Source organism: Dasypus novemcinctus, chromosome X, assembly GCF_030445035.2.
Source record: "Dasypus novemcinctus isolate mDasNov1 chromosome X, mDasNov1.1.hap2, whole genome shotgun sequence".
NCBI lineage: Eukaryota > Metazoa > Chordata > Mammalia > Cingulata > Dasypodidae > Dasypus > Dasypus novemcinctus.
The window spans coordinates 106,703,674-106,847,852 of record NC_080704.1 but is presented as its reverse complement, the minus strand read 5'-3'; the positions used below and the strand labels follow the sequence as shown (position 1 = coordinate 106,847,852).

Here is a 144,179-nt window from a genome sequence, read left to right as displayed (position 1 = left end):
TGAACTGTGGACCTCCCATGTGGTAGACGGGGGCCCTAACCACTGGGCCAAAGTCCGTTTCCCTGATTGGGTTGCCTTTTCACCTTCTTGTTGAAGTCCTTTGAAACACAAAAGTGTTTAACTTTAGGAGGTTCCATTTATCCATGTTTTCTTTTGTTGCTCATGCTTTTGGTGTAAAGTTTAAGAATCCACCTCCTACCACCAGGTCTTGAAGATGTTTTCTTACATTTTCTTCTAGGAGCTTTATGGTTCTTGCTTTTAGGTTTAGGTCTTTGATCCATTTTGAGTGAATTTTTGTATAGGGTTCTCTTTCTTTCTTTTGGCTACTGTTATCCATTGCTCCCAGCACCATTTTTTGAATAGACTGTTCTGCCCCAGCTGGGTGGTTTTGACAGGCTTGTCAAAAGTCACTTGAAAACTGCTGAGGCTCAGGGCCCAGCTGGCACATGGCCAGTCCTGAGATCCAAGTCTCTTGAATATACAGCATCTCCAGTGCCAACCACAGGTTCAGTAAAAGTGACAGAAGAGGCATGTGTAGAAAGATCACATCTGAGTCCAACTGCATCACACTCAGGAGCACAAATTCCAGAGTAGGACCCACTGACAATGCACTGAAATCCAGAGTCATCTGCCATGACCGTAGAACCTGTGTGTCTCCATAGCCCTCAGGAGCACCAGTATCTGGGGTTATATCTCCTTTGGCTGTCTCTGGGATCCTGCTGAGACGTGTGTTGTCCTAAATGATATTGCAGGAGCAGATGCTGAACATTATATATCCTGCCATAGCCCACTAAATGGACTGCGGGAGAATGTAAACTACAATGTAAACTATAATCCATGCAGTGTACCAGTGCTCCAAAATGTATTCACCAAATGCAGTGAATGTGCCACAATGATGAAAGAGATTGATGATTATATTTTTTTATTGACTTTGTAATAATATTACATTAAAAATATATATGGGAGGTCCCATTTAACCCCACCCCCCCACCCCCCCCTCCCCCCCCAACAACACTCATTCCCATCATCATGACACAGATGATTATATTTTTAATGTAACATTTTTTGTGATGTGTGTATCTTTTAAAAAAAGACAATTAAAATTTTTTAAAGAAATTAAATTATTTTTAATTAAGTAAGTGTGATTTTTGGTCATTAAAAGAGAAGTCACTTGACCATAGATGTGAAGTCTGTTTCTGAAGCATCAATTCAGTTCCATTCGTTTCTGTTTCTATCTTTATGCCAATACCATGCTGTTTTACTACTGTAGCTGTGTAATATGATTTAAAGTTCAGAACTGAGAGTCCTCCCACTTCGCTTTTCCTTTTTAAGATGTTTCTGGCTATTCAGGACCCCATACTCTTCCAGAATATTTGATGATATTTGTTTATTTGTTCAAAAAATGCTGGTGGAATTTTTATCAGATTCAGCATTGAATCTGTATATCAGTTCAGGTAGAATTGATATCTTAATGGCATTTAGTTGTCCAATCCATGAGCAGGGAATGTTCTTCCATTTATTTAGGTCTTTTAAAATTTCTTTTAACAATGCATTGTAGCTGTCTGAATACAAGTGGTTTACATCCTTGCCTAAGTTTATTCCTAAATATATGATTCTTTTAGTTGCTATTGTAAATGGAATTTTTTTCCTGACTTCCTCCTCAGATTGTGCATTGCTAGTGTATAGAAACACCACTGATTTTTGCATTTTCTTGTTGTATCCTGCCACTCTGGTGAAATCGTTTATTAGCTCTAGCAGCTTTGTTGTAGATATTTCAAAACTTTCTAGGTAAAGGATCCTATCATCTGTGAATAGTGAAAGTTTTACTTCTTCCTTTCCAAATTGGATGCCTTTTATTTCTAGAACTATATTGAACAATATGGGCGAAAGTGGACATCCTTGTCTTGTTCCCAATCTGAACAGGAAAGCTTTAAGTCTTTCACCATTGAATATATTATTAGCTGTGGGTTTTTCATATATGGCCTTATCATGTTGAGAAAATTTCCCTCAATTCCTATCTTTTGTAGTATTTTTATCAAGAAATGATGATGTATTTTCAAATCCCTTTTCTGCATCAATTGATAGGATCATGTGACTTCTTCTTTGGTTTATTAATGTGGTGTATCCCACTAATTGATTTCTTTGTGTTGAACCACCCTTGCATTCCTGATATAAAACCCACTTGATCATGATGAATAATTATTTTAATGTGTTGTTAATTAGCAAGTATTTTGTTGAGGATTTTTGCATCATTATTCATTAGGGAAATGGGTTTGTTATTTTCTTTTTTCCTAATATCTATATTTGGCCTTGGTATTAGGCTTCATAGAATGAGTTTAGTAGTGTTCCTTCTTGTTCAGTTTTTTGGAAGAGCTTGGTATTAAATTTGGAAGAGTAACATTGGTATTAAATCTTCTTTGAATGTTTGGTAGAACTCAGCTGTGAAACCATCTGGTCCTGGGCTTTTCATTTTGCGGAGTTGTTTGATGACTGTTTCAATCTCTTTGCTTATGTTTGGTTTGTTGAGATCTTCTATTTCTTATAGGGTCAGTGTAGGCTGTTGCACATTCCTAGGAATTTTTCAAGTTCATGTACATTGTACAGTCTAGTTTGTTGATGTACAGTTGTGCATAGTATTCTCTTATCATCTCTTTTATTTCTGTGGGGTCAATATTAATATTGTTTTCATTATTCATTTTTTTCTTTGCATCTTCTCTCTTTTTTTCTTTTGTTAGTCTAGCTAAGGGTTTGCCCATTTTTTTATTCTTCTCAAAGAACCAACTTTTGACTTTGTTAATTCTCTCTAGTTTTTTGTGTGTGGTTTGTTTTTTTTTTTTGATGTTTTCAATTTCATTTATTTCTGCTCTGTTCTTTGTTATTTCATTCCTTCTGTTTGCTTTGGGAATAGTATACTGTTTTTTTTTCCTAGTTCCTCCAGCTCTGTAGTTAGGTCATTGATTTTAGCTCTTCTTTTTTAATGTAAGCATTGAGGGCTGTAAATTTCCCTCTCAGCAGTGCCTTCACTGCATCCTATGGGTTCTGATATGTTGCGATCTCATTTTCATTTGTCTTGACATATTTATTGATTTCTCTCAAAGTTTCTTCATTGACCCACTGATTTAAGAGTGTGTTGTTTAATCTCCATATTATTTGTAAATTTCTTTTTCTTGTTGATTTCCAACTTTCTTCTATTATGATCAGAGAAAATGCTTTATATAATTTCCTTCTTGTTGAATTTATAGAGATCTGCTTTGTGACCTAATCTATGGTCTATCCTGGAGAAAGATCCATGAGCACTTGGGAACCATGTATATCCTGCTCTTTTGGGGTACAATGTTCTGTATATGTCTATTAGGTTTAATCTATTTATCATATTATTCAAGCTCTATGTTTCTTTTTTTATTCCTGATTACTACACTTTTTACTCTTGAAAAACTCTCAAAAACTTGTCAGAAATCAGTTACAATTTTTCATTTAATACCATTTTATTTTAGTATTATCTAAAAATATAATAAATGTTATGCAAAGTGGTTTTACTAAGTTTTCCCTTTAATGCTACTTTTCAAATAGTCCATCAAATCCTAGAGATTTTTCAAGGACACTTAAAGATGTAGCAGGATGGTATATAGCATTTTTTAGGGCTAATTTCAAGGGCAATTGCTAGAAACCTTAGTAGGACCTTTGACTTTTTGCTCAGTGAACAGTTTTTTAAAAATTTGATAGTTGAGAAGCAGGAAGAAGGAAAATATAGGGTCATGGGCACAATGCCTGAAAAGATTTGAACAAATATAAAAATGTAAGCTCAAAGCTCACAGGACCCACTCTCTGTGGTGTGGCTCCAGCCCTTGAGAGAGTCTTATTCGTTCTGTGTATCAAACACATGGCAGACACTCAAGCAGTCAAATAAATGCACAAATAAACCTCTCTTGGAGCCCTATCTGTGAACCACACATATATCCCATTACATATAGTATTGTACACTTAGACATAAAATATTTTAGATAAAGTCCTTTTGTGGGCATGTCATGCAGTGATAAAAGGTCAAGAGATGCAGTTTATTTTTGTTTTTATCAACAGCAGTGATATTTTACATTAAAAATCACATAAAAATGCAATATATCATCATCAGTATAATTTACTGATCTCCTATATTTTACTATTACACAATATAAGGATTACATTTTAATATATATTACAGGGTATGCCATAACAGCAATTACTCCTTTGGATTTTAAGAAAAAATGGCTTATAGTACCAGGCTTAAACAGGGAACAAAATCTCTATCAGCTACCTCAAGAATGATTCCAGGGTAAATTTTACAAACTTGAAATCTGGATAGCAAAGAAAAGTGTAACAATTATGTTATCAACAATCCATTAATTTCCTGTTAAGGCATTCTTCAGGCAATCCCCTTTGCCTCAGACCAAAGCAGTATTTCTCAGGCAGGGACAGCAAGGCAAGCAGGATCACAAACCTTGATCGTTTCATCCCAAGCACAGTCAACCACCTGAGTAGGACTTTGGGGACTTAAATCTAAACCACAAACTCGGTGTGATGCTCCACTGTTTCAAGAAGAGGATCAGGCTGGGAAAAGTTTCAGAATCTTACAGTAAAATCATAGGAGCAAGAGGCCAGCACTGTGAAAACTTCACCATTTGAGTAGGTGAAGCTCAAACAGCAGCTGCCGCACATTCCTCAAGCCCCAGCCTCGCAAGCTGCAGTCAGCTGTTCCCATCACCAACAAGTTCTAGTTGTATTTACACCAGTCACAGCTCAAAATCTCTGTCTGGTGTGCTGGAATCAAAATTCTGACCCCTGCTGCCTTCACTTCCCACTTTCTCAGGGTCTGATCACCTGAGGCTGAAGCAAAGCAGCCAGGGATGTGGGGAGACCAGATTGTGCTACAAATGACACTTTCATGACCTCTGAAAGTGTTCAGTGACTTTCAGCCATTGGGTCCCACAGTTTGACAGTTTGATCCCAAGAGCCAGACACCACAAACTGTTCACCTCTTGTTTGGCTCCAGTCAATGCTATAAACCTCCTGTGTGTGTTCTTTGTAGACCTGAAGCAGCATGGCAGCTTTGGCAGTGTATGAGATCTGCAGTGAGCTGTCACCACTACAGGTGATGAGGACATGCTCATTGTTCTCACTCCATGCCACATCAAACAAACCATTCCAGTCAAAGCTTCTAGAAAGCCATAGCCCAGATTAGTTTTGATCCAACAGCCCCCGATGTCATAGTGCTGTGCTGTAGAGCAGGCCAGACAGCCCACAGGTAGGGTGAGAACTTGGCAGCATAGCCGCCTGCAGGCTGGGCCAACAGTTCCAAGTCAGGTCTATGTTTCTTTATTGATCCTTTCCCCAGATGTTCTATCCAATGCTGAGAGTTGTGTATTGAAGTCTCCAACTATTATTTTTAGTGATATCTGTTTCTAACTTCAGTTTTGCCAGTGTTTGCCTCACATATCGTGAGCCATCCTGGTTAGGTACTGTGATGGTTAGGCTATTGTTTCAACTTGGCCAGGTAATTGTGCCCAGTTGTTTGGTCAAGCACGCACTGGACTAACTCATAGAAATTAAATGGTGACTTTAGTGGTAAATCATAGATAACTTGTTATCTTTGGACAGCCAATATCTCCCAGAACTCATCAAGAATCTTCATTGGACTTCCATCAGAGCTCCTGGTTGCAGCCTGCCTGCAATACTAGGGAACAGGCCATACAAAGTTTAAATGCCTCCTCAAGCACACAATTTTCGTGCTGACCAAAGAGCATTCCATCTCGTCAAGGCCAGTGTTCCTAAGCCCACACTTTTTTATCTGTGTTATGGAAACGTTTCAACTTCAAGCCAGGTTCCCATGTTCAAACTCAAGCTATTTTCCCACATTTCCCCGTTTTTGTTTTTACAAAGTAGTGAATATAGCTTGGGCGATTTCTTGTATTACTCTGCGGAGGGTTTGTAGCATGCATCTGAGGACTAAATACATTCAAAGCAGACAGGAACAGATAATTAATATACTCCTAGAAGACCCCTTCCCCAACTCTTAATCCATATCATAGGGTTCAGGGATCTTAATCCATTTGCAATTCCCATCATAGTTTGTGAGGCAGAAAGCAGTTGGAAGTGAGCATGTTGAATGTTTATTATTTGGGTTTGTAACTGAGAAATATCTAAGCTTAAATAGTTTTTATGACCACACAAATGACATTTCACTGATTCCTAAGGAATATCACTGCTATTATAGACATGGGGGTCACACAAAGACTAGATATATTCCAATCACATTGTAGGCGTAAGCACATATTTACAGTTTGTAATTCTTCCAAGCTCAAAACTGCATTTTATACATAATCTATAAATGTGTTAGATTATACAACAACAAACAATAAGACTTCCAACTAGCAGACATTTAATGAATAGACTTTAATTTCTCATGGGCTTAAGATTCCCAACCAGCAAGGCTATATAGGACAGTGCTCAATCAAAAATGACCTTATTTTCCCCAGTTTGTATAGTTTGAGGCACTGGCAGTGACAGATTATTGTTACTCCCCCATTTTGGGATGTGGGGCAGCTGGAAGTTTATCTCATAATTTCAATGCCTTCATTGGTCTTGCTGTTAGCATTTTTACTGAACCTGGGGCCACAACTCAGTGTTGAATTTAAATGTAGTCCATTGTTGCAAGGATTCGTTTTCTAGTGAGAAAATAGCTGGCTTGTTATAAGAATCCTGATGCAGTGTCTGTAGCAGTGAAAGCATACCTCATCCCTCTGAAGAGCAGGAGGGGTCCGACGTCACAGTCATTGGAATGAGCATCATGGACACTCATGGGTAAAGTCCATGAGCCGTTGGCAAGTAACAGGCAGCCAGAACTGCTGGGCTAGACATCACAAGGTCTGGTACTCAAGATGTTTGTCTTTCCAGTGGAGCCACTCTGCTTCTTCTCAGGTCTCACTGGTATGGCTCTGGATCTTCACAAAGGCATCTGCCTCAATAGTCCTAAGAGAGATGTTAGAGGAGTGGGCAGGGACATGCTAGACAGTTACCTGTCATTGCTGGCTGGCATCTGAGATGTTCTTCCACAGATCTCTCCCCCATAGAGGGTGATTCACAACAGCCCATCGTTTCTATCTTGTTTTTAGTATTTGCAGTCTACCCCTAGATAGGGGTGGCAGTCTTCAGAGTGACCAGACACTATTGGGTTAAGCCTTTTACTTTCATCAGGGCTTCCTCTGCTGCACACAATTACTTTTTTATATTTTAATTTTGGCCCCTTCCCAGAATTGTGACTAAAACCTAAGGAGTACTTGTTTAGAATGTTGCCTCTGCCACAAACCCCACCCAAAGCCAATATGGTGCTCGCCACATCCAGTTCACATGTTAAGTCAATGTCCACCTTCTTTTTTTATTTTTTAAAGCAACCAGCTGGAGGTCCTCCTACTCCCATGAAGGACCTTTCCCAATTAACACATACAATGGTTCTAATATTTGAGCTAAGTGAGGGATGAAAGATTTTTAGTATTCCAACAATATTACAAACTGCATTAACATGAGAAAACATTGTACCCTATCAAATATAGCACAGGGTATAGTTTTTGTCTTACCCAATCAAACAACATTTAAGAATTTGATAGAGCAGCAAGGGCCTTACAGCTTGTCCTAATTGTTTGCCTATTTTAGGCTCTTAAGATAAGATACTATAATCTCTGATGTTTCTTTTAATTCTGAAAAAAGGATTACTGATTAACATAATGTCAGTAGGATTTCAGCCACAGATTTTTTTCTACACAGCCAGATTCTTTGTCACCAGGCCAGGGAAGATGGTTGCGCTATGCACACAGCCTTGGGGAAGCACTGCAAAAGTCCATTGTTGGCTTTTCCATATGTAGGAGAATGCTAGCTGGCTTGACTTGCCTAAGAAGTTACTAAAGAAAGTCTTAGCAAATTTTAAAACAAAGCGATAGTGACATAGTTGGATATTAATTTCTTGGAACAAACTAGCATTATTTAGGACAGCTGCATACTACAGTGGTGTTACTTTAATTTACGAAAGGAGGTTGTTTCTGTGACACATACTAGTAAATAATTACAACCATGATTAACAACATTGTACTTTTGTCTAATATGCTGAAACATTGATAAATTTCCAGGAATTTTATACCGTTTTTAGGTATTCATATGAATTTTTACTTATACAACTTTAATTAACAGAGAGTTAAAGATTCCTTTAATTTTATAACACTTTTAAACACTTTCCATTTAGAACATACTAAAGGAACTTAACTATTTTATTACATTAATTTTTTCAAGGCAAAAGAACAAATAGTTTGAAACAAAAAGATACTTTTCAGGATCTGATTTTGAGAAAGCAAGTTTGAACATTATGTTCCTTTAAAAGTGATAAGACTTGTTCTTTAAAAACTAAGGAAATGATAAGGCTAAATTAAAGAAGCTATTCTGATAAAACAGACTTTTTGTATACTGATTATTCAGGAGAAAAACTCTTTATAAACTTCTACTAAAACAGACTTATGACTTGAGAAAATTTGAGAGAGAAAACTTTTGACTTTGTATCAGTATACTATTTGATACTAAAGCTTTTAAAATGTTATAATAGACCCATCAAATCTTACTCAACCTTAACCATAAAAATTCCTTTTCCACGAACCTTCTGCACTTTCTGTATTCAGGTTTTGTTCCACAGTTTACTTTTTCTTAATAACCAATCATTTTATTTTAGGACAAAATTATGTTCTGTTTCTGTATTAATAAAAACACGTTCTATACACCCTACATACATAAGTTACCAAAATGATTTTGGAAAGTGTTTCCAAGTAAACTTCTGACAGCATAAAATTTTCATTAACACTAAACAAATTTGTTAAAATAATGATTTAGTTTGGTTATATGCAAATATAACTATTCTTCATTCCAAATACCTATAGTAGCATGCAATACTAGAAGCAGTCTATTAAAAATAATTTGGAATATATTGGTCTCCCTTTTTTTTTCTATTTATTTTTTAACTGTTACATTAAAAAAGTATGAGGTCCCCATATACCCCCCACACCCCTCACCCCACTACTCCGCCCTTAACAACAACCTCCTCCATCATCATGAGACATTCATTGCACTTGGTGAATACATCTCTGAGCACTGCTGCACCTCATGGTCAGTGGTCCACACCATAGCCCACACTCTCCCACAGTCCACCCAGTGAGCCATGGGAGGACATACATTGTCTGGTAACTGTCCCTGCAGTACCACCTAGGACAACTCCAACCCCCAAAAATGCCCCCATATCACATCTCTTCCTCCCACTCCCTATCCCCAGCAGCCACCATGGCCACTTTCTCCACATCAATGCCACATTTTCTTTGATTACTAATCACAATAGTTCATGAATAGAATATCAGTAAGTCCACTCTAATCCATTCTCTATTCCTCCATCCTGTGGACCCTAGAATGGCCGTGTCCACTCCACATCTATATCAAGAGGGGGCTTAGATTTCACATGGATGCTGGATGCAATTCTGCTTTCAGTTGTAGGCACTCTTGGCTCCCTGATGTGGTGGTTGACCTTCCTCACCTCCATGTTAGCTGAGTGGGGTAAGCCCAATAAACCAGATTGTAGGAGCTGCAAGTCTGTTGAGGCCCAGGGCCTGGCTATCACATGGTCAGTCCAGAGAATCAGGTTTGGGCTTCCTTTTTGAAGAAGTTTGGGACTACAGAGAAGTTCAACTATGGCAGGGGAGGAGCACTTATGTGTGTTGTTATTGGTGGGGAGCACACTGTTGGGAGGGAGTTCTCCAGGGCATGTATACAGGGTACATAGAAAGGTTTGGATATTTTCATAGTGGTTTCAGTTGGAAACGATAGCTGAGAGAGTTACTGGCCAGGGGAGCTCTATCACATTCCCCAGTGGAACAGCAACAATCCCCCAAATGCAATGGCAAAGACCAACAAAGATGGATGATCCAATGATGAGCCCTTGATATTGATGGCTCCATTTATGAGCCTGTGTGCCTGAAATACGAACTAGGCCTAGAGCTGCGGGGTGCCCAAGAGTTACCTCCTGAGAGCCTCCATGTTGCTCAAATGTGGCCACTCTGTAAGCCAAACCCAGTGTGTAGATGCATTGCCTTCCCCCCAGCATAGGACATGACTCCCAGGGATGAGCTTCCCTGGCACTGAGGGAATACTACCAAGCATCAGCTGATGATGTAATAAGAAAAGGACCTTGAATAAAGGGATCAACTCAGACAGGCGGAATATCTCAGCCTACATGTAATATCAGGTGTTAAAAACTGCTTTTTGACTTTGGATAAAAGTGGGAAATGGAAAGGACAAGTGAGTTTATATGGCTATGAGTCTCCAAAAAAGAGTTGGGAGATCATCAGAGTGGTCATGCTTATGCATGCCTCAGCAAGGTATCAGAGACAGCCAAGGTTGATGGAAACCCAGGTGCTGGTTCTCCTGAGGGCTGCAGAGACCCACAGGTTCTGTGGTCATGGCAAATGGCTCTGGAGTTCAGGGCCATGTCATTTGGCCCTACTTTGGAGTTTGTATTCCTGAGTGTGATGGAGTTGGACTCAGATATAACATTTCTACACATGCCTCTTCTGTTACTTTTACTGCACCTGTGGTTGGCATTTGGGTTGGTGTATGCTCAGGAGACCTGAATCTCTGAACTGTCCATGTGATGGCCAGGCCCTGGGCCTCAGCAGACTTGTGGCTCCTACCCTCTGGTGTGTTGGACTTACCCTGGCCAGCTGACAGGAAGGTGAAGAGGGTCAACCACCACACCAGGAAGCCAAGAGTGCTTACAGTTGCAAACAGAATTGTACCCTTCATCCACGTGGACTCTAAGCCCCCTCTTGATGTAGAGGGGGACTGGACATAATCATCCCAGAGTCCACAGGATGGAGGAATAGAGTATGGATTAAAGTGGATTTACTGTTTTTCTTCTGGGGAACTATTGTGATTAGTAAGGGAAGAAATTGTAGTAGTGATGTGGAGAGGGTGGCCACAGTAGCTGCTGATGGTCTGGAGATGGAAGAAGAGATATGGTGTGGGTACGTTTTCAGGATTTGGAGTTGTCCTGGGTGGTGCTGCAGGGACGGATGCTGGATGTTGTGTGTCTGGTCGTGGCCCACTGGGTGGACTGGGGGAGAGAGTGGGCTACAATGTGAACCACTGACAATGTGGTGCAACGGTGCTCCAGAATATATTCGCCAGATGCAGTGGATGTGCTTCAATGATGGAAGAGGTTGTTCATGTGGGATGGGTGGAGTCGGAGTTTTATGGTGACCTCATATTTTTTAAATGTAACATTAAAGAAAATAAAGACGAAAAAAAATTTTAATTAAAAAAAAAAGAAGTTGACAAGAGAGGCTGCCTGCCAACAAGGTTTCCTGTTATAAAATTACTTTTTAGTATTATTATCAATTCAGGTTTTGTTTAATAATGACTTCGTGGAATTAGCCATTTAAACACTTTAATTCAATGGTGGCTGAGTGAACTTCCCTGATAGTATCTCCTGCAGGGAGTCGGCTGGGCGGCGTTGGAGGCTCTTTGGGAACGGACTGCTTTGGGATTTTTGCTGGTCGGGAGGTGTCTGGACATCGATTTGGAGGGAAGTGAACTTAACCAGCAATAAGAAATTAGAATAATAAGAACAAAGTGACAAAGAGAAGATATAACACTTACGCAAAAACAACAGCTAATTAATCTCCAAGACGAGACAAAGAAGCTAAGGAACTGATTAAACCCCTCAAGAAAAAATGATGACCAGACAGCAACAAAAATCTACAAACCAAACCAGTAATCAGGGAAACATGGCTGAATCCAATCAACAAACTAAAAATCAGGAAGGGGAGCAGAACTTCACACAAGCAATGAAAGATCTCAGAACATTTATCACCAACAAATTTGATGAAGTAAAGGAAGAGTTTAACAACATGAAGACAACACTTGGAAGGGAAATTGCAGACATAGGCAAAAAAATAACAGATATGATGGAAATGAACACCACAGTTCAAGAAATCAAAAATACACTTGCAGCAAATATCAGCAGACTAGAAGAGGCAGAGCAGAGAATTAGTGATGTGGAAGATAGTGCATTGGAAATCAAACAGATAGTAGAAGTGGTCAACAAAAAGATAGAAAAAATCCAGATAGGACTTAGGGACCTGAATGATAATGCAAAACGCTCAAACATACGTATTATAGGCATTCCAGAAGGAGAAGAGAAGGGAAATGGGTCAGAAGGAGTGTTGCAGGAATTAATGGCTGAAAACTTCCCAAATCTACTGAAAGAGACAGATGTACATATCCAAGAAGCACAGCGCCCTCCATTGGTCATAAACCCCAACAGGCCCACCCCAAGACATATACTTGTCAAATTATCCAATGCTCAAGACAAAGAGAAAATTCTAAAAGCAGCAAGAGAAAAGAAAACCATCACATACAAGGGAAGCTCCATAAGATTAAGTGCTGATTTCTCATCTGAAACCATGGAGGCAAGAAGGCAGTGGTATGATATACTCAAGGTACTAAAGGAAAAAAATTTCCAACCAAGAATACTCTATCCAGCTAAACTAGCATTCAAAAATGCTGGAGAGTTCAAAATATTCACAGATAAACAGAAACTGAAAGAGTATACCAACAAGAAACCTCCCCTACAAGAAATTCTAAAGGGAGTTCTGCAGGAAGAAAGGAAAAAACAGGACAGGCAGAGTTGGAGGAGAGTGTAAGAGCAACAAAAAAGACAAAAATAGAAGGGAAAAAAAATACAAACAAAATATGACAAACACAAATCCAATCAAAATATGGCTAACACAAATAAATCCCTGAAAGTAATAACACTGAATGTCAACGGATTAAACTCACCTATCAAAAGATTCAGACTGGGACACTGGATAAGGAAATATGACCCATCTATATGCTGTCTACAAGAGACACATCTTAGACCCAGACACTCATGGAAGTTGAAAGTGAATGGCTGGAAAACAATCATACAAGCAAACAATAACCAAAAAAAGGCAGGAGTAGCTATATTAATATCAGACAAAATAGACTTTAAATGTGAAACAATTGTGAGAGACAAAGAAGGACACTACATTTTAGTGAAAGGGACAATCTGTCACAAAGATCGAATGATCATAAATATTTATGCTCCTAACAAGGGTGCCTCTAAATACGTGAGGCAAACACTGGAAAAACTAAGTGAAAAAATAGATGCATCTACAATTATAGTGGGGGATTATAATACACCACTATCAACTCTGGACAGAACATCTCACAAGAGAATCACTAAAGAAACAAAACATTTGAACAGTATATTAGAAGAGCTGGATCTAATAGACATATATAGATCATTACACCCAAACACAGCAGGATATACATTTTTCTCAAGCACACATGGAACATTCTCCAAGATAGACCATATGCTAGGCCACAAAGAAAGGCTTAATGAATTCAGAAAGATTGAAATCATACAAAACAATATCTCTGACCACAGTGGAGTGAAGCTGGAAATTTGCAAGGGACAGAGACGCAGACCTCACACCACGATTTGGAAATTAAACAGCACACTCTTAGAAAAACAGTGGGTCAAAGAGGAAATCTCAAAAGAAATCAATGACTACCTTGAAACAAATGATAATGATAACACAACATACCAAAATTTATGGGATGCAGCAAAAGCAGTACTGAGAGGGAAATTTATAGCCATAAATTCATATATCAAAAAAGAAGTAAGAGCAAAAATTGAAGAACTAACTGCACTTTTGAAGGAATTAGAAAAACAACAAAGTAACCCAACAGGAAGAAGAAGGAAGGAAATAACAAAGATAAGAGCAGAACTAAATGAAATAGAAAATAAGAAAGCACTTGAAAAGATAAACAAGACCAAGAGCTGGTTTTTTGAGATCAACAAAATTGACAAACCTTTAGCGAGACTAACAAAGAAAAAAAGAGAGAAGATGCAAATACACAAAATAAGAAATGAGAAAAGCGATATCACCACTGACCCCACAGAAGTAAAGACTATCATAAGAGGATACTTTGAAAAACTATATTCCAACAAAAATGACAATTTAGAGGAAATGGACAAATTCCTAGAAACACATATACAACCCATATTGAGGAAAGAAGAAATTGATGATCTTAACAAACCAATCACAAGCAAAGAGATAGAATCAGTTATTAAAAATCTCCCAACTAAGAAGAGCCCAGGGCCAGACGGCTTCACAGGTGAATTCTACAAAACATTCCAGAAAGAACTAACACCAATTCTGCTGAAACTATTCCAAAAAATCAAAACAGAAGGAACATTGCCGAACTCCTTCTATGATGCCAACATTACCCTAGTACCAAAGCCAAACAAAGACACCACAAGAAAGGAAAATTACAGACCTATTTCTCTAATGAACCTAGACGCAAAAATACTTAACAAAATACTTGCTAATCGTATTCAACAACACATTAAACGAATTATACACCACGACCAAGTGGGAATTATTCCAGGTATGCAAGGATGGTTCAACATAAGAAAATCAATCAATGTAATACTCCATATAAACAGATTGAAGGAAAAAAATCACATGATTATATCTACAGATGCAGAAAAAGCATTTGACAAAATACAGCACCCCTTCTTGATAAAAACACTCCAAAAGATCAGAATACAAGGAAACTTTTTGAACATGATAAAGAGTATATATGAAAAACCTACAGCCAACATTGTTTACAATGGAGAAATCCTAAAATCCTTCCCTCTAAACTCAGGAACAAGACTAGGATGCCCACTGTCTCCGCTTCTATTTAACATTGTCTTAGAAGTACTTGCTCGAGCATTGAGGCAAGAACCAGTTATAAAAGACATTCAAATTGGAAAGGAAGAAGTCAAAATTTCATTATTTGCAGATGACATGATCCTATAAATACAACACCCTGAGAGATCTACAACAAAGCTTCTAGAACTCATAAATGAGTTCAGCAAAGTCGCAGGTTATAAGATCAATGCGCAAAAATCAGTAGCATTTCTGTACACCAATAATGAGCAAGATCAGGAGGAAATCAAGAAACAAGTACCATTCACAATAGTAAATAAAAAAATCAAATACTTAGGTATAAATTTAACTAAAGAGGTAAAAAACTTATACACCGAGAGCTATACAAGACTGTTCAAGGAAATCAAAGAAGACCTAAAGAAACGGAAGAATATTCCTTGTTCATGGATAGGAAGACTGAATATTATTAAGATGTCTATCCTACCAAAACTGATCTACACATTCAATGCAATCCCAATAAAAATCAACACAGCCTTCTTTAAGGAACTAGAAAAACTAACTATGAAATTTATTTGGAAAGGAAAGAGGCCCCGAATAGCCAAAAACGTATTGAAAAAGAAAAACGAAATTGGAGGAATCACACTTCCTGACTTCAAAACATACTACAAAGCTACAGTAGTGAAAACAGCATGGTATTGGCATAAGGAGAGACACACAGACCAATGGAATCGAATTGAAAGTTCTGATATAGAACCTCATATATATAGCCATATAATATTCGATAAAGCCACCAAACCCTCTCAACTGGGAGAGAGTGGCCTATTCAACAAATAGTGCCTGGAGAACTGGATAGCCATATGTAGAAGAATGAAAGAGGATTACCATCTCACACCTTATACAAAGATCAACTCAAGATGGATCAAAGACCTAAATATAAGAGCCAAGACCATAAAGATCTTGGAAAGCAGTGTAGGGAAACATCTACAGGACCTTGTAATAGGAAATAGATTCATGAATATCACACCAAAAGCATGAGCAGCAAAAGAACAAATAGACAAATGGGACTTCCTCAAAATTAAAGCCTTCTGCACTTCAAAGGAGTTTGTCGAGAAAGTAAAAAGGGAACCCACACAATGGGAGAAAATATTTGGCAACCATATATCTGATAAGAGACTTATAACTTGCATATATAAAGAACTCCTATATCTTGAACATAAAAAGATAAACAACCCATTTAAAAAATGGGAAAAAGATTTAAACAGACACTTCTCCAAAGAAGAAATACAAATGGCTAAAAAGCACATGAAAAAATGCTCCAAATCTCTAGCTATCAGGGAAATGCAAATCAAAACTACAATGAGATACCATCTTACTCTCATAAGATTGGTAGCTATGAAAAAAAGAGAAGAATACAAATGCTGGAGAGGATGTGAAGAAAGGGGAACACTCATCCACTGCTGGTGGGAATGCAGAAGGATCCAACCATTCTGGAGGACAGTTTGGCGGTTTCTCAAAAAACTAACCATAGATTTGCCATATGACCCAGCAATACCACTGCTGGTTATATACCCAGCAGAACTGAAAACAAGGACACAAACTGATATATGTACACCAGTGTTCATAGCAGCATTGTTCACTATCGCCAAAAGTTGGAATCAACCCAAATGCCCATCAACAGATGAGTGGATCAATAAAATGTGGTATATACATACAATGGGATACTACTCGGCTGTAAGAACAAATACACTACAAACACACGTGATAACATGGATGAATCTTGAGAACCTTATGTTGAGTGAAGCAACCCAGGCATTGCAGGACAAATACTACATGACCTCAATGATATGAAATAAGCAACCTGCCTCAAAGAGCTAGAGACTGGAAGATAGGCTTACAGGAAATCGGGGGGTGGAGGAAGGATGTGAGCCGACGTCTGCAGGGGTGGAATCTATGATGAGCTGGCAGGAAACGGACTTGGTCCAGTGGTTAGGGCGTCCGTCTACCACATGGGAGGTCCACGGTTCAAACCCCGGGCCTCCTTAACCCGTGTGGAGCTGGCCCATGTGCAGTGCTGATGCGCGCAAGGAGTGCCGTGCCACGCAAGGGTGTCCCCTGCATAGGGGAGCCCCACGCGCAAAGAGTGCGCCCGTGAGGAGAGCCGCCCAGTGTGAAAAGAAAGTGCAGCCTGCCCAGGAATGGCGCCGCCCACACTTCCCGAGCCACTGACGACAACGAAGCGGACAAAGAAACAAGACGCAGCAAATAGACACAGAGAACAGACAAGCGGGGGGGGGGGGGATTAAATAAAAAATAAATAAATAAATAAACACTTTAATTCAAACAATGCTTCCACAAACTTCTTATAATTATTTATAATCACATAGACTATAATTATATTTTTTAAGACAAATTTTACCTTCACAGAACACATTCCCTTACTTAAAGTTGCCAGAATACCTTCTACAATTTGTTATATGCATTTAAGTTTTGTCCTGCATATTTCCATTTTGAATTTATGAAAACTAGCCATTTTATTTTATGTTCAAGCACACTTTTTTTAACAAACATTAAATTTCAGTCAGCCCTCCCACAAACTTTTTACCTTTTTTGATATTCATTTAAGTTTTACATCCTTCATTTTATCCTGTGAAGAAAAATAAATTATTCATTTCAATTTAAGCAAGAACTATTATTTATGAAAAGACTTATAGTAATTTCATTAATCAAGACTTACAATTTTTATCATTGTAGAGATCTTATTAATATTTAAACTTATGAATTAATATAAGCACTTATTTAGTTTTTGGCCATTTTAATAGAGCTCTTTTAGAAATTTCTATTTATCAATTTATATTACCACCCAGAGGTGTCAAAATATACACTGACATTGAACTAAACAGACAAACACAAAAACAATTACAAGACACCAAAAGAAAAATAAAGTTTACAATTTGACTCATAATTCTTACTTTTTTGATATGGCTGTTTTTAAGCTCTCCATCATTTCACATTTTTTATTTTACTGCTTTTAAGATTTCTTTTGGAATCGATGTTGCCTGTAACATACAAGCTTATTCTTGGCACATTTTTATTAGTAATCAGCAACCAGTTAGGATAATGTGAGCAGCATAAATGCAGTTAAGCTTTTATTTAGCAGTTTAGACAGTTAACACACATTTTTGGATTACTACTCTTTAAGACTACACTGAGACTTGAAGTTCAGGAGTATGCTATTGATTGAAAACTGAAAATTCCTTTTAACACCTTGATAAAAATTTTGTACTAATTTTATTAATTTGGTTAAATAGGCCCAATCAGAATCAGCATGGAAACAAAACAGAACACCAGTGTTGCCATATTTTCCTCCACTTCCAGCGGCTTAATTCTGTCAGCCCCCACTAGTGCACAGCCACATTATAATGTAGGCAGCAGGGGGTTTGCACAGTTGCTGCCAGAATATTTTCTTTATCTTTTAACACTTTAACAGAGAGTTTTCTTGCATGATTTCAATAACAAGGGCCTTAGTTAGCACTTTTACCTGTACAGTACATTTTATTTCCGAGTTAACCTTTCCTTGCACAAGTGGCTCAATGTGATTTCCCTCCATTCTAGCCTGCAAGATGCCCTGTTGTAAAGCTGACAACTTTGTCTGAGCATCTCTGGGTATGGGAGGGAGAGGAGGTGTTGGCAGAGGGAAAGTAACTTTCTAAAGTCAATTAATGATGGAGCTGAAGACAAAACAACTTTAGATTTAGTATCATCAGAACAGATTTAGTAATCATCCAAGTAGGCCAAATAGTAACAGAGAGCAGAACACCTTGTACATGTAATATTTTTAACTCTTTTTAATTTTTTTATTGTTATTTATTTTTTCTTATTTCTTTCCCCGCCCCACCCTGGTGTCTGCTCTCTGTGACCATTTGCTGTGTGTTCTTCTTTGTCTGCTTGTATTCTCATTACATGGCTCCAGGAACCCATCCTGGGACCTTCCAGAGTGGCAGAGAGGCGATCATTCTCTTGCTCACCTCAGCTCCCTACTTCACTGCATCTCATATTGTCTCTTTTCTGTGTCTGTCTTTGTTGTGTCATCTTGCTGCATCAGCTCTCTGTTTAGGCAGCACCGCTTCTGGGTGGTCTGCTCTCCTGTGTGGGGCTGCACCCTTGTGCGGGGGCACCCCTGTGTGGGGCACACTTGTTGTGCATTTCAGCACTCCATGTAGGCCAGCTTGCCACATGGGCCAGGTGACCCTGGGTATCAAACTCTGGACTCTTATATGGTAGGTGGAAGCTCTATCCATTAAGCCTTATCAGCTTCCTTCTTTTTTCTACTCTTTCCTAATCTCCTAATTCTAAACTTCCTATTGCTGGGAACTATGAGAAATATTTTCCTATAATTTGAAAGAGTTCTAAAATAAAAGGCTCACTGGCCTTGGCTCCTCCTGCTTTGAGGAGTTGTTTCAAGAGACATTCATATGGGCAAACTGTCTCCATTTCTCATTGTACCCCTGCTAAAATACCCGAGAGTGTCCTTATTCACTGAGGACTTGGAAAGCCTTCTAAACCACTCGGGGCTCTGCACCATGACAACCACTTTAGTTTCACTTGAAGCAGTCCTTCTTCCCCTCAAGTCCCTGTTCGGGTGCCAGTTGCTGAGTCCAGCTCAGCAATAGGTTTGCGTGAAGGGAAGGTGATGTAGAACTTAAGAAATGAAGGACAGAAAGAAAGACACAAGAGGGAAAATAAAGATGGTACCAGGTGACTCACAGTTTCTGGAACTCAGAGCCTTGACCCTAATTTCCATGTCGTATTTATTAGAAATTACAAAGCAGTAGTTATCTATGTTTACTTTTAATGCTGTTTGTTATTAAAACTGCAACACCTGCAATACTAGGGAACAGGCCATACAAGGTTCAAATGGCTACTCACACAAACAATTTTCATGCTGACCAGACAGCATTCCATCTACTCAAGGTGGGTGTTCCTAAGCCTACACTTTTTATCTGCGTTATGGAAACATTTCAACTTCAAGCCAGGTTCCCATGTTCAAACTCAAGCTATTTTCCCACACTCCAGCATGCACTGCCAAGCCTCCACTCTGCCCTGAGGAAACTGCCTTCCAACACCTGCCTGAAGAGATTCATCATGTCTCACCAGAAGAAAATGCAAGGGAATGCCCTGAGGTCAGTAGCTTGCAAGGCATTGCTAATCCTTCTCCTTACCCACCACCACCACCACCACCACCACCACCACCACCACCTCCACCTCTCTTGTCTTCAAGACCTACTACTAGGGAAGTGTGCGGTCACCCCTCGGGCTGAAGTGTGGTTTGCTGGCCTGGCGGGGGAGCGGCCGCGGTAGGCCTAATTCCGCTGCCCCCATAATAGGGTGGTTGGTCGGGCCCACCGCCACCCCTGAAGGAAGCTCGGCATGGGCGCAGAGTGCCCTCGGGTCTCCCCTTCTCAGCAGCCATGCTTCTGCGGCCGCCCCTCCTCCCGGATGGCGCCACATGATGCCTTGTGGGGCGGCACCCTTCTTCTTCTTTCTCCCTGTGCAGGCGCAGGGCGGAAAAATCCAGTCTGCCCTTTTCCCTCCCCCCGACAGCAGCAACAGCCAGGCGTGGGCGGGAAACTCAAGTCTGCCCTCCACCCCAGCAACAGCAGCCACTAATCCCTAAACCCTGCCACTTCCCCCAGCAACAGCAGCCACCAATCCCTAAACCCTGCCCCTTCCCCCAGCAACAGCAACATCCAATCCCTAATCACCACCCTCCCCCGTCCGGTACTGCCCACTGACCTTTCCCCGGCAACCAATCAGAACAGGGCATGGCTTCGACCAATCAGCCTTCCCCAGCCCCTATAAAACTGTTGCCTCTCCCTCAATAAAGTGGACTTGCGTGTTTACCTTGTCTCCGCGGTAGTTCTTCTGCCATGTGCCCTACAGTCCTGAGAGCCCCCGACAAGGGCCTGGCCTCCCTTGTCCCCAGTTCGTCGCCTGCTTCTCCGGGCAACCCCTTCGTCGCCTGCTTCTCTGGGCGACCCCTTCATCGCCGGCTTCGCTGGGCGACCCCGTCAGCCGAACCGCGCAACCCCTTGTGAGACCAATCCCTCGTCTGCTGCCGGACCGACCCCTCGTCCCAAGCGGGACCAACCCCTCGTCCAGAGCTGGACCGACCCCTCGTCCGCAGCCAGACTCCACTTCTACCGACCGAGCAAACCGTCGCAGAAGTGCACTTGGCCCAGTGGATAGGGCATCTGTATACCACATGGGAGGTCCACGGTTCAAACTCTGGGCCTCCTTGACCCGTGTGGAGCTAGCCCATGCACAGTGCTGATGCACGCAAGGAGTGCTGTGCCAAGCAGTGTGTCCCCTGCACAAGGAGTGCACCCCATAAGGAGAGCCCACCCAGCGCAAAAGAAAGTGCAGCCTGCCCAGGAATGGTGCTGCACACACGGAGGGTTGACGCAGCATGATGATGCAACAAAAAGAAACACAGATTCCCGTGCCACTGACAACAACGGAAGCGGACAAAAACAAGAACATGCAGCAAATGGACACAGAGAACAGACAACTGGGGTGGGGGGGGGAAGGGGAGAGAAATAAATAAAATAAATATTTTTAAAAAGACCTACTACTAGACTAAAATCACAACAAGCCCCCAAAGGTGAAATACAAAATGTGACCCATGAGGAAGTAAGGTATTCTCAGAAAAAAAAAACTGCATGAATTTTCCAAATTATATAGACAGAAATCAGGGGAATATGTGTGGGAATGGATACTAAGGGTATGGGATGATGGTGGAACTAAGATACAGTTGGATCAGGCTGAATTTATTGATATGGGCCTACTAAGCAGAAATTCTGGATTCAACACTGTAGTTCAAGTGATTAGAAAGGGCTCTAACAACAAGGCCTAGAGCAGCACTGTGCCTGGGAGTTTCCTCCTGACAGCCTTCATGTTACTCAAATGTGGCCAGTCTCGAAACCAAACTCAGCATGTAGATGCAATGCCTTCCCCCCAGCATGGGACATGACACCCAGGGATGAGCCTCCCTGGCACCGAGGGATCACTACCAAATACCAGCTGATGATGAAACTAGAAAATGACCTTGAATTAAAGGTTCAACGTGGACCAGCAGAATATCCCTGTCTACATATAATAACAGGACTTTAAAATGCTGTTTGACCTAATGTAAGGGGGAAATGGAAAGGAGAAATGAGTTTATATGGCTATGAGTCTCTAAAAAAGAGTCTGGAGGTTGCCAGAAGGATTGCCCTTATGCACACCTGAGCAGAGTCTCAGAGACAGATAAAGTAGATACAAGCCCAGGTATTGGTTCTTTTGAGGGCTGAAGAGACCCACAGGTTCTATGGTCATGGCAGATGGGGTTCACTGCCATGTCAGTTGGCCCTTCTTTGGAGCTGGTGTTTCTGTGTGATGGAACTGGACTCAGATGGGATCTCTTTTCACAAGACTTTCATGCTACTTTACTGGAATTGTAGTTGGTGCTGAGGTTTAAGATATATCTAGGGGATTTGAATCTCTGGACTGACAATATGATAGCCACACCCTGAACCTCAACAGACTTCAACTCCTACACTCTGATTTATTGGACTTACCCCCTCAGCTAACATGGAGTTGAAGAATGTCAACCACCACACCATGGAACCTAGAGTGCCTACAACTGAAAGCAGGAGGATTGCATCCAGTATCCATGTGGAATCTAAGCCCCCTCTTGACATAGAAGTGCAATGGACACAACCAGTCCAATGTCCACAGAGAAAATGTGGCATTGGTGTGGGAAAAGTGGCCATGGTGGCTGCTGGGTGCGGGGAATGGGAGGAAGAGATGAGATGTGGAGGCGTTTTTGGGACTTGGAGTTGTCCTGGGTGGTGCTTCACGGACAGTTACGGGACATTGTAGATCCCCCCAGGGCCCACTGGATGGAACGTGGGAGAGTATGGGCTATGATGTGGACCATTGACCATGAGGTGCAGCGATGCCCAGAGATGTACTTACCAAATGCAATGGATGTGTCATGATGATGGGAGAGAGTGTTGCTGTGGGGGGAGTGGGGGTGGGGGCAGTGGGGTTGAATGGGACTTCATATTTTTTGAATGTAACATTTTTTAAAAAATGAATTAAAAAAAAAAAAAGAAAGGGCTCTAACAGTTTGAGTAGCTTGAGTAGTTTGAGGCCAAAAGATGGCCTAGCGTGTCTGAGGTTGAGATGACCAATTTTTCCTGGTACTCAGTAGAAGAGGGAATTCAAAGGCTTAGGGAGATTGGAATGCTAAATGGATTTACCATTTGAGAGCTGCCCACCCATCCCAGGAATGTCCAGAGGGTACACCTTTAACCAGGACTGTGAGATATAAATTTATAAGACTTACTCCATCTTCCCTGAAAAGCTCTGTGTTTGCTCTTCTTTGTAGTCCAGATATTACTCTAGGGAGGGCTGTGATGGAATTAGAATCTTTAAACATTATGGGAATGATCGGATGTCAGTCTGGTAAAAGTCAAGTATCAGCAGTTAATCATCAAAGCTAAGGTGGGTATGGCTATCACAATGAAAGGCAGATTCAAAAAAGCAGTTGAAATAGTCTGGGTCATGTAGAGTTATGGCATTGACTAATACATCATGGGGTACCTAGCAGTGAAATAGATGGGCAGTCTACTAAATTTCTTCAGGATCTGTATAAACAGAAGATTTCTGGGTTGAGTGAGAAAAACCCTAACTCAAATTACAGATACAGAGAATCACAGCCCCTTAATCAATTCCCAGACTTGAGACAGTTTACAGACCAAGAGCCCCTTAAATGAGGAGGAGGCCAGGTCTCCCTGGGGAAGGATCCTGTTAAGCTGCCCAAAATTTATACTGTTAATCTTCCTTCCACCTTTCCCCAAGGAGATCTATGGCCTTTTACCAGAGTAACAGTGCATTGGGGAAAAGGAAATGATCAGACATTTCGGGGATTATTAGATACTGGCTCAGAAGTGACATTAATTCCAGGAGACACAAACCGTCAGTATGGTCCACCAGTCAGAGTGGGGGATTATGGAGGTCAGGTGATTAATGGAATTTTAGCTCAGGTCTGTTTACAGTTGGTCCAGTGGGTCCCTGGACCCATTCTGTGGTTATTTCTCCAGTTCCAGAATGCATAATTGGAAAAGACAAACTCAGTAACTGGCAGAATCCCCACATTGGATCCCTGATTTGTGGAGTGAGGGCTGTTATGGTTGGAAAGGCCAAGTGGAAGTCACTAGAACTGCCCATGCTGATCAAAATAGTAAACCAAAAGCAATACCAGGTTCCTGGAGGGACTGCAGAAATTAGTGTGACCATCAAGGATTTGAAGGATGCAGGTGTGGTGATTCCCACCACATCCCCATTCAACTCTCTTATTTGGCTTGTACAGAAAACAGATGAATCTTGGAGGATGACAGTAGATTATCATAAACTTAACCACGTGGTTACTACAATTGCAGCTGCTGTCCCAGATGTGGTATCCTGGCTTGAATAAATCAACACATCCCATGGTACCTGGTATGCATCTGTCGATTTGACAAATGCTTTTTTCTCAATTGATATTAGTAAGGACCACCAGAAACAGTTTGCTTTCAGCTGTCAAGGACAGCAATATACCTTCACTCTCCTGCCTCAGGGGTAAATCAACTCTCCAGCCCTATGTCATAATATTGTCTGCAGGGATCTTGATCATCTCTCCCTCCCATAAGACCTCACACTGGTCCATCATATTGATGATATCATGTTGATAGGATATAGTGATCAAGAAGTAGCGAAGACTATAGAATTATCAGTAAGGCATTTGCATGAGAGAGGATGGGAGATAAATCCAACTAAAATGCAAGATCCTTCCCCTTCTGAAATTTCTAGCTGTCCAGTGGTGTGGAGCATGTCGAGATATTCCTTCTAAAGTGTAGGACAAGCTATTGCATCTGACTTCTACTATGAACAAAAAAGAGGTGCAACACTTAGTTGGTCTCTTTGGATTTTGGAGACAACACATTCCTCATTTGGGTGTACTACTCTGGCCCATTTACCAGGTGACCAGAAAAGCTGTCTGTTTTGATTGGGGACTGGAACAAAAAGAGGCTCAGCATCAGGTCCAGGCTGCTGTGCAAGCTGCATTACCACTTGGGCCATATGATCCAGCAGATCCAATGGTGCTGGAAGTTTCAGTGGCAAATGGAGATGCTGTCTGGAGCCTTCGGCAGGGCCCTATAGGAGAATCACATTGCAGACCCTTAGGATTTTGGAGGAAAGCCCTGGCATTCTCTACAGATAGCTACTCCCCTTTTGCAAAACAGCTTTTGGCCTGCTACTGGGCCTTAGTAGAGACCGAACGCTTAACCTTGGGCCATCAATTAACCATGAGATCTGAGGTACATATCATTAGCTGGGTATTGTCTGACCCACCAAACCATAAAGTTGGGCATGCACAGCAGCACTCCACAATAAAGTGGAAGTGGTATATATGAGATAGGGCTCAAGTGGGTCCTGATGGCATGAGTAAGTTACATGTGGAAGTAGCCCAAATGCTCATGGTCACCTGCCATGTTACCTTCTCTTTCCCAGCCCACAGCTTTGGCCTCCTGGGTAATTCCTTCCAATCAGGTTATTGAGGAAGAGTAAACTCAGGCTTGGTTTACAGATGGTTCTGAATGATATGCGGGTACCACTTGAAACTGGACAGCTGCAGAACTGCAGCCCCATTCAGGGACACGCCTGAAGGACAGTGGTGAGGGCAAATCCGCTGAGTGGGCAGAACTCAGAGCAGTGCACCTGGTTGTTCATTTTGCTTGGAAAAAGAAATGGCCAGAGGTGTGTTTGTACACTGATTCATGGGCTGTTGTCAATGGTTTGGCTGGATGGTCAGGGACTTGGAAGGAACATATTGGAAAATTGGTGACAGAGAGTTCTGGGGAAGAGGTATGTGGATAAACCTTTTTGAGTGGGCAAAAATCATGAAAATTATTGTGCCCCACATTAATGCTCACCAAAGGGTAGCTTCAGCAGAGGAAAATTTTAATAATCAAGTGGATAAGATGACCTGCTCTGTGACTAATGCTCAGCCCCTTTTCCCAACCTGTCATTGCCTGGTGGGCTCATGAACAATGTGGCCATGGAGGTAGGGGTGGAGGTTATGCATGGGCTCAGTTACATGGACTTCCCCTTACCAAGGCTGAGTTGCCTACAGCCACTTCTGAGTGCCCAATCTGCCAGCAAGAGAGACCCATACTCAGCCCCCAATATGGCACCATTCCTCAAGGTGACCAGCCTACTACTTGGTGGCAGGTTGACTACATTGGACCACTTCCACCATGGAAGGGGCAGTGATATGTTTTAACTGGAATAGACACATTCTCTGGATATGGGTTTGCATTTCCTGTATGCAATGCTTCTTCCAAAACTACCATCCATGGACTTACCAAACGTCTTATCTACCACCATGGCATTCCATACAGGATTCCTTCTGATCAAGGAATTCATTTCACAGCAAATGATGTGCAGGAATGGGCACATACCCATGGAATTCACTGGTCTTACCATGGTCCCCATCACCCTGAAGCAGCTGGATTGATAGAACTGTGGAATGACCTTTTGAGGACTCAATTACAGTTCCAACTAGGTGGCAGTACCTTGCAGGGCTGGGACTGTGTTCTCTAGGAGGCTGTGTATGCTCTAAATCAGCATCCACTCTATGGTGCTGTTTCTCCCATAACCAGGATCCATGGGTCCAGGAATCAAGGGGTGGAAATGGGAGTTGCATGACTCACTATTACCCCGAGTGACCCACTAGGAAAATTTTTGCTTCCTGTCCCTGCAACTTCAAACTCTGCTGGTCTACATGTTTTAGTCCCAAAAGGAGTAGTGCTGTCACCAGGGAACACAGCAATGATTCCATTGAATTGGAAGTTAAAACAATGTGGACCACTGTCCATGGGCTACAGCGGTTCTCCAGAATGTATTCGCCGGGTGCAGTGGATGTGCCACAATGCTGGAAGAGTTTGTTGATGTGGGAGGTGTGGCATGGGTGGGGTGGGGGGTATATGGGGGCCTCATATTTTTTAATGTAACATTTAAAAGAAAATAAGGGAAAAATGGGGGGAAAAAAAGAAAGTTAAAATTGCCACCTGGCCACTTTGGGCTCCTTTTACCTCTGAATCAACAGTCAAAGAAGGGAATTACTGTACTGGCTGGGGTGATTGATCCTGACTATCAAGAGGAAATAGGACTGCATCTACATAATGGGGGTAAAGAAGAGTTTGCCTGGAATACAGGAGAGCCTCTAGGGCATCTCCTAGTACTGCCATGTCCTATGATTAAAGTCAATGGAAAATTGCAACAACCCAATCCAAGCAGGACTAACAATGGCCCAGAATCTTCAGGAATGAAAGTTTGGGTCACCCCACCGGCAAAGAACCACGACCAGCTGAAGTGTTTGCTGAGGGGAATGGAAACATGGAATGTGTAGTGGAAGAAGGTAGTGATAAATATGAACTTTGACCACATGACCAGTTACTGAAATGAGGACTATAATAGTCACGAACCTTTCTTCCTCGTTTCATTATGATGATGATTGTACATCTACATAAAACAAATTTTTTCTTCCCCAAATTTCCCGCTTATCATGTAATAAGTTGTATCCATTTCATGTCATAATATTTGAGGATGTCAAGTTTGAGAGTGAATATTATCCAAGAAATTTCACCCTATTCTGTATGGAATTAATGCATTTCTGGTTGTAACAGGAGAAATGAACATTGTTAGGAAGAAATATATATATATATATGTCTGTTATTGTTTTTACTTAGAGACTAAGTATGGTTTAATGTAATGTCTATGATTGCCAAGTTGACAAGGGGTGGACTGTGATGGTTAGGCTACTGTGTAAACTCGGCCAGGTCATTGTGCCCAGTTGTTTGGTCAAGCAAGCATTGGGTTAACTGTAATATAAAGGTATTTATGGACTTTAGACACCATTGACTTTACAGCAGTGGTAAATCATAGATAGCTGGTTATAATTACATCAGTCAGGGAGATTGCCATTAGCAATGAGTGACGCTTAATTCAATCCATTGAATCCCTTAAAAGTGGAAGTGATTCTAGCATTGAGAGAGAATTTCCCAGCTCATCTTTCAGCAGCGAACATCGTCCAGAACTCATCAAGAATTTTCATTGGACTTCCATTGGAGCTCCTGGTTGTAGACTGCCTGTGGAACCTGGACTTGTGCATCCCCACATATATGTGAGAGACTCTGATAAATCTCTTACTATCAAAAGATATCCCTTGTTGATTCTGTTTCCCTAGAGAACCCTAATACAGGTGCATATACATTTATGACTTTTATTTCTTCCTGGTGATTTGGCCCTTTTATTAATATATACTCTCTTTCTTTTTCTCTATTAACAGTTTTACTTTTAAAGTCTATTTCATTTGATATAATTATAGCTACTCCATTTTTTTTTTGTAACTGCATGCATGGAATGCCTTTTTCCAGCTTTTCACTTTCAATCTGTTGGTGTCCTTGGATCCAAGGTCAATCTCTTGTAGACAGCATATAGATGGCTCATATTTTCTTATCCATTCTGCCAGTCTGTGTCTTTTGACTGGGAAATTTAGTCCATTAACATTCAAGGTTATTGCTGTAAAGGCAGTTCTTATTTCACCCATTTTGATCTTTGGGTTATATCTGTCATATTTTATTTCCATCTCTCCTTTTACACTTCTAGTTACTTTTACTGATATATTCTTTATTGCTAGACTGTCTTCAAAGCCTCCCTTTCCTATCTTTTCAGACTGTAGCACTCCCTTTAGTATTTCCTGTAAAGCCAGTCTCTTGGTTACAAACTCTCTTTTTTGTTTTTTAATTTATTGAAGAATATCACTCATATGTAAACATACATAATAAGTGTATAGTAATCATGGTGAACTTGCAAAACAAACATAAATAACATCATACAGAACACTTAAAACTCACCTGACCACCCATACCTTGCATTGTTGTTAAAACTTTTTAACTAATGATTAAAGAGTATTGTCAAAATATTACTCCTAACCAAAGCATTTCCCCAACCCACTCTATTATTTTTATCTTTATATCATTTATATATGAACATACATAAACAGTAAATGTAGAGTAAAAGTTGTGAGCACACAAAGCAAACATGCATAACATCATACAAGGGTCCCATACATCAATCCTCCACCAACACCTTGCATTTTCATGAGATGTTTGTCACAATTTATGAAAGAATATTGTCAACATTTTACTACTATATTCCTTATATTTGGTGTATTTTCACCCAACCCACCCTATGATTATTTTTTAAATATATTTTTATGACAGAAGATGTAAACTTATAAAACAATCATGCACATGTGCAGAATTCCTAAACAACACCCCTCTTATCAACACACCACACTGTGGTGGAATATTTCTTACAGATAAGATTGTTACCACATCCATAGTGTACATTTGGCACACATTTTCCATACTGCCCCATTATCAACACAGTACATCTTTGATATAGATGCAAGAATATTATATTACTGCTAACCACAGTCCATTGGTCACTCCAACTGTATTTTTCCCATGCTTCTCCATATTCCCACTACCCTGCAGTAGTGCCGTACATTTGCTCTAGCTGACAAAGGACACTCTTGCATCTGTACCATCAACCACAATTCTCACCCACCTCTTGGTTTACTGTGCTATACACTTCCTAGATTATTCTCTAGCATTCTGTCAATTGGCATTTACATACACAGACTACCATTTTTAGCCACATCCCCATTTATAAACCGGCTGTTACTATTTGTTACCATCCACTTTATACATTAGCACACTTTTACAGGATAGCTAATTAAAATTTCTACATACATTAAACATCAGTAGTGCAGCTCTGTCCTCCTCTTATCTCCTTTAAGAATCCACCATCTTCAAGAATAGGTCTAAGAAATTTTCCTACATTTACTTCTAGAAGCTTTATGGTTCTTGCTTTTATTTTTAGGTTTTTCTTCCATTTTGAGTTAAATTGTGGATACGGTTTGAGATAAGGGTCCTCTTTCCTTCTTTTGGCTAGGAATATCCAGTTCTATCAGCACCATTTGTTGAATGGAGTGTTCTGCCAGGGATGGGTGTGTTGACTAGTCAAAAATCACTTGGCCATACATGTGAGGATCTGTTTCTGAAACATCAATTTGGTTCCATTGTTCAATGTGTCTGACTTTATGCCAGAACTATGCCTCTTTTTTTTTTTTACCACTATAGCTAGGTAATATGATTTAAAGTCTGGAGATGAGGGTTCACTTTTCCTTTTTAATATGCTTTTGGCTATTTAGGACCCCTTACCCTTCCAAATAAATTTGACAATCATGTTTTCAATTTAAAAAAATGCTAGTGGAATTTTTACCAGGATTGCTTTGAATCTGTATATCAATTTGAGTAAAATTGACATCTTAATGATATTTAGTCTTCCAATTCAAGAGCATGGAATATTTCTCCAGTTATTTTGGTCTTTTTTAATTTATTTTAACACTGAGTGGCTCTTTTCTGAATACACGTGCTTTACATCCTTGTTTAAGTTTATTTCTTACTATTTTAATTTTATCTTTCATATTTCATTTTCACCACTCTTTTGACACTTTTATTTACTTTTATTAATATAATCTTCATTTCTAGACTCTTCCAGCCCTCTCTCTCCTGTCTTTTCTTTTCAGGCTATAGCACACCCTTTAGTATTTCCTGAAAATCTGGTCTCTTGCTTAGAAATTCTCTGTTTCTGTTTGCCTATGAATATTTTAATCTCACCCTCATTTTTGAAAGACAGTCTCGCTAGATATGATTCTCAGCTGGAAGTTTTTCTCTTGTAGTATCTTAACTATATCAGACGACTGTCTTCTTTCCTCCATGGCTTTTCGTGAGAAATCAGCACTTAATCTGATTGGGTATCCCTTATATGTTATGTATTGCTTTTCTCTTGTTGTTCTCAGAATTCTCTCTTTGTTTTTGGCATTTCACATTCTAATTAGTATGTATCTCAGAGTTGGTCTATTCAGATTTTTTCAGATGGGAGTACAATGTGCTTCTTGGACATGGATATCTATATCCTTCAATAGGGTTGGGAAAATTTCTACCATTATTTCTTGAAACATTCCTTCTGCCCATTTTTTCTTCTCTTCTCTTTCTGGGACACCCGTGACATGCATGTTTTTACACCTTTTGCTGTCATTTAGTTCCATTAAACCTTGTTCAATTTTTTTCATTCTTTTCTTCATCTGTTCCTTTGTATGTTCACTTTCAGAGACCATTTCTTCAAGCTCACCAGTCCTTTCTTCTGCCTCCTCAAATATGCTATTATATGACTCCAATGTTTTTTAAAAATTTCATTTATTGTGCCTTTCATTCCCATAAGATCTGCTCTTTTTCTATGTATGCTTTCAAATTCTTCTTTGTGCTCATCCAGTGTCTTCTTAATATCCTTAATCTCTTTAGCCATCTCATTGAATTTATTAAGGAGATTTGTTTGAACATCTATGATTAATTTTCTCAACTCCTTTATGTTATGGAGGCTTATCTTGTCCCTTTAACTTGGCCATGTCTTTCTGTTTCTTGGTATGGATTGTAATTTTTTGTTGGTGTTTTGGCATCTGGCTTACTAGAGTGTTTATTCTGGGTGCAGTTTTTCTCTTTAGCTTAGGGCTTCCTGCCCTTTCTTCCTTGCTGGTTGTGCAGTAGGAGCCAAGGATGTAGTTGGTGCTATAAGCTGTGGAGGCTCAAGCTGCCCTCATTGCCCCAGGGAATGATGAAGCTTCTCCCAACTTTCTCCTTTGCCAGGGGTGGGGACAGAGTCACAGCTGTGTGGAATAATGCAAGTCATGCAGGCCTAGATTGTAGTTGCTCAGAGAGACTAATGAAGCTTCACACCCCTTTCTCCTCTGCCTGGGGTGGGGATGGAGCTGCAGGTGTGGGCAGCAATCTATGCAGTGTGGGTCCAAGATGACTCCAGTTGCCCCAGTAGACTTCCAATCATTCAGTCTGTGCCAGCCAAATGTACCTACAGTTACATAGATAGGCTGGTGCAGGGCCTGAGAGCTTTCTCCCTGACATAGGTGGGGCTTAAGCCTAGCCTGGGCCTGCAGGCCGATCTGGGTGAGAGAAACCAGCTCCTATTTTCACTGTGATTTTTGTCAACCTGGCTTCCCCTCATTCTGGGAGTGGAGTCAAAATGATAGCCACTGGCCTCTTTCCAACTTGGACATATTCACACTCTAGCTGTTCTTAGGGTTATACCTTAGCCAGCTGAGTCTACTAATTAGTAGCTGAAATCGATGGCCAACCATCTCCTTCTCCTGTTTTTGGGAAATGGAGCTTCCATTTCCAGTCACAGAATCGCTCCTGGGGCAGCTTGCACCACCAAAGTAGGATAAACACTGGCCTCTGTGGCTTGGCCAGTAACTTCCCAGAAAAGCCCGTGCAGGTCCCCCCAGCTTCCTCCCTGCCTAAGTTGAGGCTGGGGTTTATGCTAGAGCTGCCACCCAGACTGAATATAAAGAAGCCAGTCCTTACCAGCACTGTGATTTTCAGTCAGCCCCGCTTCCCCTCATGCCAGGCATTCAGTTAAGATGGTGGTTACTGGCCTCTTTCAGACTTGGACAGGCTCAGACTTTAGCTGTTCTTAGGATTATACTTAGCCCCCTGAATTTTTAAAAATTATTTTTTTTTCTTTTAAATGTTACATTAAAAAATATGAGGTCCCCATATACCCCACCCCACCCACGCCATCCCTCCCACATCAACAAACTCTTCCATAATTGTGGCACATTCACTGCACCCAGTGAATACATTCTGGAGAACCACTGCAGCACATGGACAATGGTCCACATTATAGTCCACACTCTCCCCAAGTCCACCCAGTGGGCCGTGACAGGACACACAATGTCCAGCATCCATCCCCACAACACCACCTAGGACAACTCCAAATAGCCCCCTGAATTTACTCATCAGTAGCTCAAGTTGGTACCCAGCCATCTCTTCCTCCCCCATTTTTGGGAAGTGGAGCTTTCCATTCCTGCTGCAAAACAGCTCCTGAGGTGGCTTGTGCCTCCAGTGGAGGATGGGTACTGCCCTCTCTGGCATGGAGCACTCTACTTCTGAATCTTCTTGGCAGATGAGCAGTTTCCTCCTTCCAAACCTTCAAGGAGGTTGCAGGATGCTCTTCTAGTCTCCTGGAGCCCCCAAACAGGTGCTTCAGCCAGCTCCAGATAACTCTGGGTGTTTACTAACTTCCCTGTATCAGGAGCTGACTCTAGAAGCTCCTTACTTTGCCACCATCTTGCTGGTTGTCCTCTCAGTTTCGTTTTATATGTGAATATTCCAAACTCACCTTCATTTTTGAAAGACAGTGTTGCTGGATATAAGCTTCTTTGTGGCAGGGTTTTTTTTTTCATGCATTTTCTTAAATATATCATACCACTGCCCTCTTGCTTCCATGGTTTCTGATGAGAAATAGGCACCTAATCTTATTGGGTATCCCTTATATGTTATGTATCACTTTTCCCTTGCTGCTTTCAGAATTCTCTCTTTGTCTTTGGAATTTGACATTCTTATTAGTGTATGTCTCAGAGTTGGTCTGTTTGGATTTCTTTGGATGGCAGTACATTTTGCTTCTGGGACACAGATATCCATGTCCTTCAGTACGAGGGGAGTCAATGTGACTAAGTGACTGAGCACTGACTTCCCATATACAAGGTCCCAGGTTCAATCCCTGGCCCCTGGTACTTCAAAAAAAAAGTTCAAGGTATATCCTTCAATAGGGTTGGGAAATTCTACCAAATATTCCTTCTGGGACAGTCACAACATGTATGTTTGCATGTCTCATGCTGTCATTTAGTTCCCTGAGACCCTGTTCAATTTTTTTCCAGTCTTTTCATCATCTGCTCTTTTCTATGTTTGCTCTTAGAGGCCATGTCTTCAAGCTCACTGATCCTTTTTTCTGCCTCCTCAAATCTGCTGTTATATGTCTCCAGTGTATTTTTTTAATTTAATTTAGTGTGTCTTATATAAAGGCACAATTTATTATCTTTAATTTATTATCTTTAATTCCCATAAGATCTGCTGTTTTTCTATGTATGTTTTCAAATTCTTCTTTGTGCTCTCTTACTGTCTTCTTAATATCCTTCATCTCTTTAGCCAGATCATTGAATTTATTAAGGGCATTTGTTTGAATATCTATGATTAGTTGTCTCAACTCCTTTTTGTCTTCTGGAGGCTCGTCTTGTTTCTTTGACCTTGTAATGTCTTCCTCTTTCTTGGTATGTATTGTAATTTTTGTTGATGTCTTGGCATCTGGCTTACTAGATTTATTTATTCTGAGTGCAGTTTCTCTTTAGTTTTGGGCTTTCTTGCCCTTTCTTTCTTGCTGGTTGTGTAGTAGGAGCCAAGGATGTAGTTGGTACTATAAGCTCTTTGGGCTGATGGTCGACACATTGCCCGAGGGATTGATAAAGGTTCTCTCACCTTTATCCTCTGCCAGGGATAGGGATAGAGCCAGAGCCATGTGTAATAATTCAAGTTGCTCAGGCCAAAACCATCTGTAGTTGCCCAGAGAGACTGATGAAACTTCACACTCCTTCTTCCCCTGTGTGGGGCAGGGAGGGAGCTACAGGTGTGGGCAACAATCTATGCTGTGTGGGTAAATGACTGCAGTTGCCCAGATAGACTGATGTAGCACAGCACCCCTCCTCTGCCAGGGGAGAGGTTGGACCCTCTGGAGTTCCCAACAATCCAAACCTGCATTCACCCTGATATGTTGAGGTAATACTGTCCCTTCTACCTTTTAAAGGGTGAGGATGGAACCACTGGAACCCAACAGTTCAGTCCCTGTAGGCCAGAAGTGCCTGACATTGCCCAGAGAGTCTGAGGAAACACCAGCACTCTCCTATCTTATTGGGGGATGAGGGTAAACCCACGGCACCCAATAGTTAAGTTTGTGCAGCCCAAAAGTGCCTGCTGTTGCCTGGAATAGCTGAGGAAACACCAGTCCCTTCTAACCTATTGGGTGGTGAGGGTGGATTCACAGGTACCCACCAGTCTAGTCTATGGAGGCTGAAAGTGCCTGCCATTGCCCAGAAAGGCTGAGGAAACACACCTCTCTTCCTATCCTACTTGGGGGCAGGGATGGAACTATGGGTGTCTGAATTTTCTGTCTGTGTGTGCCAAAAGCACCTGCAGTTACCCAGAGAAGCTGGGGAAACACCACCCCCTCTTGTCCTATTGGGGGTGGGGGTGGAGCCATAGTTACCCAACAGTCAAGTTAATGCAGGCCATAAGCACCTGCAGTTGCCTAGGTAGGCTGAACAAACACCAGCCCCCTACACTCCTATGGGGGTTGAGGGGTGGAGATTGAATCAAAGACACTCAATAAGCAGTAGTCAAGAGAGGCTGCGGAAACATAGTTCCTCTCCTATCATATTGGGGTGCAGGGATAGAGTCCCAGGTGTTTGCCTATTCAGTCTGTGCTGGCCAAAAGCACAGTTACCCTGAGAGGCTGGTGCAGTTCCTGCCAGCTTCCTGCCTCCCAGAGGTGGGGCTGGAGCCTAGGCTAGGGCTGCAGTCAAATCTGTGTGGAAAGAAGCCTGTCCCTACCCACACTGTGATTTTCAGTCCACCCTGCTTCCCCTCATGCCAGGCACAGAGTTAAAATGAAATCTACAGGCCTCTTTCTGGCTTGGACAGGTTCAAACTTTAGCTCTTCTTAGGATTGTATTTTAGCCAGCCAAATTTAGTAATCAGTAACTGAAGTCAGTAGCCAACCAACTCTTCCTCCCCTGTTTTTGGGAAATGGAGCTTCCAACTGGTCACAGAATAGCTCCCAAAATGGCTTGTTCCACCTGTGAAGGATGGCACTGGCCTCCACAGCATGGAGTGCTCTACTTGTGCACCTTTGCTGCAGATGGGTAGTTTTTCCTTCCATTCCTTCAAGGATGTTGCAGAATGCTCTTCTGGTCTCCTAGGCCCCCCAAACAGGTGCTCTGGGTGATTACTAACTGTCCTGGAAGGATGAGCTGACTCTTAGAGCTCCTTACTTTGCCACAATCTTGCCCCTCCCTTCATCTGTTTATTTTTTACATTTTAATATATGGCTGCTAGAATATTTTAAATTGCATATGTGGCTTATGTTATATTTCTATTGGACAGTGTGGTCATAGATTGGTGAAAGGGAAATTTTGGTAGTAGGGAAGAAGGACTGATGGTACGTAGCCAGAAAATGGCATTTTAAAAAATCTATCCCCTCAATTCAGAGGACATTTTAACAACAAAAAAGTATATATAGCCATAATCTCAGAATAAAGGAGAGAACTTTAAACTGAATAAATGTCATTTTATGGGAAAAATCACTGCATTGTCCTGATTTTTCTCATTCTGCTTTAGTCTGGCGAAAAATTCCTCAGATCGATGAGGATGGTATTTAGGAATCATGGCGATACGGCGCTCATGCCATGAGGTGATAACTAGCTAATGTGTGTAGGGCCTTGATGGGTAAATGATCCAGATGACAGTGGCAGATAGGGCCAGTGTGGATGCCTTTTTGTCCCATAGGTGTTGGCGTCATCTGGTGGTGTAGGGTTTACATGGCTCCTATGTCTTCTTGCCCCACCCTTTCTTCCCACCTCCAAATGATGGAAGAATATGGAATGTCAGAGTCAAGGGTATAACTAGAGGAACCAAAGTAAACAAATACAAATTTATTCTTTTCAAAGCAGAATTAAAGAGAAAGTGGAAAAGCACCACAGTAAGTGGCAATCAAAGTTAACCAATTTGTTCCCAGCCCCACCCCTTCACCCCAAACTCTTCTAAACTTGTATACTACCCTTGCACCTCCCCCAAATCCCTTTCCCGATTCCCATCCATGTGATCATTTCTTACAGCCAGCAAGTAGCATAGTAGGCTTCAGTCTGGCCTCAATATTGTCCTAGGACAGCAAGGACATTCAGCGGGTACCCTCCCCAATGGGGCAGCTGTGGAAGGAGAGGGAGGCTGGGAGCTGGGCCCCGGCCTTGGTGTTAAAAGAGTAAGAAGTAGCTGAAGTATTCCTTTGTTTCCAGGGATGAGTTTTGGCAAGGAGGCCAAGAGATAGAGCTGTTCAACTGAGGAGCTGAGTTTCCACAGCCCCAGGGCAGGGCCCCCAGTTTCTTTCCTAGAAATGTTCCTATTAAGGTAGATACTTTGTTGGTTATCTGTGACCCATGCCAGGGGAATCTTATGGGATTCTTGATCTGAAATTGTTCCAGAGACAAGGATTCTGCAACTGAGGATGCAAGTTCAAGGAATAGTCAAGCCTGATGCTGTATACTGAGCCGAAACCCCAAGGAAATACCCCAGCCACAGAAATTCCTTAAAATGAATTGGAGGGGAGGGGAACATCTCTCATGAAGGGTCTCTTCCTGGCCTCAAAAGGCTTCTTATTGCTATAGTCTGCCAGTCCAGTTCCTGAAGAACCAGAAACTCAAGGCGGTTTCTCTGGAGGGGATTGGGAACTTTAAAGTCCCAATGTCAGACTTTTCATCTTAGAGGAAAGGGCATATATCCTCCTGGGTAGGATATCTTCCCTAGGGAGCCATCCCACAGCCTAACATCCTTCAGCCAGTCAGCCTTCCCTACTAATTTTCCAGCCAACCTAAATCTACTCTGCTCTAGCTTGGAGCAATCACACCCTCTTAATGGCTTTTTGGCCTGTATCGAATTCTGTCAAGAATAAATCATCTATCAAACCTAACTTTTCACTGATACTATTTGCCAACAATCCCAGCAAACACTAGCATTCATTATCACTGATACTAATCCCACAAGTCAGGTTTTCCTCAGGCTACCTACCCAGCAACTCCCTTCACCACCCTTCCAGTACAGGGCCAAACTACATAGCACCACCTTTAGGAGACAAGATATACAACAGATACCTAACAACATACAACACATTTCAGTAAATTCAACCCTAATTTGGACTCACAGTGCCCAAGGATCCATTTACCTCACTGTGGGCAAACTTCCCACACATGCTGCAGGGGCTGTCACTGGACCCTTAAGCAATATACTTACCTCAGGTATTAAGGTAAACACAGGACCACAAAGTGTCAGTGACCCTCATTAATGAAAATTTCAACTCTTGACTCTATGACCTGCTGTTTCAGTCCACTTACAGCATAAATCCTACCTAACAAGATCTACATCTTTTCTACTGTGCCTGGCCCACTATAGTTTCCACAGGCCCTCAGCAGCCCAAGATCTCTGAGGGACAAGTGGGTTTATGAAAAAGATTTTCAAGGGCTTTCCTGGCAAAGAATTGTTTCATAACATCTGCTCCTATGAGGATTAGGCAGGCACATGCCTCAAAGTACCTGAGCCCTCTACCCTACAGCAAATTCCTTCTATCCTGCTCCTGCCGTGCCTACAATGTAGGCCCCCAAAAGTATATCCCCCCAGAATGATGACCAGGCTCTGTGTTTGATGTCTGCCTACTACCTGCTCACCATACATCAAGATACCCAGGCCTCCCACCACAAGCCTTCAGAAAACACTAAGGCAGATGAAACCCTGGACCTGTTGCTTAGTGTTTCCTGGAAATTCTAGGAGGCAATCCTAAACTGCTGGACCCAAGCTTCTGCTATACCTCCCCTGCAGCAGATAAATCTAGGTTCCCAGCAGTGTACCCACTGGCTTGAGTATAACGCAACACCCCAACCATTTCGCACCCTCCTGACCTAGTTGGCAACCACTGCTTTCTTAAGTGTAAGGCCCTGAGTCAGATCTTAGAAACTAGAAGGGTCTAGAGTATGTACTCTGCATATTAGCTTGGCAAAGGCTAACAAAGGCCTATTTGTTCCTTCTTTTCTGCATGGGGTAGGCAGAGCATTGATTTGGTCTGTCTTGGCACCTGAACCATTGTTCAGAAGAGCCCAGGAAAAGACATCTAAGACCCAAGTCTCAAGAGAACAATATTTGGAAAGAGTGGAAAGAATAGAGGGGCTCTTCCTGTTAGGTTTCTCTGTGGCCCAGGCTTCTCTTGCTTTGGTCTTGAGGACAGCCCACTCCAAGCATCATGGAGAGAGACAACCTAGAGGAATAGTCCTGGATAAAGTTTCCCAGGATGCATCTACCTGTCCAACCAGAGGTTGGGGCTAAAAAAGAGCAAGGCAGAACATTAATTCTTCAAGAGGTATTAGAATTTAATGAGTGAATAAGGGAAGGAGAGTACTGATGTACAGTAGATATGTAGAATAGATACGTAAATCTATGTATATAAACCTAGGAAAATTAAGTCAATCGTAGGGCTCTAGGTTATAAAGCTCCTCTTGATAGAAAGCTGCCTAAAAGTAGATTCTGACTCTGTTCAAACTTCCCACCCACTGCCCCCATCTACTCTGAAATTTTATGGATAAAGGGATCATGATATATGCTGCCAAGGAAGAGTTAGTTCATTCTGAGGATGGGTTCATTTTCCAGAGTTAGAAAAGAGTATTATGCAAAGGAAGGCCTGTCTGTTGTTTGAGTATCTCAGGAAAGTGTCCAGTTTCTTGATTTGTGGAAAGTGGCCCCTAGGAAGGGGCTGCTACTCAGGGTTGCATCTACCTTTGATTAGCTGGGTGCAATCAGCCACCTCACCTGATTCAGTCTAAGAGAAAAAAGGGCCACAGCTTGTAAGGGTGTTGGGAAGTCATACTCCTGCATGCTAGAGGATGGCTTCAACCCCCTCCCTCAAGGAGAGCAAGGCCTCTTTGTTGAGAAGCTGACAGTCTTCCCCCAAGTCTGTGAAGCCAGACTCAGAAAAGCAAAGGACAGCTTCAGCTGGTTTCCCAGAGCAACTCTAGTTGGATTTTCAGAATACTAGGGCCTTCAGGAAAGAGGAGGATTGGGAGAAGGGGCGGGTTGACTAAGCCCATGAGTATTTAATGTTTCCAAATTTAGGATGGAAGTAGGAACCAGAATCAACAGTGTTTCCCCTTGAGGAAGGTCTGCCAGGGACTGAGGCAGAAGGAACTGAAGATATTAGATGAGGAAACAACATGTAGGTAGCATCAGTATGGCTAGAGACATGCTCTGGAGCTGAAGTAGTATGACATGCACTGCTCAGACTTTTGGGAAGCACTTTGGGGGAGGGTCTTAAGGATACCCTGTTGCTCCCCACCCTGGCCCGAGTTCACCCAGAAAGTAGGTCTAGAGGCTGGGACTGGGGGGATGGGTTTCTTCATCTCCATAATTCCATGGAGAAAGGAAAGGGGCTATTGGACACTTTAGCTCTTCAAGGCAGCTTTTCCACTCCCCATCTGAATGACCTCGAAGCGCATTTGCCTGGGTTGCAACAGAAGTGATTCCTTAAGGGACAGATCTCAAACTTGGATTAAAGGGCACATTTCCAGAGTCAGAGGAATCATACCTTTCCCTCTCCAGCCCCCATATACCCACTTCACATATCACTAGATCCTTTCTGCTGCCCGGAGCCCAAACAACTCTCGTTGAGAAATATAGAGTCAGTGAGAACTGGAAAGGTTGGGTAAAGACGAAGAGAAGGCTTTCACTCTGGACCAGAAGAGGGCTACGGGACTATGGCATAGGGATCTGGCCCCATCAAGAGGCTAGCAAGGTGTTTGCAGTCACCTCAGAGCTTCGCACACTGGGAAAGGCATGGCGGAGCTTCTCCATGATGTCCTCCAAGCACAGGCTAACATCCTGGCTCTTTGACCCCACATCATCTAAATTGGAAAAGGAAAGAGATTAGGGAAGAGAACTAGTGGTCTTCTTATCAGGCCAGGGAACTTAGGTAGGATGGTGCCAGATGAAGAGTAAAAACAAAGGAATCAATCCATCAATAAACCAGTCAAATCATGAGCCTGGGCTGGAAGCTATGAGAAATCCAGCCCTAGAAGACTGTCCCAGCCCTAGAAGACTTGAGCAGAACTCTGGGGCAGGACAAAGCCATGGAGGAAGGGGCTGGGAGGGGCCAGGGGAGCTCACCTGCAGCCTCAGTGTCTGGAGTAGTCTGTTCCTTTTGGGCGTGACTGCCTTCTGATTGCTGTGGTGAGGAAGCTAGGGAAGAGCCTGCAGAGTCATTGCCATCTGATTCCGTGGGTGGCTAGCAAGAGGTAAAGCATTATTTAGAAGGCTTTGCAATTTTGATGATACTTTGACAGACTCCTGAGGTTAGATGGGACCTTAAAGACCTCATGCCCATCATTTTGAATGTAAGAAGCTTTTGGTAGTACCCAAAACAATGGATTCCCCTTTTGGAAAACTTAGAAAATTCTATTACTGATTATCCACCTCCCTCAACATGTGCCAAAGGCGCTCCATTCTTATAAGGATGACATTACACCTAAAGGTCTCTTGCTGTCGTTTCTGCTATAATTAAGCTATGTAGAACCCAATTCATTTTGGAAATCAATAGTTCCACATATGCTCCTCAGTTCATGATAAAACAGCATATTTTAGCAACCCCTGGAAATTCATTTAGAGGCCATCCCCTGGAGGATCTGGGGAAGAGGCAAGGGTGTGGCAGTACCTGTTATATAGTAATAGGTTGCATTTATTTAATTTTTACTATATTCCAGACATCATCTTAAATGTTTTAAACACATTATCTTATTTTATCCTCACTTCAATTATATGAGGTTGGTACTATTATCATTCCTGTTTTACAAATGAGGGAACTGGAGCTTAGTGAGGTTAAGAAACTTGTCCAACACCCCACAGCTACTAGGTGGCAAAGCCAGATTCAAACTAAGGGCTATCTGATTCCAGAGCTGCACTACAATATATAGGTTCCCTCTCAAAGAGGAAAGAAGCAAAAAGTAACATGACATTTCTTTACAGCAAAAATCTTTGTTTTGCCAAGCATGCCCAGATCTGCTTTTTTTTTCCTAGCAGACATCATACTAGCAAAACCAGTCTTTTCTGGATGATTCTCTGAAGTTTGTTCTTTCTATATTGGATTCAAATGGGTTGTAAAGAAGTGAACCCTCAGAAGTCTTCCCTCTGCCCCAGGCTGCACAGTAGCTTGAGAGTGGCAGGCAAGGAGTGGAAGATAAGGTGGAAGAGAATTGGCCAAGCTATGTGATCATACTGGCCCCTTCCTTACTCCCACCAGCCTCAATTGCCGGCCCAGGCCTCCTCAAAAAACCACCTAATTGGCACGGCCAAGTTGCTCTTTCTTTCCTCCTCTTTGCCACACTCCCCATCTCCCCATCCTTTCCCCTGTGCTCAAGGGCTGCCCTGGTTTTTTCCCTGTCTGCAGCCAAACCTGCAGGAGCAGCTCCCTTAAGCGCTGCAGTTGGGACTCTAGTTGCTTGTTGTGGTCTTCAAGGATCTGCATGCGTGTCTCCAGGCGGCTCTTGTGCTGACGAAGGATTCTGGCCTCAGCCAGAAGCTCCTCATTGCGGTGGTCCTGTGCTACCTCGATGGATCCCTCGACCAGTGTGGGTGCCTCTGCAGCTTCCTCATGCTGCCATTTCAGGCGCCTCAGCTCTCCCTGGAGAATCCTGCCAAGGATAGAGAAGCCAAGACCTATGGCCGTAACAGGGCATTGACTGTTCAGGTTCTACATGTCCCTGCTTAGGCTGGTTACCAGGAAAAAGTGATGGGCTTGGTCTGGGCCCACCTGGATGCCTAGCTTGTGTGAGCAATCTCTTTGCTGCCCATCCCCACTCTCACCCCAGCCATTTTCTTGCTTGAATGGTCGTATTCATTTCCTCTCCAGTGCATGTCATTTTTTCTGCCATCATTACACCTCAGAGAGAGAGCTGACATTTTGCATAACCAATGCCTCATGTCTTTGATGTTCCACTGTGGGGATTAATTCTGACCTTAAAATCAGGCAGAAATTCAACCTGCAAATTAATAAGGTATTTGGGCCACTGATTCACTGACTTCATTTTTAGATTTCTAGATTCCAGGGAAAAACAACATACACAAGAGATCACAGGTCTTGCCAACCTTCTCTCTTTTTGGCTCACTTTGAACACCAACCATGCTGGGTTATCAAGGAAACAGATTTTAAAGAGGGTACCTACTTTGGGCGTTATCACCGTTTTTTTAACAAAGCACAGAACTACTCTCTTCCCAACATTCCTCAGGGCCTGCCCATTGCTGCTCTAATGCAGTGCTTCCCAAACTATCAGTAGTTAGTGAAAAATACATGGTGATCTTTTTTTCAATCCACTGTGAAACAATATGTGGTTCTAATGCACATGTCTAGTACAGAGCTCATGTAGCATGTGACACCACCACTCAACGGATCTATACCCTGTTCAATGAGATGAGTCCACTGATTATGTGCTTGGATGTCATGGTAATATCAAATTGCTATAAAAGTTTCTCAGAGCTTACTCTCCATTTCTGTATTTAGCTTTTCCTGGATCAGTAACAAACAGTTCCTGGCCCTGGTCTTCATTCCACATTTTGAGTAGCACTGCTCTAAATACTTTGTACTCCATGTATGGTCTGGGTACCAGTGGCATGGGCATCACCTGGGAACTGGCTAGAAACACAGAAACTCAGGCCCCATCTCATACCTCAGACTCTGCATTTACTAAGCTTCCCCCCACCAAATGATGTGTATGAACACTAACGCTCAAGAAGCACTGCTCTAAGGGATACTATAGATTCTATTGCATATGCCCAAGTGGCTTGGACCTTCCTCAGGCCCCTGCTGCCATCCCTGCTTCATGGAGATTAAGGTCATCCCTGTGAGTTTCTTCATATTTCCCCCTTTCTGTCCTCATATGTTCTATGTGGTACCATCGTCCTCTACCTTTATTACTTTCACTAAGTGGATGTCCTTTTCCACTTCCAACACTGAAAGTTCTTTGAGCATAAAAACATGTCATTCTCTTTTCTGTATACCCTGTAGTGGTTTGCATCTAGTGTATAATTGGATATATTTTGGCTGAATTAAAAGGATTCAACAAATTAGTATAATAGCTAGCATTTATTGAACCTTACTAAAGCCAGGCACTGGGCTAACACATTATATGCCCAATCTCATTTGATCTTCAAAAATGACCCTAGGAGGTAGGTACTATTATCATCATCCCCATTTTAAGGATGAGGAAATGGAGAATCACAGAATATAACTTGTTCAAGGTCACACAGCTAGATGTGGAAGTGCTAAGATTTAAAGTCCAGCAGACTCTAGAACCCACACAAATCTGTACCATCACCACACCCACCGGTTCTCATCTTCTAAGTGAGCCAGGATCTTCTCTAGCTCTCCCTTGCTTTCTGTGGCCATGCCATATGGAACTTGCTGTCCTAAGACTGGCTCACGGTCTGTGATGGGGCTGGAGTGCCGCAGCAGGTACTGGTCCTCATCTCTACATGGGTATGGGTTGAGAAAAGGAGGTGGTCAGGCACTTAACAGAGAAACGGCTCTCAGCTCCCAGCTCAGGAAATCCCCAGGAGATGCATAGTGGAGGATTCATTTCTAAGTCACATAGAGAGGTAAAGGACATATATTCAGGCTTAAGAGGGAAGAAGGTGGTCAAAGGTGGTGGGTGGCACAGGTCATGGCAGGAGCTACTGGGAAAGAGTGTTTTCAGGATGCTGGGGTTTCTGGGTTCTACTTATAGTTCCCTGACAATGAGCCAATCACTTCTCTTTCTGTGCTGTTCCCATACCCTGCCCCTCTTCATCCACCCACCCCTAACTCTGCTAGAGGGACCATTGTCTGCCTGAGTTCCAGTCATGATCAGATTGATTCCTGTAGCTAGTATCTCCTAGCCCTATGAGCAGGGCAGGGACCTCCCTATAGAAGGGTTCCTTTTCTGGGCTACAGAACCATGGAATCACTCTAGCCACATTTCAGTCAAGTCCCTGATGTCTTCCCAGGGATAGTGTGGCACTAGATGGGATTTTTGGAATCTTGAGCATAAGATCATGGCTCGTTTCTGCAATTTTAGATGAGGGCATATTCTTCTTCCCTTAAAGTTTGACATAGAAGAATGGGATCTTGCAACAAGAAGGGATCTGGGCAGATGGCAGGGAGATAGTGCATCATTCATTTCCCAGCTCAGCTGATAGAAGACAGATTGCTTCTCTTACTAAACACTGTTCCCAGAAGGAAACCTTCCTTCCTTAGGGATTCAAGGGCACTAACCATCATACTTCCCCTCCCCTTGAGGACATACTCTTCCCAAACAATGGCAGAAGGATCCCAAGAAATGCTATTCCTGGAGAAATAAGTGGCTGTGGGAACTCACATGCTATCATCTGGAGACAGGCTGTCATTAAAAAAGGAACAATTTTGATTTTCCATCTCAGCAAGCCTGGGAAGAAAGAATAGGAATAGGAGGAAAAACAGGGTGTGGGGCCTGCTTTCATCTTGATGACTCTAATCCCACAATAGGATAATCAGTTTTGAGGGCTTTCCCACCATCCCTAAGTGTTGGGCCTCACTGGTGGCCACATGCCCACTGTCCACATTCCCCTGGCCTTGACTCCATTCTCCCTGCCCAAACTGAAAACCCCTTCCCCCTTGGACTCCCTACAATCCCAAACCAGGTGGTACCTGCTGGCAAAATGCTCAATGCGGGAGTGTGTGTCAGCATGTGGTAACATCGGGGAAGAAGCCGGCCTAGAAGAAAGCAGCAAAGATTCAGAGGACCAAAGACTCGGCAGCTGGTCAGCCTATTTCCTCACCCACCCTCCCCTAATCCCACCACCACCACAAAATTAAGAAGATGGGCAAAAATTGATAGAAACAGGACACATAGACTGGATTTTAGTATATTGCTCAGGCCAGATACCTGGTTAGGCCTAAGCTGAACTGTCCTATCATTAATCAGATCTTCCCTGAAACACTCTCCTAACCCACTTGTGAACCACCCAGCTGCTTCATAGCACATACCCAGGCTCAGTGAGGCTGCCTGCAGCCTCTGCTCAGTCACTGGTACTCACGTCTCACTGTAGTCAGCCTCCAGCACTGATTGCACAGGCAGATAACCTCGCTGAGGGTGTTTGCTGAAATAATGCTTTGAGCGGAATTTGTTCTTTAAGGTTGTTGCAAAGTCCCTCATATTCTCACTGGATGTGGTCTGGTGGGGGTTGGGGGAGACAGGGAAGAAAGACTCACCATAAAGGCTTCCAGATATGATAGGAAGGTGTGGCTGCTCCCCTAGTACAGGGTAATCAACTCTTATTCATGCTTACCCCACCTGCTCCTAGAAAAAGGTCTAGAAAGATACATGCCAGACTGTGAACTCTGGTTGCCTCTGCAAAGTTGGACTGGAAGGGTGGAGCCAAGATGAGGAGAGAGGTGTAGTTTAGTTTTATACTTTAGATACTTCTATATGATTTAAATCTTTTGCAATGAGCATATATTTGTTCATTCATTTTTCATATCTTTTATATAAATGTCAAGGATGTAGGGGATGAGCACAGGTAATTGTGATCAGTCTACCATCTAAAGCGAATTTTCCATGTTTGGCTTTTATAAAGTTTTCTTTCAAATGATAAAGGAAAAATAAAGAGAAATATCCCTGATTCCACTGGGCCACACATATTTTTGTGTCAACATAATATGGAGAAGAGATCATAGTTTGGAAAGATGGATTATGTGGAATCCAGGTTGAAAGATGGTGATGTAGGGTGGGAAAGAGAGAGGTGGGGGAGCTAGGGATATGCTTGGGGCCCTGGGAGAATATGTGGAGCAGTAAGAGATAAAGAAGTTTAGGGAGCAGAGTCAACTCAGGAAGCTAAGCATAGAGCTGTGGGTCTTGAACACAGAAAAAGAGTAATTCTATGTTTAGAGTTCAGGGATGCTGACGAATCTGGGATCAAGTGGCTATGAAGGACACTGTTTCCAACTGGTATTTGGGAGTACAGGTATGGAACATACCTTTTTTTCTTCTTCAATAAACTGGGTATTTAATTTGAACACAAACTTTAGTATTGACTAGAAGGGATAGAAGCAATGACAAAGTATCAGGTAAAGATAGGGTGGCCCAGTACAGGAGCAATGCAGGAAGCTGTCCAGGAAAAACTAAAGTGAGCCATAGAAGGCTGGTCACTTAGAACTGTCATACTGTCTCTATTTTTCCTGAGACTTTTCTCTGCAGTAAAATAGTGAGTGGGCTGAAAGCATCCTGGGCTGCTATAGTTGATGTGGCCCAGTGAAGCTCTGCTTCCACCAGTGAGGGAAGAACAGAGAAGCCTGAATCCCCAAACCTGTGAATCGCCAAGACTGTTTAGAATGCTCCCCCAAAAGTACAGCAGAATGCAGTTAGCCAGTGCTTGGCAAGACGGATAAAGGGCCTAGTAGCTGAGAGCTCTCCATCCCTCCCCCCCACCCCCATCCAGAAGCTCCATACCGGGGTGTAATACTCCATGATGGGATAGTGCAGCTTGTTGCCTTTGCTGGCCCTGCCTGTCAAAAAGCAGGTCTGGCAGATGTCCACATTAAATTGTTTCAGACTCCGGTACCTTGAAGAGAATGAGAAGTGGTAGGAAAGAGAATTTCCCCCTTTCCCCCTCATCATTCAAATATATGTACCTGTTGGAAAGGGCGTAAAGCATTGGGCCATAAACTGTTCAACCTCTTATACACAGCAGTGACTAAGTTCTAAATAGAGGAATAGCTTTATTTCAGGAACTATATATTTTCAAGAAAGCACAAGTTTGGATTTCAGGAAGTATGGAAAATAGCATTATCTCACCACTTTCTTAAGGAAAATGTGTATGTGGGGGGGTTGAGTGGAAGCAGAGGTAAAGGTATCATTTATCAAATGGCTTTCTATACAAGGATGGACCCCAAAGGGTCCAGTCTCACAAGTACCACCACCTACCTTGGGGAAGTTACACATCCAATATGAAGGCAATTTATTCTACTGGTTCTATGCAAATTGACTAAAAGTTATTTCCAAAGGTTTATTATTGTAGAATATAGGATAGCCCTTCCAAACCAGTTTCAGAGCCAGGCTGAACTGTCCAGAGCTAATGACAACGAATAGTGAAATGCCTAGATTATGGGAGTAAGAGGGTCCAACATCTAGTCCTGGATCTACCACTAATAGCTGTGTGAACTTGGGCAGGTCACAGTCCAAATCTGTGCCTTATTTGCTCATCTTATAAAACCAGGGTGGTTATAAATAGAGTGTGCTTTAAAAAGTTAAAAAGTTGAGCATTTTAAGATGAAAGTCAAATTCAGAATAGTGCTTACCTTTGTGGGGGAAGGAGAGAATACATAAAGGGAAGTTTCAAATACATTGTAATATAATGTTTTATTTCTTAAGCTTGGTGGTGAATACACCCCGTGGTGTGCTAGAGCCAGCTCATACCAGCTCACGAGAGCCAACTGTTTGTTAAAGTTTCAGGAATTTTACAAGCCAGGTATTAAACATGGCCATTGTTTAAAAATTAAATTGTATAAACTTACAATTAAATTATATTAAAAACAAAGGTAATAAATATTCAAAACTCACTACTTCCTAATTATTTGGCTATTATCCAAGGTTATTTATGGTCTATTGTATCTGCATGGTGGAAAAACTATCAATGGTTTGCTACTGTGCATCTCTTCCCAGTTCTGTGTTCAGTGACTTAATGTCGGTAGCCTGACATCAACTATGCTGGGAGTATTTATAACATAGAAATTAGCAAATGCCACAAATCAGGTTTCCTTTTTTGTTTCTGGAAAGCCAGTTGTTAAACATTTGCTGCCACACTATTCGGTACATTTCTATGTTTGTTTGTTTTTTAAGTCTGGTATACTTCATAATACAACTAAAACAAAATAAAATATTTCGTAATTGCCAATTTTTAAAGAAGTTAAACATGCTGCAAATATAAAGGATTACAGTATATAAAATACTTAAAAAATAACTGTAATTTTATAGTAGTTATGTAATACATTGTTTTATATAATATAATTTGTGTGTAACATGGAATATTTATCATTATTATCATTCTAGTAGGTATTATTTTCCCTACCTGAAGCCTTTGATGGGGCACTGCCTACAGATAGAGCATTTGGTCTGATGCTTCACTTGTTCAGCAATGGTGACCCGATGCAGAACAGCCAGCCACACCATGGACTGGGGCTCCAAGTTGACCCATTCCAGGAACTGGGAAGCTTCGATGACTGGCTTTCCAGTGCTCTAGGGGAACAAGAAGCTAAATGGCAATGACTGAGGCCAGAAGTGTCTCATCCCTAGAATATAAGCCCTCAGAGGTGAGGGGGAGCCAACATGGCCTGGTCAGCCTATTCTCCAGAAGGTTCTACCTTCTGCCTTGTCCCAGTTGAGGTGGCACCCTCCCCAACAGGACTCTGGCTCTAAGATCCCAGAGTGCCCTCTGCCCTGTTTCCCATCACAAAAAACTTCCTTACATCTGAGTACTTCAGATCAAAAGCTTAGCTCTGACCCCCCTCCCCCTTCCTCTCCCCTTTCCTCCCTCCCTCCCTTCCTTGTCCCATACTCACAAAACGGAAGCAACTACGAACACTGGGCTCCACATTGCTGCCCCCAAAGGCTGCCACTTCCCCCAGCTGACGGGGCACCTGAATAGCCTCATGAAGCAGGACACCAAGGTGGCGTTGGTCACACTGGCTGCCTGAGTTGGCCACTTGGCTGAAGAGGTCTGCTGGCCCCACCATAAATAATGGCCAACCCAAATGCAGGAATGGCCAGAGAATGGTGCAAGGAAAGAGCAGAAAAGGAAGAGAGAAAGAACGCATAGACTTAGCTAATGACTTGTGGAACTGGAATATCTAGAGGTTATCCCTGACCATCTACAAGCCCAGGAGTTCTAAAAAGAGCATTTTTCTGAGTTCAGGGAGGAAAAGTCTGAGAGCCTCAGGAAGAGAAGGAGAGAGAGGAAAAAAGAGTGGGAGAAATGAAGATAGAGAGAGCTGTGTGTGACAGCAGTGCCAGAAACAGTTAGGACACTTCTGGGAAAACAGATTCCTTAGGAAGCAGGATGAGGGGGTGTGGGATTCAGGGGCACCTTAACATGAGTCATAGTCAGTCTGCCATAACCCCTCCTGTTCATATAGCTTATGTAGCCTGATACTGCAGTCACTTTTCAATTATCCACACAAATGGAAGGAAACACTGCCATGGATAATGCCCAAAGAGGAGATGATTCAAAGTGTTCGATCAACTAAAAATGATCTCTAAGTGATCTAAGTGATTGTGGAATAGACTATGGTACTTATATTTGAATATGGGTTATATCTGCTGTTCTGGAAACTCCCCAAACCTACTCCCCTCCTTAAAAACTCTGCCTTCAAGGGTTATTGCCTATCTGCTTTATGCATCACCAAAATTTAGAAAAATAAACACAAGTAGAAGGCAGAAAGCCTGGATTTTAGTTCTGCATCCATTATTAACTAGCTTGTAGAGACTAGGATAAGTCATGAACCTCTCTATATTGCAGTTTCCTTACTCATAAATTGAGGATAAATAATTACTGTCATCTCAGTGGAGTGGTGGGAGAAATGAATGATATTTTAGCTATGAACATGTTTTGAAAATGTGCCTACCCTGTAAAGTTTTCCCAGACCACTGTCATCTGTCTTCTCTGAACTTATACAACAGCTATCCTTTGCCATTTCAACTATTTTAACTTTTAAATGTTTTCTGTGTACTTCTGCCTCTTCCTCTGGACTGGAAACAAGTCAAGAGCTATGTTTAATTTAACTTAATATTTGTCACATTTAGCAAGTGGTCAAAACATTAGGTACTCAACAAGTAATGACAATGAAGTAAAGTACAAAATGCTGTACAAAAGATGGAGGATGTGGAGGAAAGCAAAGGTACAATAAACAAGAGAGGTTAAAGACTGCATAATTACATACAATCCACTTCCCAGATAATAGAGATTATTGCACCCTGACCATATATTCATATGGGAGGTCTTTAGTAGATTGTGTGATATGGCTTCAGTTTCATTCTGGGATAGCGCTAATTTGATAGGCTAGGGAGAAGTAAAACTAGAAAGTTAGGGTTCCAGGTATCCCAAGAAGCCAACTCAGATCCTGACTAAGCACTTACATCAGATCGGAAGAAACCAAACCCCCTGGAGTGACACTGGGAATAACAGGCCTTAGGCCTACTTTGGCCTTTGGCTGCCTTGAATAGCCTTGAACAGGAAAGCATCACAAGAGAGCCTGAGCAGCCCTCAGCTGTGACATAGGACCTACCTTCTGCTTATCTTACACCCTTCCTCTTCCCCACAGCACCTTCCCCTCCACCCAGTTCTACTCCAGACTTTGGAATTGTACTCACACTGAAGTTTTTCCTTCACTTCTGTGCCACACAGACATGCAATGCCAGTCTTAAAGGACAATGCTCTCATCTTTCCACTGCGACCACTAGGTTTAAAAGAAGAGACTGAGAATATGAATATATGTAAAGGGTTAACATCTTAGCAGTCTTTTTCTTCACAGAATTGATCCCAGCAGCGCTCTGTGCCAACCATGCCCGAGGCTGAGCTGGGTCCAGGTCCACCATGAAAGCAACCCCCTCCCACCTTTCCCACTCCAGGATATCCCATTAAATTCCATTCTCATGGTAGCCAGGGCTGAAAGATCTTACCTATCAAAAACATTAAGGAGCCAGTTAAGGCTCATGTCCACACAGAGTGGCACATTGACTAAGATGCCTCTTTCCTCCTCCAGACGTTCATATAAGGCAGTCAGGCAATGAATAATCTCCACCACATCCATCACATGCTCACTGGCCTGCAGATCATGCTCATTGAATATCTCCAGTGCTGTGGTTAAAGTTACCAGGTCCACTGGGAAAGAAAAGGGAGAGGGAAAAATCAAAGGCAAAAGTATAACTCCAGGGATTAGACAAGGAGTTAGGGCCATCAATGTCATCAAATTTCACTCAATCTCCAGACCAACAATCTTGTCCTTTGCCAAGACCCTTACCCCAAGGAGGCAGAAGGCACATAAAGATCCCACAGAATAGCCCTAGATGTGTCTATATGCATATATTTCTGTATTTGATGTTAGTTTCAAGAAGGTGGTGGGATGTGACTTCCCTCACCTCCTATGTTGTATTAACTCCCAAGTGATTAAATCCCATGTTAAGTTTCTCTGTCCTTAACACATGTCTCAGCTACAGATAAGCTTATCTTTGAACTTTGTTTTTTTTTTAATGGTTTTCTTTTTTTTCTTTTTTTTTTAAAGATTTATTTATTTATTTAATTCCCCCCCCTCCCCTGGTTGTCTGTTCTTGGTGTCTATTTGCTGTGTCTTGTTTCTTTGTCTGCTTCTGTTGTCGTCAGCGGCACGGGAAGTGTGGGCGGCGCCATTCCTGGGCAGGCTGCTCTTTCTTTTCAGGCTGGGCGGCTTTCCTCAAAGGCGCACTCCTTGCGCGTGGGGCTCCCCCACGCGGGGGACACCCTTGCATGGCACGGCACTCCTTGCGCGCATCAGCACTGCGCATGGCCAGCTCCACACGGGTCAAGGAGGCCCAGGGTTTGAACTGCGGACCTCCCATATGGTAGACGGACGCCCTAACCACTGGGCCAAAGTCCGTTTCCCTGAACTTTGTTTTAAGAACCTAGACACTGGTTATGAATGATCAGGTATGGCTGGGTTAATGTGATATATCTTAGAAGGACTTTTTAATGACATCCAATGCTGGAATCAGCCCAGTCAGACATGCCTGGGCCAGAAAGCTTGAATAGACAGTGGTCCTGTAAAAGGTCAGAAGCCACATTATATGTGCAGCCATCTTGTCCCCTAACCACTGGCATTTGCTTCAACAATTCTGCTGCAACACCCAATAACCTCAAGATGGCAAGAGAACACAAGTCCCTGGTGGCTCCAAACCATGGGTTGAAATAATCCCTGCCACAAAGAAGTTGCTTGATTATCCATGTTGGGCAGGGAAAAGGGAACAGGGAAGAGGAGAGTTTGGGGGTTAGTTTTGGAACTCTTCTGAGATTTTGGTAGAGTAGAAAGGCCCTGGAAATAGCAGGTGTCCACAGTCAACATATCCCAGACTTTGAAGATTTCCTGCCAAGCCAATCCACAACCCTGGCCAAGGTGGGTTGAAAGTGAAGAACAGCATTAAGAATAGTAGGAGTGGGGTGAAAGTCATAAGGGAAGTGCAGTGGGAGACATACAGCGCAGTGCCTTCTGTACTCTACGAAGCTTCATGGCAGTGCGATAAGCTGAGAACTTAATGTTGTTCAGATCAGCTGCAAAGAATGGAAAGAGACCCAATCAGATCAGGAAATTCAAATTAAAACTACAACAGGATACCATTTCACACCCGCCATAATAGCAAGTATCAGCAAGGATGTGGATCCATTGATCCACTCTTGGTGGATCCATTGATCCACTCTTGGTGGATCCATTGATCCACTCTTGGTGGATCAAAGAACTGCTGGTGGAATTGTAAACTGATGCAATCACTTTGGAAAACAACTTATTATTACCTAGTGAAATTGAACATTCATGTACCAACAACCTAGTTAGCTATATATCCCAGAACAGTTGCTTTTCAAGCATTTTTTTTACCAAGACTCATAGTAAGAAATACATTTTACATCATGACTCAGTAAACACATACACACACACAAGTAAAACAAATATTTCAGGAAACAATATAGCTTTCTAGATTTGATAAGGTAAGAAACCATAATCTTAATATCAAATATGACTCTTGCAAAGGATCTGCGGCACTTTTGGTATTTCCTAGCCTATTTTAATTTTTTGAATGCTTGCCATGGCATAGTAATACTAAAATGATTTTATGATCCATAGACTGAAAAATAAAACATGCTCTGAAAAAATTCTTGCATACATGAATTCTTGCACACAGGAGACATGCATAAAACTTCACAGCAACATCGTTCTTATTACCCCAAACTAGAAACAACCCAAACATCCATCAACAGTAGAATGATACATAAACTGCAGTATATAAAATAGAACACTCTACAACATTAAAAATGAATGCATCAACATGGATAAAATTTGCAACATAATGGTGAGTCTCTCTTAATAGCTAGAGATAAGGCACATAAGAGTCACATCACAACCTTAACGGTATTTTTCAAAGCAGACCAGACTTCATATCTATAAACATTATTTCCTAATGTAATGATAAAATGGTCCAGGGTGAAATGTAGAACCTCCACTTGAGGGAGACGCAGAGGGGAAGGAAGGAAGGCTGTTGGAGAACGGACAAGGTACTCGCTTCCACCCCCACATGCTTATTGAAGGGGATTCCCTCTAGTCTTATAGGATAAAGGCAGTTGTATATATTCCCAACCTATTCACAAGTCCCACATTCTTACCTAGAGTTTGGTATAATTCAGTCATCTTGGGATGGTCCCAGCATGTGGTCTGAGCCTGGTGGCTACAAACAAAATATCAGTAGCACTAGAGTCCACACCACCACCCCCCAACACACAAGTGCACCACTCTGTGCTAAGTTGAATGTAAGAAGCTGCAGGATCCAAGGGTGAACCCTGAAGATCCCAAAGACAAGGGATTCACCTTTATACCCAGGTAGAATCTTGAGCTCTTGAGATGAGTAGGGGAAAAACTGGACTGGATGGAGAAATTCTCACAGACAAGGAGTGACACGGACAGGTATAAAAAAGGTATGAGAGAGGGTGGGCAGATGACTGACCCACTTCTGAAACAAATGGTCACTCACTTGATGTAGTAGGGAACTTTATTGGGTGAAATTGCTCTTTCCCAGGGCACCTGGACAGAGGCTGGTAAAAGAGAAGAGAAAGAAAAAGAAAGTTAGCCATGAATGCTCTTCAGACCCTCTGGCCATTACCCTGCTCTATCTTCCCTAAGAGGTGGTCACACCCAAAAGGGTGCTTGACTTTCATTGCCAGCTCTTCATGGCCCTTGAGGGAAGGCAAAAAACCCAACTCCAAGCGAACAAATTTCTCTCCCTTTTGTTAGAGCAAGGGAAGGAGAAGAGTTTGCCATTGATACCCTAACAGAGCAGAGACATGGCAAGGGCATGAACAGAAATACTTGGCCTTGGCCACCCTGATAATACCCCCCCTGAGCAGGTTGCTACTTCTTCCCATTCAGCTGCAGACAGCTGGGGTGCAACTGTGCATGTGAAGTGGACCCTACTTTACTCATGGGGTTCAAAGTCCTTATCACAGAAAGTTGAGATTCTCAGTCCTGTGGGACAATGGGGGAAGGTCCTGCCCACTTCTCTCTTTGGTGAGGAACTTTGGAAAAGCATGCCTCCCTCTGCCCCAAGTCTATCTTCTGGATGTTCTAGTAACAATAATCACAACAATTATGGAGCTCCTAATATGTGCTAGAGACTATGATAAATGCTTGGTGTGCATACGTAATCTCCATAATTATATATTCTTACCATCTGCACTGCTACTACCCTGGTCTGAGTCACCATAATCCCTCACCTGGGTTACCGCAATATGCCTAGCAGGGTTCTCTGCTTCCACTGTTGCCTTTGACAGTCTATTCTCCACACCCTGACTCTGTTAACATAAGTTAGATCATGTCATCCCTTTGCTCACACCACTCAAAATGTTCTCCATTCCATTCAAAATAAAATCTGAAGTTCTTACCATAGCCTACAAGACCCTCCATACTCTGGCCTTCTCTTCTGACCCCTCCCCTACTTTCTCACTTTCATGCCAGCCTCCTTGCTGTTCCTCAGGCATGCCCTTGCCTTAAGATCTTGGAAGCTGCTATATCTTCTGCTTGGTATGCTCTTCCCTCAGATATCCTTGTGCCTCATTCCTTTACCTTCTTTAGGCTTCTGTTCAATTGCCACCCTCCCTGTAAGGCCTTTCCTGACCACCCTATTCAAAATTGTAATGCCTCCCTCCTTAAGCCCAGCACTCCCTTTCCATACTTTCCCGGCTTTAATTATTCCCATAACCCTTGTCACCAATTGACATTACATATTTTACTTATTTGTTTATTGTCTGGATTCCCCCACTAGAAGGTATTACATCGATGTAGCCCCAAAGCCTAGAACAATCCTGGTCCATAGTAGGCCCTCAATAAATATTGTTGAACAAATAAAGTAATTTAATTCTCATAACTCTATGATCTAGGTAATATTTTATCCTTTTCATAGCTAGGAAAACTGAGGTTTGGAAAGGCTAAGCCACTTTTCCAAGCTTGCACAGCTCTTAGATGGAGGAACTGTGACTCCGACCTAGGTCTAGCTGATTTGAGAGCCTGTTCTCTTAATCACCATACTACACTGCTTTAATCCTTACTGCTTCTTGGATACCAAAGTATACTGGACTTCCACCAGGTCCCCAAAGGACAAGAGTAGGCTCTTTTGGAAGGTGGTTGAGGTTCTATTAAGCAAAGTCCAATTTGGCTCACATACAGGAGAGGAAGTGCTGTGACCCTGGCCCAAAGTCCCGGTGGGCATCCTGGAGCTGCTTAAGCCTCTCGCTAACGGACACCTATGGAAAGAACAAGTAAGAGGTTAAGTGGATTCATTCCAGGTATTTAGTGTGGGATTTCCAGGCACCTCCATGTCTTTTTATGAACTCCCTCATAGGTTGGCTTTTTACCAGTTCCAGCTCCTCCCACCAGCACCCAACTCCTGCCCCTCCAAGGCACTCCCAGGGGCCATAGAAAAGCATCCATAACTCTAGGCCATAGTCACTCTTCATTTGTCCCTGTCTACCCCAAGTTCCCAAATTTAGGCAGACCCCTCTCATTTTCTCATTTCAATCAATCCCTGTAGCTTGAAGGTTGAGAGTCTTAATTCCTCTGTTTCAAATTCTCTAACTATCCTTTTCCCATGTAGGTCCCATTTCATTTACTTTGGGCCTAAAGAAGCTTCCTGTCACCCTCCACCCCAAGCCTAGTTAAACTGAGGCTCTTCCCCATCTGTCACTCCAGGCTGCTCTTCTACCTGTAGCTGTTTCCACCAAATATTGATCTGCTCCAGAGCCTGGGAATTCTCCATCGACAAGTGCACATCAGAAATGGCAAGTTGGTGGGCCAGATCATTCACCAATTTCACTCCATGTTTCATAGGGGAGAATTCTTCTTTGAATAGCTGTAATCCAGGATCCAAGACCCAATCAGACAGAGTGGGAAAGAGGAACCATTAGTCATTCACCTGACTACCTGACTTCTCCCTCCTCACCCAGAAGTTTTGTGTCTACAACACAACCTAGGCACTTGCTTATTAGGTCAACCAGAGTAAGATGTGGGTAGCCACTGTCTACCCTCTTCCTCTCCTCCTTCCAGAAAACACCAGGGAAAGAAAATACTTTAGAACAGTCCAGCACCCAAATCCAGCAGCATAAACTGAGGGAGGCCCAGTTGTTGTCCAGACCAACACTGGACACTCAACGGCAGGAACAGTGTCAGGTCTCAGGGTAGACAGGAGCCAGGTGAGGGGGACCTGCATACCTTAATAGCCTGGATGTGCTCTGGGAGTGAATCAATGAAGAGATCTCCAATGGGTTCCCAAGTGGCTCGGACTCCATCAGCCTGGGTCAGCGTAGTGCTTAATTCCTCCATTGCCCCTCGGATCTCCAACAGCTGCTCCAGTGTGCGCTCGATGTGGCGGTGTTGGTCTACACAACGGGCTGTCAGCTTCTCCCATAGTTCGCTGGCCACTGTTGCCTGCTTCCACACAAAGCGGCTAAGATTCTGAATCCGTTGTCGGGGGGAGGTATCTACAACGGGAGTCAGGTCACCAAGTCAGCCTAACCAGAAGGAGGTAGACCATGGGGCCAGGGAAAGATAGAGACAAAGACAACTCTTTGTAAAATATGTGTGTGTGTGTGTGTGTGCATGTGTGTGTGTGAGTGTCCATACACAAATACACATTTTCCATGTTTGAACCCCTTTTACATATTTAGATTCTTTAATTAAACTTTTATTTTGAGATAACTGTAGATTCACATTCGCTTTTAAGAAATAAAATAGATGGAGAGTGGGTGTAGCTCAGTGGCTGAGTGCCTGCTTCCCATGTACAAAATCCAGGGTTCAATCCCCAGCACCTCATAAAAATAAAATGAAAATAATAAAATAAAATTACAAAATAAAATAGATGCCATATATCTTTACCTGGCTTCCCAAAATGGTAACATCTTGCAAAATTATAGTACCATATCACAACAAGGATATTGACATTGACATAATCTGCTGATCTATTCAGAATTCTCCAGTTTTACTTTTATTTATTTATATGTGTGCATCTTTTAAAAATGGGCATGATAAACAGTGAGCCACATATTTTAAGGGGTGTTGGGAGGTGAATCATGCAAAGTCATCGTCATGTGACCCTGGAACGTGATTGTACAAAATGTCTGCTACCCACTTTGATCCAGAGAAGGGAGGCATTCTATAAAGGCCCAGTCCAGGAGAGGTTAGTATAACTTGCTCAACTTTTCCAACTAACCTAATTTGTAGGTTTCCTCTTCCTCCCTCAGAAGGAGGTGCAAAGTCCTAAAGCCCCAGGCTCACTTGTATTGGCCATGTCCTATCTGGGATTCATTGGCAGCAAATTAAATCCTAGCCCTCTTAATGAGGAGCTAGAAGGAAACTGTGAGAGTAAACAGCATTGACAAAGGGCTCCATTAATGAAGGGTCTTTCTTGGCTATTCGTAGATTGTCTCAGAAGCTTGACCACCTTTCCTGGGGAAAAGGCCTTGCTGCACCACTCAGACCTAATTCCCATGAATCCCATCCTGCTGCCTTTGAATCTAGATGAAGAGTTGGCCCAGTGTACCAAGGGACCAGCCAGAAGTCACCAGGCTCAGTGTCAAAGAGGCATAACCAATTTCCCTCTTAAATGTCATTGTTCAAATTTTTAGACTCAGTAATACAGTTATGTCTCTTCAAGGGCATTCTATTGCTTTTAGTCCCTGAATCAGTTCAATTCATTTGAGTCATTTTTTTTTTCATGTCTGATTAAAAAGCCACACATGGGGAGACAACCAGCAAGATAACAGTGGAGTAAGAAGCTCCTGGAGTCAGCTTCTGCTACAGGGCAGTTAGCAAACACCCAGAACTCTCTGGAGCTAGCTGAAGCACATGTTTGGGGGCCCCAGGAGACCAGAAGAGCATCCTGCAACAGCCTTGAAGGAGTGGGAGGAGGAGGCTGCCCATCTGTAGAGAAGACTCATAAGTAGAGCACTCCACCTGGGGAGCTGTTCTGCGGCTGGAATTGCAAGTTCCACTTCCCAAAAATGGGAGAGGAAGAGATGGTTGAACACCAACTTCAGCTACTGATGATTAAATTCAGCAAGCTGAACTATAACCCTGAGAACAGCTGAAGTTTGAGTCTGTCCAAGTCAGAAAGAGGCTGGGAGCTGCCATCTTAACTCCGCATCTGGCACAGAGTTAATGAATTCAGTGAGATGGCTAAAGAGATTAAGGATATTAAGAAGACACTGGATAAGCACAAAGAAGAATTTGAAAGCATACATAGACAAATAGCAGACTTATGGGAATGAAAGGTGTAATAAATGAAATTTAAAAAACAATGGAACCATATAATAGCAGGTTTGAGGAGGCAGAAGAAAGGATTGGTGAGCTTGAAGAAATGGCCTCTGAAAGTGAATACACAAAAGAACAGATGAAGAAAAGAATGGAAAAAAATGAACAAAGTTCAGGGAACTAAATGACAGCAAAAGGCATGCAGACATACGTGTCATAGTGTCCCAGAAGGAGAAAAGAAGGGAAAAGGGGCATAAGGAATATTTGAAGAAATAATGGTAGAAAATTTCCCAACCCTATTGAAGGATATAGATATCCATGTCCAAGAAGCACAACGTACTCTCCCATCTGAAAAAATTCAATAAATGAACTCCAAGACACATTTTCATCAGAATGTCAAAAGACAAAGACAAAGAGAGAATTCTGAGAACAGCAAGAGTAAAGCAATGCATAACATATAAAGGATACCCAATAAAATTAAGTGCTGATTTGTCACCAGAAACCATGGAGGAAAGAAGACACTGATACGATATATTTAAGATACTACAAGAGAAAAACTTCCAGCCAAGAATCTTAAATCCAGCAAGACTGTCTTTCAAAAATGAGGGCGAGATTAGAATATTCACAGATAAACAGAAACAGAGAATTTCTAAGCAAGAGACCAGATTTTCAGGCAATACTAAAGAGTGTTCTAGAGCCTGAAAAGAAAAGACAGGAGAGAGGGGCCTGGGGGAGTGTCTAGAAATGAAGATTATATCAATAAACGTACCTAAACGTATCAAAAGAGTGGTGAAAATAAAATATGACAGATAAAACACAAATAATCAGGAATAAACTTAACGAATGATGTAAAGCACTTGTATTCAGAATACTACAACTCAATGATAAAATAAATTAAAAAAGGCCTAAATAACTGGAAGAACATTCCATGCCCACGGATTGGAAGGCTATCATTAAGATGTCAGTTCTACTCCAATTGATATACAGATTCAATGCAGTTACAATAAAAATTCTACAAGCATTAAAAAAAAATAGAAAACATGATCACCAAATTTATTTGGAAAGATAAGGGGTCCTGAATAGCCAGACACATCATAAAAAGGAAAAGCAAACCCTCATCCCCATACTTTAAATCATATTACCTAGCTATAGTGGTAAAAAACAGCATGGTACTGGTATAACAGACAAACAGACCAATGGAATCAAATTTATGGTTCAGAAACACATCCTCATAGGTATGGTCAAGTGATTTTTGACTAGCCTGTCAAACTCACACAGCTCAGGCAGAACAGACCACTTTCAACAAATGGTGCTGAAAGAACTGAATATCCATAGCTGAAAGAAGGAAAGAGGACCCCTATCTCACACCTTATCTAAAAATCAACTCAAAATGGATTAAAAACCTAAAAATAAAAGCAAAAACCATAAAACTTATAGAAGAAATTGTAGGAAAATACCTTCAAAACCTGGTGGTAGGTGGTGGATTCTTAAAGGAGATAAGAGGAGGACTAAGATGGACTACTGATGTTTAATGTATGTAGAAGTTTTAATTAGCTTTACTGTAAAAGTGTGAAAATGTACAGAGTGGATAGTAACACATAGTGAGTAACAATTAGTTTATAAATGGGGATGTGCTGAAAATGGTAGTCTAGGGATGTAAATGCCAATTGACAGAATGCTAGAGAATAATCCAGGAACTGAATAGCACAGTAAACCAAGAGGTGGATAAGAAATGTGGTTAATGTTACAGATGCAAGAGTGTCCTTTGTGAGCTAGAGCAATTGTATATGACTACTGCAGGGTGTTGGAATGTGGAGAAGCATGGGAAAAATACAGCTGGAGTGACCTATGGACTGTGGTTAGCAGTAATAATATAATATTCTTGCATCTATGCCAAAGATGTACTTTGTTGATAATGAGGCAGTATGGAAAATGTGTGCCAAATGTACACTATCGACATGGTGACAATCAGATGATATTATTTTATCTGTAGCAAATATTTCACCACAGTATGGTGTGTTGATGGAGGGGTGTTGTTTGGGAATTCTGCACATGTGCATGATTGTTTTATAAGTTTTCAACTTCTATCATAAAAAATATATTTAAAAAATAATAATAGGGTGGGTTGTGGGAAAACACACCAAGTGTAAGATAAGGACTATGATTAGAAGTAAGATTTTGATAATATTCTTTCATAATTCATAACAAACATCTCACGACACTGCAAGGTGTTAGTGGAGGGTTGATGTATGGGACCCCTTTATGATGTTATGCGTGTTTGCTTTGAAAGTTCACAACTTTTACTATACACTTCATTATTTCAGTATGCTCATATATAAATGATATAAAGATAATAATAATAGGGTTGGTTTGAGGAAAAATACTTTGGTTAGTAGTGTTATTTTGATAACGCTCTTTAATTATTAGTTAAAAAGGTTTAACAACAACGCAAGTTATTGGTGGTAGGGTGAGTTATGAGAGTCCTGTATGATGTTATATGTTTGTTTTGTAAATTCATAACTATCATTATACACTTATTGTTTATGGATGTTTATGTATGAGTGATATTCTTCAATAAATTATTTTTTAAAGCCACACCTGATGCTCTAGAAAACCATATACAGCTTTGGACCACATTCTGATCACCCCATAACAGACTCTGTTCTCTTTGCTTTTCTTTGCATTATTATTGTTGTTCTACCCTCCTAGATAACAGCTAAGGAAAAGAATTTGGTGAAGGCAGGAGGTGTTTAGCCTACATAGATAAAGAAGAAGGGGAAACAGAGGAAGATCACCCACCTTTGTTCTCAGAACAGTGTTCTTCTAATTCCTCAAATGGGTGCTGGGACAGGAAGGCCTGAGCTGACTCCAGCACAGAGTAAATATAAGGGCCCCGAGACTTGACTTCTTCCATAAAGGCCTGCAAAATTTAGCAATGTGGTCAACAGCAGAGATTGGTCTTTTCAAACTCTAAATTCTACCCTGCAATTAACCACCTTTCTTCTCTTCAGTGTGATGTAGCTCTTTGGCACAATCATATGTTCATTATCTTTAGGCTTCCCAGGGAAAAAAAAAGAGCTGCAGTCCTTCCTGCAGGCGGGAAAATTAACTTCTGACACTGGAACATCTATTTAGTAGGAGAAGGATCTGTCTATGCCACAGAGTATAGCAAAGTGTGGGGATCTTGGGCTGGGAAACTTGCTTCTTTGGAGGACTCAGAAAGTCCCCTGTAAGGGGCTTGGAGACATAAAAAAATCTGAGTGAATGCTGTTTGACCTAAAGTAAGGGGGAAATGAAAAGGAGAAATGAGTTTATATGGCTACGAGTTTCTAAAAAAGAGTCTGGAGGCTGGCAGAAGGATTGCCCTCATGCACAACTGAGCAGAGTCAGAGAGACAGATAAAGCAGATACAACCCCCAGATATTGGTTCCTTTGAGGGCTAAAGAGACCCATGGGAGTTATGGTCATGGCCGATGGGGTTAACTACCAGGGCAGATGGCCTCTCTTTGGAAATGGTGTTTATGTGTGATGAATCTGGACTCAGATGGGATCTCCCTTCATAAGACTTTCATGCTAATGTGCTGGAGGTGCAGTTAATGTTGGGGTTTAAGATATATTTAGGGGATTTGAATCTCTGGACTGACAATGTGATAGCCAGGTCCTGAGCCTCAACAGACTCCAGCACCTACAATCTGATCTATTGGACTTACCACACTCAGCTAAGATGGAGTTGAAGAAGGACAACCACCACACCATGGAGCCTAGAGTGATTACAACTGAAAATGGGAGGATTGCATCCAGCATCCATGTGGAATCTGAGCCTCCTCTTGACATAGAGGTGCAATGGACACAACCAATCCAATGTCCACATAGAAGAGGTGGCATTGGATTGGGAAAAGTGGACATGGTGGACGATGGGTATGGGGAAAGGCAGGAAGAGATGAGAGGTGGAGGCGTCTTTGGGACATGGAGCTGCCCTGGATGGTGCTTCAGAGGTAATCACCGGACATTGTAAATCCTCACAGGGCCCACCGGATGGAATGGAGGAGAGTATGGGCCATGATGTGAACCATTGTCTATGAGGTGCAGAGGTGCCCAAAGATGTACTTACCAAATCCAATGGATGTGTCATGATGATGGGAACGAGTGTTGTTGGGGGGGGGAGAGGGGGGGGTGGGGAGGTGGGGTTGAATGGGACCTCACATATATATTTTTAATGTAATATTATTACAAAGTCAATAAAATAAAAAGAAAAAGAAAAAAAAAGAAAAAAAAAAAAGAAAAAATCTGAGTGAAATTTAAAAATTTTGGGAGTGGGTGAAGCTCAGTAGTTGAATGCCTGCCTCCTATGTACAAAGTCCTGGGTTCAATCCCTGGTACCTCCTAATAAAAGTTCTTTAAAAACTTTTGGTTGAAATATACCTTGAGAAGAGTACAAAAATCCTAAGTGTAAAGCTTGATGAATTGCCATAAAATGATTCCATCTGTAGACCCAGAGCAGTAGTCAGGAAACTCTACCAGCATCCCAGAAGGGCCCCTTGTGGCTACTTCCAGTCACTACCCCATCGCTCTTCCCCATAGGTAAACACTATCCTAACTTGTGACACGACTGATTAATTTTGCCTATTTTTGAACTTAATATAAACGGAACCCATATAGTTGTACTCTTTTTGTATCTCCCTTTTTTTACTCAACATACTAACTGTAAGATCTATCCATATTGTGGCACATAGTTTATTTTTCTTGCTGTATCGTATTCCATTCTGCATCCATTGTTAAAGAAATATTTGCTGTTGTTCTCTAATTATCAAGGTAATATATATTACAAATTCTCAAAGATTTCAGAAAAGTATGAAGAAAATGAATAACAATTCTAATTTCATCACCATTGTTAACATTTTGGTATATTTCAATCCTAATATATATCTCTATACATTTTATACAATTGAGATCTACCTGTATATAGTTTGGGATTCTGATGTGGTTTTTTTTCTCACTTAACACCATATTATGGTCATTTCTCCAGGCCTCCATTAAAACTCAGGGCAGGATTTTAAGTGAGCCCAATATTTGATGGGAGGGATAGAAAAGGATTTGACTATTCTGTGAAGAGCTACTCATAGACCAGTTGGACTACAGGCAGTCTCCTATTTCTGTATGTGTTCAAAGAGAGGTTGGGTGCCTGTCTGTCAGGGTATTTCAAAATGGATTGCTGCCCCAACTGAAAAGCTACACACCATGGTGTCCATCATTCTACCTACCGCATGCGTCTCCTTCTCCTGTTGCACCAAGTCCACATCTCCTTGTAGGGGCAGCTGAGCTGACAACTCTTCATCCTTTTGACTGAGCCAGTCAATAATCTCTTGGAGAGGGAGCTGAAGTTTTCCACTATGGTCTGAGAAGGCCTCTAGGCGAGCACTGCACACATGATAGGTTTAATCAGTGATTTTCAACCTTCTCTGTTAAGTGGCAAAACACTTTTTCCAAACAAAATACTTAAATATGAAACCTTAATATGTAAAGTATATTAAAAAGGAACTGCTCTGGTAGAAGTGGTAGGAGGCCCACAGCCCTCCCCTGATCCATTCACAGAGGCTTCTAAGGTTTCTCCACAGGGAACACAGAACTAAAACCAATGGGTAGGACCACGGATAGGGAGGTTTTGCAAATTTACCTGGCTTAAAATGTTAATTTTTGGTCCTCAGTTAATTCAGTTACATGCCCAGCATCAGGCTGGGAAGGGTAGAAAACTAAGCAGAGACATTAGAAGATGACAGCTATCTGGTTCCCCCTCTGTCCTGGCAGGATTTAAGTCATGCCAAACTGTTCCTCCAGAGGCTGTTCAGAGCTTACCCTCTGAGCAGGAGAGGATACTATAAGTGAAAAGGGCAAGTCAGGTGGTTGTGTGTGTGCACTCACATGTATGAGAATGCCTAAGAATACAAGCAGCCCAAGAGTCCCAATGGTTGATAATAACACAGTCTAGAGGTTTGAGGTATGTAGGGAGAAAATATTGTAGTATATAATCATCTCTGTCTGCGTCCTCCCACAAACGAAGTATGAGTTGAGGTCCAAGTGGGAGGAAGCTGGAGGCTGGTCATGGCTGTGTGCAGCCATCAAGTCTATTCTCCTTGGCCGATAATAATGCCTATCTTTATTCATTGTCTCATTACAACCTGGGTCAAGCCTTTCCCAAAACCATTGCTTCAGCTAATTCACACAGCAACCTTAATAGGTAGGAACTAATATTTCTGAGAGAAGTTCAGTGATTTTCCCAAGGTCACGCAGTTAAGTCACTAATAGAGTTATGATTCGAGCCCAAGTTTGTCTGACTCCAGAGGCTGCATTCTTTCAACTTCTCCATGCTGTCTACCCTACTAGAGCCCAGGAGTTTGAGCTTTGATGGTAGGAAGTGGGGAGGGGAAGTAGAGGGGGTCACAGAAGGGAAGGGACAAGAGTAGCAATTTCTATAGAGATTTCCTTCAGGTTCTTACTGCGTTACCCTTGGTTTGGGAAGGAATAAGTGGGCTGATGTGAGTAGAGGGCATAAAAGTAGAGAGCATAAATGGATGTGAATAGAGGACATCAAAGCATGGGAAAGAGAGCAAGTGAGATCTACTAAGATGAAGGAGAGGTATGAGAGAAACAGGAGGGAGTAATCATTTCCTTCATTCACATGTCAGCACTTTTAAGTTTACATTACAAGTTAAGCATTTTCATATCTTATTTGAATCCTCACATCACCACCATAAGGTAGCTAAGGCAAGTGTTACTCCTCTACGCATAATTTTTTCTTAATAAAACAAAAACAAGTAGAAGTTAAAGCTCAGAGAACTCAAACAACTTATCCAAAGTGACACAGCTAACAAAAAACAAAGACAAATTAAAAAGTAAAAAATAAAAATAAAAAAACAAGAAAAACAAAAATAAAAAAGCAAAGTAACACAGCTACTTAAAAGTAAAGCTCAAATCCAAGTGTCCTGCCTTCCAACCAAGGGTTCTTTACCAAATGCCAGAGAAAAAAAGGGAGGAGAAATGGAAGGTGAGGTTGAGGAAAGGGTGATGTGCAGGCTGAGAGGAGGATGCAAAGCTGCAACAGCAAAAGGAGTCCACTTAAGGCACCTGTCTCAAAAGGCCAGGCCTTACCGGAGGTTGTGAGACTTCTTTTTTATTTCATTCCAACACAGATTCATGGCTGATGGTTCCAGAGGTCCAGTGGCACCAACAGATCTGATAAACAGCTTTGGGCTTAGGCAGGGAACCCCAGCACCATCTTGAGGAGGTGCAGGGGTGGCAGCAGCTCTAACCTGGACAGAAACACAGATATCCCAGCACACGGAAGCTGTGATTCCTGGAGTGTGTCACATACAGGTGTGTGTCAAGCTAAGGGTGGAACAAATGTGAATGAGGGGAGAAAAAGGCTTGTCCCAGGATTTAGAAATTTTATCCTCTGGGGATAAGGCAAAGAAAGCCTCTGTACCTCTCTTGGTACATGTCGGTCACATATAACTGCTGACTAATACTATTATTACTATTATTATTGTACATTCTGCCAGTGGCCACTGCCCAGATGGGATTCTGGAAGTACTTGAAATAAGTAAGAAGCTGCTCGGAATTGTCTAATTACTGGTAACCACAGCATTCAAGGGGAGCTGTAGGCTTGTAGTTCAGCATCCCTCCATCTACCTGACATTCCAGAAAAGAAAGCTAAGGGGCTACCCCATAAAGATTCTGAGAAGGAGGAGACCAGTCAGCGAGAGCTATCAGTAGTAGGTGCCCTACTTCCCAAGAGGACCTAGGCCTTGATGTCTCCTCCCCACTTTCCACTCACATTTCCTACCACCAGTGAAGGAGCCTGGAAATAATCTTAAAGAGAACTGCTCATCTTCCATGGGCTGAGGAAGGGCAAGAGTGGCATTTTGGATCCTAATCTCCAAAGGACTCTGTTCAGAGTTGGCAGCTAAGAGGGCAAGCCATGGAGCATGCCAAAGTCTAGCCTTGGGCCCTCAAGCATATAGTCCATCATTTGCTCTCCCTGGCATAGGTAGGGGCCCAGGGGCTATTGCGGGGTTTGGGGGGAATGGTGGTTATGCCAAATAGCCCTTAAGAAGTTAGCACCTACAGTAAAGTTCCAGGATTGCCCAGTCAGTTACAATAGGGGGTGGTAGAGGAAATCTCAGTCTGTGCCACTCCACCCTAATCTACAGAAATCTACATGCCTGCCTGCCTTCTTGTGGAAATAAAATGAACTTGCTAGTGGTTAACATTCTTCTATCCTCCCCTTTCCTCAAACCGTATTTCCTCCCCACAGAAGACTCTCCAGGCCATCTGGGAAACAACTCTTCCCTTTAAAACCACAGCTCCTGGCCACAAAAAGAAAGGAAAGTGACGGAGTGACAGTAGCCAAGTTCTGGTCCTGTGTACACTAGGGCAGCCTAGCCAGCCTCCCTTTACCATCTGGGGCAAAACTCTGAACTCAGATACTCTGCGATCCTGAGCTGACCCTACCTGTGTTGCCTGAGGGTTCAGTTGCAGCACTGGGCCTCTCCATGATCATCCTCCTGCTGGACTCAATGTCTGGTGAGGTGCAGGCAGAGTCTTGACAGGCTCTAAGCAAGCCTGTTCAATGAGAGCAGGCAGAACTGAGCTAGTTCAGGAGGTGGGAGCTGTCACCCCGTTTGTTTACTGACCCCCCAGGAATCTGGAGGGGGCGGCTATGTCAGGGCTTGGCCAGTGAATCAGACCTTTGTCCCTGGGGAATTCTGGCTCTCTCCCAACTGGACCCACTACACCGGGGCCAGGATGGCCCTCCCAGGCTGGCAAGGATGATGGGAGTGGGACTGGGCATTCCATAGTGCTGGGGAGGGGCATGCAGAGGATAGTTTCTGTTGATTTATTTTCCCTTTCCACAGAAGACACAAAGGACTCACTCTGCCTCCAGACCCACCCCTTTCCTGAAGTAGAGGAAAGGGTCAGACCCACTTTGATGGCAAACCTCTGGTAAGCAATTTCCCCAAGAGCTGGCAGGAGGATAGGCTTGGGAAGGAAGTCTTGTTCTTGGCTAAGTGAGCCTCCTCAGAGACAGTGAGGAATGTGTGTGGCACACAGAACACAGCCATGGGATGGCAGGATTGGGAAGCTGGGGCAGCAGAATTCCCCTGAATCTGATGTTCTTCTGATGAGTGCAGGGACCAGAAGATTCAGCAGAGCTCACTGTGTAAAAACAAGGGGGTGGTTTGTCCTGCCTTTGCGAGGTAGAGAAGCATGGAGGAAAAGCAATATCCTCCCAGACCTATCACTGCATTCAGAGGACAGAGGAGAGTGGTGGTCTATGGCATCCCCTTGGACCTCTGCAGGGGACAGAGAGGAAAATGGAATTCAGTAGCTCCCTGCAGGGATCCAGTGTCAGGGAGGCTCCTGTGTTCTGCCTGGGTGGGAATTGGGAGGAGGTTCATTCTCATAAGCCTCTGGCCTGAGGTGAGGGCCCCCCACTCCTTCTGTAACAGACTTGCCTGGGGGAAAGGTTAACATTCCAAAGCTGGGTCCCACCCCTCAGCACTGAGGGAAAACACTTCATTTTCTCCAAAAAGGGTTCTGTTCCCATCCTCGTTTATCTCCCACAGAGTCATCTGGGCTTTCCACAGTTCCACATTGTTTCCATGCTGAAGCCCACCTACAGGAATAGTTTGAACAGCTGCCTGGTCCTTTCTAGTGGACTGAGGTGGAGACAACTGTGGTGGCTGGGGGATCGTGGGGGATGGCAGGGGATGGCAGGCCAAGAGAGGGGAGTGGCCTGAGCTCAGGGCTGCAGCTTCACTTATGCTGGGATAATTGGACCCAAGTCAGACAGGCAGAGTCCTCTGGAGGAGGACTGCCATAGAGTTAGAAACAGCCCCTTGTGACCCATCCACAGCCCAGCTGTCCTGGCTCTGGGGGAAACACCCACAATAAGCTCCGCTCCACCCATGTTATCCCTTCATCTTTTTCAGCCATCTTTAGTTTCCTGACCCCCGCTTAGCTTCCACACTATTCTCCATCCCCCCCCCCCCCCCCCATTTTCCCTCTTCTATTTCTCCCTTATTCTTGCAAGTCCCACCTGCAGAGCTGGAACACAATAGGCAAATATTGCATAGTAAATGAATAAAAATTATTTTCTTTCCCTTTCCCTATTGATTGCCTTCTCCTTCTGGCTTTCATAGCCAAGATATTTGCTTCTCACTCCTCATTTCTCACAGGTTCTCTACCCAACTCTTGGACCTTTGAGACAAAGTTAGGGCAGTGAGTAAGGAAGAGAAACTAGATGGTGGTAGAGAAGAGGGGTTCAACCCCACCAGTTCCAATCACAAAATGAATCCCTTTGGTACCCCTTCCTAGGTAGTGAGGTTCAGTGGGGGCAGTGAGCAAGGCAAGACTTTAGGAGGGGCCACAGCTTCTCAATCCCTCAACCCCAAGAAATTTCCAAGTGTACCCATCCCTGGGGAAGGGATGTATACTTGGGGCTACCATATTGACTCTGGCTTTGAGAATACGTTAGAAGCAGCAACTTCTGTCTGACTAGATGTGGGAAAACAGCCCAGAGAACAGCTCCTATGATTCTCTGGATCTGGACTTTCCCTTATTTTTCTCCTGAAAGTGAGCTTGCCAGCACTCACATCCTCCATTCCAATGGCTTTTCTCCCTCCCTTCCTCCTTCTTATATATTTAGCAGCCACCTGCACCCCCAGAAGTGACTCAGCACTGCAGACGCATATGTGAGGAGGCACTAGGAAACACATGACTTTCTCACATCTCATGGTCTCTGAACCCCAAAGCATTGGAGGGCAACCCAAATTAGGCTTGTTTATGCTTCTCCCCTTATCCAGTCAACTTTCCTGTGGACCTCCCTCTTTGTAAGGAAAGGATGCTGCCCTCTCAAGGTCACTGCCTCTCAGACAACTTCTAACCCCTTCTCCCTCCCCACCCATCCTACCAATATACACAGGCATGTACACACACCACCACCACTGCGCCTCATCCTAGGAGACAAGAGTGAGAAGGGAGGCAGGGATAAATCTCATGAATGCTTACTGCGGCTGAGCTAGGAGCTGCGAGTGAGACTAGAAACTTGAGAGGAAGAGACAGTGGAAAGAGAGAGTTCCCTGAAAAATGTGAAGTATGTCACAGAGAAGGCAAGGCAGAAGAAGGTCCTATACTGCCCCGAAGGATCTCCCTCTGCTGGGACCTCCCTTTAGACCTCCTTAGGAGGTTAATATGGAACTTGCCTTTTCAACTACACTGAGCCCTTTGGCTTGCCCAGCCCAACACTCTTCTCTACCCCATGTTCCCCATAAAAGGCCTCATGAGTGACAAGGGATGGGCCAGAAGGAGGCCCTATACTATCCAAGAGATTTTATGTATACAAGAGTGCCTCTGAGTCTTAGGAAGCATGGACACCCACCAGAACACACACAAATACCATGTACACCCTTTCTCCATGGTCTCTTTTGCTATGGGCCTCTTACCTGAGGCTGGGGGCAGTTGTTTCTGAGGCTGCTGCTGTGATGGAATTGGTCAGTGGCCCGCCACTCATGACATCGTGGGAAGGTATAAGGGCATCCCTGCATGACCATAGATTGCATCAGTACCAAGGCTCATGGAGGTTGAGGATGGTCAGTGAACTCACTGTTGTGTATAAGCACCTGGAAGATTAAAAAGGAGGGATTTTGAGTCAAGTCCTAGAAAAGGCACATGAATCCAGCACTTACCTAGAGTTTAGGAGGCAGGGATGAAAAAGACACTGTGCCTGCCCCTGAGAAGTGCATAGCCTCATATGGATAGAGCAAACATGGAAAAAATAAAGTCCATAAAGTGTTACTTGTGTTAATAACGTGTTTATGGGATGGAGTGAAGGGACAAATGAAAGGAAGGTGAGTTCTAACTGGCAATGTCAGTAAAGGCTTCCCTAGAGGAAATATGCCTGAGTTGAGTCATGAAAGAGAAATATGATTGTCATTAGTTAGAGAAAAATTTTAAAAGAACATTATAAATAGCATGAAGGGAAGTGGATGTGACTCAAGAAGTTGGGCTCCCATCTACCATATAGGAGGTCCAGGGTTCGATGCCCAGGGCCTCCTGGTGAAGGCAAGCTGCTCTGTGTGGCAAGCTGGACCATGTGGAATGCTGGCCTGTGCAGAGTACTGCCCCACACAGGAGTGCTGCCCTGAGCAGCAATGTTGGCCCACGCGGAAAGCTGGTGCAGCAAGATGACTCAACAAAAAAAGACACAGAGAAGAGATAATAAGAGACACAGCAGACCACGGAACTGAGGTGGTTCAAGAGATTGAGCATCTTTCTCCTATTCCAGAAGATACCAGGATCAGTTCCCAGAGTCACTTAATGAGAATACAAGCAGACACAGAAGAACACACACTGAATGGACAGAGAGAGCAGACAGTGGGGGCTCAGGGCTGAGAAAAAAATAAATATTTTTTAAAAAACAGCATGAAAATAAAATGTATGGTGTGTTTAGGGTGACCAGAGTACAAGGTAGGTTCCTTATGGAGAGTCACAGAAGGTGAGATTGGAAAATGAGGCTGTGGACAGATTGTGGCATGCCTTGAATGCCAAGCAAAGGATTCTAGCCTTTATCTTGTAGACCATGGGAAGGCACTGAAGATTTTAAGCAGGGAAGTGAAATGATCAGATTTACATTTTAGGAAGAGCACTCTGGCTGCCTTGTGGAGTGATTCTTCCAGGGGAAGAATCCATTAAGAAGTTGTTATAAGTCAGGCAGGTGTAGCGAGGATGGAGTAGAGAGCATGAATTTGAGATACACTGAAGAGGTAAAATATATTTTGTTTGGTGAGCAAGTGAATGTGTAATGAGGTGAAAGTGTCAAAGGTTTCTAATTTGGGAGTCTGGGTGGATAACGTAGCCAATAGCAAGATAGGGAAGACAGGAGAAGGAGCAAATTTGGCGTGTTAGGACTTGAGCATGATCTTAAGTAATATGCTATGCTTGAGATATACTTAGCTTTAGATATCAGGAACTAAAATTAGAAAGAGAGACAGTGAAAAGTTTTAATGCACAAACCAATTGACAATTGAGTAAATGTACACCAATGTGATCAGAATGCGTGTTGAAGTTGATGTTTGCAAATGAAAAAAAGTGATATCTTTTAGTACTAGAAAAAGGCATGCAAACACTGATCCAAAGGGCAGGAAGTGAGCATCTTGGATTAAATAGCCATCGTTTTTACAGTTTATTCTAGTGGTTCCCAACAGTTTAGGTCTAAGGGCCTATTCTTAAGATCAAAAAATATTTTTACTTCACCCACTCACACCCACAATAGTAGCTGTGCTTTTGGTAGTACCTACTGACAAAAACATTTATCATTTATACATTTAAGGACTTGTGGAACCCTTACATTAAGTACTCTTCCCCTCCTCCTCAGGGGTCCATGGTCCAAAGATTGGGGAGTACTATTGATTATCAGGACTCAAGTGTTTGTGGTCTGAAGGATATTTTATTATAGTCAAGGGCCCTAGAGAGTGCATAGCTCCTCATCCCCAAAAAGACCCAAACATGGTCGAAAAGCTGGGACCTCTCTGATCAGACACCAAAATAAAATACTCATTCAGATTTTTTAAAATGAAGCACTGATATGGACATGTTATAGGCATAAAGATTACAAAAGCCTTGTGTGCAGACCACTTTCTATAGTAACATTTTTCTTTTCGTTGATTACATAAGCAATGCATGTTCTTTATGGAAAAACTAGAAAATATAAAAAACCATAAGGATGAAAATGAAAGTCATGTATAAGACCATCACCCAGAGATAACCATTACTAACAGGTGTGAAACCTTACAGAAATTTTTCTATGAAAAAAGATGCATATGTACTTTAAAAATAATATTGGCATCATGTGATATATATATATACACACACACACATATATATAATTTGTACCCTTTTTTCACTTGCCATTATATCATGATCACTTTATTTTTTTAAAGATTTATTTTATTTTATTATTTATTTATCCCCCCCCCCCCACTGTCTGCTATCTATGTCCATTCGCTGTGTGTTCTTCTGTGTCCACTTGCATTTTTGTCAGCAGCACCAGGAATCTGTGTCTCTTTCTGTTGCGTCATTTTTTTTATTGACTTTGTAATAATATTACATTAAAAATATATATGTGAGGTCCCATTCAACCCCACCCCCCCACCCCACCTCTCCCCCCACCCAGTTGTTGCGTCATTTTGCTGTGTCAGCTCTCCGTGTGTGCAGTGCCACTCCTGGGCAGCCTACCATTTTTTCATGTGGGGCAGCTCTCCTTGCGGGGCACACTCCTTGCACGTGGGGCACCCCTACACGGGGGACACCCCTGCATGGCACAGCACTCCTTGTGTGTGGCAGCACTGTGCATGGGCTAGCTCACCACACGGGTCAGGAGACCCTGGATTTGAACCCTGGACTTCCCATACGGTAGGCAGACTCTGTCAGTTGAGCCAAATCTGCTTCCCCATGATCATTTTTGAATGTCATTAAATATGCCACTAAAACACGATTTCTAATGGTGTCATAGGTGATAGAGCATAGTGGTTGAGGGCATGGGCTCTGGAGTCAGACAGAACAAGAGTCAAATTCACACTGTTTATCTATTAGCAGTGTGACCTGGTACAAGTTAACCTCTCTGAGCCCTAGTGTCTTCATTTGCAAAGTGTGGATAACAATGATACCACACTTAGAATTATTTTAACCATTAAAGTTAATAATGTATTTAAATAACTTAGTACAATGTCTAGTAATAGTACACAGCTTAATAAATGTTTGCTGTAATCACTGTTATATAGAATTCCATTGATGAATATTAACATTGTTTATTACACTGCAATGAATATCCTTGTGTATATTTATGATTCCTTCCTTAGGATGATTTCCTAGAAGGGGGATTCCTGGGTCTACGACAGAAAAAATTTCAGGCCTGTGACACATATTTCTAAATTGCCCTAGAAAAAAAGATTATATCAATTTATACTCCCACGAGCACCATGTGAGAGTGCCAGTTCCGAGCACACCTGCCAATATTCTTATTTTTAAATAAAATTCTTATTTTTAAAATACCTTTGCCACTTTTGTAAGTAAAAATGGCATCTTGAAGATTCTTCTGCATTTTTTAAATTACTAGTGATGCTTAAGTTTTTCCCCCAAATTTTTGGTGGCCAGTTATATTTCTTCTTTCTTTTGTCTGTTGAGATCCACTTCTCTGTAGGTTGTCCTTCTTCCTTCTTATTCCTCTACTGATCTGATGCTAGGTTCATGCTTCACACAACTAAATAAAATAAAACAAACCCAGGAGTTGGAGAATTCACAACTTCTAATTCCAATGCAGGCAGAAAAGGAATAAGCTCTTTCTGGTTCTAGCAAGACTATCCCCTTCTATGTCTGGACTTTGTCATGACCTCAAGTCATCCTACCTCTCTAGTCCTTTGTTTACTAATCTGTAAAATTTTAGGAATCAACTAGATTGTGTGTAAGGGTTGCCAAGCACCAAAATGCTATCACAAAATACTATCATTCCCTGTATTTGTATAGCATGCTCTTGTAGCCACTGTCTTGTAAGGCTGTCCCAGCAAGAATTATGATCCCATTTTACAGATGAAGATGCTGAGACACAAGTGAACCCAGGACTCCTGACTCCTGAGCCAGTGCTCTTTCTTCTACAAAAAGATTCTTCTGCCTCTCTATATATTTCCATCCTGCCCCAAAGTACTAACTGCACATAGTGATTCTTTTCCTTTCCCTCCTTTTAATTTTGCAGAGACTTTGAAGAACTTAAGAAGAATCAGGGGAAGTAGTTGTGGCTCAAGTGACTGAGCTCCCGCCTTCCACATGGGAGGTCCTGGGTTCGGTTCCTGGTGCTTCCTGGACAAGACAAGTAAGACCGCAAGCTGGCACAAGGGCAGGTGCTGCAAGCTGGCACGACGTGCAGGCACAGCAAGCTGATGCAACAAGGAGAAACAAAGAGGAAAGACAATGAGAGACACAACAAAAGCAGGGAGCTGATGTGGCTCAAGTGATTAAGTGCCTCTCTCCCACATGGTAGGTCCCAGGTTTGGTTCCTGGTGCCTCCTAAAGAAAAGATGAGCAGACACAGAGAATACACAGCAAATGGACACAGAGAGCATACAGCAAGTGCTAATAACAAGGGGGGGCAATAAATACAAATAAATAAATCTTTAAAAAAAGAGAGAGCCCAGGAATGGTGCCGCACACACGGAGAGCTGACACAGCAAGATGACGCAGCCAAAAGAAACAGAGATTTCTGTGCCACTGACGCCAAACAGAAGTGGACAAAGAAGAACATGCAGCAAATAGACACAGAGAACAGACAACTGGGGTGGGGGTGGGAAGGGGAGAGAAATAAATAAATAAATCTTAAAAAAAATAAAAAAAATTAAAAAAGAGAGAGAAGAACCAGACTTATCAAGTAAAAGAAATAAGACAGAAAAACAAAAAAGTATAATTTAAGGGAGAAAGTGACTCTTTATGTGAGACACTGAAATCATGCTATGAGAGATCACAAAGGAGGAAATGTTCACTTCTAGTTGGAGGAATTTAAGATGTATTCATGGAAGAGATGCTTTTGAGCTAAGGTGAGAGAGATTTTGACATATGGAATGACAAGGAGAGTGCTTTTTGAGTGGAAAAACTCATTTGCGCTCTCCCCTAAACATCCTGCTAGATACCAAGCCATGGCTGCTTGCTACTAGAAAGACTTTTTTCCTTGTTCTCAAAGCCACACACAGGCCCTTCCAGGAAAAGTCAAGGGGAAGAAAAAAATTTTTTCTCTGGGCAAAAATAAGAGCTTTTGAAACATGTGGGAAATAATGGGATTCCTACATCAAAGCAAGATCAATGGGCTCATGGAAGATGTTGTGGATTGAATCATGTCCCCATCAAAAGGCTTTTTCAGATCTCAACCCCTGGTCATATGGGTGTGAACCCAATTGTAAATAGAAATTTCAAAGATGGTATTAGTTACGGTATGCCCAAACTGAATGAGGGTGGCCTTAATCCAATATGGATCATAATTGTTGCTGGGACAGCCTTACAAGACAGTAGCTACAAGAGCATGCTATACAAATACAGGGAATGATAGTATTTTGTGATAGCATTTTGGTGCTTGGCAACCCTTACACACAATCTAGTTGATTCCTAAAATTTTACAGATTAGTAAACAAAGGACTAGAGACGTAGAATGACTTGAGGTCATGACAAAGTCCAGACATAGAAGGGGATAGTCTTGCTAGAACCAGAAAGAGCTTATTCCTTTTCTGCCTGCATTGGAATTAGAAGTTGTGAATTCTCCAACTCCTGGGTTTATTTTATTTTATTTAGTTGTGTGAAGCATGAACCTAGCATCAGATCAGTAGAGGAATAAGAAGGAAGAAGGACAACCTACAGAGAAGTGGATCTCAACAGACAAAAGAAAGAAGAAATATAACTGGCCACCAAAAATTTGGGGGAAAAACTTAAGCATCACTAGTAATTTAAAAAATGCAGAAGAATCTTCAAGATGCCATTTTTACTTACAAAAGTGGCAAAGGTATTTTAAAAATAAGAATTTTATTTAAAAATAAGAATATTGGCAGGTGTGCTCGGAACTGGCACTCTCACATGGTGCTCGTGGGAGTATAAATTGATATAATTTTAAAAATATATGTAGGACAGGGCAGATGGCCCCTCTTTGGAAATGGTGTTTATGTGTGATGAATCTGGACTCAGATGGGATCTCCCTTCATAAGACTTTCATGCTAATGTGCTGGAGGTACAGTTAATGTTGGGGTTTAAGATATATTTAGGGGATTTGAATCTCTGGACTGACAATGTGATAGCCAGATCCTGAGCCTCAACAGACTCCAGCACCTACAATCTGATTTATTGGACTTACCACACTCAGCTAAGATGGAGGTGAAGAAGGACAACCACCACACCATGGAGCCTAGAGTGATTACAACTGAAAATGGGAGGATTGCATCCAGCATCCAGGTGGAATCTGAGCCTCCTCTTGACATAAAGGTGCAATGGACACAACCAATCCAGTGTCCACATAGAAGAGGTGGCATTGGATTGGGAAAAGTGGACATAATGGACAAAGGGTATGGGGAAAGGCAGGAAGAGATGAGAGGTGGAGGCGTCTTTGGGACATGGAGATGCCCTGGATGGTGCTTCAGAGGTAATCACCGGACATTGTAAATCCTCACAGGGCCTACATGATGGAATAGAGGAGAGTATGGGCCATGATGTGAACCAATGTATATGAGGTGCAGAGGTGCCCAAAGATGTACTTACCAAATCCAATGGATGTGTCATGATGATGGGAACGAGTGTTGTTGGGGGGGGGAGAGGGGGGGGTGGGGGGGTGGGGTTGAATGGGACCACACATATATATTTTTAATGTAATATTATTACAAAGTCAATAAAAAATAAAAAAATTAAAAAAAAACAAAAAAACAAAAACAAAAACAAAAAAAAACAATAAAAAAAAAATATATGTAGGATATAATTAAATATCAGGTATTATCAGATATATCAGGACAAGGTATGGACCTTGTCATTTGTTTTAGTTTTCTAGCTGCTAAAAGAAATACTATACAATGTGTTGGTTTAAACAATGAGAATGCATTAGCTCACAGTTTTGAGGCTAGGAGAAGCAAAATTTATATGTCAGCAAAGCGATACTTTATCCCTGATTATTGTGGTGTTCTGGGGCTGGCTGCCATAATTCTTGGTCCTTTGCTCTTCTGTCACTTGGCTATATAATGGCAGAATCTTCTCCTTTCTGTTTCATGTTCTCCTTTGACTTCCAGCTTCTGGCTGCTCCTTGTGGCTTCTTTTCTGTGTCCAGTTTCCTTTGCTTATTAGGACTTGTGTGTCTCCACAGCCCTCAGGAGCATCAGTACCTGGGGTTGAATCTACTTTGACTGTCTCTGGGATCCTGCTGAGAGATGCACATAAGGGCAACCCCTTTGATGACCTCCCGACTCATTTTGAAGTCTCTTAGCCATAAAAACTCATTTGACTTTACCACTTCCCTCTTTTATTCAAGGTCTTTTTCTAGTTGCATCTCTAGCTGGTAATTGGTAGTAATCCCTCGGCACCAGGGAGGCTCATGCCCGGGAGTCATGCCCCACACTGGGGGGAAGGTAATGCATTTACATGCTGAGTTTGGCTTAGAGAGTGTCCACATTTGAACAACATGGAGGCTCTCAGAAGGTAACTCTTAGGCACCCTGCAGCTCTAGGCCTAGTTGAAATTTCAAGCACACAGGTTCATAAGCATAGTCATCAGTATCAAAGGCCCATCACTGGACCATCCTTCCTCATTGGGGTTTGCCCTTGCACTAGGAGGATTGTTGTTGCTCCACTGGGGAGTGCAACACAGTTCCCCGGAATGGGAAGTCAGCACTGCCTCAGTTGTTGTGTGAAACTCTACCCACTATGTCAATACCCAACGAACATCTGAACATATCTATATACCTTATATGCATGCCCTGGAGAGCCCCCTCCCACCCATGCATCCCCTATCAATGACATACCACATCAGTGCTCCTCCCCTGCCGTAGCTGAATCTCTCTGTGATCTAAAACTTCTTCAGTAATGAAGTCTAATATATTGCCAAATTCAATTAATTGGAAAATGAAATAGTAATGGTAGGTTTAAAAGATTAGAAATAGAATACATAACAATTTAGAAAAACTAAGATAAAGTAAAAAGTAAATTGGGGTATTAAATAAATGAAAATTTTTAACACATTGCTAGGCAAGAAAACTCAGTGAAAGTTTCCTGACTTAATTTGTTGAATTGAATTCCAATTAGGTAATATACAGGTCTGATTTTTTTGCATAGCTAAAAATTGCAAACAACCAATATTCCTTTACTAGGGGACTGATTAAATAATGGTCTATCCATACAATGGAATTCTTTTTTCTTTCAGTAAAATGCTATTTATTCCAGCTATAAGTAAGGTTTGTGAAGCATGAGGCATGAACAAGCCTAAAACATTTTGCATAATTAAATTGGCAGAAGTTTTTGATAACATTGTGGAAGTGGGTATTGACCATACAGTTATAAAACATAAGGCAGCATCCAAATGAACTATTGTATGTACAGTCCATGTGATTTTGTTTTCGTGTAGAAAATACTCAAGCATGTTAAAATCTTTCATGTACAAAGAAAAGAATATATGATAATCAGGAAGCCCCTCAGTTAGCAAGGAGAGGCTTAAGGACGCATATGATAACATTGTGAGTGGAGATACAATGGAATTCTATACAGATATTTAAAAGAATAAAGAACTTTTTATGCATCAATATGGAATGATCTCTTAAGATGTATTTTTGGGAAGCAGATGTGGCTCAGGAAACTGGGCTCCCACCTACCACATGGGAGGTTGCTGGTTTGGATCCTGGTACCTCCTAAAGAAGACAGTGAGCTGGCATGATGGGTAGGCATAACAAGCTGACACAACGAGACACAAGAAAGAAAAGCATGATGAGAGACAGGACAAAGCAGGGAGAAGAGGTTTCCGGTGCCTCCTAAAGAAAAGAGTGAATTGATGTGACGGGAGGGCGCAGCGAGCTGGTGCAAGAAGATTACACAATAAGAGACACAGGGAGGAAAAATCATTATGAGAGACACAACAAAGCAGGGACTGGAGGTGGCTCAGGTGATTGGGTACCTCCCTCCCACATCGGAGGTCCCAGGTTCGGTTCCCAGTGCCTCCTAAAGAAACAACATAATGCACTTACATGCTGAGTTTGGCTTAGAGAGTGGCCACATTTGAGCAACATGGAGGCTCTCAGGAAGTAACTTTTAGGCACCCTGCAGCTCTAGGTCTAGCTGGCTCAGAGCTATTCCATGCCTGGAACTGGAAGTTCTACCTCCCAAAAACAGGGGAAGAAGAGACAGTTGGACACCACCTTCAGCTACTGATTAGTAAATTTGCCTGGCTAAAGTATAATCCTAAGAAAAGCTAAGGTTTGAAACCGCCTAAGTCATAAACAGGCCAGTAACCACCATTTTAACTCTGCTCCTGGCATGAGGGGAAGGGAGGCAGACTGAAAAAGTGCTGGTAGGGACCCGCTGCTTTCCATCCAGATCATATTGCAGCTATAGCCTAAGCTCCAGCCCTACCTCTAGCAGGGAGGAAGCTGGGGGCCCTGGGCCAGCCTCTCCAGGAAACTACAGGCCATGCTGCAGAGGCCAGTGATCATCCTACTCTGGCAGCATAAGCCGCCTCAGGAGCTATTCTGTGGCTGGAGCTGGAAGCTTCATTTCTCAAAAACAGGGAAGCACTTTAACTACTGATTAGTAAATTCAGCTGGCTAAAGTATAATCCTAAGAACAGGTAAAATTTGAACCTGTCCAAGTTGGAAAGAGGCTGGTAGCTGCCATTTTGACTACACCCCTGGCATGAGGGAAACCCAGGCTGATTAAAAATCGCAGTGATGGTAGGAACCGGCTTCTTTCCACCCAGATTGGATTGCAACCCTAGCCTAGGCTTCAGTATCAACTCTGGCAGGGAGAAAGCTAGTGGAACCTGCACCAGCCTCTCCGAGTAACTGCAAGTACATTCAGCTGGCACATACTGAATAGTGGAAAATCTGCCAGGGCAACTGTAGTCATTTAGAGCACTGTCCATACCTGCAGCTCCATCCTTGCCCCAGGCAGCAGAGAAAGGGGCTTGAAGCTTCATCAGTCTCTCCAGGCAACTACAGTCCAGGCCTGCATGACTTGGATTATTATACATGGCTGTGGCACTGTCCCTACTCCTGTCAAAGGAGAAAAGTGGGAGAAGCTTTGTTGGTCCCTGGGGGCAATGTGGGCATCTTGAGCCTCCACAGTTTACTGCACCAACTACATCCTCCACTCCTACTATACAACCAACAAGGGAGAAAGGGCAAGAAAGCCCTAAACTAGAGAGAGAAACTGCACCCAGAATAAATACATCTAGTAAGCCAGATGTCAAGATGTCAACAAAAAATTATAATCCATACAAAGAACCAGGAAGATATGGCCCAGTTAAAGGAACAAGATAAGCCCCCAGGTGACATAAAGGGGTTGAGAAAACTAATTATAGATATTCAAACAAATCTCCTTAATAAATTCAATGAGATGGCTAAAGAGATTAAGGATATTGAGAAGAACAAGGTGAGCACAAAGAAGAATTTGAAAGCATACATAGAAAAACACAGATCTTATAGCAATGAGAGGGGCAATGAATGAAATTTTAAAAACACTGGAATCATACAACAGCAGATTTGAGGAGGCAGAAGAAAGGACTGGTGAGCTTGAAGAATGGCCTCCAAAAGTGAACATACAAAAGAACAGATAAAGAAAAGAATGGAAAAACTTGAACAAGGTCTCAGGGAATGAAATGACAGCAGGAAACATGCAAAGAAATGTGTCAAGGGTGTCCCAGAAGCAGAAGAGAAGGGAAAAGGGGCAGAAGGGATATTTGAAGAATAATGGTAGAAAATATCCCAACTCTATTGAAGAACATAGATATCCATGTCCAAGAAGCACCACATACTCCCATCCAAATAAATCCAAATAGAGCAACTGTGAGACACATACTAATCTGAATTTCAAATGCCAAAGACAAAGAGAGAATTCTGAGAGCTGCAAGAGAAAAGCAATGAATAACATATAAGGGATACCCAATAATATTAAGTGCTGATTTCTCATCAGAAACCATAGAGGCAAGTTGACAGTGGTATGACTATTTAATATACTGCAAGAGAAAAACTGCCAGCCAAGAATCTTATATCCAGCAAGACTGCCTTTCAAAAATGAGGGCAAGTTTAGAATATTGACAAACAGAAACTGAGAGAGTTTATAACAAAGAGACCTCCTTGCAGGAAATACTAAAGGGTGTGCCACAGTCTGAAAAGACAGGAGAGAGAGGCTGGGAAGAGAGTCTAGCAATGAAAATTATATCAGTAAAAGCAACTAAAAATCTCCAAAGAGTGTTGAAAATAACATATGACAGATAAAGCCCAAAGGTCAAAATGAGTGAAATAAGAACTGCCTTTACAGTAAACATTGAATGTTAATGAATTAGACTCTGCAATCAAAAGACACAGACTGGTGGAATGGACATGAAAATATGAGCCATCTACATGGTGTTTGCAAGAGACTTACCATAGAACCAAGGATACCAAAAGATTGAAAGGGAAAGGCTGGGGAAAAAATTTCATGCATGCAATAACCAAAAAAGAAAAAGAAAACAGAGTAGCTATACTTATATCAGATGAAGTATACTTTAAAAAACAATAGTAATGTGCAATTTGAGGAAGAAGTCAGTAAAAAAATCCTTTTACAACAGTGACTAAAATAATCAAATATTTAGGAATAAACTTAACCAAGAATGTAAAGCACTATTATTCAGAAAACTACAGTGAATTGTTAAAAGAAATTTTAAAAAGACCTAAATAATTGGAAGAACATTGCATGCTCATGGATTGGAAGACTAAACATTAAGATGTCCATTCTAACCAAATTGATATACAAATTCAATGCAATCCCTATAAAAATTCCACCAGAATTTTTTAAATAAATGGAAAACACAATTATCCAATTTATTTGGAAGAGTAAGGGGTCCAAAATATCCAGAAACATCTTAAAAAGGAAAAGCAAGGTTGGAGGACTCACACTTCTGGATTTTAAATATTACCTACCTACAGTGGTAAAAACAAAAACAAAAACCCCAGCATGGGACTCGCATAAAGACAAACACATAGACCAGTGGAACTGAACTGATGGCTCATAAACAGACTCTCACATGTATGGTGAAGTTATTTTTGACAAGCCTGTCAAAACCACCCAGCTTGGGCAGAACAATCCATTCAACAAATGGTACTGGGGAAACTGTATATCCATAGGCAAAAGAAAGAAAAAGGACTCCTATCTTACACCTTATAAAAAATTAACTCAAACTGGATCAAAGACCTAAATATAAAAGCAAGAATCATAAAGCTTCTAGAAGAAAATGTAGGAAAACATCTTCAAGACCTGGTGGATTCTTAAAGGAGATAAGAGGAGGACTGAGATGAACTACTGATGTTTAATATATGGCAGAGTATGGAAAAAGTATGTCAAATGTATGCTATGGACCATGGTTAGTGGTAATAGTCTGATGCTATTATTTCACAATCTGTAACAAATGTTCCATCATGTTGTGGTGTGTTGATGAAAGGGTGTTGCATGGGAGTTCAGCAGGCGATCATGATTATAAGTTCACAACTTCTGTAATAAAAATATTTTAAAAAAATAATAGGGCGGTTTGGGGGAAATATACCAATGTGAATGTGAGATATGGACTATAATTTGTATTAAGATTTTGAAGATATTCTTTCATAATTTGTAGCAAATGTCTCACAGTGGTATGGGGTGCTGGTGGTGGGTTGATGTGGGAAACCCCTGTATGATGTTATGCATGTTGGCTTTGTAGGTTCACAACTTTTACTATACACTTATTGTTTATGTATGTTCATGTATGAATGATATAAAAATAATAAAAATAATAATGGGGTGGGTTGGGGAAAAAATACACCAAATGTAAGATACTTTGGTTGTAGTAGTGTTTTGAGGATGTTCTTTCATCATTTGCTAAAGATGTTTCACAGTAATGCAGGGTGTTGGTGGTGGGGTGAGGTGTGGGAGCCCTGTATGATGTTATGCATGTTTGTTTTATAAGTTCACAACTTTTACTATACACTTATTGTTTATGTATGTTCATGTATGAGTGATATACTTCAATAAATTTCAGTTATGAGAAGCAGATGTAACTCAAGTGGTTGAGTGCTAGCTTCCTATATACGACATCCTGGGTTCAATCCCTGGCCCTGTACCTCAAAAAACAAAAAAAAAAACAGTCAAACAAACAAAACAACTGTTACTTTACCCCTCCTTCCCCATTCCCCACTAAAACGTCATGAAGGTCTTCAGCTGTTATATGGAAAGACTTGTGTGGCAACTTTACCGTAGCCAAACAAATAGTAACACTTAAAACTTACTCTACATGAAGTTGTATATATATTAACTAAGTGCTTAACACATATTAACTCGTTTATTACTCACTAAAACCTTATGAAGTAGTTACTATTCTTATCTTTATTGTATAGATAAGAAACCAGAGGCATAGAGCCATTAAGTAACTTGTTTTAAAGTCATATTTTTATTATGTGGCAAGGAGCTGGGATTTGTACACAGATAGTTGTATCCCAGAATACACATTCTTCACCATTACACTATTCTGCCTTGGTAAATCCTAGAACCCAGGCTGTGAGACATTGTAGTCACTAACCCCTATGAAATGGAGAAGATATTTGGCTATGGCCTACTCCGTGGGAGCCCAGGCACTGACTCAGTTATGCCACTACTCAGGTAAGACACAAACAAGCAATTAAGAACCAACAAGATGCAGATGAATCTGGGGCCTGTGGAAGCATCAGGCTGGAAAACCCTGCAAAGCACTTAAATGGCCTTTCTAGGGTATATGAGAAGTAAAATTCTGGTTAATTCTTGTAGTTTGTACTCAGAGCTTCTTCAGTGCAAGTGCTTTATAAATATTTTTTGAATGGATGAGTAAGCTCTTTACACCTAAAACCTGGAGAAGCCTATGAACCTATCCTACAAAAATCATTGCAGAGGTGGATAAGGATTTCCACTGCAGCACTGTTTGCAATAGCAAAAATCTGCAATCTACTTAAATGTTCATTAGTAGGGGACTGGTAAGAGGACTATGTCAAAAAAGTGGCACAGCATGACAGTTACAGGCATGTGCTTTGAACCAGGATGCATGATTTGCATCCCAGCTCTGCCACTTATCAGCTTAGATTTGAACAAGCTCCCTAAATTTATGTGCTTGAGTCCCTACATCTGTAAAACAGGGATAACAGAAATATCATCCTCATAGCCTTGTTGCAAGGAGTTAATTCATAGTTACTGGGATTTAGTAAGTATGCAAATGTTATCTATTACTGTGACCACTCACACAATGAAATATTGTATAGATTTCAAACAGAAAGAGATAGATCTGTATGCACTGATTTTAACAGATGTCAAAGATATATATTTTGGGTAAAAGAAGTCTCAGAAGAGTATTCTAATAGAATTCTAATTTTGTAAAGTTGTATTTAAAAAATCTATGTGTAGCCCTGTCCCAATCAAAATGGCAGAGTGAGATGATTCAGGACTGTATCCCCCCACAGAATCTTTTAACAATCAGCAAGAACTATCAGAAAAATATTTCTCAAAGCTCCAGAAAACAGTTAAAGGACTGCAGTAACAGGGTGTGTGCTGAATCAAGGAAAAGGCCATTGTATAGTGATAGGATCTCCTGGTACCCTGGCTGGCCCCTCCTCTATCCCTTACTGGCTTGGTGCAAAGCCAGCCTGTGCTCCCAGTAAGAATCCCTGGGCCTGGTTCTGGGGAGAGCAGAGTAACCCTCAGGTACATACTGGGAGTATCTATGTTTGGCCCATTCTGACTGGTTGTAGCCTGACGTTTTCTCCATCCCAGAACTTGCCCTACATGTGGAAGGTAGCTCATCAAGCTCTCCTGTAGAATGCTGTGAGAGAAGAGTCAAGTGGCTTCCCAGGGCAAGATTGCTGGCTGTAGGATATACAATTAAGTACCCAGGACCTGGAGGAAACTGTTTTCTAGGAAGAGGGGACATTAATATCCATGTAAATGGGGGAATTCCTAGGGCCACATGTGCATGCCCCAAACAAGACATATGTGCAGAAAGGATCAGGGATGTCCAAACACTTGACCTCAAGCTATTCTCTAAAATCACTGTATGGATGATCCATAAAGGACAAAACTTACACAGGTCAATCTGAAAAGACTGGGAAAGGTGTTTTCTCCTCCTCTCCTTCTTCTTTGTTAGCTATTGTCATTCAAGGAGCTCTCTGTCATAACACTGGCTGGATACAGACTTGAACATACCAAACCCTTTCAAAAACTGGTCCTAAATATGCAAAAAGAGCTAAAGGAAATCATGGACAAAGAACTAAAGAAATAAGCAAAGTAGTGGATGAACTCAAAAAGGTTATCAATAGAGAGGCAAAAATTATGAGAATGAACCAAACAGAACTGAAGACCACAGTAAGAGAAACTAAAATTTTGCTTGATGGGCTCAACAGCAGATTGGATCTGGTAGAAGGAAGAATCAGTGAAATTGAAGATAAGATAAGTGAAATCACCCAGTATGAGGAGCAGAAGGAAGAAAGAATGAAGAAATGTAAACTCACCAGAGAAACCTGTGGGACACCATCAAGCATACCAATATATGCATTGTGGGAGTCCCAGAAAAAAAGTAGAGAGAGAAAAGGAAAGAGAGACTATGCAAATAAATAATGGCTGAAAACTTCCAAAATTTAACAAAAGATACGAATATACATACCCAAGAAACTCAATGAACTCTAAAATTAAAAACCCAAATAGACCCATGCCATGGCATGTTATGATCAAATTGTTGAATGCCAAAGATAAAGAGAGAATTCTGAAAGCCACAAGAGAGAAGCAACATGTCATGTACAAGGGCACTTCAATAAGATTAAGTGCCAATTTCTCATTCAAAATCTCGGAGGCAGGAAGGCAGTGGGAAGGCATATTTAAAGAGCTGAAAGGAAAAAAATGCCAACCAAGAATTCTATATCCAGCAAAACTGTCTCTCAAAATTGATGGAGATCATGCATATCAATATTTGCACTGTGGGAGTCCCAGAAAGAGAAGAAAAAGAGAAAGGAGCAGAGAGAATATTCAAAGAAGTATTTCCCAAATTTAATGAAAGAAATGAATATACACATCCAAGTTGCTCAACAAACTCCAAACAGGATAAACTGATATATACCAAAGCCATAGCATATAATCAGACTGTCTGAATGTCAAACATACACAGAGAATTTTGAGAGCAGCAAGAGAGAAACAACATGTTACATACAAGTGAGTTTCAATAAGATGAAGCACCAATTTATCATCAGAAATCATATGTGGCAGTTTGAGATTATTTTATGAATCCCAAAAAGAGAGATTACGTTTGTAAACTAATCTATTTCTCTGGGTGTGATACTCTTTGATTGAATCAAATTCAGTCAAGGGGTCTTTGATTAGATCACCTGGTAAGATTGCTCTAGGGCTTTCCATTGGACTGCGTCAATGGGGCGGGACTCAGGTTGAGTCCCCATCCCCTTTCTGGATCTGATTAAATGGACACTGACTCAAACAGACATGGGAAGAGAGTTCTTGTCATTTTGATCCTGCCATATGACAGAAAGAAGAAGTTTCAAACATTTGAGGCCCCAGGGAGAGATGAGCCATTTGCCTGATAGATTACAGCTGAAATTGGGAAGAGAGCAGACCAGCTGAGACTGATATAGAAGGCCAAGAAAGAAACAAGCCCTATCAGGAACACTTCAGCATGAAGCCTTAAGAGGATGGGCCCATGTTGTTGCTCAAGAGGAAAGAGTGAGCCCAGAGGGGAAGGTAGAAACCTCGCAGAGATTAGCAGCCATCTTGCTTCACCATGTAGCAATACACTGGGATCAACAGCAGCCAAATTGGTGAGAAAGCATCTCTGATGGTGTCTCAGTTTGGACTTTCCATGACCTTGGAACAGCAATATTTTACCCCAAATAAGTCCCCTTTATAAAAACCAACAGATTTCTGGCACCTTGCATTGGCAGCCCTTTGGCAAACTAATACACCATGGAAGCAAGAAAGCAATGTGATGATATTTCAAATTGCTGAAAGCAAAAAACTGCCACATAAGAATTCTTTTTTTTTAATAAAGATTTATTTATTTATTTAATCCCCCCCGCCCCTGGTTGTCTGTTCTCTGTGTCTATTTGCTGCGTCTTGTTTCTTTGTCCGCTTCTGTTGTCGTCAGCGGCACGAGAAGTGTGGGCGGCACCATTCCTGGGCAGGCTGCACTTTCTTTCGCACTGGGCGGCTCTCCTTATGGGTGCACTCCTTGCACGTGGGGCTCCCCTACGCGGGGGACACCCCTGCGTGGCAGGGCACTCCTTGCGTGCATCAGCACTGCGCATGGGCCAGCTGCACACAGGTCAAGGAGGCCCGGGGTTTTAACCGCGGACCTCCCATGTGGTAGCTAACCACTGGGCCCTAACCACTGGGACAAGTCCATTTCCCTAAGAATTCTATATCAGGCAAAACTCTCTTTCAAAAATGAGGGAGAGGTTAAGACATTCCCAGATAAACAAAAGCTGAGGGAGTTCATCACCACCAGATCAGCCATACAAGAAATGTAATTAAAAAAATAATAATAATAATAAAAAATCACTTGACCACAAAAAAAAAAAAAAAAAAAAAGAAATGCTAAGGAGAGTTCTGTAGGTTGAAAGGAAAGAATAACAGATAATAGATCAAAGCCACATGAAGAAATAAAGGGCTCTTTATGGTGAGGGTAATGACAAAGGTAAATATAAACACCAGGACTACTGTGCTTTTGCTTTGTAACTCATCTGTTTACTTCATATAGGATCGAAAAAACGAATGCACAAAATATAAACACAAATCAGTGGCTTTGGACTAATTATGTATAAACATATAATTTGTGCCAAGAACTACATAAAAGTTTGGGGGGGATGGCAGGGAATAGGAACACTGTGTATATTGTTGAAGTTAAGCTGGTATCAAACCAAACGAGATTGTTACAGATTTAAAATGTTAAATTCAAGCCCCATGGTAGCTATAAAGAAAATATCAGAGAATATATAAGCTCATAGAAGCAGAAATTAGAGTAAAGCTTGCCAGGCGTGGGGGCCAGGGTTAATAGGAGTTAATACATAATGGATACAGGGTTTGTGTTTGGGGAGATGGGAAAGTTGTAGTAATGGAAAGTGTTTAGGGTACTGCAACACTGTCAATGTGATTAATCCCACTGAATTGTGTGCTTGGGAGTGGTTGAGATGGGAAATTTTATATTGTATATATGTTCCTACAATTTTTAAAAAAGGAAAAAGGAAATAAAAGAGACAATGACAGTTAAATGCTCCTGTACAGGATCTAGCAAGGGACAAGAAAAGGTTAAAAAAAAAACAACAACAACCATTATTGAGACATATGAAAAAATTGTAATATAGACTACAAACTTCATATCAATGTTAAATTTCTTGAATTTGATTAATTGTACTTAAGGTGATCACATACATGAATATCCTTGTTTCTGGAAATGTACGTGACAGTATTAAGTGACTAAGGAGCGTGATTGATATAATCTACACTCGAGTGTTCAAAAAATGGAATGATAAATAAGTATACAGACAGGTAGATATATAGATGAATAGATAGATAATAGAGAGATAGATAGAATGATACAGCAAATGTGGCAAAATGTTAAAATTGGTGGATCTGGGTATCTTGGGGGGACAGTGGTTTGTTAGAATTCTCTGTATGGGGTTTGTAATATTTTTGTAACTGTCCTGTAAATTTGTAGGTGTTTAAAAAATGAAATGACAATAACAAAAAAAATGAGAAAGAGATGTACACATTCCCAGATAAACAAAAGCTAAGGGAGTTTGTCACCACTACACCAGCCCTACAAGAGATGCTAAAGAGAGTTCTGCAGGTTGAAAAGAAAGTTGCATGAATAAAGATCTCCAGTAAGGGTAATAACTAGGGTAAATATAAATGCCATTACTATTATATTTCTGGTTTGTAACTCCATTGTTACTTCCTACATGACTTAAAGGTATCAAAGCAAATGAGATTGTTACATATATAAGATGTTAAATTTAAGCCTTATGGTAACTACAAAGAAAATATCAGAGTTTATGGAAGCTCATAGAGACCAAAATTAGAATACAGGTTGCCAAGGGCAGGGAGCAGGGGGAATTGGGAGTTAATTCATTATCGGTATAAGGTTTCTTCTGGGGAGATGGGAAATTTTAGTAATGGAAAATGGTGAGGATAGCAGAAAATTGTATGTGATTAATACCTCTGAATGGTATGCTTGGAAGTGGTTGAAGTGGGCAAGATTTTGTTGTATATATGTTCCCACAATAAAAGAGCAACTAAAGAGACAATGACAATTAAAGGCAATACATGATCCTGGACAGTATCTAAAAAGAGAGAAGAGATGGCTCAAAAGGACATCATTGTGCCATATGAAAAATTGAAATATAGACTGTAAGCTTTACATCAATGTTAAATTTCTTGAACTTCATAACTGAACTTAAGGTGTATACATGGGTAAGTGTCCTTGTGTTAGGAAATGTACATGACAGTATTAAGTGTTCAGGGAGCATAATGTATACAACCTACACTCAAGTGTTCAGAAAATGGATTGATGATTAGATAGATGAATAATAGACTAATGGATAGATAGATCGATTGATAGATTGATAGAATGATATGGTAAATTTGACAAACTTTTGAAATTGCTGTTTCTGTGTATCTCAGGGGATAGGTTGGAGTTTACTGTATAGGGGTTGGATTATTTTTTTAACTCTCCCATAAGTTTGAAAGCATGTCAAATAAAAAGTTGTTGTTTTTTTTAGTCTGTGTGCATGTTTGCACAGAAAGAAAGCCTGGAGAAAACATATTCAAATGGTCACTGACATTGCTTATGAGTTGTATAAGGAGGATTCTCCTTTTAACTTTATATGTTTTCGTATATATATTTCTTACAACAAACATTTATCATTCTTGGGAGGGGGGATCAAGAAATAGGGAAGAGGGAAGTGGATGTGGCTCTAGCAATTGAGCTCCTGTCTACCATATGAAAGGTTCCAGGTTAATTTCCCGGTGCCTCCTAAAGAGGACAGAGCAAGATAGCAAAGTGACATGACAGGCTGGTGCAGGAAGGTGATACAACAAGATGACGCAACAAGAGACACAAGGAGGAAAACCAAAAGAGACACAAAAAAGCAGGGAGTGGAGGTGGCTTAAGCAAATAGGTGCCTCACTCCCACATGGGAGGTCCCGGGTTTGGTTCCTGGTGCCTCCTAAAAAAATAAAGGAAAAATGAGCACACAGTGAACAGACACAGTAAGTAATGAAGGGGAGGTGGTGGAAATAAATAAATAAAATAAATCTTAAAAAAAAAAAGAAATAGGGAAGAGTTCTAAGATTATGAGAGGTTCAGTAAGAACATGATAGGGGGAAGAAGATCCCCTTCCCTTAGGCTACAGATTCCTCTCCCCAGTCCAAGGTAACACACTGCATGACTGCCCTCCTTCTCACAGCACTGACTTTCTACCTGGCAGCATGGCACTAAAAAAGGAGGCACACATTTCACTGGTACTAAACCTTGTTATATGTTCTTTTTGTTGTTGCTGTTGTTATGTATTCTTAAAATAATTCCTGCAATGTACTCAACAACCAGGATTCTGCTCCAGATGTACCTCACTCAATGAATACAGAAACCCAGGTTGTCAGAGCTGGAAGAGATATGAGAGATTGTACTAACCCCCTTGCTGACAAGTGAAAACAACGAAATGTGTTCCTGAGAAGTTAAGCTATCTCTTAAGCTATTAAGCAATTTTGAAAAATAAAATTTATTTTCCACTGAAAAAATCAGACATGCATCTCCATGAGAGGAAAGGATATCCCCATGGGGGTGATTTTGCTCTAAGATTCAGTTAATACAATAAATCTGAAACCTTTATATACTGCTGATGAGAGTATAAGTTAGTAAACCATTTTGGAGAGTAGTTTAATGTTATCTCCCAAGGTGAAGATGCTTATACACTGTGATGGGACAATTCCATTCAAGATATATTACCTGATAGACATAGCAACAGAAGAAGACCTACATGAGTGATTATATTAGCCCCAATTATGATAGCCAAAAACTGGAAACAGCCTAAATGTTCATCAACAGCAAAATGGATATCTAAATTACAATATAGTAAGTAAAGAATTCTATACAATAGTGAAAAATAACTGAACTATAGCCACATGTTATAACATGAATCAATTTCACGAATATAATATTAAATAGAAAAAACAAGTAGCAAAAGAATACATACAATGTATCATTTAAATAAGCTTTTAAAACATACAAAACAACACTATATGTTGCTTAAAGATTCAGACATATATAATAAAAGTATAAATACCTGCATGGGCATAATAAACACCAAATTCAGAACAGTGGTTACTTTAAAGGGAGAGAGCGATAGAGATGCTTTAATCATGGAAGGATATACAAGGCCTTTCAGCTCTGCTGGTGATATTTATTTCTTAAACCGGTTGGTGGATACCCTGATATTCATATTGTTCCTTATACTGTTTTGAAAGTGCAAAATATTTCATAATCTATTATTTAAAAGAATTAAATAAGTCCCATGCCGAAAGGAAACTTGATCATTTTTTGATATAACAGATGTTAAAAGAAATATATTAAATACAAATGCTGTACTCAATATTAAAGGATTATTCCTTAAAGTTGCTTCATTTTCCCAGGACTAGTTTTATGGGAAGGAATGTGCTAGAGAAGTAACAGTCAAATGCAGTGGGCTGGAAGTAGGAGATAAAGGTTCTACTCTCTCACATACTCATCAGCCGCTGGAAGGAAAGAAATTTGATTAATTTCTCAGTTATTTCACATTTTAAAATGTAGTGTTAGACTAGCTTATCTTACAAGTTTCTTCCATATGACAATTTCTTTTAGCTCTTATTTATTTTTTGAGTGGCAATTCCCAAAACTGGGTCTGCAAGATGCTGAAGTGTTTTTCATGTAGAAAAGTGTTTCCTGGTTAAACCAGTTTGAAATATAATGGGTTAAACAAAATTAAACCAATTTACCTACAGCAGTACTTCTCAGAGCCTTTAATATGCTTATATGTATTGTGACTCTCCAAGAGAATTTAGTTACAAAGCATTTCCCAAAAATAATTGGACCACGGACTCCCCCTTCCTCACATCTCTGCTGTCACTTCTTATTTTAAAACAGGATCTATTAACATTCTCTCAGAACTGTTTCAGAAAGATTGATCTCACCTGCTATTTTAGTTGTTGATGTGTGTTTAGAGTCCTTTGTAAGGGAAGAATGTAGTTTCATAGTATAATTTCCACAAAGTGGGTTTCCTCAGTCTTCTATACTGAGACCCCATCCTATCTGACATCATGGCAGAGAAACTTTTGAGCATCTGTGATGCCAAGTGCTGCATCCTAGGTGTACTCAGTGCATTTGGCTATTGGGCCTTTGCTAAATTTGCTGTTTAATCCATGCTCCTCCCCTTTATGTGATTGCAGAGCTGAAGAGGGCTCTGCCCTGGAGCTCAGGGAAACTTAGCTAAGGCTGAATGCCTAGAGGTACGACTCTCAGGAGAAAAGCTCTTTCCATGTCCCTTCATCTTCCCACAATAGTTTGCAGGAAGCAGGACTGTAGGGCAGAGGCCTTTGAAATGAGAGGCTCAGTCTTCTTCCAGGGACAGGATACCTAATGTTTCCACTTTCAGCATTGCCTTTTCAGGGGGATTCCCTTAGAAGGCCCAGAGATTTTCTGGGACCATCTCCCCATCCAAATCCTAGAGGGAAAATCTCTTGAGGCTTGTGGCTCCCACAGGACCTTTTAAAGATGATTTACCTGAGGGCCTTTAATCTAGAAACAAGAATTCCTTTGGAAAAGTAGGGAGCTAGGCAAACTAGACATAGAGCTTTTTAAAGGCTTTTGTTCTTTTTAAACAATCAAAAAGAAAACATAAGAGAAAAGTATGTTCTTTTCCAGACAGAATCCACAATGCTCTCAATAGAAGCAGGCAGCTGCTGTTGATAATGTCCCTTCTTATCCACACCCCACACCCCCCAAACTGCCAGCCCAGCCACCTGGTTGGAGTCAACGCTCATGAGGCCAGGCTCTACCTGTACCAAAGGAAGGAAAAACCTTAACTACCCACACAGTCTCCGGTCCAATAACCAGGCTGGGCACTTGGGGCTGATGTTGGAGAATGAAGAAAATGAGGCATTTGGCTCCAAGAGAGGTAAGCCCTATTGCAAACCACCCCAAGCTATGCTCTCTAGAGTGGAGAGATGCCTCTTGATTGACTAAAGGAAACCAGGGTAGGAGACAAGGGAAAAATGCATTTATGACCTGAGCCAGGAAGTGAATGTAGAGATTAGGATAATTCCTTTAGCTCCAGGTTCTTAGATCAGAGCCCAGTTTACTTCCGCGTCCTACCTGCTGGTCAGAATACTCATTTGTTCAAGGAACCTGCTACAAGGTCCCACGTTCCCCTCTCCTCCTTCTTCAGTCAATACTTTCCACATACCTTCCCTTCTCTCCCTCTAGGAAATCTACCCTAGCACAAAAAGCATGTCATTGAGAACAAAAATAAATAATAAATTAATAAATAAATACCTCTATCCCCTCAAAGAAGCAAACCTTCTTCTTCCTCGTTTTTAGACCATAGTTTCTCAAATTGGTTTGAGTTTCTATTCTTGGGCTTCCGTTTTCCTCATGAATCTAAACGGTGGCTACTTCATTGTGGGCATTTTTTAATGCAAGTTTCACCCCAAAGGCACATGCTGGCAGGGAGACAGGCAGCGCACGCGTGTGCGCGCACGCGCGCACACACACACACACATAAACACACACACACACTCAGCCACAGTACGTCTGGCGCTTCCCCTCCCTCAATCATTTCCCCTCTGCCAGCCAAACAGGAGTGAAGCTTGGAAATAATTTCTCTGTGGCCTACCTTCTGATGATGCCGTCAGGTCTGAGAAGCAGGCGTCAGCTGGAAGCTGGGAGGCCGGGGCTGGGCTGCCTCTGTGAATCAGCAAAGAAGTCCCTGAGACAGGGGATGCCGACAGCTGCTGTGTGCACACTCTCCTTCTGTCTCTCCCACCTCCCAGCCCTCCTCCTTCTCTCTCTCCTCCCCTCTCAGAGCTGCTCTGTGTTGCTATGCAATCATATCACCAGGACTAACAGCATCACTCTAACCTCAGTCAAAGATACCCTTGACTGGGCAAACGCGGAAAGAGCAAGGACAGTTTTGTCAACTACCAGAGACTTGGCGGCTGCTGGAGATTTCAATTCATTAGAAGCAGAACAGAAAAGCGGAAGAAGCTGAGAGGCAGAGAGGGAGAGGGGGAGAGGCTTCCACTGGGAGGAGGAGACAAAAGAGCCCCAGAGATCAATACAAGCTGTTGAGCGAGGAGCCTGGGCCCAACTTATACAGATCTAGCCCAGAACCAAAGCCAACTTCAGAGCCAGCAGCTGGCAGGGGGCCCTCAGTACCCAGGCCAGGATTCAGTTTCTGTGTTGGGGGTTGAAACACTGTGCTCTAGTATTTTCACCAGTGCCCAATGTACAGTCTTGGACCCACGGCAGCCTGCCAGTCACCCCTAAGTTCCATCTTCACTCCCTCTTAATTCTACACGTAGAAAAAATCTCAAAGAATGGGGAAAACAAAATGGTCCTTGAATGACTTATTTAATATGCAGCTCCTCTGGGTCTCCCTTCAACTGTTCCAATTACCCTCCCTTATTTTAACTGTCACCCCTATTAAAGAAAATACGTTAAGAGATTCAAACACCCTGAGAGACCTGGGAGAGGCACTAAGGTAATAGAGAGGATCTTAGTCTTTTACAGAGTATCCAGCACATGTAGGTTTTTAATAACTATTTGTTGGATGAATAAATTGGATGAATGGATGGGATAGCATTCAGAAGGCCTTCATTCTGCTACATGAACATGCTAGTACTTAAAGCCCTAGGAGCTCCAGCCAGGGCTCCATTTCCATAAGTAGGATGTATATAAGAGAGAGAAACAGATTGGTTTAGGGGTGGGTTGCTAACTTCACTGATTTGCCTCTAAAAACTCTGTAAGCTCTGATGGCACTGGAATTTAGAACTGAAAATACTTCCTGGCCTGAAGGATCCAGGACTAGTGTTTAAAACATATTTACAAGAACTAAGAATTGTTATTATTGTTATTGAAAACTCTCAGCTAGGAAATAATGAGTATATATATGTGTTGGTGTTTACTTTTGAGATGAAATTTTTAAAAAATTAAATTGTTGATTTCAGTAAAAAGATAAGGATTGATCTCTTCAAATCAAGCAAATAAAATAGTAACCAAATGCTCCTCCCTAAGCTAGGCTTTCAGAATGGTGTGAGTGGCCCCTCCTGCCTGGCCCAGGCATCAGCAGCTAGGCCCACATTCAGATGCAGAAAGAACCTTGGATTTCTGATGGGATTTTGGAAGCACACTCAGCTGTTCAATATTGGTACCTGGAACAGAGCATTTCTTAGCAACTCAGCCTAGCACAGGTCTAGCCTTAGTCTGGGACACAGTCCTAGCCCTTGTAGCTTATGTAGTTTATCAACACCATCCAGACCAAGGGTCCCAGAAGTCCCTTACAACTAACTGGGAATGATGTGGAAGGGGGAGTTGGCTAGAAGTTCCAAAGGGAACACTCTGAGAAATTGTTTCGGCTGGCACAGACACCAGAACTACTGTGACAGACACACACCAAACAAATAGGAACCTGGCTCACAGCTCACCCCTGGCACCAGTTCACCAGCACACCCCACAAAACCATAGTTCATGTCTAAGAAAAGGAGGAAGGAGAACGAGTGGGATGGTTCACTCAATCCCAGCTTCGACTGCAGTTGGACTTGTCCAGATCATAGGAGAACTTGGAATAATCTTTTGCTTTTTCTGTCTCAAGAGAAAGTATTCAGGCTGCAGATACAGAAATAGATTGCCAGCCTCCCGTGAAAATAAACCTGCTGGGTTTGGTTTGGTTTTGCACTTTTTGTTTTTTGTTTTGTGGAGGGGGTGGGTGGACGGACAGAGGACAAAAGACTTCCTTTACTCAAAAACCTCTCTACCACAGGACCTCTCCAGGTAGGAAAACTCCTCATCAACTTTTTCCTTAGGTTAAGACCCTAAGGACCCCTGTGAAAATGAGAATGTGATCTATGAGAGAGAAAACATTAAGCCATTATCAGCTAGTAATGCCTTAGATTTACTTAGGATATGGATTAGAATAACAACAACAATAATAGCTAACATTATTGAGCATTTACTACAGGCTAGGTACTGTTTGAAGTGCTTTGCACACAAATTAGTTCATCTCCTCCTTACAGCCACCTTAACATAGCTATTACTACCCCCATTTTCCAGATAAGGGAAACTGGCATCCTGAGGTTAAGTGACTTACCCAAGGTCTCACAGCTAAGAAGCTGTGGAGATAAGACATAAATCTAGATCTCTCTGTGCAACACCCACATGATTAACCACTATTCTGCCTCCCCTCATCTAGCATTGCCTGATGAGATGTCAGGCCAAAGCAGATCATTTAAATGAAAGTGGTCAGGGAAGAATTCCCCGGATATTTATCTTTTGTGCCTTTTCTTAAGATAATTCCTCCACTCAAATTGTCTCCTTTCCTTTTAGAATGTCGAAGACACAAGGGACCTTAGAGGTCAGATTTATCTCTCTGAGAGGAGTCCCAAGTGAACAGACCCCACAAAAAATTTGATTAAACCTATGAATGGAATATGAAAGGGAAAAGAAAAATGACCTTTATATGAGGGGGAAGGGGGAAGGTTTCCTGCTTGCCACAATCGCCACACAACCCACTACCCTCCTCTACTCATTTATACTACCTGCTTAGCTATGGTGAGCTTTTGAATATGTGCCATCTCACAGATCTAAAAAGATTCTTTCCTTTCTCTTGTTGGTCTCTTGGGACATTTGGGGGAGGGTGAGATGTTTTTGTTTTTGTTTTCATTTTGTCTTTATTTTTTAATGTTACATTAAAAAAATATTAGGTCCTCATATGCCCCCCACACCCCTCACCCCACTCCTTCCCCCATAACAACAACCTCCTCCATCATCATGGGACATTCATTGCATTTGGTGAATACATCTCTGAGCACCGCTGCACCTCATGGTCAGTGGTCCACACCATAGCCCACACTCTCCCACAGTCCACCCAGTGGGCCATGGGAGGACATACAATGTCTAGTAACTGTCCCTGCAGCACCAACCAGGACAACTCCAACTCCCAAAAATGCCCCCACATCACATCTCTTCCTCCCACTCCCTACCCCAGCAGCCACCATGGCCAATTTCTCCACACCAATGCCACATTTTCTTCGATTACCAATCACAATAGTTCATGAATAGAATATCAGTAAGTCCACTCTAATCCATACTCTATTCCTCCATCCTGTGGACCTTAGAAAGGTTGTGTCCACTCCACATCTATATCAAGAGGGGGCTTAGATTCCACATGGATGCTGGATGCAATTCTCCTGCTTTCAGTTGTAGGCACTCTTGGCTCCCTGGTGTGGTGGTTGACCTTCTTCACCTCCAAGTTAGCTGAGTGGGGTAAGTCTAATAAACCTGAGTGTAGGAGCTGCTAGTCTGTTGAGGCTCAGGGCCTGGCTATCACATGATCAGTCCAGAAATTCAGGTCCCCTGGGTATACACTAAACCCCAGCACCAACTACATTTCCGGTAAAAGTAACAGAAAGGCTTGTGGACAAAGATCGCATCTGAGTCCAGCTCCATCACACAGAAACACAAACTCCAAAGTAGGGCAAACTGACATGGCACTGAACTCCATCTGCCATGACCATAGAACCTGTGGGTCTCTGTAGCCCTCAGAAGAGCCAATACCTAGGGTTGTATATACTTTATCTGTCTCTGGTACTTTGCTGAGGTGTGCATAAGGGCAACCCCTCTGATAATCTCCCAGCTCTTTTGGAGACTCATAGCCATATAAACTCATTTGTCCTTTCCATTTCCCCCTTTTATTCAGCTCAAAAAGAATTTTTATCTCCTGGTATTATATGTAGACTGAGATATTCTGCTAGTCTGAGTTGACCCTTTTATTCAAGGTCATTTTCTTGTTACATCATCAGCTGGTACTTGGTAGTAATCCCTCAGCACCAGGGAGGCTCATCCCCAGGATTCATGTCCCACGCTGGGGGGAAGGCAACACATTTACATGCTGAGTTTGGCTTCGAAACTGGCCATATTTGAGCAACACGGAGGCTCTCAGGAGGTAACTCTTAGGCACCCTGCAGCTCTAGGTCTTGTTCTTATTTCAGGTGCTCAGGCTCACAAGCATAGTCATTAGGATCAAGGGCTCATTGTTGGACCTTCCTTCTTTTTTGGCCTTTGTCATTGCACTTGGGGGATTTTTGCTGTTCCTTTAGGGATTGTGATAGAGTTCCCCTGGCTAGGAACTCAGCACTCCCTCAGTTGTTGTTTTTAATTGTAACCACTATGAAAATATCCAAACATTTTTATGTACCCTGGATATATGCCCTGGAGAACTCTGTGCCAACCATGTGTCCCCTATCAATAACATCTCACACCAGTATTCTTCCCCTGCCATTGTTGAACTTCTCTGTGACCAAAACTTCTTCAAAAATGAAGCCCAATAAATTGCCAGGTTCCATTAATAGTAAAATGGAATACAGTGATGAGTTTAAAGGTTAGATATAGAATACATATTAATTTAGAAAAATTAAGGTAAAAATAAATTGGAGTATCAAAAAACTTAAAAATGCAAAAGCTTTGTTTTTGATGTTTTGCCTTCCTTCACTGCAATAAGTGTTGCTCTGTATGCAAATTGGCAAGGCAACTTCTTCCGTCTTTTCCTCAGTGTCTACGTCCTTTCTTTTTCTTTTTTTCCTAATTATTAAGCTTATCTTCACAAGAGTTTTATTTTATTTATTTTTATTTTTTATTATTATTTTTTAAAATATTACATTCAAAAAATATGAGGTCCCATTCAAACCCACTGCCCCCACAGCAACACTCTCTCCCATCATCATGACATATCCATTGCACCTGGTAAGTACATCTCTGAGCATCACTGCACCCCATAGTCAATGGTCCTCATCATAGCCCACACTCTCCCACGTTCCATCCAGTGGGCCCTGGGGGGATCTACAATGTCCCGTAATTGACCGTGAAGCACCATCCAGGGCAACTCCACGTCCCAAAAACGTCTCCCGATCTCATCTCTTCCTCCCATTCCCCGCACCCAGCAGCCACCATGGCCACCCTTCCCACACCCATGCCACATTTTCTCTGTGGACATTGAATTGGTTGTGTGCATTGCACATCTACGTCAAGTGGGGGCTTAGATTCCACATGGATACTGGATGCACTCCTCCTGCTTTCAGTTGTAGACACTTTAGGCTCCATGGTGTGGTGGTTGACCTTCTTCAACTCCATGTTAGCTGAGTGGGGTAAGTCCAATAAATCAGAGTGTAGGAGTTGAAGTCTGTTGAGGCTCAGGGCCTGGCTATCATATTGTCAGTCCAGAGATTCAAATCCCCTAAATATATCTTAAACCCCAACACCAACTACAATTCCAGTAAAGTAGGATGAAAGTCTTGTGAAAAGAGATCCCTTCTGAGTCCAGTTCCATCATGCAGAAAAACCAGCTCCAAAGAAGGGCCATCTGCTATGGCAGTGAACCCCATCTGCCATGACCATAGAACCTGTGGGTCTCTTTATCCCTCAAAAGAACCAATACCTGGGGTTGTATCTACTTTATCTGTCTCTTAGACTCTGCTCAGTTGTGCATAAGGGCATTCCTTCTGACAACCTCCAGACTCTTTTTTAGAGACTCGTAGCCTTATAAACTCATTTCTCCTTTCCATTTCCCCCTTACATTAGGTCAAGCAGCATTTTGAAGTCATGTTATTATATGTAGACAGGGATATTCTGCTGATCCGCATTGAACCTTTAATTCAAGGTCATTTTCTAGTTGCATCTTCAGCTGGTATGTGGTAGTGATCCCTCGGTGCCAGGGAGGCTCATCCCCGGGTGTCATGTCCCACGCTGGGGGGAATGCACTGCATCTACATGCTGACTTTGGCTTTGAGAGTGGCCACATTTGAGTAACATGAAGGCTGTCAGGAGGAAACTCCCAGGCACAATGCTACTCTAGGTCTTGTTCTTATTGCAGATGTATAGGCTCACAAGCATAGCCATTAGTATCAGGAGCCCACTGTTGGGCCCTCATTCCTTCCTGGTTCTTACTGTTGCACCTGGGGGACTGCTGCTGCTCCCCCAGCGACCACGACAGAGACCCCCTGGCCAGTAACCCAGTACCCCCCCAGCTGTTGTTTTTAATTGTTTCCACTATTAGTATATCTAAACATTACCATGTACCCTGGACATATGCCTTGTATAACTCCCTGTCAACCATATATAGCCTGTCAATAACATCCCATATCAGTATTCCTCCGCCTCCATTGTTGAACCACTCTGTGATCCAAAACTTCCTGTAAAGTGAATCCCAACATAATGTCAGTTTCCTTACTAGTAAAATGGAATATAGCGATGAGTTTAAAGGTTAGATCTAGAGTACATATTGATTTGGAAAAATTTCTACATCCTATCTTTTTCTTTTCTTTTTTTTTCTAATTTTTGAGCTTCTCTTCACAAGAGTCTTAGATCACAGTAATTCATAAATACAATATACAGTACTCCCACAGATCCACCATAAAACCTTTTCCCTTCCACAGCAATAATCTTTTTACATATTCATACTATATTTACTGAAACTGATGTACAGATATTGAGACAATAGCTGGAGGATGGGTAATATTGCCCAAGAAATTGGGGGGAGGGTGGGGGAACATATGAACATAGGAGATTGTCAGGTAATTGGTTGAGAGTATAATGCTGAGTAAACTTTTTCAAAAATATAATAAGGAAGGTTACCTGTTTAAGATGCTTAAAGGGGATAATCTGAGGCAAGACAGGCTTCTAGGGAGTGTGCGAGTGCTCGTTTTGTCATACTGGGTTATATCATTGGATAGAGACCCATATAATGAGAGTGAAGGTATACCCACATCCTGGGGAAGACTGATGTTCTCAAATAGAGGGAATTGTTTCTCTCAAGAGAAATGGTAGCTCTCAATGCATTGGGGCAGTTGAGCCCTCAACTTTGTTGCAAGTATCTCTTAACATGGTCCTTCAAGCAATGAAGATTGACTGTTACTGTGGGCCCTGAGGAGAGGGGAAAGAGGTATTGAATAGATGGAATCAGTGTAATTGTGTGGGCAATAGAAGTGTTCCACAAGATAACGCAAGGATGGATATACGACATGTTAAATTACACCAAAAATGTATAGGTGCTGATAGGCTAAAATGTAAACGATAATGCAAAACATAAAATAACTAAAATTTTAGAAAATTGTATATTCTAAAATATAAACCACAATGAAAACCCAAATGTTACCTTGTTTGAAAGGGTGAGATGTTTTTTGTTTTGTGTTTCAGGAAAGGTAACTTCTTTGCTTATCATCTTGCCTGAATAGAAAAGTCCACTCTAACTTTTAACCCCGAGGGAGACTCATCCTCACCCAGTGGACATTAGGCCAAGCCACAGTAAGCACATGGGCTAGCCTCAACTATTTCTCTTAAGAGGGAAAAAAAAAAGATAAGAGTAGGCCAGGCCACAAGCTTTGCCTTTAAGTCCACCTTAGTAACATCTAGGAGGATGATCCTGCTCCCAAGGAGATCCACCCTGGTATTATTGAGCAGGGCTTTGCTGGGTGAACAAGGATAAACAGGGCATCTCAGAGTAGAGAGAAAATCACGTGTAAAGGCACAAAGTTCAGAGAATATGGCTTGTGAAGGAACTGCAAGCCCTACTTAAATTAACATAGGGCTATGGAAAGGGGAGGTGGTAGCAGAAGATGAAACTATGGAAACACACAAATTCAGACCATGGAGGAACTGGAACACCAAGTGAAGGATCATTTAAGCAAGCAAGTTGCATAAAGAATGGATGTTATTTACTGATGTAGGTCGACTGCAGATTTGTGTTTTATAACTATCACTCAAATGGCTTTCATTCAGAGAATAATTATTGAGTGTCTACTACATGCTACCCCTGTGTCAGACTTCAGGGATACAGAGAAGACTCAGAAACTGTCCTCAAGTTGCTCAAGGTCTACAAGTTAAAAGAGCTAATTAAACATAAATACAACAGAGTAAGTGCAATGAAGGATGAACTGGAGGGGAGAAAGGCTGGAAGCTTGGATGCCTGGTAGGAGGCAGTTGCAGTAGTCATCTGATAAGGGCTCGAAGTAAGGAAGTTGGTACTAAAGGTGGAAGAGTGGGCACTTAGTTCTATCTTGGAAGAGTAGGCCTCCTTCCCTAATGGGTCTTCTTCATATTATCCTTCCCATTTATCTTTTCTTACTAGACTTAGTGCTTGCTGAGCTGTTAAAAGAGAAATAAACTGTGAACAACAGATAGGAAAACCACCAGGTCCTTGAAGCAATGGAAAAATAATCTCTTACATTTATATAACAGTTCATAATTTCAATATACTTTCATATCCATTATTCTGTTTGAGTCTCAACCTAATCAAGTGAAGTAACTGGGGCATAAATTCTCCCTTTCCTGAAGAAAAAAAAACTAGGCTCAAAAAAAGTTAACAGCAATTTGGAAGCAAAATTGGGATTAGAACATTTGTCTTCTGTCTATTAATCCAGTGTTCATTCTACTGTACCACTTTAAATGTAGCTTGAATGATTTTTATCTAAATCAAATATATTTTAAAACATAAATAGAACATAATATTTGGTTTTATGACATTCCGGCTGCTGGGTCTGATTTTTCAGAAGCTTGAAGAACAGCAGGAGAGGGTGGGAGGTAACCAACTGTGTAAAGTGAGTGCCACATTTTGAGATGTTCAACAAAAGCAACAGAGGGTACTCGTAGCATTGACTGGGACAACACTGCTTCAACCAGTAGCCCATCATGGCTTTGCATTATCCCTTATCAATTTCAATGACAAATTCAGCATGTCCATTATTGTGCCTCCTACATTCCTAACATGTTCCTCTAACTTAATCTTGTAAGCTCCTGCTTCCTCATCTATGTCATACACATTTAATAAAAACTACTCTCTCCTATAGTTTGACCAATTTTTCACATCCCAATTCATATTAATCTTGGTTCTCCTGAAGCATTTTACCTCTGTCTGCCCCTCTGTTAACCTTTGTAGTTTTAGTTGATAGAATCCCTATCCATTAGAAGCAAGACCTGCTACATAAATAAAATAATGTGGCACAAAACAGTCTGTAAATAATAACTGAAAAAGGTTTATTATTATCCTCCACATTTTCTAAGTGCTACTCTTTACCTCTTTACATCATAGCCTTCTCTGAAACCATGGCATTCTTTTCCCTGACTATGTTGCTTCCCCCCAAACTTTCCCCAACATGTCAGTGAAACAGTCTTGAACTGAGTGTGTGTGTCAGGGGGTGAGAGGAGGCTTTCTCTAGTGGTAAACACTCTTCTCACTTTTCATATCACAGGAATTAGCAAATTTCTTGCTCCTCACATGTTTTTAGACAGCAGTAAAAGAGTCAGAGGGAAGGAAACATTTGAAGATAAAAGCAAAAGTGGATCAGCAGAATATCCATGTCTACATAAAATACCATGACTTTAAAATGCTGTTTGACCTAAAGTAAGGGGGAAATGGAAAGGAGAAATGAGTTTATATGGCTACGAGTTTCTAAAAAAGAGTCTGGAGGCTGGCAGAAGGTTTGCCCTCATGCACAACTGAGCAGAGTCAGAGAGACAGATAAAGCAGATACAACCCCCAGATATTGGTTCCTTTGAGGGCTAAAGAGACCCATGGGAGTTATGGTCATGGCCGATGGGGTTAACTACCAGGGCAGATGGCCCCTCTTTGGAAATGGTGTTTATGTGTGATGAATCTGGACTCAGATGGGATCTCCCTTCATAAGACTTTCATGCTAATGTGCTGGAGGTGCAGTTAATGTTGGGGTTTAAGATATATTTAGGGGATTTGAATCTCTGGACTGACAATGTGATAGCCAGATCCTGAGCCTCAACAGACTCCAGCACCTACAATCTGATTTATTGGACTTACCACACTCAGCTAAGATGGAGGTGAAGAAGGACAACCACCACACCATGGAGCCTAGAGTGATTACAACTGAAAATGGGAGGATTGCATCCAGCATCCAGGTGGAATCTGAGCCTCCTCTTGACATAAAGGTGCAATGGACACAACCAATCCAGTGTCCACATAGAAGAGGTGGCATTGGATTGGGAAAAGTGGACATAATGGACAAAGGGTATGGGGAAAGGCAGGAAGAGATGAGAGGTGGAGGCGTCTTCGGGACATGGAGCTGCCCTGGATGGTGCTTCAGAGGTAATCACCGGACATTGTAAATCCTCACAGGGCCTACATGATGGAATAGAGGAGAGTATGGGCCATGATGTGAACCAATGTATATGAGGTGCAGAGGTGCCCAAAGATGTACTTACCAAATCCAATGGATGTGTCATGATGATGGGAACGAGTGTTGTTGGGGGGGGGGAGAGGGGGGCTGGGGGGGTGGGGTTGAATGGGACCTCACATATATATTTTTAATGTAATATTATTACAAAGTCAATAAAAAATAAAAAAATTAAAAAAAAAAAAAAAAAAGATAAAAGCAAAAGTGAGAAAAAATACATAAAGAAGGCCCCAGAGGAGATAGGAAGAGGATGATGTGACATTACCTTAGGGAGGAAAAAAGGATTTTGCTTTTTCTGGAGATAAGAGAAGGTGAAGAAGATTGGGAAAAATTCTGAGGTAGAGAAAAGGGATAGCGTCCACTTTTTTTTTTTGGTCTTTTTTGTCTTTATTTTTTTAATGTTACATTCAAAAAATATTAGGTCCTCATATGCCCCCCACACCCCTCACCCCACTCCTTCCCCCATAACAACAACCTCCTCCATCATCATGGGACATTCATTGCATTTAGTGAGTACATCTCTGAGCACCGCTGCGCCTCATGGTCAGTGGTCCACACCATAGCCCACACTCTCCCACAGTCCACCCAGTGGGCAATGGGAGGACATACAATGTCTAGTAACTGTCCCTGCAGCACCAACCAGGACAACTCCAACTCCCAAAAATGCCCCCACATCACATCTCTTCCTCCCACTCTCTACCCCCAGCAGTCACCATGGCCACTTTCTCCACACCAATGCCACATTTTCTTCGATTACCAATCACAATAGTTCATGAATAGAATATCAGTAAGTCCACTCTAATCCATACTCTATTCCTCCATCCTGTGGACCTTAGAAAGGTTGTGTCCACTCCACATCTATATCAAGAGGGGGCTTAGATTCCACATGGATGCTGGATGCAATTCTCCTGCTTTCAGTTGTAGGCACTCTTGGCTCCCTGGTGTGGTGGTTGACCTTCTTCACTTCCAAGTTAGCTGAGTGGGGTAAGTCCCATAAACCAGAGTGTATGAATTGCAAGTCTGTTGAGGCTCAGAGCCTGGCTATGGAAAGGACAAATGAGTTTATATGGCTATGAGTCTCCAAAAAGAGCCGGGAGGTTATCAGAGGAGTTGCCCTTATGCACACCTGAGCATAGTCCCAGAGACAGATAAAGTAGATACAACCCCAGGTATTGGTTTTTCTGAGGGCTACAGAGACCCATAGGTTCTACGGTCATGGCAGATGGAGTTCAGTGCCATGTCAGTTGGCCCTACTTTGGAGTTTGTGTTTCTGTGTGATGGAGCTGGACTCAGATGCAATCTTTGTCCACAAGCCTCTCCGGTTACTTTTACCAGAACTGTAGTTGGTGCTGGGGTTTAATGTATACCCAGGGGACCTGAATCTCTGGACTGACTATGTGATAGCATCCACTTTTTAGTAAAGAAAGAATGAATGTTATTTGCTGAGGTAGGTGGACTGCAGGTGGTTGATTTTGAGGAATGAAAATGATTTGAAGTAGTGCTTCTGATAATATGGTCAGAAGCCAATGAATAAAGTTGTAAAGCAGCAAAGGTAAATGCCTGTACCCTCTCTTCCACCCATCCCATTCCCATAAGAACCCCAAACACACAGGGTAGATTATAGCAGCTAGGAAAGCAATGCCAGGAAAAGTAATTAGCTCCCTGTTTCCAAGTTAGATCAGACACTGTAGCTCTTTAAGTAGACATACCAGTAAGACTCATTTCTCCATCCATACTTTCATTTCACCATCCTTCACATTATCAATTCTCTGATCCTCCTTCCAGCCCCGAATGCTACACATGTGCACACATGCTAGCAACCTTCACATATGAGCTCCTAGGTTAAGATATACAGCTCAATGAGAACTACTGGTTTTCTAGGTTAAAGAAAACAGCTACTGAGTTGTATTGTACTTCAATTAGGTTTAAGTTCTGAGAAAAGGTGGGCATTTTTACTTATAACATGCATTGAGAGGGGGAATGGAACTAACATTTTTAAAAATTCTATTAAAGAAGTTGTGGATTTACAGAACAATCATGCATAAAACATAGGATTCCCATATACCACCCCACCATCAAAACAATGCATTGGTGTGAAACATTTCTTGCAATTGATGATAGCACTTTTTTATAATCATACCATTTTTTAGGAGTAGTTACTTTTGTTACAATTGAAGGAAGATTATTAAAATAATACTATTAACTATCGTCCATGGTTTATATTAGGTGTATTTTCCCCCATATGCCACCCTATTATTAACACCTAGTCTTACTGACATACATTTATTACAATTCATGAAAAAGTATTATTATACTTGTACTATTGACTTCAGTCCATCATCTACAATAGGGTTCATTGTTATACAGTCCTGTTTTCATCTTTTAATTTTTATTTTAGTGATATATACGACCTAAAGTTTTCCCTTTAACCATATTCACTTATATAATTCAGTGCTATTAATTACACTTACAATAATGTGCCACCATTACCACCTTCAATTTCCAAATCTTTGTAAATTAACCGAAATAGAAATTCTAGAACTAACATTTTTTGGCATGATATTCTGTACTAAATACAGTGTAAGTCACTTTATATGTTACCTCCTAATTCTCACAACAACTCAATTATTATTCCCACCCCTACAGACAAGGAGACTGTCAGGATTTGTACAGAAAAGGAAACTGCTCAGAGAAGTAAAGTAACTTGTCCAAGTTCATAAAGCTAATAAGTAATAGAAGCTGGGATTCGCACCCAAGTCCATCTAATCCAAAAGCTCATACTCTTCTCACTTTTGTCCTACTTCCAGTCATGGTCTCAATACTAGAGATATATCCTAGAACATAATACTTCATAATGCTTGGCACACTAGAAACATCTGGCAAGTATCCTGTCCAACAACTGGTAGAGGCCCCTTTCAGGGATGAATTTAAACCCTGAAGTTGTTTTAGAATCTAAAACAAACTTGGGCTTAAAAGATAGCTGTTCATCTCTGGGAAACGGTAGGCCACATCATGGAGACTGGTTAACTCTGGTGACCCAAGCTGTTTCAGGAGCTATTCTGTGGCTGGAGTTGGAAGCTCCATTCTCCAAAACTGGGAGGAAGAGATGGTTGGACACTGACTTCAGCTACTGATTAGTACATTTGGCTGGCAAAAGTATAACCCTAAGAACAGCTATAGTTTGAACCTGTCCAAGTCAGAAAAGGCCAGTAGCTGCAATTTTAACTCTGCCTCCAGCATGAGGGAAAGCTGGGCTGACTGAAAATAACAGTGATAGTAGGAACAGACTTCTTTCCACCCAGATTGAACTGCAGCCCTAGCCTAGGCTCCAACTCCAACTTTGGCAAGAAGGAAGTTTGTGGGACCTGCACCAGACTTTCCAGGAAACTGCAGGTGCATTTCATGGGCACAGACTAAATAGATGGACACCTGGGGCTCCATCCCCACATCCCAGTAGAATAAGAGAGGAGCTATGTTTCCTCAGCCTCTGTGGTCAACTGCAGGCACTTTCAGCCCACACAAACTGGTTTGTTGAGCACCTTCAATTCCATCTCCAATCCTTCAACCCCATAGGATAAGAGGGGACTGGTGTTTCTTCAGCCTCTCTGGGAAACTGCAGGCACTTTCATCCTGCACAGACTAGATATTTAAACACCTGTAGCTCCATCCCCACCCCACCCCCAATATGATAAGATAGGAACTGGGAGCTGTGTTTCCTCAGCCTTTCTGGGTAACTGCAGGTGCTTTTGGCACATACAGACTGAATAGTTGGACACCTATAGCTCCATCCCTGCCCCTAAGTAAGATTGGAGGGAAGCCGTGTTTCCTCAGCCTTTCCAGGCAATGGCAGGCACTTTCAGCCCACATGGACTGAACTGTTGGATGTGGGTAGTTCTGTTCCTACCCCCTAAAGGGCAGAAGGAACAGTACTTCCTCAGACTTTCAGGGCAATTGCAAGTGCATTCATCCCACATAGATTAGACTGTTGGTCAATACAGAGTGTCCATCACCATCCCTGGCAGGGAGGGGGGAGGTGATGCTATGTCAGTCTGCCTGGGCAACTGCAGTCATTTTGGACCTACACAGTACAGATTGATGCCCACCCTGCAGCTCCATCCCTGCCTCAGGTAGGGGAGGAAGGGGCATGACGTTTCATCAGTCTCTCCAGGGAACTACAGACAGTTTTGGCCTGCACAACTTGGATTATTACACATGGCTATGGCTCTGTTCCTTCTCATGGTAATGGAGAAAGGTGGGAGAAGCTTCATTGGTCCCTGGGTCAACATGGGCAGCTTCAGCCTCCACAGGTTATAGTACCAACTACATCCCGGCTCCTACTATACAACATGCAAGGGAGAAATGGCAAGAAATCCCTAAACAAAAAAGAGAAATTGCACTGAGAATAAATACATCTAGTAAGCCAGATGCGAAGACACCACCAAAATTACAATCCATACCAAGAAACAGAAAGATATGGCCCAGAAAAAGGAATAAGATAAGCCTCCAAATGACATAAAGATATTGGGACAACTAGTTATAGATGTTCAAACAAATCTCCTAATAAATTCAATGACATGGCTAAAGAGATTAAGGATATTAAGAAAACATTGGATGAGTGCAAAGAAGAATTTGAAAGCTCACATAGAAAAACAGCAGATCTTATGGGAATGAAAGAAGCAATAATGAAATTAAAAATACACTGGATGGGAAGTGGATGTGACTCAAGTGATTGTGCTCCTGCCTCCCACGTAGGACATGGGAGGTCCCAGGTTCAGTTCGCAGTGCATTCTAAAGAGGATGAGTAAGACAATGAGCTGAACTGATGGGCTGGCATGGCAAACAGATAAAAGAAGATGATGCAAAAAGAAACACAAGGAGGAAAACATAACAAGAAACAACAAGTTAGGGAGCAGAGTTGGCTCAAGCTATTAGGTACCTCCCTCCCACACAGGAGGTCCCAGGTTCAGTTCCCAGTGCCTCCTAAAAGGAAGATGAGCACACAATGAACAGACACAGCAAATGCAAACAATGAGGGGGTGGGGAAAAATAATAAATAACATAAATCTTTAAAAAAAATACACTGGAATCATATAACAGCAGATTAGAGGAGACAGAAGAAAGGACTGGTGAACTTGAAAACATGGCCTCCAAAAGCAAACATACAAAAGAACATATGAAGAAAAGAATGGAGAGTCCCAAAGGAGGCAGGACAAGATGGCGTCAGAGTAAGTGCACCCATTTCATCTCTTCTACCAAAAAAAAAAGACTGAATGGGGACAAAATCCGGCCTGAGTGAGTTGTTTTGGGAACCCACAAAGCAGGAGGCTTCTGGACATCAATCTGGAGAGAGTGCAACAAAAAGAGTGATTGTGCAAGGTTAAACTGCAGGTTTCTGGCACTTGTGGAGCTGTGGGAAGGCTAAGCCCCTCCCTTGTGGCAGGTAGCCACAGCATTCCCCAAACCACGCTGGTCACATGGCAGCATTTCCTGAACACCCATTCCCCAAACCCATGATCCTAGAACCCACATTCCCTGAACCCCGTGTTCCACAAACCCATGTTCCCTGACCCTGCAATCCCCAAACCCTGTGTTCCCCATCCCTGTGTTCCCTGAACCCACATTCCACAAAACCTGAATTCCCTGAACCCCACCAGTCTCAGACAAACTCCAACAGTGGGAAGGTTCTGGTGACGGGTGCAGAGGCGTCCAGCAAGTGTGGGTTCAATTGTCTGGATCCCCCTTTTTGGACTTTGAGGAGCATGCCAGCTGGCTTGAGGAGAAAATAGTAAGAGGTGAGCAGCGAATCTGCTGAGGCAGACTGATTCACATAAAGACACCCTAGGATAGGGAAACTTAGTCTAGGAGAAGGTGGAGCCAGGTAATTACCTAGTCTTGTAAAACACTCCTAAGGGAGCGGGACAGTAGGAAGTGCTTGGTAGGCCCCCAAGAGCATATGTAGGTCTCCCGGCCAGGTGTGGATGCTCTCTGTCAAAGAAACTGATAGTCATTATTTTCCACGGTGAGTTGGTTCACCAGGATCCCATTTGAATCTCAGAGGGGAGCTCTCACACAGGCTTCTTGCTGCCCTGGGAGAGAGGGAAGTCAGGAAGGGAGAAAGGGGAAGGACAGATTCCTAATCAGTTTGTTCAACTGACAAGAGTTGATCCTGCCCTGGAAAGGGACTCTTTGAGGAGGAGGTCAACCCAGAAGGAGGGTTTGGCTCAGTGGAGGAGTTTCAATCTTGAATGTGTAAGGTCTCTAGTTAAGTTCCCAGCTCCTCTTAGAGTAGTGACCCACTGAGATATTAAACATCTAACTGATACTTTGAAACAGGGAAAACATTAACATTATCCTTGTATTACCTTCCCTTGGGTCTTATGTTTCCTTAAAAAAAAAGTGTACTTTTGTTACAAAATTTGACTTGGTTTACTCACTAAAACCCACTTCAAGGTCTGCAGGAAGAAGGTGCAGGGTGATTGATTAGTGAACACCAACAGCCTGACAAGCTCCACATGGGCGTGGGAGGGAAGTCTGTTTTTTCTTAATGTTTGGTTGACTCCTTGCTTGAGGACTTGTCTGGTTCTGTTGTTTTTTGTTGTTGTTTTTTTTTCTGGCCTCCTTTCCTTCCTCTTTATCCCCCCACCCTTTTTTTTTTCTTTTTTGCCTATTAGGTACTGCTGTCTTATTTCTTGTTTGCTATGTTTCCTCGTCCTCAATTTCCTCTTTTCTGTGTGAACTGATTTTAGCTACCAACACTATCTCTTTTCCTTCCTACATTGTTCTATCTTCCACTATCTGCTATTGCTCTTACATTCCACCTCTCTTTGTTCAGCCTTGAATTTTTCTGACTTTTTATTTCTAACATTTCCATTTTGTTTTCTATCTTTTATTAACTCTTTAAGTTATTGTCTTTTCATTTCTCTTTCCCTCTTTCCTGACCATGTTGACATTTTAATTCATAGTATATTCTTCTCCATATTCAGTTTCCTATTTATTGTAGGTACTCCACTATTTACTCCTATAACTCTACATTACTTGCATGAGTTTAATATTCATTCCCCTAAGCCTTATATGGTTCTTCTGCTAACATTTACCATAAATACTACTATTATACTTCTTGTTACCTCTTTTGCTTTCCCTGGACCTAATTTTTTTCCTTCAAGGGGACTTAGACAACAACAAGGTAATAGAATAAGAAGAACAAAGTGTCAAAGAGAACACTTAACACACACACAAAAACAGTACCTAAATAAAACCCAAGACAAGACGGAGAAGCTAATCAACTGAACAAACTAATCAAAATAAAATGATGACAAGACAGCAACAAAAAATTAAATTACAAACCATACCAATAATCAGGAAGACATGGCCCAATCCAATGAACAGGCTAAGAAACAGGAAGAGGAGCATAACATTGAACAATTAAACCAAGCTCTCCAAACAAATATCATGGATGAACTTAATGAAGTGAAGTAAGAGATTAAGGATATTAAGAAAACACTTGGAGAGCATGATGAAGAAATAGTAAACATACTAAAAAAGATAACGGATATGATGGTGTTGAATGGCACAATCCAAGAAATAAAAAATACACTCTCAGCAAACAACAGCAGATTTGAAGAGGCAGAGGAAAGAATTAGTGATGTAGAAAACAGTACATATGAAATGAAACAGGTAGTAGAATTGATCAATAAAAACATAGAAAAAATCCAGCAGGGGCTTAGGAATTTAAATGACAAAACCAAATGTATAAACATACACATTATAGGCATCCCAGAAGGAGAAAAGAAGGGAAAGGGGATAGAAGGGGTGCTAGAGGAAATAATGGCTGAAAACGTCCCAAACCTTTATTGAGGGAGATGGATGTACATGTCCAGGAAGAGCGACACACACCAAACAGTATAAATCCCAACAGACCAACCCCAAGACATATACTTGTCAAATTATCCAATGATCAGACAAAGAGAGAATATTGAAGGCAAAAAGAGAAAAGAGAACCATGACATACAAGGGAAGCTCAATCAGATTAAGTGCTGATTTCTCACCTGAAACCATGGAGGCAAGAAGGCAGTGGTATGACATATGCAAGGTACTAAAAGAAAAAATTTCCAGCCAAGAATAGTCTATCCAGAAAAGCTGGAATTCAAACATGATGGAGACTAAAAAAATATTCACAGATAATAGGGGCTTATGCCTGGACAATTAAGTGTTTTATTTGTTTTCTGAAATGATGTGAACTTATTTTTCTAAACACTATGCTGAATAAACTTTATATTTATACATAAAAATATATTCACAGATAAACTGAACCTAAGAGAGTATGCCAATAAGAAACATGCCCTTCAATAAATACTAAAGGGAGTTCTGCAGGAGGAAAGAAAAAGAACAGGAGAGACAGAGTTGGAGAAGAGTGTAAGAACAACTAAAAAGACAAAAAGAGAAAGAAAAATTGCGGCGGCTTGCTTGGTCGGTAGAGGTGGGGTCTGGCTGCGGACGAGGGGTTGGTCCAGCTCAGGACGAGGGGTCGGTCCCGCTTGGGACGAGGGATCGGTCCCGCTTGGGACGAGGGGTCGGTCCGGCAGCAGATGAGGGGTTGGTCTCACAGGGGTTGTGCAGTTTGGCTGACGGGGTCGCCCGGCGAAGCCGGCTATGAGGGGGTCGCCCGGAGAAGCAGGCGATGAACTGGGGACAAGGGAGGCCAGGCCCTTGTCGGGGGCTCTCAGGACTGGAGGGCGCACGGCAGAAGAACTACCGCGGAGACAAGGTAAACACGCAAGTCCACTTTATTGAGGGAGAGGCAACATTTATAGGGGCTGGGGAAGGCTGATTGGTCGAAGCCACGCCCTGTTCTGATTGGTTGCCGGCGAAAGGTCAGTGGGAGGTACTGGACGGGGGAGGGGTGGTGATTAGGGATTGGCTGTTGCTGTTGCTGGGGGAAGTGGCAGGGCTTAGTGATTGGTGGCTGCTGTTGCTGGGGTAGAGGGCAGACTTGAGTTTCCCGCCCACGCCTGGCTGTTGCTGCTGTCGGGGGGAGGGAAAAGGGCAGACTGGATTTTTCCGCCCACGCCTGGCTTTTGCTGCTGTCGGGGGAGGGGAAAAGGGCAGACTGGAATTTTCCGCCCTGCACCTGCGCAGGGAGAAAGAAGAAGAAGGGTGCCGCCCCACAAGGCATCATGTGGCGCCATCCAGGAGGAGGGGCGGCCGCGGAAGCATGGCTGCCGAGAAGGGGAGACCCGAGGGCACTCTATGCCCATGCCGAGCTTCCTTCACGGGTGGCGGTGGGCCCGACCAACCACCCTATTATGGGGGCAGCAGAATTAGGCCTACCGCGGCCGCTCCCCTCACCAGGCCAGCAAACCACACTTCAGCCCGAGGGGTGACCACAAAAAATAACATATGACATACACAAATTCCAATGAAAATATGGCTAATGTAAGTAATTCCTTGAGAGTAATAACACTGAATGTCAATGGATTAAACTCACCTGTTAAGAGACACAGATTTGCAGAATGGATAAGGAAATATGACCCATCTATATACTGTCTACAAGAAACCTATCTTAGACTCTAGGATTCAAGGAGGTTGAAAGTGAATGGCTGGAAAACAATCTTACAAGCAAACAATAACCAAAAAAGGGCAGGATTAGTTATACTAATATCAGAAAAAATAGACTTTAAATGCAAAACTACTGTGAGAGACAAAGATGGACACTACATATTAGTAAAAGGGGCAATCTCTTAAGAAGAAAGAACAATCATAAACATTTATGCACATAATCAGGGCACCTCAAAATATGTGAGGCAAACAATGGAAAAACTAAGTGGAGAAATACATGCCTCTACAATTATAATGGAGGACTTTAATACACCATTAGCACCATCACACAGAACATCTTGACAGAGAATCAATAAAGAAACAAAGACGTTGAAAATATATTAGAGGACCTGGACATAATAGACATATACAGAACAATACACCCAAATACAGCAGAATATACATTCTTCTCAAGCACACATGGATCATTCTCCAAGATAAACCACATGCTAGGCCACAGAGAAAGTCTCAATGAATTCAGGGAGATTGAAATCATATGTAATAATTTCTCTGTCCATAATGGAATGAAGGTGGATATCTGCAAGGGCCAGAGACAGAAATTAGACACAAAGACATGGAAGTTAAGCACCACACTTTTACACAACAGTGGGTCAAGGAGGAAATCTCAAAAGAAATCAGTACCCACATTGAAACTAATGAAAAATACAAAACATATCAAACCTTATGGGATGCAGCAAAAGCTGTACTGAGAGGGAAATTCATAGCCATAAATTCATACATCAAAAAAGGAACAGGGCGGCAGATTTAGCCCAGTGGTTAGGGCATCCATCTACCACATGGGAGGCCTGCAGATCAAACCTGAGGCCTCCTTGACCCGTGTGCAGCTGGCCCATGCACAGTGCTGATGCGCACAAGGAGTGCCATGCCGCACAGGGGTGTCCCCCATGTAGGGGAGGCCTATGCACAAGGAGTGCACCCCATAAGGAGAGCCACCCAGCACAAAAAAGAGTGCAGCCTGCCCAGGAATGGTGCCGCACACACAGAGAGCTGACACAGCAAGATGACACAGCCAAAAGAAACACAGATTCCCATACCGCTCACAACAACAGAAGTGGACAAAGAAGATGCAGCAAATAGACACAGTGAACAGACAACCAGGGTGGGGGGGAAGGGGAGAGAAATAAATTAAAAATAATAAATAAAAAAAAAAGGAAGAGAAAAGCTAAAATTGAAGACCTAACTGCACACTTGAAAGAATTAGTAATAAAACAACAAAGTAATCCCAAAGAAAGAAGAAAGAAATGAAAAGATCAGAGAGGGAATAAAGGAAATAGAAAATAAGAAAGCACTAGAAAAAATAAAAACAAAGAGCTGGTTCTTTGAGAAGATCATTAAAATTGACAAACCATTAGCTAGACTAACAAAGAAAAAAAGAGAGAAGATTCAAATACACAAAATAAGAAATGAGAAAGGGGATATCAGCACTGACTACACAGAAATAAAGACTATCATAAGAGGAATACTTTGAAAAAATATATACCAACAGGAAGGACAATTTAGAGGAAATGGACAAATTTCAAGAAACACATAAACAGCCTACATTGATGACAGAAACAAATGATCTCAACAAACCAATCACAGTCATTTAAAACCTCCCAACTAAGAAGAAGCCCCAAGCCAAACAGCTTCACAGGTGTATTCTACCAAACATTCTCTTAAGAACTAATGCAAACGTTGCTGAAAATCTCCTAAAAAAGCAAAATACAAAGAACATTGCCTAACTCATTCTATGATGCCAACAGTACCCTAATAACAAAGCCAAACAAAGACACTACAAGAAAGGAAAATTACAGACCAATTTCTCTAATGAACCTAGATGTTAAACTCCTCAACAAAATACTTGCTAATTGTATTCAACAATACATCAAAGGAATTATACACCATGACCAAGTGGGTTTCATCCCTAGTATGCAAAGATGGTTCAACATAAGGAAATCAATCAATGTAACACAGCACATAAACAGATCAAAGGAAAAAAATCACATGATCATATCTACAGATGGAGAAAAAGCATTTGACAAAATACAGCACCCCTTGCTGATAAAAACACTGCAAAAGATAGGAATTGAAGGAAACTTTCTGAACATGATATATATGAAAAAACTGACAGGTAACATGATTTGCAATGGTGAAATCCAAAAATCCTTCCCTCTAAGATCAGGAATGAGACAAGGATGCCCACTATCGCCCCTCCTATTTAACATTGTGTTGGAAATACTTGCTCAAGCACTGAGGCAAGAAATAGATATAGCAGGCATCCAAATTGGAAAGGAAGAAGTCAAAATTTCACTATTTGCAGACAACATGATCCTATACATAGAAAGCCCTGAGAAATTTACAATGAAGCTTTTAGAATGTATAAATGAGTTCAGTAAAGTCACAAGCTATGAGACCAATTAAGTAAAAATCAGTAGCATTTCTGTACACCAATAATGAGCAATCTGAGTAGGAAAGCAACAAAAAAATATTTACAATAGTAAATAAAAAATTAATTACCTAGCAATAAATATAACTAAAGATGTAAAAGACTTATACAGAGAACACTACACAATACTGTTCAAGGAAATCAAAGAAGACTTTAAAAAATGGAAGAAAATTCCCTGTTCATGGGTAAAAGACTAAATATCATTAAGATGTCTATCCTACACAAACTGATCCATGTAAATCACAGATTTAAAGCAATCCCAATAAAAATCAACACAGCATTTTTAATGAAATGGAAAAACTCATATGAAATTTATTTGGAAGGAAAGTAGGCCCCAAATAGCCAAAGACATATTGAAAAAGAAAAATGAAATTGGAGGAATCACACTGCTGACTTTAAAGCATAGTACAAACCTATAGTGGTCAAAACTGCATGGAATTGGCACAAGGATAGGCATAGTGACCAATGGAACCAAACTGAGATTTCTGATATAAATCCTTGCATGTAAACTCATCTAATATTCGACGAGGCCACCAAGCCTACACAACTGGGAGAGAATGGCATCTTCAAAAAATGGTGCTTGGAGAACTGGCTATCCATATGCAAAAAAAATGAGAGAGGATTACCATCTCACACCTAATTAAAAAATCAGGCAGCAGACTTGGCCCAGTGGTTAGGGCATCCATCTACCACATGGAAGGTCCATGGTTCAAACCCCGGGCCTCCTTGACCCGTGTGCAGCTGGCCCATGTACAGTGCTGATGCATGCAAGGAGGGCCATGCCACACAGGGGTGTCCCCGTGTAGAGGAGACCCACGCGCATGGAGTTCGCCCTGTAAGGAGAGCCGCCCAGAGCGAAAGAAAGTGCAGCTTGCCCAGGAATGGTGCCACACACCCGGAGAGCTGACACAGCAAGATGACGCAACAAAAAAAAACACAGATTCCCGTGCCTCTGGCAACAACAGAAGCGGCCAAAGAAGACTCAGCAAATAGACACAGAGAACAGACAACTGGGGGGGGGGGGGGAGGGGAGAGAAATAAATAAATAATAAATCTTTTTAAAAAATCAACTCATGATGAATCAAAGATTTAAATATAAGAGGCAAGACCATAAAGACCTTGGAAGATAATGTAGGGAAGCATCTACAGACCTTGCAATAGGGAATGGCTTCAGGAACTTCACACTCAAAGCACAAGCAGTGAAAGAAAAAAATAGATAAATTGTTCCTCCTCAAAATTAAAGTATTCTTCACCTCAAAGGAGTTTATCAAGAAAGTGAAAAGACAGCCTACCCAATGGAAGAAAATATTTGGTAACCACATATCTGATAGGAGCCTAATATAGAGCATACATAAAGAAATCCTATATCTCAAAAATGAAAAAAAAACAACCCCTTTTAAAAATGGGCAAGAGATTTAAAGAGATGCTTCTCCAAAGAAGAAATACAAATGGCTAAAAACCACATGAAAAAGTGTTCAACATCACTAGCTATTAGGGAAATGAAAATCAAAACTACAATGAGGGAAGCAGACTTGGCCCAATGGATAGGGCGTCCACCTACCACATGGGAGGTCCATGTTTCAAACCCTGGGCCTCCTTGACCTGTGTGGAACTGGTCCATGTGCAATGCTGATGCACAAGGAATGCCGTGCCACACAGGGGTGTCCCCCACGTAGGGGAGCCCCACGCGCAAGGAGTGCACCCAGTAAGGAGAGCCGCCCAGCGTAAAAGAAAGTGCAGCCTGCCCGGGAATGGCGCCACACAAATGGAGAGCTGACACAACAAGATGATGCAACAAAAAGAAACACAGATTCCTGGGGCCGCTGATAAGGATAGAAGTGGTCACAGAAGAACACGCAGCAATGGACACAGAGAGTAAACAACTGGGGGGGGGGTAAGGGGAGAGAAATAAATTTAAAAAATAAATCTTTAAAAAAAAACTACATTAAGATACCATCTTACACCCGTTAGACTGGTGGCTATGAAAAAAACAGAGGATTACAAGTGTTGGAGAGAATGTGGGGGAATGGAAACCCTCATTGACTGCTGGTAGGAATGTAGAAGGATCCAGCCATTCTGGAGGACAGTCTGGTGGTCCCTCAAAAAACTAGCTATAGAGTTGCCATATGATCCAGCAATTCCACTGTTGGGTATACTCCCAGAAGAACTGAAAACAAGGACACAAACTGATTATATGCACACCTATGTACACAGCAGCATTAGGCACTATTGCCAACAGTTAGAATCAACCCAAATGCCTATCAACAGATGAGTGGATAGGGAAACGGACTTTGGCCCAGTGGTTAGGGCATCCATCTACCACAGGGGAGGTCTGCAGTTCAAACCCCGGGCCTCCTTGACCCGTGTGGAGCTGGCCCATGCGCAGTGCTGATGCACGCAAGGAGTGCCCTGCTACACAGGGGTTGTCCCCCGCATAGGGGAGCCCCACGCGCAAGGAGTGCACCCATAAGGAGAGCCGCCCAGCGCAAAGGAGGGAGCAGCCTGCCGAGGAATGGCGCCACCCACACTTCCCGTGCTGCTGACGACAACAGAAGCGGACAGAGAAACAAGACGCAGCAAAAAGACACAGAAAACAGACAACCGGGGGAGGGGAGGGGAATTAAATAAATAAAAATAAATAAATCTTTAAAAAAAAAACAGATGAGTGGATTAAAAAAGTGGTATATACATACAGTGGAATACTACTCAGCTGTAAGAAGGAATACAGTACTAACACATGGGATAACATGGATGAATCTTGAGGATCTTACGTTGAGTGAAGCAAGCCAGGCATTGAAGGAAAAATACTACATGACTTCTCTGGTATGAATTAAGCAAATCAAGCTGTCTCAGAGAGTTAGAGACTGGAAGATATAAGGGAAACAGGGGGAGTTAGGAAGATTGTGAGCCAACACCCACATGGGTGAAATCTATGATAAAGTGGAGGTAAGTAGTTGTGCAGTGAAAGGATAAGATGGGGGCATAGGGATACTATTAGGTTGGGCTTTGCAGGCTTGAGGGGGGCTAGGGTTGGGAGGACAGGTCAGATGGTCCAAGGAATTGGGGGAAGGGTTTGGGGGGGCAAGTGAAAACAGGAGGATGTCAGGTATGTAGTTCAAACTATAATGTTGAGAAATCTCTTTAGAAAATATAATAAGGAGCAGTTACTTGTATAACATGTTTGACAGGGGCATCTGGCACTTGGGACAGGCTTTTAGGGAGTGAGTGCTCTTCATGTCATAGTGTGTTATATCAGTGGATGGAGACTCATACAATGAATGAGCAGGAAGGTGTTATGCCCCCATCCTGGGGATGCTTGTTGTTCGCAAACAGAGGGGAGGTTGTCTCTCGAGAACATGAGTGGCTCCCAACGGGGGAGGACAGACTAGTGTGTCAAGCTCCATCATTGCTGCAAGTATCTTTGAATCTTGTCCTTCAAGCTGTAAAGCTTAGGTGTCACTGTGGGCCTCGAGGGGAGTAGGAGAGAGGAATAGAATGGATGGAAGAGGGGGTAACTGGAGGGCAATGGAAATATTCTGCATGATCATACAATGATGGATACAGGCTATGCTAAATTTCAACAAAAATTTGTAAACTGTATAGTCTAAAACGTAAACCATAATGTACACTATAATTTAACCAAAAATTTATAAAAAGTGTTCAGTCTAAAACGTAAACTGAAATGTAAACCATAATGGAACCATCGTTTGTAGCTATGTTTCAATATCTATACATCAGTTGCAGCAAATAAATCATGCACATGTAAAAAGATGATTGCTGGGGAAAAGGAAAAAGAGTTTGATGCTGGGTATTGGGGAGTTCCCCATATTCTATATGTGACTTTACTGTGAGCTAAACTTTTTTGAAGACATAAAAAAAAAGGATTTACACACTGAGAAAGGAATGAAAGAGATTGCCTTGCCATTGTACATACAGGGCAACACCTATTACAGTGATGAAAGGCAAACCATCACAAACAGAGTTTTATGATATTTTTCATGTTTTAATACCCCAATTTATTTATTTTTATTTATTTTTTTATTGACTTTGTAATAATATTACATTAAAAATATATATGTGAGGTCCCATTCAACCCCACCCCCCCCCCACCCCACCTCTCCCCTCCCCCCCAGCAACACTCATTCCCATCATCATGACACATCCATTGGATTTGGTAAGTACATCTTTGGGCACCTCTGCACCTCATAGTCAATGGTCCACATCATGGCCCATACTCTCCTCCATTCCATCCAGTGGGCCCTGTGAGGATTTACAATGTCCGGTGATTGCCTCTGAAGCACCATCCAGGGCAGCTCCATGTCCCAAAGACGCCTCCACCTCTCATCTCTTCCTGCCTTTCCCCATACCCATCAGCCACCATGTCCACTTTTCCCAATCCAATGCCACCTCTTCTATGTGGACATTGGATTGGTTGTGTCCATTGCACCTCTATGTCAAGAGGAGGCTCAGATTCCACATGGATGCTGGATGCAATCCTCCCACTTTCAGTTGTAATCACTCTAGGCTCCATGGTGTTGTGGTTGTCCTTCTTCAACTCCATCTTAGCTGAGTGTGGTAAGTCCAATAGATCAGATTGTAGGTGCTGGAGTCTGTTGAGGCTCAGGACCTGGCTATCACATTGTCAGTCCAGAGATTCAAATCCCCTAAATATATCTTAAACCCCAACATTAACTGCACCTCCAGCACATTAGCATGAAAGTCTTATGAAGGAAGATCCCATCTGAGTCCAGATTCATCACACATAAACACCATTTCCAAAGAGGGGCCATCTGACCTGGTAGTTAACCCCATCGGCCATGACCATAACTCCCATGGGTCTCTTTAGCCCTCAAAGGAACCAATATCTGGGGGTTGTATCTGCTTTATCTGTCTCTCTGACTCTGCTCAGTTGTGCATGAGGGCAATCCTTCTGCCAGCCTCCAGACTCTTTTTTAGAAACTCGTAGCCATATAAACTCATTTCTCCTTTCCATGTCCCCCTTACTTTAGGTCAAACAGCATTTTAAAGTCATGTTATTTTATGTAGACAGGGATATTCTGCTGATCTGCATTGAACCTTCCGTATAAGGTCATTTTCCAGTTGCGTCATCAGTTGGTAGTTGATAGTGGTCCCTCGGTGCCAGGGAGGCTCATCCCCGGGTGTTATGTCCCAAGCTGGGGGGAAGGCATTGCATTTACATGCTGAGTTTGGCTTCGAGACTGGCCACATTTGAGTAACATGAAGGCTGACAGGAGGAAATTCCCAGGCACAATGTTGCTCTAGGCCTTGTTCTTATTTTAGGCTTATCAGCTCACAAGCATAGTCATTAGCATCAGGGGCTCACTGTTGAACCCTCACTCCCTCCCGGTCCCCGCCGCTGTACCTGGGAGACTGTCGCTGCTCCCCTAGGGACCACGACAGAGCACCACTGGCCAGGAACCCAGTACCCCCCTGCTGTGGTTTTTAATTGTTGCCACTATGAGTATATCCAAACATTACCATGCACCCTGGACATATGTTCTGTACAGCTCCCTGTCAGCCATATATCACCTGTCATTGGTATCCCATACCAGTATCCCTCCATTGCCATTGTTGAAACACTCTGTGATCCAGAACTCCCCGAAATTTGAAGCCCAATATAATGTCATGGTCCCTTACTAGGGAATGGCATATAGCGATGGGTTTAAAGGTTAGATAAAGAACTTGGATAAAGTTAGATAAAGAACTTAGATAAAGAATGTTGACTTGAAAAAATTCTACATCCTATCTTTTTCTTTTTTTTTTTTTCCCCCTAATTATTCAGCTTCTCTTCACAGGAGTCCTAGACCACAGCAATGCATATATATAATATACAGCACTCCCATACATCCACCACAAATCCTTTTTCCTTCCACAGCGATACTCTTATACCCTATTCACATCATATTTACTTAACGTGATGTACAGTGTCTGAGACATTAGCTTTCTAACAAGGTGACATCTGTGCTTACATTATGGTGCATACTTTAGGATACACAGTTCTTTACATTCTTAGTTATCCTATGTTTTACATTATGGTTTACATTATCAGTCTGTCATCTCCTATATGTTATGGTGTAATATTACATGTTTTATATCCATCCTTGTGTACTCTCAAGAAACTCCTCTCTTACCCCCCATTTACCTTGGTTCCACACATTTAACGTCCATTTTCCCTTCCACCTTGGTGCCCACAATGACAGCCAACCTCCGTTTCCTGAGGAGCCACTTCCAGAGATAGATGGAATAGTGTTCAGGGCCTAACTTGCTCAACTGCCCCAATGCCCTGGGAGCCACCCTTTCTCTCGAGGGATACAGTTCCCTCTATTTGATGGCATTAGTCCTCCCCAGGATGTGGGTCCACCCCCACTCTCACTACTTGGGTTTCTACCCCATGGTGTCACCCACTCTGGCAGAATGAGCATTTAGACATTCCCCAGGAGCCCGTTCTGCATCAGACCCTCCCCTCCGAGCATTCTAAACAGGTAACCCTCTTTATTATATTTTGATATGATTTTCTCAGCATTTTACTCTCCACCAACACCTGACCCTCTCCTGTGTTCGTATGCTACCCCTCCCTCCCCCCACTTTTGGGCAATGTTACCCATCCGTCCCTCCCCAGCCACCCTCAAACCTGCAAAGCCCCAACCAAAGGCAACCCCTTGCCCCCCTTTTATCTCTTCTTTGTGTTCATACTTACCACCATCTCGTCTTAAATTCCAACCCTGCAGACATCGGCTCATATCCTTCCTCCACCCTCCGATTTCCTGTAAGCCTATCGTTCAGTCTCTTGCTATCTAGGGCAGCTTGTTTATTTCATATCATTGAGGTCATGTAGTATTTGTCCTTCAATGTCTGGGTTGCTTCACTCAACATAAGGTTCTCAAGATTCATCCATGTTATCACATGTGTTTGTAGTGTGTTTGTTTTTACAGCCGAGTAGTATTCCATTGTGTGTATATACCACATTTTATTGATCCACTCATCTGTTGATGGGCATTTGGGTTGATTCCAACTTTTGGCAATAGTGAACAATGCTGCTATGAACATTGGTGTACATATATCGGTTTGTGTCCTTGTTTTCAGTTCTGCTGGGTATATACCCAGCAGTGGTATTGCTGGGTCATATGGCAAATCTATGGCTAGTTTTTTGAGAAACCGCCATACTGTCCTCCAGAATGGTTGGATCCTTCTGCATTCCCACCAGCAGTGGATGAGTGTTCCCCTTCCTTCACATCCTCTCCAGCACTTGTATTCTTCTGTTTTTTTCATAGCTGCCAATCTTATGGGTGTAAGATGGTATCTCATTGTAGTTTTGATTTGCATTTCCCTGATAGCTAGAGATTTGGAACATTTTTTCATGTGCTTTTTTGCCATTTGTATTTCTTCTTCGGAGAAGTGTCTGTTTAAGTCTTTTTCCCATTTTTTAAATGGGTTGTTTATCTTTTTATTTTCAAGATATAGAAGTTCTTTATATATGCAAGTTATAAGTTTCTTATCAGATATATGATTGCCAAATATTTTCTCCCACTGTGTGGGCTCCCTTTTTACTTTCTTGACAAACTCCTTTGAGGTGCAGAAGGCTTTAATTTTGAGGAAGTCCCATTTATCTATTAGTTCTTTTGCTGCTCGTGCTTTTGGTGAGATATTCATAAATCCATTTCCTATTACAAGGTCCTGTAGATGTTTCCCTACACTGCTTTCTAAGGTTTTTATGGTCTTGGCTCTTATATTTAGGTCTTTGATCCATCTTGAGTTGATCTTTGTATAAGGTGTGAGATGGTAATCCTCTTTCATTCTTCTACATATGGCTATCCAGTTCTCCAGACACCCTTTGTTGAATAGGCCACTCTCTCCCAGTTGAGAGGGTTTGGTGGCTTTATCGAATATTATGTGGCTGTATATGTGAGGTTCTATATCAGAGCTTTCAATTCGATTCCATTGGTCTATGTGTCTCTCCTTATGCCAATACCATGCTGTTTTCACCACCGTAGCTTTGTAGTATGTTTTGAAGTCAGGTAGTGTGATTCCTCCAATTTCGTTTTTCTTTTTCAGTATGTCTTTGGCTATTCGGGGTCTCTTTCCTTTCCAAATAAATTTCATAGTTAGTTTTTCTAGTTCCTTAAAGAAGGCTGCGTTGATTTTTATTGGGATTGCATTGAATGTGTAGATCAGTTTTGGTAGGATAGACATCTTAATAATGTTCAGTCTTCCTATCCATGAACAAGGAATAGTCTTCCATTTATTCAGGTCTTCTTTGATTTCCTTGAACAATCTGGTATAGTTCTCGGTGTATAAGTTCTTTACCTCTTTAGTTAAATTTATTCCTAAGTATTTGATTTTTTTATTTACTATTGTGAATGGTATTTGTTTCTTGATTTCCTCCTGATCTTGCTCATTATTGGTGTACAGAAATGCTACTGATTTTTGCGCATTGATCTTATAACCTGCGACTTTACTAAACTCATTTATGAGTTCTAGAATCTTCGTTGTAGATCTCTCAGGGTTTTCTATGTATAGGATCATGTCATCTGCAAATAATGAAATTTTGACTTCTTCCTTTCCAATTTGAATGCCTTTTATTTCTGGTTCTTGCCTCAGTGCTCGAGCAAGTACTTCTAAGACAATGTTAAATAGGAGTGGAGACAGTGGGCATCCTTGTCTTGTTCCTGAGTTTAGAGGGAAGGAGTCTAGGATTTCTCCATTGTAAACAATGTTGGCTTTAGGTTTTTCATATATACTCTTTATCATGTTCAAAAAATTTCCTTGTATTCCAATCTTTTGGAGTGTTTTTATCAAGAAAGGGTGCTGTATTTTGTCAAATGCTTTTTCTGCATCAATAGATATAATCATGTGATTTTTTTCCTTCAATCTGTTTATATGGTGTATTACGTTGATTGATTTTCTTATGTTGAACCATCCTTGCATACCTGGGATGAATCCCACTTGGTCGTGGTGTATAATACGTTTAATGTGTTGTTGAATACGATTAGCAAGTATTTTGTTAAGTATTTTTGCGTCTAGGTTCATTAGAGAAATTGGTCTGTAATTTTCCTTTCTTGTGATGTCTTTGTTTGGCTTTGGTACTAGGGTAATGTTGGCATCATAGAAGGAGTTGGGTAATGTTCTTTCTGTTTCGATTTTTTGGAATAGTTTCAGCAGGATTGGTGTCAGTTCTTTCCGGAATGTTTTGTAGAATTCACCTGTGAAGCCATCTGGCCCTGGGCTCTTCTTAGTTGGGAGATTTTTAATAACTGATTGTATCTCTCTGCTTGTGATTGGTTTGTTAAGATCATCAATTTCTTCTTTCATCAATATGGGCTGCTTATGTGTTTCTAGGAATTTGTCCATTTCCTCTAGATTGTCATTTTTGTTGGAATATAGTTTTTCAAAATATCCTCTTATGATAGTCTTTATTTCTGTGGGGTCAGTGGTGATATCGCCTTTCTCATTTCTTATTTTGTGTATTTGCATCTTCTCTCTTTTTTTCTTTGTTAGTGTTGCTAAAGGTTTGTCAATTTTGTTAATCTTCTCAACAAACCAGCTCTTGGTCTTGTTTATCTGTTCAAGTGCTTTCTTATTTTCTATTTCATTTAGTTCTGCTCTTATCTTTGTTATTTCCTTCCTTCTTCCTGTTGGGTTACTTTGTTGTTGTTTTTCTAATTCCTTCAAATGTGCAGTTAGTTCTTCAATTTTTGCTCTTTCTTCTTTTTTGATATATGAATTTATGGCTATAAACTTCCCTCTCAGTACTGCTTTTGCTGCATCCCATAAATTTTGGTATGTTGTGTTATCATTATCATTTGTTTCAAGGTAGTCATTGATTTCTTTTGAGATTTCCTCTTTGACCCACTGTTTTTCTAAGAGTGTGCTGTTTAATTTCCAAATCGTGGTGTGAAATCTGGGCTTCTGTCCCTTGCAAATCTCCAGCTTGACTCCACTGTGGTTAGAGGTAATGTTTTGTATGATTTCAATCTGTCTGAATTCATTCAGCCTTTCTTTGTGGCCTAGCATATGATCTATCTTGGAGAATGATCCATGTGCGCTTGAGAAAAATGTATATCCTGCTGTGTTTGGGTGTAGCGATCTATATATGTCTATTAGATCCAGCTCCTCTAATATACTATTCAGATGTTTTGTTTCTTTGGTGATTCTCTTTTGAGATGTTCTGTCCAGAGTTGATAGTGGTGTATTAAAATCCCCCACTATAATTGTAGATGTATCTATTCTTTCACTTAGTTTTTCCAGCGTTTGCCTGACGTATTTAGAGGCACCCTTGTTAGGGGCATAGATATTTATGATTGTTCAATCTTCTTGACAGATTTTCCCTTTCACTAAAATGTAGTATCCTTCTTTGTCTCTCACAATTGTTTCACATTTAAAGTCTATTTTGTCTGATATTAATATAGCTACTCCTGCCTTTTTTTGGTTATTGTTAGCTTGTATGATTGTTTTCCAGCCATTCACTTTCAATCTCCATGCGTCTCTGGGTCTAAGATGTGTCTCTTGTAGACAGCATATGGATGGGTCATATTTCCTTATCCAATGTCCCAGTCTGAATCTTTTGATAGGTGAGTTTAATCCGTTGACATTCAGTGTTATTACTATCAAGGAATTATTTGTGTTAGCCATATTTTGATTGGATTTGTGTTTGTCATATGTTGTTTGTATATTTTTTTTTTGTCTTTTTTGTTGTTGTTGTTGGTCTTATACTCTCCTCCAACTCTGCCTTTCCTGTTTTTTCCTTTCTTCCTGCAGAACTCCATTTAGAATTTCTTGAAGGGGAGGTTTCTTGTTGGTATACTCTTTCAGTTTCTGTTTGTCTGCGAATATTTTGAACTCTCCATCATGTTTGAATGCTAGTTTAGCTGGATAGAGTATTCTTGGTTGGAAATTTTTTTCCTTTAGTACCTTGACTATATCATACCACTGCCTTCTTGCCTCCATGGTTTCAGATGAGAAATCAGCACTTAATCTAATTGAGCTTCCCTTGTATGTGCTGGTTTTCTTTTCTCTTGCTGCTTTTAGGGTTTTCTCTTTGTCTTGAGCATTGGATAATTTGACAAGTATATGTCTTGGGGTGGGCCTGTTGGGGTTTATGACTTGTGGAGTGCGCTGTGCTTCTTGGATATGTACATCTGTCTCTTTCAGTAGATTTGGGAAGTTTTCAGCCATTATTTCCTGCAACACTCCTTCTGACCCCTTTCCCTTCTCTTCACCTTCTGGAATGCCTATAATACGTATGTTTGAGTGTTTTGCATTGTCATTCAGGTCCCTAAATCCTAATTGGATTTTTTCTATCTTCTTATTGACCCCTTCTACTATCTGTTTGATTTCTGATGTACTGTCTTCCACATCACTAATTCTCTGCTCTGTCTCTTCTAGTCTGCTGATATTTGCTGCAAGTGTATTTTTGATTTCTTGAACTGTGGTGTTCATTCCCATCATATCTGTTATGTTTTTGCGTATGTCTGCAATTTCCCCTCCAAGTGATGTCTTCATGTTGTTAACCTCTTTCATTACTTCATCAAATTTGTCGGTGATAAATGTTCTGAGATCTTTCATTGCTTGTGCAAAGTTTTGCTCCCCTTCGTGATTATTGGTTTGTTGATTTGATTCAGCCATGTTTTCCTGATTACTGGTTTGGTTTGTAGATTTTTGTTGCTTTCTGGTCATCTCTTTATTTTGATGGATTTAATCAGTTCCTTAGCTTCTTTGTCTGCTCTTGGAGGTTAATTAGCTGTTATTTTTGCATAGGTATTATATCTTCTCTTTGTCACTTTTTTCTTCTTATTCTAGTTACTTGTTGTTGGTTAAGTTCACTTTCCACCCAATCGATGTCCCGACACTTCTGCCCTGCAAAAATCCCGAAAAAGCCTCGCCTTGGAGAACCTGCTGCTGCGCCCAGCCGTCTCTTCCCAGGACAGACCACAAAGGCAAGTTTACTCAGCGACCATCTTGTCTCCTCCCCAATTTATTTTTTACTTTATTTTACTTTTTCTAAATTATTTTGTAGTCTATTTCTAATCTTTAAACCTATCATTCCTATTTCATTTTCCTACTAAATGAATTTGGCAATATATTAGGCTTCATTTTTGTAGAAATTTTGGATCATAGAGGTGTTCAGCTATGGCAGGGGCGGAGCACTGGTGTGGGGTATCACTGATGGGGGATGCGTGGGTGGGAGGGAGTTCTCCAGGGCATGCATATAGGGTATATAAATATGTTTGGATATTCCTTGGCTATGTTCATAGTAGATACAGTTATACATGACAACTGAGGAAGTGCAGAGTTCCCATCCAGGGTAAATCTGTCACATTCCCAACTGGAACAGCAACAATTCCCAAATTCACGGGCAAAGACCAGTGAAGAAGGATGGTCCAATGATGGGCCCTTGATACTGATGACTATGCTTATGAGCATGTGTGCCTGAAATTTCAATTAGGCCTAGAGCTGCAGGGTACCTAAATGTTACCGCCTGAGAGCCTCCATGTTGCTCAAATGTGGCCACTCTCTAAGCCAAACTCAGCATGTAAATGTATTACCTTTCCCTCAGCATGGGACATGAATCCTGGGGATGAGCCTCCCTGGCACTGAAGGATTACTACCAATCACCAGCGGGTGATGCAACTAGAAAAATACCTTGAATAAAAGGGAGAAATGGTAAAAACAAATGAGTTTTTATGGCTAAGAGACTTCAAAATGATTCAAGTGGTCTTCAGCAGGGTCGCAATTATGCACATCTCAGCAGGATCTCGGAGACAGCCAAAGTAGATACAATCCCAGATAGGGGTGCTCCTGAGGGCTTCGGAGACACTCAGGTCCTAGAGTCATGGCAGATGGCTCTCAAGTTCAGTGCCTTGCCAGTGGGCCCTACTTTGGAATTTGTGCTCCTGAGTATGGGAGAGTTGGAGTCAGATGTGACCTCTCTACACATGCCTCTTCTGTCACTTTTACTGAACCTGTGGTTGGCACTGGGGTTGGTGTATGTTCAGGAGACTTGAATCTCTGGACTGTCCATGTTCCTCCTGGGCCCTAAGCCTCAGCAGAGTTGCAACATCTACTCTCCAGTTCATTGGACTTACCCAGGTTTGTTAACAGGTCAACTACCACACCAGGGAACCAAGAGGGTTTACAGCTACAAGCAGGAGAATTGCATCCATCAGCCATGTAGGATCTAAGTACCCTCTCGATTTAGAAGTGTAGTGGACATCGCCATCCCGGTGTCCACAGGATGGAGGAATAAAATATGCATTAGAGTGAACTTACTGGTATTCTACTATAGAAGTATTGTCACTCTAGCAATGGAAGAAATTGTATCATTGATGTGGAGACAGTGGCCATGGGAGTTGCTGAGGGCAGGGAGAGGGGAAAAGAGGTGTGATATGGGGGTATTTTCAGGATTTGGAGTTGTCCCAAATGATATTCCAGGGACAGATGCAGGACATTATATAGCCTACCATAACCCATTGAGTGGACTGGGGGAGAGTGTAAACTACAAGGTAAACTATAATCCATGCAGTGTAGCAGTGTTGTAAAATGTATTCATTAAATGCAATGAATGTGCTACACTGATGAAAGAGGTCATTGATGTGGGAGGATTGGGGAATGGGGTGGAGAGTGGGGTGTATGGGAACCTCATTATTTTTAATGTAACATTTTGTGTGATCTATGTATCTTTAAAAAAAGACAATAAAAATAAATTTTAAAAAAGAGTAAATGCTAGTATAACCTATGGACTTTCATTGGTAAATATGTGTGTGTGTGTGTGTGTGTGTGTGTGTATTCACAACGTTTTGTAACCATCACCATTCTCTAATTCCAGAATATTTTCATCATCCTAAAAAAGAAACCAGTACCCATCAACAGTCAATCCCCATTTCCACCCTCCTTCCAGTCCTGGCAACCACAAAGCTATTTTCTGTCTCTATAGATTTGCCTATTCTGGACATTTCCTATAAATGGAATCATACAAAATGTGCTTTTTTTGTGATTGTGTTTCACTCAGCATAATGTTTTCAAGATTGTTCCATGTTGTAGCATATATTGGTACTTCTTTCTTTTTGTGGCTGAACAATACTCCCATTGAATAGATACTGCACATTTTATTTATCCATTCATTAGTTGATGGACATTTGGGTATTTTCCCCATTTGATCTACTGTGAGTGTGGCTGCTAGGAACATGGTTGTCCAAGATTTTTTTGTTTAAACATGTTTTCAATTCTCTGGGTTATATACCTAGGAATGAAATTGCTGGGTTGTGTGGTAACTTTGTTTAAGCACTGTGAGGAACTGCCTGTTTTCCACAGTAGTTTCACCATTTTACAATTCCACCAGCAATGCACGAGGGTTCCAATTTCTCCTTATCCTCACCAACCTTATTATTGGCTTTTTAAAAAATTTTTAGCCATCCTAGGGTGTATAAAGTTGCATCTTATTGTGTATAGCCTTTTTAAAAATACCAAATACCCGAGTCTTTGTTTAAAAAAGGTATTTAATGTCCCTGCTTTGCTGGTTTCTTAAGCATATGCTTCATTAGCCTATTATTAGGCAATCCAAAACTGGGGCCATCTTGAATTGATTAGATGCCCAAGGTTGAAGAGCACATAAATGAGGTTCTACTGTGTGTAAAACATTTCTAACACCAAACCAAGATTCAAAAGTGACCAAATCACAGGTCTCTGGCTTCAAGGAGCTTACTGTCTATTAGAAGCGGACACCTACTCAAATAACTACAAAGTAAAGTAGAATGAAAAAACTGCTATACAAGTCAATGGGAATACAGAGTGGTGCTAGGGAAAACCAGCAGCAATTCTCTCAAACTTCAGTCCTAAGTCTAGCTCTGAGCACAGATAGCCACACTTCCCCTTTCCACCCCCATCACTACATCCTCTTAGCAGTGAATGAAGCTGGAAGAGGATGTCATCTCAGCTGTGGGTATCAGGAAAGAAGTTGTCCTCTGGAAGGGAGAGAGCAAGGGACGTGTTATAAAAAGGGGAGAAATGGGATGGGGATTCTCCCTCAGCAGAAACAAAAGGTAGAAAATTTTCCAGCCATGTCAGGCCATTTTTGTGATTATGCCATGCTGGTTTTTGGGTCCAGGATTCTGAGGTTCTGGAAATTTTTTAGGAGGTACTGAAGATTGAACCTGGGACCTCATGCATGTGAAATAGGTGCTCAACCACTGAGCTACACCTGCTCCCCAGGTCTGAAAATTTATGATTATTTCAGGATGGATATCTAAGTGGTCCATGGAGAAGCCATCCCTAGACAGCAGCTGCCACCTGAAGGAAGGCCATGGGGCCTAGAGGACCTTAGGATAGTTAATAAAACATTTATTAGGAAAAGTGCTAAGCAAGACTTAAGAAGGCTATGCCATAGAGGCTCTTTCCTCACAAGCTAATCCATAGGCCCTAGCAGTGATCAGCAACACTCCTCAAAAGCCTCCCTATTCCCACCAAATAACTCAATTTTAAGTGAAAACACTGTGCTTGCTATACAAATACATTTTCATGATGTGGTAGATTGAATAGTGTACCCTAGTTTGGGCATGTTCTTGGTCTTGTTCTGCATGCTTGTATATATGGACCCATTGTAATTAGGATCTCTGAAGATGTTACTTTATTTAAGGTATGGTCCAACTGAGTCAGGTTGGGCTTTAATCTGGATTGCAGGAGTCCTTTAAAGCAGAAAGAAATTCAGACAGAGAGAGAAAGCCACAGGAAGAAGTTCACAGAATAGAAAGAAGAAGACATTGTCATACGTATTGCCATGTGACAGGAAAGCCGAGGACCAGTGATAGCCAGCAGCCAGTCCTAAAATGCCATAGTCTTTGGGGAAAAAGCATCATCTTGCTGATGCCTCGATTTTAGACTTCTCCTAACCTCAACATTTTACAATTTTACAAAGCCACAGTGGTAGAAAGGAAAGTCTAAGGTCATGTATATTACCAAAAGGAAAGGTAAAAAATATAACATGGAATAGTATAGCATAGTAAAACCACATGTGAAATATGAATATGGGTGTATTGCCTATGTAAGACTATTTTTCTTTGAAACTGAACAAATGTATGTTAATGTTACAAGATGTTAATGTCAGACCAAAAACCCCACTCTGCTAAGAGAAAGAAACCAAACACAAAGTACTACATACTGCATGATTCCATTCATATAAAATGTAAATACGAATCAATTTATAAATATGACATTAGATTAGTGGTTACGTAGCGCTGGGGAAGGATAGAGGGATTGAGAGGTGACTACTAAAGGGTATGGTGTTTTTCTTTTCAGAGTAATGAAACTGTTCTAAAATTTTTGTGATGATAAATGCACAATACCGTAATTATACTAAAAGTCATTGGTTATACACTTTGGATAGATTGTATGGTATGTCAATATATCTCAGTAAAACTTCTTTTTAAAAAAAAGAAAAGTGTAAGCTAATAGATTCCTGTTTAAACCAACTCATTATATGGTATTTGTTTTAGCAGCTGGAAAACCAGGACACGTGTCAAGTCACCTAGCTCCTCTCCAGCTAGACTGCTTCCCCTAAATTTACCATATATAGAAATTCTGGAGCTACTATTGGTTTCTGGATAAATGCTGCCTTGTCTTCTGGAGGACCTGGGAGTAATGCTGTAAGTTTATTAGGGTGTTGCATTGGGGGGAGGACCCTCCCTCCCATAGTAATGGGACTTCTGACCTAACCTGGTTTTAGAACTGTAGCTGAAAGAGGAAAAGGAGAGGAAACTGACAAGAAAGACAGTGAGAGAAAAGTGCTGTAGAATGCAACGGGCCTGTGAAAGAATCTTTTTGGAGAAGAAGGGCCTGGCAGTGACTTAAAGGTCTTGCATTTTCAGGAACGACATTATGGGCCTTGAAGAAGTTAAAGACAGATATGAAGAAGAGTTCCCCAGAGGGAAGAAAGGAACAAGACCCTGCAACCAAAGTCTCAGGAACCTCCTTTGGAGAAGGAAAATAGTTTCTAAGTGTAGAAGAGCTCTCTTGGCTAACAACCTTTAAGTGTGGGGATTCTTGAGGCAGGAGGAGGACCTACATGACCTATGGAGATTCTTGTCATACGAAGGTCCACAATGATGTTCAGAGACCTCACTGTCTCCCTGTCACCGTTAACCCTACCACTTCCTTGCTAAATCTTTCCTTCTGAACACCTGGTTGGCTTACTACCTGCTGTAAGTTCCTGTGACTTCTGACCCCCTATATCAGTGCTTCTCTCTTCATAGACTGCAGTTATTTCTGCTCTTTCAGTGGAGAAGGGCTGGGATGTCTTCCCCTTTCCAAGGTCACAGCTGGTTGGGCTAGAATTAAATTTAATGCTCCCAGTCCCTCTTGGTGTTTGACTCTAGGGATCAGCACAATATAGCCTCATCCATCTCATCCATTCATTCATTCAACATATTTCTTGTGCACCTACTATGTGCCTAGAGAGAGAATATACTAGTGATTAAAATAGTTGTAAAGCTTATAATTTTGTCCCAGTGGCCCAAAGGCTTTGGAAGACACCCAAATCAAGATCTTTTGCATTCTATACTTATAAAAATCTTTGTGATACCTCTAACCAAAAAAGGACTCATAACTGAAATATAAAGAAATCCTACAGACCTCTGGATTGTATACTTGAAAATGGTTAAAATGGGAAACTCAGAAAAAAAATTAAAATAAATTTAAAAAATGGAAATTTTATGTTGTATATGTTACCAGAACAAAACAAAAATTTTAAACTCATAGAACTGTACATCAAAGGTGAATCCTAATGTAAACTATAGACTTTAGTTAATAATATAAAGATCATAATATTGTTCATCAATTGTAACAAATGTACCACATTAATGCAAAATGTTAATGATAGAGAAAACTGGGTGGGGGATGTGGTATATGGGAATTCTGGGAACTCTGTGCTTTCTGAATGGTTTTTCTTTAAACCTACAACTGCTCTAAAAAAGTAAAGGAAAAAAGAAAAAAAGAAAGAACTCCCACAAACAAGACAGCAAGTCTAATAGGAAAATGGATAAAATACTTGAACAGATATCAAAATGGCCAATAAATACATGAAAAGGTGTTCAAGCTCATTGGTTATGAGGGAAAAGCAAATTTAAACCACATTGAGAAACTACTACAAATCCATCAGAATGGCTAAAATTAAAGATTATAACTTTTTATAAAAGTTCAGTGCTAAGTAGCCCTAAACATTGCCAAAGCAGCCCCGCCCTCCATGCGTACTCATCTCCAGCATTAAGCCATAATCTTTTTAGAAACAGCTGTAAAAGCAGGGAAAAGGCATTTAAAGATACACTGTATTGGGCCTGAGAGGTATATTTGTCATTTTCTCATTTCAATTACTATTCATACCGAAGGTCTAACTCTTTCAGGTCTGACCTCATTACTTTTAGTCTTATGTTAATTTGTAGGACTGTATGAGGAATGGCTGTAAACTGCTTTGTAATTCTAAAGTGCATTATAAATAATCTCATTGTAACCTTCTTATCAACAATAAGCTAATTCTATTCCAGCAGTCTCTCATTGCCCCCTCCCCAATCTCTTATTTTACCTGAACCATGCTCATTACAGCTCTTTGCATCAGTATACCCCAACTTCTGGAGATTAATGCTTATAAACAGATAAATCTTCAGGGAGCCTTTGCAATCTTAGAATTCCTCTGATTCAGTATTTTGCATTGGAAGCAGAAAACTAGCCAGGGAGAATGTTCCAACTTCATAAATGAGACTGAGGCATATAAAGATTAAGTGACCCTATAATTCTAAAAGAAATCAACTTTACCATATTTTATTTCTGTCTGCCCTCCCTGTCTTGTCCCCAACCCTAACATGAGAAAACTGCCATCATTAAGATTGTGGGTTTGGATTACTTACTCCCCACGTCCTAAGCCTTTCCCTTAAGAGTAAACAGGATGTCTGAGCACAGCTACCTCATATTCAACAGACCAGAGACAGTTATTTCACTTTTGAACTGCTCTGTACTTTCCTGAAGTAAGATTCAATTGTGCTTGAAAATGTTAAGCACAATCTAATTGCCCTCAACCATCTGTCTAAACCCTACTCAAAGAAATGGGGCAGGGTGCTGTAAAAGCACATGGACTCTGCCTGAAGGAGGCCTGGGGAAAATCCTTTGGAAATTAGAGACCTTTAATCATTTATTTATTCAAATATTTATTGAGCACTTACTAATTCTAATACTTCAGAGAAGTAATAGCATAGTTACCAGCATGAGTTCTGAAGGCCCACTGCCTGGACTCTAATACCTGCTAATTGACTTTATTTTTTTCATAATTGACTTTAGTTTCCTTTTTAGTAAACTGAGAAAAGTAAAATTAATCATACCATGAGTGAGGACAAATGAAATACAAATGTGAAGTGTCTAGAACATTGCCTGGCAAATGGTCAGTATTCAATAAATGTTTATTATTGTCACTAATGCTGAATCAGACCAAACCTGTCAGGGACGAAGGAATATGAGTAAACTTTCATAGCCCTTCAGTCAGTTTCATGGGTCTATTGATGGAACTGCTGAGAAGAGTGGAGGAAAAGGTGTCATGATTTAAGGAAGTAAAGTAGAAATGACACATGGATGCCAAGGAACTATTTGTTGCACTACTGAAGTTTCAAAAAATATAAACATGAGAGGAAATAATTGCAGGTCAATACTCTCTACTATAGGGTAAATGATTCCTGCTAATACAGCCCAGTTCCTACCAGTCCTGTTTTCCATGGCATGACAAAGACCATAATGCAGACTTAGGGCAGTGATTTCTTAGGTACAACACCCAGAACCCAACAAATTTTTCCCAATTTCTGCCAGCAATAGCTTTCTTGGAATGAGTTCTGTGAGTTGGAGGACGTTAACTGGTGCCAAGAAAGGGCAAAATAGTAGCAGAGAGAAAATCCAATTGATGAGCTTACTGAGGAGAGGATTGGATGTAGGAATACTTTGAGAGGTTAAGAGACCTCCTGCTGTGGCAAGGCTCAAAAGGAATGTAATGTTTGGGTACTGGATGGTGACGATGGTAGCACTGAATTATATCCTTGAGTGTGGTTAAAAGGGTGGCATTTTAGATTGTATATATGATACTAGAATAAACTTTTTTTTTAAATTTATGGGACTATACAACAGAAACAGTGAACCCGAAGGTAAACCATGGACTATAGTTAATAGCACAATTATAAAAATGTGCTTTTGTCAGTTGTAATAAGTGTTTCATACCAACGCAAGGTTCATAATAGGGTGGTATATGGGAATCCTGTATTTTATGCAAGATTGTTCTGTAAACCCTCATCTCTAACAAAAAAAAGGAAAGTGGGGAAGGTAGGGAGCGACAGTGAGAATTCTGTTTTGACCATACAAATGGCTGTCAATCAGGAATCTTTACTCCATTTCTGGCTTTCACATTTATCAAGTATCTATTCTGTGCTAAGCATTGCAAGGGACACAAAATAAGAAACAAATGAGCCTCCTGTTTCCAAAATGTGATTAAACTGAAGTGGGAAAATATTTCTGGTTTTCTCCCTGTATCTTAATTCCATATTAGTGAATACAATGATAACAGCTGCACTAATTGTTTTTATTTTATATACAGCATTTGGAGTTAGGGCCTCTTGAACTCAGTTCACAAACTTATATAAAACCATTCATGGACATTTTTTGTTATAGGATTGCAGCCAGAACTCTATAAAAGTCTATGTTTATGTTCTCTGCTGCACTAGTCTCACATTGGACTGGCATTCCTTAGTCTTTAAACAACAACCCAACCCAGTGAAATAGTTCTGGTCCTCCCAGAAAAGTCTGGAGGCCACCAAAGGCAAAAGCACAGTGGGCTAACATTGCACATTCCTGTGCCAGCTCTGCTGTTTTCTCTCAAATCCATTTGCCTGTTTTTGTTTTCCACTCCTCATGCGCTGGACTTCAGAAACAGTGGGATGGTGAACAGCCATTTGTGAACAAACTAATTGTGAGGGAAAATCAGGGCAGTGGCAAATTGAGCAGAATGAACCCTAAGCAGCATTGAGCTACCAACCCACAGATTGGTACACTCTCTAGATTCCTGAGTCAAAGTTCCTTGTACCTCCCACTTCGGGTAAGAAGGCTCACAGGGAGTGGTACCAGGCAGAGGCAAATAAGTTTATGTGATTATTTTTCTCTTCTACAAGACATTTGAAAAATGTTCGCCTTTGCTGCTCTGGGGTTAGGATAGATGTAGTTCTGCCTGAAAGCAAAGAGACAGCTTCTTTTAGCCATGTGAATTTCTGGTGATATTTCCTGACTCCCACCACAGTTTAATGCAGTTTAGTGCCCACAATTTCTAGTCTTTTTCTTCTGCTCAAATCTACCAGGGCCCAAGTTATCCAAGAGATCTAGGCTTATTGGAAAGCTTGCTGACACTGCTATTACTACTACTATTGTAGCCCTTTCATCCTCTTGGGGAAGCTCAGCCTAAAAGCACAGGGACTGAGAAAATAATTATGACTTCAAGGGGAAAGATTTTGTGACACTTCCAAGAGGGGATGATATTTAAACTGGTCACTAGGCAGAGGAGGGCATTAGGGGGGAAAAGAACAGCATGAATGGTATGCAAAATCACAGCATGTTCAAGAAAGTAAATATCCTAGTAGGGCTACTGTGGAAGATTCAGAGCAGTAAGAGTGAGGCCAAAGAAACTGGAACAAGGTAGGATAGGGCAGACTGTAAAGAGCAATGAATACCATGTTAAGGAGGCTGGACTTATTTCTCTCGGCAATGGAGTGTAATAAGCAGATAAAACAAAATCTAATCCATATTTACGAAAAGAATTGATTGGCATAAGTAAGGAGATCATTTAGGCGGCCCTAGCAAATGTCTAGGAAAGAAATGAGAGCAACATCTAGAGTAGTGGCAGTGGGAACTGAAAGGTGGCAGATTTTTAAAACACAAAGAAGCAGGGGTGTGCTGGTCAACAACCAGCTCTCCAAAAGGAAAAAGAAAAAAGTGCCTTGTTATGGTGTTTATTGATTTCTACGGTGTAAATGTTCCCCCATGGCTGATATCAAGCTACCAACTGGATGTCACTGTAGGTGGAGTTGGAAAAGATGTGGTAAATCCACTGTATCAAGCTGGTACAAGCCAGCTGCAGCAGAGAGAAAAATAAAAAATGATGGGTGTTTCTAATTTAGATGATTCTTTAGATGTTAAGTTACTGGAGAAAGGGAACCCAGGAGAAAGATCGGGTTTATTTCTTTCTTTGTTTGGGGAGGTAGAGGATTAAGAGGAAAAAGGAATACCAGGAAGGAATTATGACTTTGGTTTTGGACATACTGTGTTGGAAGTGTTAGCTGTGGAATTCAATTTTCAGTGAGGTTCTGTCTTGAAACAGTAACATTAACTGAATATGCACATATATTGTGCCAAGCGCATGATGTATTTTTATGTCAGTTTCACAACCCTATGGTTCTGGCAGAATAGCTGGCATATATACCCGGTGCCCAACAAATATTTATGAAATGAATTAGGTACTCTTACTTTCTTCATTTTATGGATTAGAGAAATGAGGCACAAATTGGTTACTTTGCACAGGGTCACACAGCTGGGACTCAACCTCAAGCCTGTCTGATTCCAAAACCACTCTGCTACTACATATGTGTGCTGTGGAGAAAAATCAGGCAGGGACCTTTCCTTATTTGTCTTTCTAATCCTAGTCACAGCACATATACATAGTACAGGATCATTAAATATTTGTTGAATAAATGAGGACTGATCCAAAAATGTGTATTATAATATCTAGAGATATTTTCAGAGACCAGACTTAGGACATAAGAAAGAAATAGGAATAAAATGTGGCTCCACTTACCAGTATTCTGCTATAATACTATTGTGACTAGTAATGGAAGAAACTGTAGTATTAATGTGGAGAAAGTGGCGACGGTAGTTGCTGAGGGCAGGGAGAAGGAAGAAGATATGCGATGTGGGGGCATTTTTGGGACTTGGAGTTGTCCTAAATGATATTGCAGGGAAAGATGCTGGACATTATATATCCTGCCATAACCCACTGAATGAACTGGGGGAGAGTGTAAACTACAATGTAAACTATAATCCATGAAGTGCAGCAGTGCTCCAAAACGTATTCACCAAATGCAATGAATGTGCCACAATGATGAAAGGTTGTTGATACGGCAGGAGTGGGGGGTGGGGTATGTGGGAACCTCTTATATTTTTTAATGTAACATTTTTTGTGATCTATGTATCTTTTTTAAAAAAGACAATTAAAAAAGTGGCTCCACATACTGATGCTTAATGTATTTAGCATTTTAATAAGGATAATTGTGAAAGTGTGGAAATGAATAGAGTTGAGAGTAACAAATTATAATGAGTATAACTAACATAAATGTGATAGTTTGATATTATAAATGTGAAAGGGGTAGTCTGTGGACATAAATGGACATAAATTGACATAAATGTCAATTGAAAGGAAACTAGAGAATTATCTAGGGTATGTGTAACAGTGATTTCAGTGGTGGATTAAAATTCTGGTTAGTAGTATAAATAGAATGTTCTTCTTTTACAAAGTGTTGAGAATATGATGATACACAGGAAAATTACAACTAATATAACTTATGAACCAATGTAAGCAGTAATGTATTTTACAGCAACAACAAGAAGATATTATTTCAATATTAAGGGACAACAATGGGGAGATAAAAGGGGGTATGGGATTTTTCCTTTTGGAGTATTGAAAACATTCTACAATTGACTTTAGTGGTGACAGTACAACTCTGTGATGAAAATGAGAGACAATGGGTGTACACTTTGAATAGACCGTGCAAAGCATGGGACTATATAACACAGGGACTCCAGTGGTGGATGAAGGACTGTGGTTAACAGGAAAAATATGAGAATGTTTTATCATGAACAATAACAAATATACAATACAGATACAGGGTGTTAATAATTGGATGGGTTGGAGGGAAAATATACCAGATGTAAGATGTGGACCATAGGTAGTAGTAATACTTCCACAATGCTCTTTCATAGTTTGTAACAATTGTTTCACAACAATGCAAGGAGTTATTGGTGGGGAGCTGTATGGGAGGCTTGTGTGATTATGTGCATGTTCATTTTGTAAGTTCATAACTTTTATTACACACTTATTGTTTATGTATGTTCATGTATGAATGATATACTTCAATAAATTTTTATTTTTAAAAAGTGGTTCCACATGAGATATCTTTGGTGGTGGATTTTTCTCTAATGGAAACTTTTCTCTGTGGGTCTAAGTGAGGGGTTTCTTTTCAAGGTTTACAATGACATCACTAACCAAGCCTCAGAAATATCTTTTCCTGACAATCATTCCACTTCCTTCACTCTTGATTTAGTTGTGACATTAGTAATGTAATGGGTGGGGGAGTAGAAAAATATTTATTAATTCAACATATATGTATTGAGTGCCTACTGTGCTATGCAATATGTCCATTATCTAATTTATTTTTTACCACAGGCCTGGGAGGTAGCTCAAAATACCTCCATTTTACAAATGAGGACATTGATTTGCTCAAAATCATTTTATTATTTTTTATTAACTTTTTAAAATTGATTTTGTAAAAATATTACATTAAAAAAACAATATGAGGTCCCATTTAACCCCACCCCCACCCACCCCACCCCCAGCAACACTCACTCCCATCATCATGATACATCCATTGCATTTGGTAAGTACCTCTCTGGGCATCTCTGCACCTCATGGTCAATGGTCCACATCATGGCCCATACTCTCCCACATTCCATCCAGTGGGCCCTGGGAGGATTTACAATGTCCGGTGATTGCCCCTGCAGCACCATCCAGGGCAACTCTAAGTCCCAAAGGAGCCTCCACATCTCATCTCTTCCTGCCATTCCCCATACCCATATCAGCCACCATGTCCACTTTTCCCACTCCACTCCAATGCCACTTTTTCTCTGTGGACCTTGGATTGGTTATGTCCATGGCATCTCTATGTCAAGAGGAGGCTCAGATTCCACATGGATACTGGATGCAATCCTCCTGCTTTCAGTTGTAGGCACTCTAGGCTCCATGGTGTGGTGGTTGACCTTCTTCAACTCCATCTTAGCTGAGTGAGGTGAGTCCAATAAATCAGATTGTAGGAGCTGAAGTCTGTTGAGGCTCAGGGCCTGGCTATCATATTATCAGTCCAGAGATTCAAATCCCCTAAATATATCTTAAACCCCAACACCAACTACAATTCCAGTAAAGTAGCATGAAAGTCTTATGAAAAGCGATTCCATCTGAGTCCAGTTTCATCATGCAGAAACACCAGCTCCAAAGAAGGGCCATCTGACATGGCAGTGAACCCCATCTGCCATGACCATAGAGCCCGTGGGTCTCTCTAGCCCTCAAAGGAACCAATACCTGGGGTTGTATCTACTTCATCTATCTCTTAGATTCTGCTCAGTTGTGCATAAGGGCAATCCTTCTGACAGCCTCCAGACTCTTTTTTAGAGACTCGTAGCCATAAAAACTCATTTCTCCTTTCCATTTCCCCCTTACATTAGGTCAAACAGCATTTTAAAGTCATGTTATTATATGTAGACAGGGATATTCTGCTAGATCCACATTGAACCTTCAATTCAATGTCATTTTCCAGTTGCATCATCAGTTGGTACTTGATAGTGATCCCTCGGTGCCAGGGAGGCTCATCCCCGGGTGTCAAGATCATTTTATAAGTCAAACTCGTCTATTTTTTAAAATTATCTTCTCCCTTTCCTTTCCCCTACCAACCAGCAGGGTGCGCCCTCTGCTCAGTAGATCTTTTTTTACCCCCTTCTTTATTTCCTTTTAAACGTTACATTAAAAAAATATATGAGGTCCCCATATACCCCCCATCCCACCCATCCCACCCCTCCCACATCAATAACCTCTTCCATCATCACCGCACATCGACTGCCCCTGGCGAATACATTCTGAAGCACCACTGCATCACATGGACAGTGATCCACATTGTAGTCCACACTCTCCCCCAGTCCACCCAATGGGCCACGGCAGGACACACGCCAAGCATCCATCCCTGCAGCACCACCCAGTACAACCCCAAATCCTGAAAATGCCTCCACAACATATCTTTTCTTTGATCTTTATTTCTTAGCTCTGCTTATTTCAATATGGAAGTGCTGTGCTGATTACACTATATGAATTCTCTTATTTCATTCTCATAATCCTAGGCATTTAGTACAGTATCTGACACATAGGGAGTACTCAACAATACTTTTTTAAAATTTTTATTTAATTTTAAATAAATTGTCTTTTTTTAAAGACACATAAGTCACAAAAAATGTTACATTAAAAAATATAAGCGGTTCCCACATACTCTACTTCCCACTCTCCCCACCCCTCCCACATCAACAACGTCTTTCAACAATACTTTTTTAAAGGATGACCCAAGAAATTATAGTAGCTAACAGGTAAACATGTCCTGAGTGCTTACTCTGTGTCAACATCCATTCTAAACACTTTACATGCATTAAACTCAATTTCCACAATGCAAAGATGAGGCAATAATTTTTATC

General features: G+C 41.6%; 1 protein-coding gene and 1 pseudogene across 2 annotated transcripts; both read right to left on the bottom strand.

Moving 5' to 3' along the window:
- Window positions 1-4,424: 4,424 nt before the first annotated feature.
- LOC101433467 (peroxisomal targeting signal 2 receptor pseudogene) lies at window positions 4,425-7,125 on the bottom strand (annotated as a pseudogene).
- Window positions 7,126-36,555: 29,430 nt separating this feature from the next.
- On the bottom strand, window positions 36,556-95,356 carry DRP2 (dystrophin related protein 2). 2 transcript variants are annotated; one of them, XM_058291614.2, is made up of 23 exons: window positions 94,984-95,356; window positions 70,763-70,939; window positions 66,408-66,568; window positions 64,523-64,679; window positions 62,061-62,181; window positions 57,225-57,493; window positions 56,719-56,865; window positions 56,182-56,260; window positions 54,496-54,556; window positions 54,131-54,192; window positions 52,952-53,026; window positions 51,406-51,607; window positions 51,097-51,182; window positions 49,290-49,447; window positions 48,800-48,966; window positions 47,182-47,293; window positions 45,770-45,906; window positions 45,381-45,446; window positions 45,073-45,138; window positions 44,044-44,187; window positions 42,117-42,354; window positions 40,835-40,952; window positions 36,556-40,572 (listed from the first exon to the last, which is right to left on the bottom strand). In XM_058291614.2, the coding sequence occupies exons 2-23, from the start codon at window positions 70,877-70,879 to the stop codon at window positions 40,448-40,450; spliced, it is 2,868 nt and encodes a 955-aa protein (XP_058147597.1). In that variant the 5' UTR covers window positions 70,880-70,939; window positions 94,984-95,356; the 3' UTR covers window positions 36,556-40,447. The 2 variants fall into 2 exon arrangements, with proteins under 2 accessions (XP_058147597.1, XP_058147596.1); XM_058291613.1 differs by lacking the exon at window positions 94,984-95,356 and adding an exon at window positions 94,644-94,868.
- Window positions 95,357-144,179: the final 48,823 nt, after the last annotated feature.

What these genes read in the sequence shown, in the direction of transcription:
- DRP2 (XM_058291614.2), bottom strand. Translation starts at nt 70,879, where the DNA reads ATGCAATCTATGGTCATGCAGGGATGCCCTTATACCTTCCCACGATGT. An exon ending in GTCACAGCACTTCCTCTCCT is followed by an intron (nt 54,557 to 56,181) that starts GTATGTGAGCCA and finishes CTCTTTTACCAG; the next exon opens with CCTCTGTCCAGGTGCCCTGG. An exon ending in CACTTAGAAGATGAGAACCG is followed by an intron (nt 42,355 to 44,043) that starts GTGGGTGTGGTG and finishes TATCCTTGGCAG; the next exon opens with GATTCTCCAGGGAGAGCTGA.